This window comes from Coregonus clupeaformis, chromosome 19 (assembly GCF_020615455.1).
Source record: "Coregonus clupeaformis isolate EN_2021a chromosome 19, ASM2061545v1, whole genome shotgun sequence".
NCBI lineage: Eukaryota > Metazoa > Chordata > Actinopteri > Salmoniformes > Salmonidae > Coregonus > Coregonus clupeaformis.
Window position 1 is genome coordinate 23,855,109 of NC_059210.1, and position 121,896 is coordinate 23,977,004.

Here is a 121,896-nt window from a genome sequence, read left to right on the forward strand (position 1 = left end):
ATCATTCTCTCTACTATTATTCTGACATTTCACATTCTTAAAATAAAGTGGTGATCCGAACTGACCTTAGACAGGGAATTTTCGCGGTTGGTGGGGGTGAACCACAGAGAAGTTGGCCTCCTCTGACACACTCACCCTTCTGTAGACAGAGTAAGACAAGAGCCCAGGGACTGAACTCTCTCTAGGCAACGATATGTAAGAGAACAGACAGAGGCTCACAAGTGGAACAGAATACTCACTCACACACTTACACAAAAACACAAATACATTCACACGTGAATGCATACACACAAACACAAGGTTCCCAGCCAATGGCAGCTGCCTACAGAGGCAATGAGGCGTAACAGGATTGAATGCTTGAAGCTGAGGAGAAAACTCATTCTATGGTACGAAAAACAGCAGTTATCCACAGAGGGGTCTTGAGTTGACAGATTGGACCTTTCAGATTAGATTTTGACATTTTAGGAACACTGTGACAGGCAGCTGTTGTCTGACCTAAAACAGGTTAGATAGATTTCCACCTCAAACATTTTATATGTATTGCATTGCATTAAAAAAGTGGTGGAGAGGGATGGAGAGCTATACCAGCATTAGAATCCTATATTCCTGTGGATTAAAGCTATTCAGTGACCGGATAAATGAGAGAAAAGCAGCACATGGGTGTCATCCTGTAATTATGAGCAACATCATAATCCCTTATATTTCACAGGTATCAGGCATTTTGTTTGCATAACTCTGGGGAACGGCAGTTGGTTTTAATTTGAGAAAGGAATGGCTAGACGAGTTGAGGTAGAGGAGAAGGTTGAACGTCTGTATCACTCCTGCATTCCCTCGATAGCCCTCACATTGCAGTTAATGAAAAAGGGTTTTATCTGCTGTGTGGCTCTCTTCATTCTTCTTTGTCCCCCTCTACAACCTTAATTAGACATTCTGAAGACAGGCTGCTGCCGCAATGTCTTTCCTAATTTTCTGTGTAAAATGCGGGTGAGATATTACCCATGATTGTGGCCTAATTAATACAACCTCACTAAAAGTTTGTGGAATGGAATGAAAAGGAGAGAGAGAGATAATCTCTGTCACTGTCTGATATGTAATGAGAAATATATTCAATAAGAATCTCAGCAATGTTCCAAAGTGCTTTTCACATTCTCTGGTTTCAGGGAGAAAAAGTGGGCTTGATTCTTGGCAAGATGTCCTTGCCCCTTTTGCACTGAATGAAAAGGCTTTAGTCTCATCATGACGAAATAAGGAACAAATAATAAAATATGAGTAATACGAGTTTTTCACCTCTGAAAAAGTCAATTGAAAGTTGTGTGACTATTGCGAGGACTTGGCAGACCTCAGTCAATAACTGATATCCGACTCAAAGGGACACTCCCTGTGAATGGATCGCTCCACTGACCACAATGGACTGCTGAGCACACATCCTAAGAGCATGATCACTGCAGGAGAGATACAAATGGGTGATCCTCAGCAATTTCTGCTGCCATACAATTGCTGATGCTCAGCCTTGCAATTTAACAGCCACACGTTGTTTTTTAGCATCACTCCAATACATAAATTTCACCTCCATATTGATCAACATCACATCATGGGGCTGGGGTAGGCGTATACAGTGTATGGGTGTTTCAAGCAGGGAAATTAAATAGCATCTTGTGCTTCACTGAACCTATTCATATTTACTGTCACAGACTCATACTGCCAAAGCCAGGAGAACAAGTCAAGATTCACTCTGACATGGTTCCCCTTCTTGCTGTCATAGAATCTCAACCTTATTTGGAATATTGAGCACAACACAATTTCAGTCTCTCTACATTTCTGTCTATAAGTGGATGGCGTACACTCGTAGAAAAAAAGGGTGCTATCTAGAACCTTAAACCTTAAAGGGGACTCCGGCTGTCCCCATAGGATAACCCTTTGAAGAACCCATTTTGGTTCCAGGTAGAACCCTTTTGGGTTCCATGTAGAAACCGTTCTACAGTGGGTTCTACATGGAATCCAAAAGGGTTCTACCTGGAACCAAAAAGGGTTCTCCTATGGGGACAGCCGAATAACCCTTTTGGAACCCTTTTTTCTAAGAGTGTATTCAATGTTCTAGTTTTAACGTGATGACTGATGGATAACATGAAAAAAAAGACAATTCTGCCCTGGCTTCTATTTACCTGATAATATCCAGACTAGGAGTATTGGATTCCTAGCCATTATACACTGAGTGTACAAAACATTAGTAACTCTTTCCATGACATATACTGACCAGGTCAATCCAGTTCTTTTCCATTTTTAATTTGATTTGATTTTTTTAGTCATTTAGCAGACGCTCTTATCCAGAGCGACTTACAGTTAGTGAGTGCATACATTTTTCATACTGTTGACCGTTGAAAGCTATGATCCCTTATTGATGTCACCAGTTAAATCTACTTCAGTCAGTGTAGATGAAGGGGTTAAAGAAGGCTTTTTACGTCTTGAGGCAATTGAGACACGGATTGTGTATGTGTGCCATTCAGACGGTGAATGGCCAAGACAAAGACTTAAGTGCCTTTAAACAGGGTATGGTAGTAGGTGTAGGTGCACCGGTTTGTGTGTGTCAAGAACTGCAACGCTGCTGGGTTTCTCACGCTCAACAGTTTCCCATGTGTATCAAGAATGGTCCACCACCCAAAGGACATCAGCCAACTTTACAAAACTGTGGGAAGCATTGGAGTCAACACGGGCCAGCATCTCTGTGGAACGCTTTCGACACCTTGTAGAATCCATGCCCCGACGAATTGAGGCTGTTCTGAGGGCAAAAGGAGGGGTGCAACTCAATACTAGGAAGGTGTTCTTGTTTTGTACACAGTGTATATGCGCTTATAAGGTAAACTCCAATTTCAAAGGGTACTGTTTAACTGATTTGAATCATGTAAGCGCATTTGAAACTTGAGTTTATAGAATGGGTGACAAAAGGCATGCATAAAAACCATAATTCACGGTCTCAATGAAAATAATATGAAATGGATAATGTAAGAGAAGTTTGTCATATGAATGATGAAAACCTATGAGCCAGAAAAGTGTGTGTCATTGAAACCGTCTGGGATTTCAAAAGTAATGAAATAATTTCATTCTACCTGAGCCAGTCTTGCCACCAGCAGTCAACCCACTTCCACAGAGCAATATGAGTGAAAACCCTCAGGAACACTGCAGCCTCAACCCACCTGCATGGCCTCCATCAAAGCTGTTTAATAAAAGAAGATGCAACCTTTGAGAACACAGGGCACAATCAACAGGTGTTGATAATGGCTGACCCTGGTCATGACCCCCCTCTCCGAGGGTGTCTTTCCATTTCACACATGCGTATTATACACAGTGGGTATCATAAGTATACAGGTGTTGGTGATCATAGCTATACAGCAATTTTCAAGTCTTGCCATAGATTTTCAAGCAGATTTAAGTCAAAACTATAACTTGGCCACTCAGGAACATTCATTGTCTTCTTGGTAAGCAACTCCAGTGTAGATTTGGCCTTGTGTTGTAGGTTATTGTCCTGCTGAAAGGTGAATTCCTCTCCCAGTGTCTGGTGTAAAGCAGACTGAAGCAAGTTTTCCTCTAGGATTTTGCCTGTGCTTAGCGCCATCCCATCCTGTTAATTTTTTCCTGAAAACTCCCCAGTCTTTGCCGATGTCAAGCATACCCATACCATGATGCAGCCACCATGCTTGAAAATAAGGCAGTTACTCAGTGTTGTGTTTGCCCCAAACGTAAGGCTTTGCACCAAAAAAAAAAAAAAAAAATGTCAGAATGAATCTTGACTTGTTCTCCTGGCTTTGGCAGTATGAGTCTGTGACAGTAAATATGAATAGGTCCAGTGAAGCACAAGATGCTATTTAATTTCCCTGCTTGAAACACCCATACACTGTATACCCCTACCCCTGCCCCATGATGTGATGTTGATCAATATGGAGGTGAAATGTATGTATTTTTCTTTTCACTTTGACATTATGGAGTATAATGTGTAGATCAATGACAAATAAATCCAAATTAAATCTATTTCAATCCCACTTTGTAACGCAACAAAATGTGAAAGAATCCATGGGGGGTGAATATTTATGATACCCACTGTACATGTGTGAAACAGGACAAATATAAGCGCCTACCAAATTATTAGGCCTATTAATAATAATAATAATAATAATAATAATAATAATAATAATAATAACTTGGCTGCTTGAAAGCTGCTTGTTGAGCGGTTAAACTGTCCCATTTTCCATCCACCCACAGTTAAAAAATACCACCACGGCCACACCTGTGTCCACCCTCCCCATGTGCCAACTATAGCGGGCATACCATGTTTCTGTATTAAAACTGTGGGCTCCATGGCTACTATACCACCAAACTACCGTTTCTTTACAGCAGTGTTAGACAGAAACGGGTCATTTGACTTTTAGATTACCTCTTCTCTTACAAACTGTCCCTGGATTTCAGCCACAGTACCACTTGTCAGTTTCCAAGAAATTGGCAGTACTTCTTTAACTGCTAGGGTAAATTGAATGGGAGAGTGTATTCAGCTGCCACTATGAGAGTGATTCAGAACAACGAGCTAGCTTGGTCTTCATATGTATCCCATCTTCTGGGATGTGCTTTTAACTGCACATCTTGTCTCGAAATGACTCCTCTCATTGACTCACAGATCCAACATGAAGGCTACCCACTTCATTTTCTTAACTGTTTCATTTGATTTATATATCCTTTTCTGAACAAACACAGGAGAGACATTTATTACACAAGAAATCTATAGTCAATTTAGTGTTGGAGACAGAAATGAGAAAGAATATCAAGGATATGGGAGAACATCTCTCCATCTCTACTTGGAGAAGGCTACAGTAGGCTACAGATTGATGTTGGTTGGTGATGACGAAGGCTGAAGAGCACACTGTGAATTGTGATCCAGCCAGACCTCTCAGAGCGCAGAGAGAGAGCCTTAGCAGTATGGTTTAGAGCGATAACTTTCCAATCAAGGGGTTCAAGGTAGGGGAGACTGGGGTTGGTTGTCTCACGGGTTGTTTGTCACTGCTAATTACTCCCAATCTAAACAGCGCTGTGTAATAATTTTAAGGTTAAAATGTGTGAAAGAACTCATCCACCTGGTCAATTCATGTCAGCATGACAAAACATTGAGGTAAGGGGAATTTGTGTTTTTCATAGGTGAAAGTAAAAAATATATATAGGTATTTTCTTTGTAAATGTTAGAATTATAGGAGTATCCATGAACAATTATGTTTGTTAAAAGAGGAGAGCTATATTTCAAACCAATTTCTGAGTTCCTAGGTCAAGCCATGTGGTGACTAGCTCTTTTGTGCTATAAAGAGCTCCCTTCGTTGCCTCTCTTACACAATTTATTTTGTCACACACCCACACGCAAACACACACAAATTTACTCAAAATGTCATCTGTTATTCTCAAGGCATAATATGCTGAATTTTGTTAGGAATATCGTTCAATCAAAGAAAGGTTTGGCTATTTCTAAGACTCTGTTTGCTATATTGCTTCATTTCCTGTTACGAAAGGAATAAGTTACTAACAATGGGGCCGGTTGTCACAAGTGGACAGAGTATGTTAAATGGCTTATAACTCCATGTTGGAATAAGATATGAGTATAAAAAGAGTCCCCATTTCAACCCCAAACCTTGGTATTTTTTCACTAATAAAAAGAGTATTGTAAAATATACTGGTGCTGAGAAATACACACAAAGTAAAATGTGTGACAACCAACGCCGGTTTCCCCTAAGCCATCTACTGTAGCTTGCAATACCGTACTGTATAGCACATTGAGTGACGGGATAAAGAAATAGTATCCCCCACCCTCTCTGACCCGTTACAATGGAGAAAATTAACAGGTTATTCTAACAACCTGAAATATTGATTTTCAATGCTTCTAGACAACAGGAAAGCAGCATTGGGTTGTACACAAGAACAGACAATGTTCTCAAATGTTTCTCTCCCAAAGGAAGATTTACAATACGTTTTTGTTCAAGTAAAATCAATGCAATGATGAAAATCAGTGTTTTACAGCAACCAAAACCTTACATACAGGTAACTGCCAAATAAAGTTAACAACAACATAAAGTGTCTTAATGGCAGTGGGCCACGACGAGCTGCCAGAACAGCTTCAATACGCCAAACAAGTGCTCAAAAAGGGCAGTGATTATAGTGAATGTAGAATGTGCCAGCTAGTTAGCTAACTATAGTGAATGTACCAGCTAGTTAGCCAGCTAGCTATACTATTGAAACAAACTAGTATTTTGCCTGTGGCTGGAGTTAGTTCTGCTACTGACATCTGCCTCTTAGGCCTACTAATAAAACAGACAAATGTAACCCTTCCCTTTCACTGCAATATGTCACTTTTTGGGCGACCCAACCAAATTCACATAGAAATATGACTTATAGCTTATCATTCTCATTGAAAGCAAGTCTAAGAAGCGGTAGATCTGTTCTATTTGCGCTATTTCTATGCTTCCCATTCTTTAGTTCAGTTTTTGCGTCTTTTACTTTCGGTATTGTACACCAGCTTCAAACAGCTGAAAATACAATATTTATGGTTATGAAAAATATATTTCACAGTGGTTTAGATGGTACAATGATTCTCTACACTAAACTGGCTTGTTGTCACATAAACTGAAATTAGGTGAACTATTAGAATTGTAGCAACCAGGAAATGGGGGAGCTCTTTAAACTACCGCTTGGTGGGAAGCTTCTGTCAGCAGGACTAGTTGTGTGCGCTTGCATGGGGGCAAAGGAGCGGGGGAGGGGGAATTAATTTGCAAGATTCAAAAATGCGAAATTAGCTAGTTTGATGGGCAATTCTTTACATTTAAAATTGCAAGAGAGAAGAGAGACAAAGTAAAATAAAGATGTATTCATTAAAAAACGGCACCAATCTGAAAGGGCACTTTTCTCATAAGAGGGCAAAAGGGCAGGTGCTCAGGCACCCTTAGACCTTTGTTTGTGCACGTGCCTGCCCACGAGTAGTTTTATAACAGCCCACGACATGGTTTATGAATGTAAAATGCGGCCCGTCAATCCACCATAGGAAGAAAAACATTTTTTGGGGGGGGACTACAAGAAGAATTGAGTTGAAACAATTATAATTGGAGTACTGTGGATACCAATATCCCTTTGAGCCTCCCAGGCCCATGTTGTGCATCTTAAGAACATAGATTGTGGATGAATAACATTACACTGTATTGTAATGCACCCTCTAAACTTTTTCCATGGATCCCTTGTCCAAAATGTGTTTAATCTGTTGATGCTAGTGTAACAGAGTTAACAACATACCGTAACCTCGCTCCACTGAAATGTTGCAGATGGAGCCATCCAAGTGGTACCTTTTGGGTGGCTCAAACCATTGGACCATTGTCAAGGAGGATGGTCACGTGTTAGCAAAGCAGAGGTCCCGAGTTCAAGCCAGGTATAGGCCGAATCGGGGGAAGCGGTACTCACTAAGCAAGCAACGTGACATCCGTAACACATTCAGAAATTAATTTAATTGTAAAAAAAAAATAAAATGTATAGCAGACCAAAAGCAATAGATGTCCATGACATCAAACCATCATGTGCACATGGATGAATACAAACAGACCCTGCAGCCCTAACAGGCCCTGTGATGGTAAACTATGGCCTGTGGAGCTTATGAAGGAACAGAGACATTCCACACAACCACTACGCTATTGTGTGTTCAATCTCGATGAACTCTGCAGCGTTTACCCAAAATCTAATAGGGCATTCCATCATGTTTATCCTGATATTAGCAGCAGGGTGAGAGGGAATTCAAACTGTGTGGTCTGGTTTAAAGACATGATTAGTCGATCCCTGGTCTGACTGCACGGCACTTATGGCTGTACATTTAAACAAACAGTTAGCCATTCTCTGGCAACGACCCATAATGAGCATAATGAGGGAGCATAATGAGGTCTCGCTTAACGAGGCCTTGCCAAACGAGCCATTCACTTTATTCCCCGGCCCTGTGATCATTGTCTGATTTCTGGGTGGGTAGGGTACACTGTTGCACTGATCCCCTGAGCCCACCTCCCTTCGCTTCTCCAGTCTCAACAATCCACAGGATTCACTGCTATTACTCAGCTTACTTCACAACTGTACGCTGCCGTGAATGCCAATTGCTAACACAAACCGCGATAAGTGTAAGCCTTGTTTTCATGTTTCAATGTGCCACACAAATATGCATGCTCACTACCTCTCTCTCACACACAGACACACACAGATGAAAAGACAGACTCCTATTCCCTAGTTGGGTGTATTTTATTCTAAGCAGCTACATATTCCCTAGAGAGCTTTCACAATACACACACACACTCCACCACCAACACATTTTACACTCATAAAAGCACACATGCGACACAATGTGAGTCCTCGGTCATCCCCTCCCCCATTGGTCTGAGCTAGATCTATTTCAGTCTGCAATTCTGTTTCATTACGCATGCATGTTCCCTCAGCATTCCACCAGCACTCTTTCATTACATGTGTGGAGAACCTCTCTGATACCATGCTATCATTCATTAGGAGTGTGTCACATGTCACAGGGGCCAAGAGGGCCATAGCATGTCCAGACATGCCCCTCCTCTCTGTCTGCCTGGGAGGGGGGTCAAAGATCAGTGAACACAGGTAGAAGAGCACATTATTTTGGCGAAGACCCTCTCTCTCTCCTCATCACACTCTCGCTGATTTCTCTCTCTCTCAAATCTCTCTCTCATTCGCTAGCTCTAATTACTTTCTGTTCAGGGCCAAAAGTACAGTATGACGATGCACAGGGCTCCACAAACAAGGAAGACTATGAATCACAGCTACCTGGAGGGGGAGTCAAAGGTCAGTGAACACAGGTATTTGGCAGAAGACCCTCTCTCGCTCCTCATCACTCTCTCTCTCGCCGATTTCTCTCTCTATCCTCATCTCGACTCGCTCTCTCTCTCGACTCGCTCTCTCACTAGCTCTAATAACATTCTGTTCAGGGCCAAAACTACAGTATGACACAAGGAAGATTATGAATCACAGCTGTACACACATGCAACTGGACCAACTCCATCTGTACAATTTTAAATGTTTTTACAATATATAGAAATCTCTCTTCCTCTTGTCCTTGGTGACTAATGAAGATGTCTAGCACTGTTGATGGCAGAGAAAATGATTCAAACCATAAATGCGTCACAGCATGTTACTCACACAGGGGGGCGATTAGTTCTGTGAAGGTTACATATATATGTGAATGTGCTCTCTGTGCATTTCATTCTGGAGGGGGGTATTGTTTCAGGGCCATCTACTGAATGAGCCCAGTTACTATTCACTTCAGTTCTATCAAGGGCTTTACCCATCAGCTTCGCTAAGACACTCAGGAGGAGCACTTACTGGTGTGCAGAGCATCATCATTATAAATGACAGGCCCGATTCTAACCCAAGTTAAGCATGTGTAAATTAAAAGTAATTCCCTTTTATGTGCTTTTCTTTCAATGCATATTCTGACCTTGAACTTAAGCATGAGAATAGCATGCTATTCACCCACTATTCTTTTGAGGTGGAGCTTGAAAAAGGTGTGGCGGAGGTGTGTCTACAGATACGCCGTATTGTGACCTTGACTTAATTTCCTCACAATTCCACCACCTTTACCAGCGAAGAAACCATGATTAAGGTCAAGCAAACCTGCCAGTTCCAAGTGGAAAAAGCATCTACTTTATTTTTTCTGATAGAAATAGCAGCATTCTCCATGCACTGTAATTTATAAACTGATAAGAGCTGTTGAGCTAGGTAAATCCGTTTGGAGAACGGGATTGTAAATACACATAGCAATTGTTTTAATTGATTTTTCCTTATGATCCCTGGAGAGGAATGTGAAACCAGCCATATGGTTTCACATAACTGAAATCATATCAACATGACATGTATTGTGGCCCCTTTTCCACAGTGAAATAGGATGTAAATAGCTGTGCCGTTATTCAGAATTTTAATTGTGTGCCCTCATAATTTGCATGGATGAAATTTGGAGACCCAAGCCATAGGCTTCTGTAGGGCTGAACCTGCCAAGTTGATGAATGCGCTTTAAAATGTTTTGATTATATGCCCAGGCTTTTCTCCATTTTATTTTACAATTTGAATCATGTTAAATATGAACAACTATCAGGAGTAGTGGAGGCTCCTCAGAGGAGGAAGGGGAGGACCATCCTCCTCAGTGAATTTAAGAAAAATTAAAAATAATGAAACATTTAAAAAAGTTTTTACATAAAACTATACGAAATATATTAATGTCACCAAAACATTTATTAAAACACACTGCTTTGCAATGAAGGTCTACAGTAGCCTCAACAGCACTCTGTAGGATAGAACCATGGTGTAGCCAGAGGACAGCTAGTTTCCATCCTCCTCTGGGTACATTGACTTCAATCCAAAACCTAGGAGGCTCATAGTAATTATGACAACTTCCAGAGGGCGTCCTCCAACCTATCAGAGCTCTTGCAGCATGAACTGACATTTTGTCCACCTAAGCTACAGCTAGCTAGCGCTGCAGTGCATAAAATGTGGTGAGTAGTTGACTCAAAGAGAGAGAAAGACAACAGTTTTGAACAAATTAATTTATTCAAAAATGAAGGAGAAGGAAGAGAGAGAGAGCTATATTTCATTTTTTTTCAGACTTTGGGGGTGTTTTTCTACTAAGGGGACAGGACAACTTCACCGCATCAAAGGGACGATGGACGGGGCCATGTACCGTCAAATCTTGGGTGAGAACCTCCTTCCCTCAGCCAGGGCATTGAAAATGGGTCGTGGATGGGTATTCCAGCATGACAATGACCCAAAACACACGGCCAAGGCAACAAAGGAGTGGCTCAAGAAGAAGCACATTAAGGTCCTGGAGTGGCCTAGCCAGTCTCCAGACCTTAATCCCATAGAAAATCTGTGGAGGGAGCTGAAGGTTCGAGTTGCCAAACGTCAGCCTCGAAACCTTAATGACTTGGAGAAGATCTGCAAAGAGGAGTGGGACAAAATCCCTCCTGAGATGTGTGCAAACATGGTGGCCAACTACAAGAAACGTCTGACCTCTGTGATTGCCAACAAGGGTTTTACCACCAAGTACTAAGTCATGTTTTGCAGAGGGGTCAAATACTTATTTCCCTCACTGTTCAAATAAACGTACCATTAAAATTATAGACTGATCATGTCTTTGTCAGTGGGCAAACGTACAAAATCAGCAGGGGATCAAATACTTTTCCCCTCACTGTAGCTATGTTGACTTGACATTAGCTAATATGGTGACAACAAAATAGGCTGTGTGTAGCAGTTATGATATGAAGGTTGGTTTGGAAAGGTTTTTTCGCCTGGTCACAGACAGCTGATGTGTTGTGCACTGAAGTCCACAAGAGAAGGGAAAATGTGAGAGGAGGAGAGTGTGTAGATGTGAGAAGGAATTATACAACGGTCAAAGGGATCATGCTGTTAGTTTGTGGCTGCTATGAAAGTGAACTGTGTTTGCATGTGATCAGGGGTGTATACATTCTGTCGATTCTATTGAAAAACATTTCTTAAACAGAAGCAAAAGCAATGAAACAGGGATAAACATACCCGAATTTGTCCAATAGAAACTCTTGATTGCAACTGTTGGACTAATGATTAATCCCTAGATCAGCTGGATGCAGATAAGATGCAAGGTGTTATTAAATGTGTCAATGTATGTCACCTTGATTAGTCAAATTGCTCTCGACCTGCACCTACATTGTAAACTTTCAATCACAGGTCAAGGGCAGGCAGAGGTCAGTAATCCAAAGCAGAGTCCAAAACGGCAGGGTCAGACACAGGTCAGTAATCCAGGGCAGTGTCACAAGGTACAGAACAGCAGGCAGGCTGAGGGTCAGGGCAGGCAGAGTGGTCAAAACCAGGGACTACAGGAGTATGGGAAAACCACTGGTAGGCTTGACAAGATGAACTGGCAACAGACAAACAGAAAACACAGGTATAAATACACAGGGGATAATTGGGAAAATGGGCGACACCTGGAGGGGGGTGGAGACAAGCACAAGACAGGTGAAACAGATCAGGATGTGACAATTAGGCTAACTTTGTGCAATCATTTGGGACAAATACCCTATTTGAATCATTATGGAACTCAGACCACACGTAGCAGCTTAAACCTGGAGCCATGCGCATGGTTCACGACCACTGGAACGTTGTTATGCAGTTGCATTATTAGTGAGAATTAGGGTAGATTTATAGGATTTTTGTTCAAACCTTATTGTAAACTTTTTTCCACCTTCCAATATTTGATCGATTGAACTTGAATATGACAACTTTCAGGATGAATCAAAGCACTATTTTATATTCATCAATATATTTTGTGCGTAAAGGCTCTCCAAACCTTTGCCTAAATAATCTACAAGATCATTGTAAATCTACCAGTTGTTGCTGAAACAGAGACGAAGATGCATAGATACTGTAGAATTCTTTCATTGATCCATTTAATCTGAACCCATTCTCTTGATGTATTCTGTCGACAAAATTTAAAAGTGGACCGTATTTAAAGGGATGGCTTAAGATAAATGTACTGAAAACCCCATTGCATGAAAACTCCACGAGAAAATCTGTTGGCCAGCAAGTGGAAGGGTTTTCAACTGTTGAATTACATTTATTCAGTGCGCGCAAGGTAGCCACACCTGCAAAGCGCATTACGCGATTGAAAAAGGTCCGAATACCAAATACTGAGTCCAAATACCAAATACTGAGAAGTGCATAGGAAAGGCATGTGTAAGAATGACATACATTCCTAAATCATGATCGGGCCCATAGTGAGAAGGCGTATTGAATAATGTGAAAGTTTCAACCCCCTCAGCCTCCTCCTCTCCTCTGCAACCCCACCTCCTCACCCTAACAGTAGGAGTCATGATATGATTTGAACTTACTAGAGTGTTCTTCTCAGTAAACCTTATGACTCCATATATGAACCAAATGATCTCTCCATGGCTTTTTTTGTAACATTCCACTGCTCTCATGTCTCCGTATCTCAGTCTCTCCCCACTGGGCACACACTGGTTGAAACAACGTTGTTTCCACATCATTTCAATGAAATTAAGTTGAATTGATGTCTGTGCCCAGTGGGTCCTCTCTGCCCCCTCCAGAAGCAAGGAACATGCTGTAGTCTAGTCTGGTCATTACTGGGGATGCTCAGAGGTGGCACCAGAGGGGTGCCGTGTTTTTACTTTCACTCAGATTGGATTGCAAGACGCTGAGTTCTATAACGAGTTGTTCAATGGCCATTACAACCTTGACCTCAGAAATTGTTTTCTTTACATCCTGGCTTTAGAGATATATACACAGAACATTGTGCCCACTGTTAGTTACATGGGAGATGACAGGAGCCAAACATAGCAATGAGAGAAAGGTCTTTTTAGAGGCAATGTGAACATCCTTCCACACAGGTTCATCATTTTCCTCTAGAGCTCAGTCTTTCCATTGGGCTTTGATTCGCCCTCCATCCTTCCCTGGGACTGAAAGCACAGTGTGAACATCCTTAGGAAATGATAGAGTCCAGATACAGACCATTTCTCTATGTGTTTAATGATGGACTACAACTACAGGCTGAATGATGAGAAACCTCAGTTACACAAGAGCCAAAAGCAGGGGTAGCTAGTAGATACATTCCTCATGAGTCATGACACCATTTCTCCACATTAACACAACATTATATCATGAAATGTACAACAGATTTAGCATGATTGAGCTTGTGGGTCTATCAAACATGCAGAAACAGATATTGACCAAATAATTTCACCTGGACTGCACTTTGACACCTACATAACTTTGTCCCTAACCTCAATTGCTACCGCATATAGACAGAGAGAGAGGTTTGACAGAGAGAAAGCTGGCTAGAGAGGAGGTGAACTATCCATCTACAGAAACCTCCACAATGGGTCTGTCTAATATCTGTCATCTATCCCCAGAAGGGGGCAGTATAGAACTTGTGAGTCACACACCAGTCCCAACCAAGCAGTTTTTCTTTTGTGTCCTGTATTGACGTGGACCTAGTCAGACAACGAGGTGAGGATGTAGACCAGGGCTGTGGGAAGGTGACCTGTAAACACTGGTTGAAACACTGGCTGAGGGGTGTTGAGGTGTGTACTGTGGGGTGTTATAAGGATTCTGGGAAATAGAGGTCAGTAACCCCATCACCAAACCACTCACCCAGAATGATACAAGCCAACGGGGAGGAGAAGAGGGCAACTGTCCTCCATTGAGTTCCAACACACACACAGACACACACACAATCACCTTCCACAAACGTACCAACACGCATCCACACAGTCGAGGACAATTATCCACAGAAACACATGCACATGCCCACGTATAGACACACAAAAAATGTGCTCCTGATAATGAACAACGTCATCTACAGCATTAACATGCAAACCAAAATAGAACAAGTCGTCCAAATGCAGAAATTACCATGGCAATAATCATGACAGTGTGTTAAGAACTTTCAAAGCATTATGCACAGATGTAACCATTAGGTCTGAGCTTGATTATAGACCAGGGCTGATTTTATTTGGCCCCCCAAAAAACGTTTTCTGAGCAACATATACACATATACAGTGCATTCGGAAAATATTCAGACCCCTTCACTTTTTCCACATTTTGTTACGTCACAGCTTTATTCTAAAATTGATTAAATTAATGTTTTTCCTCATCAATCAAATCAAATCAAATTTTATTTGTCACATACACGTGTTTAGCAGATGTTATAGCGGGTGTAGCGAAATGCTTGTGCTTCTAGCTCCGACAGAGCAGTAATATCTAACAATTTCACAACATATACCCAATACACACAGAACTAGTAAGGAATGGGATTTAAGAATATATACATATATGGACAAGCAATGACAGAGCGGCATGGACTAAGATACAGTAGAATATTATAGAATAGAATGCAGTATATACATATGAGATGAGTAGTGCAAGATATGTAAACATTATTAAAGTGACTAGTGTTCCATTTCTTAAAGTGGCCAGTGATTTCAATAGGCAGCAGCAACCTCTAATGTGCTAGTGATGGCTATTTAACAGTCTGATGGCCTTGAGATAGAAGCTGTTTTTCATTCTCTAGGTCCCAGCTTTGATGCGCCTGTACTGACCTCGCCTTCTGGATGATAACAGGCAGTGGCTCGGGTGGTTGATGTCCTTGATGATCTTTTTGGCCTTCCTGTGACATCGGGTATTGTATGTGTCTTGGAGGGTGGGTAGTTTGCCCCCGGTAATGCGTTCCGCAGACCACACCACCCTCTGGAGAGCCCTGCGGTTGTGGACGGTGCAGTTGCCGTACCAGGCGGTGATACAGCCTGACAGGATGCTCTCAATTGTGCATCTGTAAAAGTTTGTGAGGGTTTTAGGTACTAAGACGAATTTCTTCAGCCTCCTGAGGTTGAAGAGGCTCTGTTGCGCCTTCTTCACCACACTGTCTGCGTGGGTGGACCATTTCAGTTTGTCGGTGATGTGTACGCCAAGGAACTTGAAGCTTTCCACCTTCTCCACTGTGGTCCCGTCAATGTGGATAGAGGGGTGCACCCTCTGCTGTTTCCTGAAGTCCACGATCATCTCCTTTGTTTTGTTGATGTTGAGTGAGAGGTTATTTTCCTGGCACCACACTCCCAGAGCCCTCACCTCCTCCCTGTAGGCGGTCTCGTCATTGTTGGTAATCAAGCCTACTACTGTTGTGTCGGCTGCAAACTTGATGATTGAGTTGGAGGTGTGCTTGGCCACGCAGTCATGGATGAACAGGGAGTACAGGAGGGGGCTGAGCACACACCCTTGTGGGGCCCCAATGTTGAGGATCAGCGAAGTGGAGATGTTGTTTCCGACCTTCACCACCTGGGGGCGGCCCGTCAGGAAGTCCAGGACCCAGTTGCACAGGGCGGGGTTCAGACCCAGGGCCTCGAGCTTAATGATGAGCTTGGAGGGTACTATGGTGTTGAATGCTGAGCTATAGTCAATGAACAGCATTCTTACATAGTTATTCCTCTTGTCCAGATGGAGTGTGCAGTGTGCAGTGTGATGGCGATTGCATCGTCTGTGGATCTAAGGTAGAGGTGATATGATCCTTGACTAGTCTCTCAAAGTACTTCATGATGACAGAGGTGAATGCTACAGGGCGATAGTCATTTAGTTCAGTTACCTTTGCTTTCTTGGGTACAGGAACAATGGTGGCCATCTTGAAGCATGTGGGAACAGCAGACTGGGAAAGGGAGAGATTGAATATGTCCATAAACACACCAGCCAGCTGGTCTGCGCATGCTCTGGGGATGCGGCTAGGGATGCCGTCTGGGCCGGCAGCCTTGCGGGGGTTAACATGCTTAAATGTCTTAATCACGTCGGCCATGGAGAAGGAGAGGCCACAGTCTTGGTAGTGGGCCTCGTCAGTGGCACTGTGTTATCCTCAAAGCGGGCGAAGAAGGTGTTTAGCTTGTCTGGAAGCGAGACGTTGGTGTCGGCGACGTGGCTGGTTTTCTTTTTGTAGTCCGTGATTGTCTGTAGACCCTGCCACATACGTCTCGTTTCTGAGCCGTTGAATTGCGACTCCACTTTGTCTCTATACTGATGTTTTGCCAGTTTGTGAGTAGTGTGAGTAGCTACACTGTTTGTATTCTGCCATATTCCCAGTCACCTTGCCATGGTTGAATGCGGTGGTTCACGCTTTTAGATTTGCGTGAATGCTGCCGTCTATCCACGGTTTCTGGTTAGGGTAGGTTTTAATAGTCACAGTGGGCACAACATCACCTATACACTTCCTGATAAACTCAGTCACTGTTTCAGTGTATACGTCTAAATTATTTTCGGAAGCTACCCGGAACATATTCCAGTCCGCGTGATCAAAACAATCTTGAAGCGTGTATTCCGATTGGTCAGACCAGCGTTGAATAGTCCTTAGCACAGGTACTTCCTGCTTGAGTTTCTGCCTATAGGAAGGGAGAAGCAAAATGGAGTCGTGGTCAGATTTGCCGAAAGGAGGGCAGGGGAGGGTCTTATAACCATACTGGAAGTTTGAATAGCAATGGTCGAGGATTTTAGCAGCGTGAGTACAACAGTCGATATGTTGATAGAACTTCGGCAGCTTAGTCCTCAAATTTGCTTTGTTAAAATCCCCGGCTACAATAAATGCAGCCTCAGGATATGTGGTTTCCAGTTTGCATAAAGTCCAGTGAAGTTCTTTGAGGGCCGTCGTGGTATCGGCTTGAGGGGGGATATACACGGCCGTGACTATAACCAAAGAAAATTATCTTGGGAGATAATACGGTCGGCATTTGATTGTGAGATATTCTAGGTCGGGTGAACTGAAGGACTCGAGTTCCTGTATGTTACTACTAATTACACCATGAGTCGTTAATCATGAAACACACACCTCCGCCCTTCTGCTTCCCGGAGAGATATTTATTCCTGTCTGCGCGATGAACTGAGAACCCATCTGGCTGGACCGATTTCGACAGAATATCCCAAGAGAGCCATGTTTCTGTGAAACATAGTATATTACAGGCCTTGATGTCTCTCTGGAAAGAAATCCTTGCCCGTAGTTCGTCGACTTTGTTAACCAAAGATTGAACATTAGCGAGTAGGATACTTGGAAGCTGTGGGTGGTGTGCGCGCCTCCTAAGTCGAACCAGCAGGCTGCTCCGAGTGCCTCTCCTCCACCAGCGATGTTTTGGGTCAGCCGCTGGAATCAGTTCAGTTACCCTGGGGAGAACAAACAAAGGATCTGCTTCGGGAAAGTCGTATTCCTGGTCGTAATGCTGGTGAGTTACCACCGCTCTGATATCCAATAGTTTTTCCCGGCTGTATGTAATGATGCAAAACACTTTCTGAGCTAATAATGTAAAAAAAATACATAAAAAAACAAAATACTGCAAAGTTTCCTAAGAGCTAGTCGCAAGGCCGCCATCTTCATCAGCGCCAGCTACACACAATACCCCATAATGACAAAGCGTGAACTGTTTTTTAGACATTTTTGCAAATGTATTACAAATAAAAACAGAAATACCTTATTTACATAAGTATTCAGACCCTTTGCTATGAGACTCGAAATTGTGCTCAGGTGCATCCTGTTTCCATTGATCATCCTTGAGATGTTTCTACAACTTGAATGTAGTCCACCTGTGGTAAATTCAATTGATTGTACATTATTTGGAAAGGCACACACCTGTCTATATAAGGTCCCACAGTTGACTGTGCATGTCAGAGCAAAAACCAAGCCATGAGGTCGAAGGAATTGTCTGTAGAGCTCCGAAACAGGATTGTGTCGAGGCACAGATCTGGGGAAGGGTACCAAAACATTTACGCAGCATTGAAGGTCCCCAAGAACACAGTGGTCTCCATCATTCTTAAACACAACTGATTGGCTCAAACGCATTAAGAAGGAAAGAAATTCCACAAATTAACTTTTAAGAAGGCACACCTGTTAATTGAAATGCATTCCAGGTGACTACCTCATGAAGCTGGTTGAGAGAATGCCAAGAGTATGCAAAGCTGTCATCAAGGCAAAGGGTGGCTATTTGAAGACTCTCAAATAGAAAATATATTTTGATTTGTTTAATACGTTTTTGGTTACTACATGATTCCATATGTGTTATTTCATAGTTTTGATGTCTTCACTATTCTACAATGTAGTAAAAAACCCTGGAATAAGTAGGTGTGTCCAAACTTTTGACTGTTAGTGTATATACAGTGGGGAGAACAAGTATTTGATACACTGCCGATTTTGCAGGTTTTCCTACTTACAAAGCATGTAGAGGTCTGTAATTTTTATCATAGGTACACTTCAACTGTGAGAGACGGAATCTAAAACAAAAATCCAGAAAATCACATTGTATGATTTTTAAGTAATTAATTTGCATGACATAAGTATTTGATCACCTACCAACCAGTAAGAATTCCGGCTCTCACAGACCTGTTAGTTTTTCTTTAAGAAGCACTCCTGTTCTCCACTCATTATCTGTATTAACTGCACCTGTTTGAACTCGTTACCTGTATAAAAGACACCTGTCCACACACTCAATCAAACAGACTCCAACCTTTCCACAATGGCCAAGACCAGAGAGCTGTGTAAGGACATCAGGGATAAAATTGTAGACCTGCACAAGGCTGGGATGGGCTACAGGACAATAGGCAAGCAGCTTGGTGAGAAGGCAACAACTGTTGGTGCAATTATTAGAAAATGGAAGAAGTTCAAGATGACGGTCAATCACCCTCGGTCTGGGGCTCCATGCAAGATCTCACCTCGTGGGGCATCAATGATCATGAGGAAGGTGAGGGATCAGCCCAGAACTACACAGCAGGACCTGGTCAATGACCTGAAGAGAGCTGGGACCACAGTCTCAAAGAAAACCATTAGTAACACACTACGCCGTCATGGATTAAAATCCTGCAGCGCATGCAAGGTCCCCCTGCTCAAGCCAGCGCATGTCCAGGCCCGTCTGAAGTTTGCCAATGACCATCTGGATGATCCAGAGGAGGAATGGGAGAAGGAAAAACTAACAGGTCTGTGAGAGCCGGAATTCTTACTGGTTGGTAGGTGATCAAATACTTATGTCATGCAATAAAATGCAAATGAATTACTTAAAAATCATACAATGTGATTTTCTGGATTTTTGTTTTAGATTCCGTCTCTCACAGTTGAAGTGTACATATGATAAAAATTACAGACCTCTACATGCTTTGTAAGTAGGAAAACCTGCAAAATCGGCAGTGTATCAAATACTTGTTCTCCCCACTGTATATACAGTGGGGAAAAAAAGTATTTAGTCAGCCACCAATTGTGCAAGTTCTCCCACTTAAAAAGATGAGAGAGGCCTGTAATTTTCATCATAGGTACACGTCAACTATGACAGACAAAATGAGAAAAAAAAATCCAGAAAATCACATTGTAGGATTTTTTATGAATTTATTGGCATATGATGGTGGAAAATAAGTATTTGGTCAATAACAAAAGTTTCTCAATACTTTGTTATATACCCTTTGTTGGCAATGACACAGGTCAAACGTTTTCTGTAAGTCTTCACAAGGTTTTCACACACTGTTGCTGGTATTTTGTCCCATTCCTCCATGCAGATCTCCTCTAGAGCAGTGATGTTTTGGGGCTGTCGCTGGGCAACACAGACTTTCAACTCCCTCCAAAGATTTTCTATGGGGTTGAGATCTGGAGACTGGCTAGGCCACTCCAGGACCTTGAAATGCTTCTTACGAAGCCACTCCTTCGTTGCTCGGGCGGTGTGTTTGGGATCATTGTCATGCTGAAAGACCCAGCCACGTTTCATCTTCAATGCCCTTGCTGATGGAAGGAGGGTTTCACTCAAAATCTCACGATACATGGCCCCATTCATTATTTCCTTTACACGGATCAGTCGTCCTGGTCCCTTTGCAGAAAAACAGCCCCAAAGCATGATGTTTCCAACCCCATGCTTCACAGTAGGTATGGTGTTCTTTGGATGCAACTCAGCATTCTTTGTCCTCCAAACATGACGAGTTGAGTTTTTACCAAAAAGTTATATTTTGGTTTCATCTGACCATATGACATTCTCCCAATCCTTTTCTGGATCATCCAAATGCACTTCAGACGGGCCTGGACATGTACTGGCTTAAGCAGGGGGGACACGTCTCGCACTGCAGGATTTGAGTCCCTGGCGGCGTAGTGTGTTACTGATGGTTGGCTTTGTTACTTTGGTCCCAGCTCTCTGCAGGTCATTCACTAGGTCCCCCTGTGTGGTTCTGGGATTTTTGCTCACCGTTCTTGTGATCATTTTGACCCCACGGGGTGAGATCTTGCGTGGAGCCCCAGATCGAGGGAGATTATCAGTGGTCTTGTATGTCTTCCATTTCCTAATAATTGCTCCCACAGTTGATTTCTTCAAACCAAGCTGCTTACCTATTGCAGATTCAGTCTTCCCAGCCTGGTGCAGGTCTACAATTTTGTTTTTGGTGTCCTTTGACAGCTCTTTGGTCTTGGCCATTGTGAAGTTTGGAGTGTGACTGTTTGAGGTTGTGGACAGGTGTATTGTATACTGATAACAAGTTCAAACAGGTGCCATTAATACAGGTAACGAGTGGAGGACAGAGGAGCCTCTGAAAGAAGAAGTTACAGGTCTGTGAGAGCCAGAAATCTTGCTTGTTTGTAGGTGACCAAATACTTATTTTCCACCATAATTTGCAAATAAATTCATTAAAAATCCTACAATGGGATTTTCTGGATTTTTTTTCCTCGATTTATCTGTCATAGTTGACGTGTACCTATGATGAAAATTACAGGCCTCTCTCATCTTTTTAAGTGGGAGAACTTGCACAATTGGTGGCTGACTAAATACTTTTTTTCCCCACTGTATATACACTGCTCAAAAAAATAAAGGGAACACTAAAATAACACATCCTAGATCTGAATGAATGAAATAATCTTATTAAATACTTTTTTCTTTACATAGTTGAATGTGCTGACAACAAAATCACACAAATTATCAATGGAAATCAAATGTATCAACCCATGGAGGTCTGGATTTGGAGTCACCCTCAAAATTAAAGTGGAAAACCACACTACAGGCTGATCCAACTTTGATGTAATGTCCTTAAAACAAGTCAAAATGAGGCTCAGTAGTGTGTGTGGCCTCCACGTTCCTGTATGACCTCCCTACAACGCCTGGGCATGCTCCTGATGAGGTGGCGGATGGTCTCCTGAGGGATCTCCTCCCAGACCTGGACTAAAGCATCCGCCAACTCCTGGACAGTCTGTGGTGCAACGTGGCGTTGGTGGATGGAGCGAGACATGATGTCCCAGATGTGCTCAATTGGATTCAGGTCTGGGGAACGGGCGGGCCAGTCCATAGCATCAATGCCTTCCTCTTGCAGGAACTGCTGACACACTCCAGCCACATGAGGTCTAGCATTGTCTTGCATTAGGAGGAACCCAGGGCCAACCGCACCAGCATATGGTCTCACAAGGGGTCTGAGGATCTCATCTCGGTACCTAATGGCAGTCAGGCTACCTCTGGTGAGCACATGGAGGGCTGTGCGGCCCCCCAAAGAAATGCCACCCCACACCATGACTGACCCACCGCCAAACCGGTCATGCTGGAGGATGTTGCAGGCAGCAGAACGTTCTCCACGGCGTCTCCAGACTCTGTCACGTGCTCAGTGTGAACCTGCTTTCATCTGTGAAGAGCACAGGGTGCCAGTGGCGAATTTGCCAATCTTGGTGTTCTCTGGCAAATGCCAAACGTCCTGCACTGTGTTGGGCTGTAAGCACAACCCCCACCTGTGGACATCGGGCCCTCATACCACCCTCATGGAGTCTGTTTCTGACCGTTTGAGCAGACACATGCACATTTGTGGCCTGCTGGAGGTCATTTTGCAGGGCTCTGGCAGTGCTCCTCCTGCTCCTCCTTGCACAAAGGCGGAGGTAGCGGTCCTGCTGCTGGGTTGTTGCCCTCCTATGGCCTCCTCCACGTCTCCTGATGTACTGGCCTGTCTCCTGGTAGCGCCTCCATGCTCTGGACACTACGCTGACAGACACAGCAAACCTTCTTGCCACAGCTCGCATTGATGTGCCATCCTGGATGAGCTGCACTACCTGAGCCACTTGTGTGGGTTGTAGACTCCGTCTCATGCTACCACTAGAGTGAAAGCACCGTCAGCCATCAAAAGTGACCAAAACATCAGCCAGGAAGCATAGGAACTGAGAAGTGGTCTGTGGTCACCACCTGCAAAACCAGTCCTTTATTGGGGGTGTCTTGCTAATTGCCTATAATTTCCACCTGTTGTCTATTCCATTTGCACAACAGCATGTGACATTTATTGTCAATCAGTGTTGCTTCCTAAGTGGACAGTTTGATTTCACAGAAGTGTGATTGACTTGGAGTTACATTGTGTTGTTTAAGTGTTCCCTTTATTTTTTTGAGCAGTGTATATATGTACACACTGAACAAAAATATAAACACAACATGCAACAATTTCAAAGATTTTACTGAGTTACAGTTCATATAAGGAAATCAGTCAATTGAAATAAATTCATTAGGCCCTAATCTATGGATTTCACATGACTGGGAATACAGATATTCATCTGTTGGTCATAGATACTTTTTTTAAAGGTAGGGGAGTGGATCAGAAAACCAGTCAGTATCTGATGTGACCACCACCATTTGCCTCATGCAGTGCGACACATATCCTTCGCATAGAGTTGATCAGGCTGTTGATTGTGGCCTGTGGAATGTTGTCCCACTCCGAAGTTGCTGGCTATTGGCGGGAACTGAAACATCCTGTCGATCCAGAGCATCTCAAACATGCTCAATGGGTGACATGTCTGGTGAGTATGCAGACCATGGAAGAACTGGGACATTTGCAGCTTCCAGGAATTGTGTACAGATCCTTGCGTCATGGGGCCGTGCATTATCATGCTGAGTGATTAGGTGATGGCTGCGGATGAATGGCACGATAATGGGCCTCAGGATCTCATCACGGTATCTCTGTGCATTCAAATTTCCATCGATAAAATGCAATTGTGTTCGTTGTCCGTAGTTTATGCCTGCCCAAACCATAACCCCACCGCCACCATGGGGCATTCTGTTCACACCGTTGACATCAGCAAACTGCTCGCCCACACAACGCCATACATGCTGTCTGCCATCTGCCTGCTACAGTTGAAATCAAGATTAATCCGTGAAGAGCACACTTCTCCAGCGTGGCAGTGGCCATTGAAGGTGAGTGAAACTTGAGCCATCTGTGGCATTGTGTTGTGTGACATAAATTTCACATTTTAGAGTAGCCTTTTATTGTCCCCAGCACAAGTTGTACCTGTGTAATGATCATGCTGTTTAATCAGCTTCTTGATATGCCACACCTTTCAGGTGGATGGATTATCTTGGCAAAGGATAAATGCTCACTAACAGGGATGTAAAGAAATGTGTGAACAACATTTGAGAGAAATAAGCTTTTTGTGAGTATGGAATCTTTTATTTCAGCTCATGAAACATGGAACCAACACTTTACATCAGTGGAGGCCCTTCCATCCTCAGTGAATTTCATTTAAACAAAAAAGGTGAAACATTAAACAAGTTATCCTTTAGATAAAACTATACTAAATATATTAATATGTCACCAAATAATTGATTAAAACACACTGTTTTGCAATGAAGGTCTACAGTAGCCTCAACAGCACCATGGTGTAGCTGGAGGACAGCTACTTTCCGTCTTTCTCTGGGTACATTGTGACTTCAATACAAAATCTAGGAGGATCGTGGTTCTCACCCATTTCCATAGACTAACAGAAATTTTGACAACTTCCAGAGGATGTCCTCCAACCTATCAGAGCTATTACAGCATGAACCAATCAAAGGATCAGAGAATGAATATAGTACTGAAAGCATTAGCTACAGCTTAGTGCATAAAATGTGGTGAGTAGTTGACTCAAAGAGAAAGACAATAGTTGAACAGTTTTGAACAAAGTAATTTCTTCAAAAATGAAGGAGATGCAAGAGAGAGCTAGCTAGCTATATTTTGTTGTATTCTTTTCACTTGAACTTATTTAGCTAGCTAGTTTAGCTTACTCAAACACCCAGCTCAAACAGAGAAGGATGCTATGTTAGCTAGCTGTCTATGGCTATCCAACACTGGAACTCTTCCAAGTCACGGTGATCGTTTGTTTTAAATTAATTTATTGCCACAGGGGCCCGCCGGTGTAACTGCTAAACTGCTTGCTGTACTGCATGATTGTAGCGGGTTTACTAACACGTTAGTTGTAGTAGCTATTGTCGTATCGGATGAATGGTGGTCATTATTGCTGTCAACAAAGAGTCCGTTATGCTGCATCGTGTTAGAGGCTTTTATTAAAATCACGAGGTTACAGCATAAATGACAGGTGACATGACACCCGGGGAGCGACGCCTCCGAATGGCTGCTCGCTCTGACGTCCTCTTCGTTTAACCCCCCTATTTATAAACAATGAAACTCCCTCTTCTGGCCAATCACCAGTCTCCCCTGTCTACAACACACTTCCGGTCTGTTGTATTTGGCGTCACACCCAAAACATTCCCTCTTGATACTAACACAAACACCATTCCATTTCTTCATGAAAAACATTTAACAAAGGCATAATCTTCAGATACTATATTCCCCCTTCGAGACCGAACTAAACGTCTCGAAAACAAACAGAATAGGATTATGACTAGTAGCAATTTATCTTATTGAGTATCTTTAACATTAAACCAAAAACATTCTCCTCTAGAGTGTAAATACCTTTCTATGCAATAACTGTTTATGAAGTGTGAATACATTACTATCTTTATGAAGTGTGAATACATTACTATGAAATATGAAGAAATCTCTATGGAGTGTAAGAGCGAAAAACTGTCCGGCAACCTTCCATCCATTAATCAAGACAGTAAAATTCTCTCACGGTCCCTCTGCCCCAGGCAACCACCATTCGGTACTCCAGATAACCTCATTAACCATGTAAATGCATTTTGAAACTATGATGCAATTAAATACACATGTAAGCCCCTGCAAACAAAATCCTATCCAAAAACATCCACTCTAAAGGCTGGTCAACCCATTGGACCCAAAAGTGGAACTCTCCCTACCTAAATTTCCTCTGTCCCTAAGCATTCACGAAATAAACAAAAACATCTAAGATCCTCACATGTATTCAATAACATCAAACATCATTCTACAAAAAATTAATACCTAAGAATATGACACAATTATGTATTACACATGTCTATATTTCATTGTAGACACTGGAATGTAGTCCACTACACTTCATCTCCCCGTAGTCTCGACTTCCAATGGATTTGTTGATGGAATCGGCCACACCCTCCTTGTTTCATCTCCTCCAGTCATATTGTCCCTTCCCATTGTCTTTGTTTGAGTATTTCAATCTCCACATGTTCCCCCAAATGCTTCTGGAAGAAAAAGAAACGACCAAACAGTATCTTTTGCAAAACAAACACTTTCAAATTAAAAATCAATATCAACTAAGAATATAACAATGATATATAAATGATGCATGAATCACATAAACCTATTCCCCCCTTTGATTCATAAATCATACCAACATCACCCCAATATTGATTTTTTTTTTGAAAAATCATCAAATAATCAAAATGATATTTATCCATCAGTTCCACTTGTCCATCTTTATCCAGATCAGGAACAGTCAACACCGGCATCTGAGTGTTGTCTCCAGGAATCACTCTCCAACCTATCTTAATATCATAACTTTCTCAAAGGTCAGTAACAAATTACAAACATCACACAGTGTTATCAAAGCTGAAACTAAAATCTGACCCATCACTGCCCCTACTGGCCTAACTGATCTTGCAACCAAGTCTTCCAAATGCATCCCTTATTTCCTTCAATGCATCTATAACCCCAGTGATATTATCTGAACTATCTGGACTCAAAGTATAACTAATATTTATCAATATGATCTTCCCAAATGTTACACCATACCATGAATAAAGTCCCCCCTTCTCCCTTAGACTTATCCTTCAATGATAGGCTTGAAGACTATGACATGTCACCATGTCACCCTTTTAACCCTAGATTTAGCTGTGTCCGGTGCTATCCCTCTTATAATGATAGAAACCTCATATGGAAGCTTCAACATTGACATGTAACCAAATCCTGTCCATCCATAATGTAAGAATATATATGCTTTATCACCCCAAACCCTCTAAATATCCTAAAATTCCCCATAGTCACATTGTCAGTCAAAAGCTAATCGTTTAACCATCAAAGTCCTGCTCTTCTTACTACCTGATATATTAAAAAGTAACCTTATATTTCTCATTACTACCCTTAATGTCATGCTTATCCAAAGTCATCATATAATCATCACAATCTGATATTCCCATAAACATACCCTTTACCTCATATGTTTTATTAGAACAAAAACAACTTTTAGCCCTCAATGTTCCACCTGAATACTTCAGGGTTCCGTTGTTACCTGATTTTCCTTTCCCATTTAACAATTCCCATAGGGTAATTCATTTAACCACGAACACTTAAACCTAGGCTTAAACCACTGTTCTGACAACGACATTATTTTATCTGTCAATGACTGTTGATGATACCACAGTCATGACAAAGCATAAGACTGACCCATACCTGATAGAGGCCGCGCGACCGTCTAACATGTCTGGTGCTGGAATTCTCAACAGACATGGACCCTCAAGATTCCTCACTGATCTTACAGAATGAGTTAATCTATCTCTAATTTCCACAACAGAAGAACGAGCGGTACTGATCAGATACCTCTCCCTGTCTGTCATTAAAATCAAAGACCTCATCCTGTATCTCCATGATGAATCTATATTCTCTCTACTATTATCTGTTCTCCTATTTTAACCCTATTCGTACTATCCTTGACAGCACTCTCCATCCGTAACATAACCCATGAGTCTAAAATTCCCCATTTAATTTCAGAAAAGTTGTCGATGTCATACTCCCTACATTTGCTATTGCCATCGTATCACTAATCCCTTCCAAAGTTACCATTAAAGTAGTTGACTTAATTGCTGTATCAACCCTAATTACTTCTAGTGCAAAAGTTCCCATTATCCTCTGTGTATATTCTACTGTTGGAGTGACTACTGTAATCTACTCTTCCTGAACTCCTTCGGTGACTGCAGAAGCTTCAACAGATTTCAAATCTTCCATTATAGGCATCACTTTACGAATTACATAGCCCTTTAACCAATAATTCTTAACCAGAACAAATTTTAATGCTTGTACTAGATAAATACACATATATTCTCCCTGACCTTTCTCTGTAACATTACACCAAATAATACCTCCTCTGACTAGGTGCAACCACTTCTACTTCTGGTCCTGATAACAATACTTCTTCTCCCTAATTATCTCTCTATGTGGGAGAAACGTCACCATCCTAACCCTAATAACAGTCTTTTCCCCCTATAATTGGTGCTGGACCCTTATAATCAAATGCGATATATTTATGACTTTAATAACTATCAATGTTGAAAGAGTTAAATTGCTTCTCACTGTTGTTATAATAGACTGAAGTGTTAATGTCCTTAGTTACTCCTAGTTTTCCCCAAAGAAAAAAATTGTCTTTGCTTGTACTTCCATCTATCACCACTAGTGTCACTTTTTCCCCAAATCTCAGTCCTTTCTCTCATCCCTGACTTTCAAACTTTTGATTACACAAAATACACCTATAATTACCTTGATCTTCCTACTCTACAGTGTCCTTCACCATTGTTCTCTCTCTTACTACTAACTTTGAAACTTAGCTTTCTGTCTCAGAGTTCCTTCAACCCTAATCTACTCCTAACTTATTTTAATCTAATGTTTTCTCTCATAACATTTAAAACCTTTTCCCCTGATTTATTCACAAAATCTCTTTACCACCAAATTTCAGAATATGTGATTGGAAAGTTCCCCACCTGCTTTTGACTCATTACACACAGACTTGGCAAACGACTAAACACCTTTTAGCCTAGCCTGAAATCTCTTAGTGTAAGAATGTAACCCCGAATAAACAGTCACCCCTTTTAACTTTTCAGACAGATTGTCTAATAGACAGTCGTCTAGTGTACATCTTATTGTACAATTCAATTCAAACAATGCATCTCTTCCCAACACTACAATAACCGTATCTTCTAATATTAGTACCTTAAGAGTAATTAACTGTTTTACTACCGCAAATCCCTATCCTAATTAGTTATCAATTAGTGAGATGTTTAACCTCTTTAGGCTGAACCCAGATAAGTTTTTCCACTATTCACCATCCCTTCTAATGGTCGGTTGTTTTTACTTCAATTGTTGGCTATTTTCTCTTCTTCTCTAATCGTTGCTCTCAGCAATGCACCCCCCTTCCGGATCTTCTAGACACTAACAGGTGATCTTCACTTGCTCCTTCATCTTCCTCTGTTTTCTCCCGACTAATTTTCATCACAGGTAAAGTACCCAATCTGTCCACAATTATAACAGTCTTCTGAAAGTTGCTGAAAGTGTAGCTGAAATCTTCCTCCTCCTTCTATTTTCCTCGTCAATTCTGTGTCTGTCCAGAAACTGGCTTTGGATATGAATCAACTGGTACCCCCTTGGCTGGTACAATTGCATTTGATATTGTTCAGTTAAAGCTGTAACAGTGATTGTTGATTTGGTTCACTCTGATTCTTCATAACCAAAACTTATCTTCTCCACCCGTTGTATGATTGAGTTTTCAGAGTTTCTTCGTCCTGTTCTTTCTTCTTCTCCAATTCTTGGGATCCTCTCAGCAGTTTCTCCTCTTCTGTATCTTCAGCTGTGTTACTTCTAAACTATTTGCTTTATCCAGGCATGATAAGCATCGGTCTATATCTCCTATTTCTTCTTCGCCAGTCATTGGAGGATAAAATCCTCTTGAACATAAAGCACCCTTAATCTCCCTCTTTTCTTCATCTTCAACTTCCATCTGATCACAGAGTCATATCCACCCATGCATGACCTCTTCATCATCACTCTCATCTTCATCCTCCTCGTCTTCTTTAACCTCACTCTTCTCTTCCAGACATCTCATTTCCTTCCTTCTGGAGTTTTGGATTCATCTTCATCGTCGTTTCTGCTTGCCCTCTTATCTATTATTCGTCTTCATCTCTGATGTAACAATCACCCTGCTGGATGATCACTGAAAGCTTCCTTCTCATAAGGTGGGTGTATTTTTGCTGAATCCGTATGTGAGAAAGGTGTACTAACATCTGCCATTAGTTTTTCCTAACCCTACTTTCTAACACTCTTTTAGTTAAAGGATTACTATTTTTCCCTATATCAATCGGTGTAATCACCTTCATCTCACCTTGGTGTCCTTTCTCCCCCTTGTAACAACTATTTTATATTCCTTTATTATGAATTAGCTTATTTTAGACTGTATAGCCTAAGGCTTCCCCCCTGTAATTATTAATATAAACCTAACAACTCCAAATAAATCCAAATAAACTCCAAATAAAAATCATGAATAATTAAAACCAATTTTTATTCCTATATCCTATGTCCCCAATTTATCCATTAGTGGTGGCTATCTTACCACAACCCATCAAATGCAAGTAAATGAAGTTAGTCAACTTCAAAGCAATCCCCCAAAAACAAAGCCTCTAACCCTTCAATACTACAATTCCCATCAAACCCCAGTGATACACAGAGCATCCCAAATGCAATTTTTAATGAATCATTTGCCAAGCCTATGTAAAATCGTCATAACATCACATATTTTGTTAGGATGATTTTGTGTACTAGCCTGATCTGATCCTCTCGTCTGACTCTGCCTCGTCACACCTTGTCACGTGACGCACACGTTAGCCCCTCCTCTCTCCTGTCGTATCGTATCGCTCCACTCATATGACAGAAAAACAAAGACACAGAATCACATTTTAGTAGTCAATGCAATCCCTGAGTTATTTCAACCATATTCAATATTCCTTCGTTCACCCATTATTCACTCTAAGACTAAAATCAGAACTAAATAGATCGCTCAAAAACATTTTTATTTAATTTTAATCGTCTTTTAATTATTTAATTCAATTCATTATACTTCGCCAACATATATTTAATGTATAAATTCAATAGGTCACAAACCAAGTTTCATCTTTAACCATCGCCGTTTAAACTAGAATACTCGTGTTAAAATCTCTCCTCTTTGGGTCCATTTCCCTTGCAGGGTAACGCCAAATGGGACCTATGACCTTAACCCACCATTTTGGTTTGTAGGCTCAGCGCGACCTCATGTCGTAGTTTTAGCCCCGTAAAATCAAGCGCATGCGCACATCCATTCAAAAATACCTTTTCACCGTGGAAGGAAGATTCTCTACTCTCTCTCCCCAAACAGACAGAATAACACTCCAGCTGTAACTCCCGTTTCCCCCTTATAGTCAAACAACATCTAACAGCGCTCACAAAACATATAACCTGACTTACACACAGAGACAATTTTAAGAGACTTTAATCCATCGCAATGGAATCTCTAAGGATACATTAGCATGTAGCACACAACACAATTAGCATTTAGCATTAGCCTCTAGCTAACTGCGGCCTACCCAGCCCTAAGTAACCTGCACCGTGGCCAAATCATTGTCCATTATTATCCATATCTCCGCCTAACTTTATGCTGCCGTAAGTTCTGGATAATTATATGAGCGGTTACCCCAAAACGAATAATTCGTCAACTATAAGATGAGCATAACATACAATATCATCGTCCAGCTCATGGTTCCCAGAACCAACCTTACCACACCGAACGCGTTGCAAGGATTTCATGGCCCATTCCTAAAGAATCGCCTCGCTTCGAGGTCTTTACCAGATTCACGGTGCCCTAAAGAATGCGCATATCGGCCTTCTCTAAATTTCCCCATTGTCAACCGTTACCAATGGACTATAACTTTCCAACCATTGTCACCCGTTACCAATGGAATCTATCTTAATGCTCTAAATCCTCATTGTCAACCGTTACCAATGGAATCTATCTTAATGCTCTAAATCCTCATTGTCAACCGTTACCAATGGAATATAAATTTAGCAGACTCTAGTCACCAGCAATAACACCACCCGAGGCAAGGTCGAAATGGTACATCTCTCCAGTGTACACAAGTCGTATCCAATCTAACAAACTCCGAAGCGGTAAGAAACACTCACCATTTTTTTGGCCATGCTTCAAAGCGAGTTAGCCTGGCGGTTGACTGAAACAAGGAAGAGACGCAAACCCAGCCCCACGTTGGGCGCCATTATGTCGTATCGGATGAATGGTGGTCATTATTGCTGTCAACAAAGAGTCCGTTATGCTGCATCGTGTTAGAGGCTTTTATTAAAATCACGAGGTTACAGCATAAATGACAGGTGACATGACACCCGGGGAGCGACGCCTCCGAATGGCTGCTCGCTCTGACGTCCTCTTCGTTTAACCCCCCTATTTATAAACAATGAAACTCCCTCTTCTGGCCAATCACCAGTCTCCCCTGTCTACAACACACTTCCGGTCTGTTGTATTTGGCGTCACACCCAAAACATTCCCTCTTGATACTAACACAAACACCATTCCATTTCTTCATGAAAAACATTTAACAAAGGCATAATCTTCAGATACTATACTATGTTGACTATTACGTTAATATGGTGACAACGATGTAGGCTGTGTGTAGCGGTTATGAAGGTTTGGCTTGGAATTTTTTTTTTCACACTTCACCATCTGGCAGTCCAACGGACGAATCTGTGTTTGGCGGATGTCAGGAAAACGCTACCTGCCCGAATGCATAGTGCCAACTGTAAAGTTTGGTGGATGATGAATAATGGTCTGGGGCTGTTTTTCATGGTTCGGGCTAGGCCCCTTAGCTCCAGTGAAGGGAAATCTTAACGCTACAGCATACATTGACATTCTAGATGATTCTGTGCTTCCAACTTTGTGGCAACAGTTTGGGCAAGGCCCTTTCCTGTTTCAGCATGACAATGTCCCTGTGCACATGTGCACAAAGCGAGGTCCATACAGAAATGGTTTGTCGAGATTGGTGTGGAAGAACTTGACTGGCCTCCACAGAGCCCTGACCTCAACCCCATCGAACACCTTTGGGATGAATTGGAACGCCGACTACGAGCCAGGCCTAATTGCCCAACATCAGTTATTTCTCGAGTTGGGCTCTGGGATATAACAGCCGTTGAGTATCTGATTTTATGGTGGATTGTGGAGGAGGGGGGTTGAGTGTGTTGGAGTATGTGAGTATGTGCGTGTGCTTGTCTGGCATCTGTTGTGGGGGGGTGGGGATGTTGGGGGGGAGGGTATGGGATGGACCACGGGAATTATTTGCTAGGATAATAATTGCTTGTCAATGAATTAAATGTAATACAATGGCAATCCGGGTTATATGTTAGAATCCTACGCGTGAACTGCCGACATTATTACGCATATTAATTGATAATGATGGAAAATAGGATATGCATAATTTAAAAAAAATAGTTATATATATATATAGAGGTGAAAGCATTGGAAATGCTTTTGGCGGTTAATCTGCTTCTGTTTTGTGGGTGGTACTGTGTGCTGTTTTCGATGGATGGGTCCTGGCCCCTCGGGGCCGTAGGGATGCGGAGGGACGTGGGTGGGATGCTGATCACTGGGATGACGGCTCAACTTGGGATGGGGAGGGGCTTTAGCGGGGGAATTAGTGGAGAACAATTGAAGGGTTGCTCCGTAGCAGTGCAAATATCACGGTACAGCTATATGGACACTCAATCATTACGCTATTTTTTATTGGTAAATTTACAAACATATATAATGATAAATAGACTTGAAACTTGTATCTCATTATGGTGAAATAAGTATAGCCAGTTATAATTGTAATGGCTTAGCTGATAATAACAAAAGAATAACAATATTTACATGGCTCAAAGAGAAGGAATATAATACAGTGGGGGAAAAAAGTATTTAGTCAGCCACCAATTGTGCAAGTTCTCCCACTTAAAAAGATGAGAGGCCTGTAATTTTCATCATAGGTACACGTCAACTATGACAGACAAATTGAGGAAAAAAAATCCAGAAAATCACATTGTAGGATTTTTCATGAATTTATTTGCAAATTATGGTGGAAAATAAGTATTTGGTCAATAACAAAAGTGTCTCAATACTTTGTTATATACCCTTTGTTGGCAATGACACAGGTCAAACGTTTTCTGTAAGTCTTCACAAGGTTTTCACACACTGTTGCTGGTATTTTGGCCCATTCCTCCATGCAGATCTCCTCTAGAGCAGTGATGTTTTGGGGCTGTCGCTGGGCAACACAGACTTTCAACTCCCTCCAAAGATTTTCTATGGGGTTGAGATCTGGAGACTGGCTAGGCCACTCCAGGACCTTGAAATGCTTCTTACGAAGCTACTCCTTCGTTGCCCGGGCGATGTGTTTGGGATCATTGTCATGCTGAAAGACCCAGCCACATTTCATCTTCAATGCCCTTGCTGATGGAAGGATGTTTTCACTCAAAATCTCACGATACATGGCCCCATTCATTCTTTCCTTTACACGGATCAGTCGTCCTGGTCCCTTTGCAGAAAAACAGCCCCAAAGAATGATGTTTCCACCCCCATGCTTCACAGTAGGTATGGTGTTCTTTGGATGCAACTCAGCATTCTTTGTCCTCCAAACACGACGAGTTGAGTTTTTACCAAAAAGTTATATTTTGGTTTCATCTGACCATATGACATTGTCCCAATCCTCTTCTGGATCATCCAAATGCACTCTAGCAAACTTCAGATGGGCCTGGACATGTACTGGCTTAAGCAGGGGGACACGTCTGGCACTGCAGGATTTGAGTCCCTGGCGGCGTAGTGTGTTACTGATGGTAGGCTTTGTTACTTTGGTCCCAGCTCTCTGCAGGTCATTCACTAGGTCCCCCCGTGTGGTTCTGGGATTTTTGCTCACCGTTCTTGTGATCATTTTGACCCCACGGGGTGAGATCTTTCGTGGAGCCCCAGATTGAGGGAGATTATCAGTGGTCTTGTATGTCTTCCATTTCCTATTAATTGCTCCCACAGTTGATTTCTTCAAACCAAGCTGCTTACCTATTGCAGATTCAGTCTTCCCAGCCTGGTGCAGGTCTACAATTTTGTTTCTGGTGTCCTTTGACAGCTCTTTGGTCTTGGCCATAGTTGAGTTTGGAGTGTGACTGTTTGAGGTTGTGGACAGGTGTCTTTTATACTGATAACAAGTTCAAACAGGTGCCATTAATACAGGTAACGAGTGGAGGACAGAGGAGCCTCTTAAAGAAGAAGTTACAGGTCTGTGAGAGCCAGAAATCTTGCTTGTTTGTAGGTGACCAAATACTTATTTTCCACCATAATTTGCAAATAAATTCATTAAAAATCCTATAATGTGAATTTCTGGAAATTTTTTTCTCAATTTGTCTGTCATAGTTGGCGTGTACCTATGATGAAAATTACAGGCCTCTCTCATCTTTTTAAGTGGGAGAACTTGCACAATTGGTGGCTGACTAAATACTTTTTTTCCCCACTGTATCTATTGTATACAGGAAACTCATTCAACAATTCGAGATGAAGTAGCGTGGAAAAAAGAATGGGGGGGGGGGGGAAATATACTTCTCCCATGGGCAAATAAATTCAAAAGGGGTGATGATATTAATTAATAGTAATTTCGATCCGAATGTGCAAATTGTACAAATAGATACACAAGGTAGATGGATTATTTTAAATATGTTATTGGACCATAAACAGATATGGCTCATTAACCTTTACGGACCAAATAATGATGATCCACAATTCTTTGACAATATATATAATAAATTATCAAGCCTGCAAGCAACTCAAGACAATATTATTATGGTGGGGGGATTATAATACTGTTTTAAATAGCTCAATGGACCGTAAAGGAAATCACACCACAAACAATCACCCACATGCTCTTAAGGAAATTGTGAATGTCATGGATACATTAGAACTAGTAGATATATGGAGGCTTAAATATACTGATCTAGTGAGATATACATGGCGGAGACTGAATCAAGCTAGTCGTCTTGACTTCTTTCTTATCTCATTCTCGTTGGCACCAAAAGTAAAAAAAAAGTGTTGATAGGGGACAGAATGCGGTCGGACCATCATATAATAGGCATATACATTACTCTTACTGAATTTCCACGTGGGCGAGGATATTGGAAATGTAATCAAAGCCTATTGGATGATAATTTATTTATAATTAGAACAAAGGAATTCATAACTGACTTTTTCCAACATAACATAGGTACAGCGAATCCCCTTATTGTATGGGACACCTTTAAATGTGCCTTTAGAGGCCATGCAATTCAGTACTCATCTTGAAAACAAAAGCAATTTAGGTCAAAAGAGTTTATACTAAGAAAGGAAATAGAAAGTCTAACAGAACAGATAGATGGCAATAAAAACTGTAACATAGAGGCTCAGAATAAATTAGAGGAAAAACACAAAGAAATTGAGAAACTTATTCAAGAAAGATCAAGTGTAATATATTATAAAAAATAAAGCAAACTGGATGGAATATGGGGAAAAATGCACAAAATTATTTTTTAATCTTCAACATAGGAATGCTACCAAAAAGAACTAAATGAAACTGGTTACAATTGACGGAGTCACCCATAATTCACCAAATGATATTTTGAAGGAAGAAACAAAGTACTTTAAGCATATGTTTTCTTTTCAGTCGCCTCCATCTCCTCTAACTGAAGCTAATTGTAGAGATTTTTTTTCTATTGATAATGTCAAATTAACAGCCACACAGAAAGACTCATGTGAAGGTGAAATTACAGAGGAGGAACTTCTGGATGCAATTAAAGACTTTACGTCTGGGAAAACTCCAGGGTTGGATGGCATACCAGTCGAGGTATACCAAACCTTTTTTGATATACTAAGAGGACCGTTATTAGCATGTTTTAACCACTCCTATGTAAATGGTAGATTATCTGACACTCAAGAAGAAGGTCTGATCTCATTATTACTGAAACAGGATACAAGTGGAAAATATAAAGATCCAGTCCATTTACAAAATTGGAGGCCCCTTACACTTCAGTGTTGTGATGCAAAAATCCTAGCAAAATGTATAGTGCATAGAATTAAAAAGGTATTGTCGGATATTATTCATTCTAATCAGACAGGTTTTTTACATGGAAGATACATTGGAGATAATATAAGGCAAGTATTGGAAACAATAGAACACTATGGAAAATATGGGAAACCAGGCCTGCTATTCATAGCAGACTTCGAAAAGGCATTTGATAAAGTTCGACTAGGGTTTATATATAAATGCCTGGAGCATTTCAATTTTGGAGAATATCTTATAAAATGGGTCAAAATCATGTATAGTAACCCTAGGTGTAAAATAGTAAATAATGGCTATTTCTCAGAAAGTTTTAAACTGTCAAGAGGAGTGAAACAAGGTTGTCCACTATCGGCATATCTATTTATTGTGGCCATCGAGATGTTAGCTATTAAAATCAGATCCAATAATAATATCAGAGGATTAGAAATACAGGGCTTAAAAACAAAGGTGTCATTGTACGCTGATGATTCATGTTTTCTTTAAAATCCACAACTAGAATCCCTCCACAGCCTCATAGAGGATCTAGATACATTTTCTAACCTCTCTGGATTACAACCAAATTATGACAAATGTACTATATTACGTATTGGATCACTAAAAAATAAAAAATGTACATTACCATGTAGTTTACCAATAAAATGGTCTGATGGTGATGTGGATATACTCGGAATACATATCCCAAAGGAAATAAATGATCTCACTTCAATAAATTTTAATAGAAAGTTAGCAAAAATAGATAAGATCTTACTACCATGGAAAGGAAAATACCTGTCAATTTGTGGAAAAATCACCCTGATTAACTCTTTAGTATTATCCCAGTTTACCTATTTGCTTATGGTCTTGCCTACGCCTAGCGAACAGTTTTTTAAATTATATGAGAAAAAAATATTCAATTTTATTTGGAACGGCAAGCCAGACAAAATTAAAAGAGCATATTTATATAATGAATATGAATTCGGAGGACAGAAATTATTAAATATTAAAGCATTAGACCTATCACTAAAAGCTTCAGTCATACAAAAGTTATACTTAAATCCAAACTGGTTCTCAAGCAAATTAGTAAGATTGTCTCACCCAATGTTCAAGAAAGGCCTTTTTCCCTTTATTCAGATTACAACCTCTCACTTTCAGTTATTTGAAAAGGAAATAATCTCCCAAATGTCACTATTTCTAAAACAAGCCATAGAAAGTTGGTTGCAATTTCAATTTAATCCTCCAGAAACGACAGAACAAATAATGCAACAAATATTGTGGTTAAATTCAAATATACTGATTGACAAAAAACCTTTCTTTTTTGACAGAATGTTTAAAAAAGGTATAATCTTCGTAAATGATATCATCGGTAGGACTGGTGGAGTTATGTCGCACATGCAGCTGACAAAAACATATGGAAATGTCTGCTCTACCCAAAATTACAACCAAATAATTGCAGCCTTACCGCAAAAGTGGAAGAGGAAAGTGGAAGGGGGAGAAAGTAAGGAACTTGTCTGTCGGCCTTGCATTAAAGAACATAATTGGTTAAGGAAAACTGTGATAAATAAAAAAGTATATCAGTTTCACTTAAGGACCAAAGGATTGACAGCCGTCCCATATAGATTGCAAAATAGTTGGGAAGAGATCTTTGACGTACCGATCCCATGGCATAGTGTTTATGAACTGACACGCAAAACGACACCGGATTCAAAAATTAGAATCTTTCAATTTAAATTATTATATAAAATTCTTGCTACCAATAGAATGTTATTTATATGGGGGATACAATCTTCCCAGCTCTGCAGATTTTGCTGTGAAGAGACAGAATCATTAGATCATTTGTTTTGGTTCTGTCCATTTGTAGCTTGTTTTTGGACACAGGTCCAGGAATGGCTAAAGGATTGCAATATTTACCTGGAACTAACCTTGCAGATAGCATTACTGGGTGATCTGAAAAGTCATAGTCAATCAATCAATAATATAATAATAGTTTTAGCAAAATTTTTTATTTTTAATTCACAATCTGTAGAAGCAATGAGAATAGAAAGGTTCAGAACTTTTGTAAAACATCACAGTACGGTTGAAATATATATGGCAAATAGAAATCCTATATGGATGGTGTTAAGAGATAGATGGGAGGTATTGAATAGAGTTGAAGGATGGGACTAATAACAAATAACAACAAATAATAACAAAGATAGCTAATAATGTAAGCATACTGTGTCCATAATAAGTATATAGGTTGTATGTTGGGAGCTTTTGGGAAAGAGCACAGTTAGAAAGATATGGCATATAGAAGCAAACCGGATGGACATCATGAAAATGATCGGAGAGGTTGAGAGTAGAAGAAGTTCAGGAGCAATAAAAATATATATATATATATATATATAATAGAATTATTGTAAAATTAACTCTGTCCATAATGTGTAGATAGTAAGTATAGACCGGAAGTAGAGGCCTGGGCATTGTTGTTCACTAATTTACTCCAAGTAGGGAAAGGATGGCGGGGTTGAAAAGTAATGAAGGGGAGTATATATATATAAAAATAAAGAATATATAAAAATAAAAACATGGGGGATTGGAAGTGATGCAGACAATTACATTGATAGAAGATACAACCTATCTGCAATATTAAGCTGATCCATTCCCCCAAAAAAAAAAAAATATATATATATATATATATATAAACAAAAAACAAAATAAAATAAAAAAATCAGTGCCCGACCTCACTAATGCTCTTGTGGCTGAATGGAAGCAAGTCTCCGCAGCAATGTTCCAACAGAAGAGTGGAGGCTGTTATAGCAGCAATGGGGGACCAACTCCATATTAATGGTCATGATTTTGGAATGAGATGTCCACATACTTTTGGTCATGTAGTGTATGTGATAGTGTACCAGTGTAATGAAGGTTTTAAATGATTATGTTTTTGTCAAATACAATATCTGTTTTGGCTGCGTCAATTTGCAGAATACAAATTATTCATAGGCCTAAATATGTTCTGGCCCCCGACCATCCACTCAAGAAAAAAATCAGCCCGCAGCTGAATCTAGTTGGGGACCCCCGTTATAGACCAATTCAGAGAAATAGGACCACTTGATGCTCTGCTTGATAGCAATACAATTGCTTAGAATCAGTTAACAATATGAAGCAATCACTCTAAAGAGTGTGTGTGTTGTGATAAGTGCTTTTTGCTTCACTCCATGCTATTGGGAACTGTCAAACAAGAGTTTTCCATGATAATGCAGGCTCTGAATGTAGAATTTGGCTTTAAAAAGTCATTAAGACAGAATTGAATTTACACAAAGAGTTCCACTCATCTAATAACACTGGTTTATTCATGCTGCTAACAATTGAATTGCATAATCTATACATCTGATTTTACTATGTTTAGAAAAAAATAGCCCATCAAGCTTAGGAGCTTGTTGATTGGCTATAAATACTGATTGTAGTACTCCCGAGTCCTGACCATAGGAATCGACAAGCTGGCTCTCTGAAACATTATATGGATGCTGCTCAGGATGTTAATATTATTTTTTCCCTAATTTTGAGTAAAAAACTTTTTTAGCTATGCTAAGCAGTGGTCAACACATTTCGAACTTGCTGTATTATGGGAAATGGAGAGGTAAATGAAATGAAAGCATTCATTATGTCCACAACCTCCATCCTATTGGTTATAAAATAAGAACTGTAGGACTGACTGTACTGTTAGTACTAAATCAGCATAGCCTTGAGACTTTGGGGATAATGCTTTTCTTTAACAGGAAATATAATTCAAGCAGTCCTCGAGAGAAAGCATGTCAGCACTGTGGAGATGATTCCTTCAGTTCTCTTACGTATGGAGGCTAGCACATTCACTGAAAGGCATACAAGAAGTTATATGAAAAGAGAAATGATGTGTGACCTGAAATCTATTGCGGCAAGCATTATAAAAGCCAAGAGATACAGTGCCTTGCATAAGTATTCATCCCCCTTGGCATTTTTCCTATTTTGTTGCATTACAACCTGTAATTTAAATGGATTTATATTTGCATTTCATGTAATGGACATACAAAAAATAGTCCAAATTGGTGTAGTGAAATTTAAAAAATAACTGGTTTCAAAAAATTCTACAAAATAAATAACGGAAAAGTGGTGTGTGCATACGTATTCACCCCCTTTGCTATGAATCCCCTAAATAAGATCTGATGCAACCAATTACCTTCATAAAGTCCACCTGTGTGCAGTCTAAGTGTCACATGATCTGTCACATGATCTCAGTATATATACACACCTGTTCTGAAAGGCCCCAGAGTCTGCAACACCACTAAGCAAGGGGCACCATGAAGACCAAGGAAATCTCCAAACAGGTCAGGGACAAAGTTGTGGAGAAGTACAGATCAGGGTTGGGTTATAAAAAAATATCAGAAACTTTGAACATCCCACGGAGCACCATTAAATCCATTATTAAAAAATTGAAAGAATAAGGCACCACAACAAACCTGCCAAGAGAGGGCCACCCACCAAAAGTCACAGACCAGGCAAGGAGGGCATTAATCAGAAAGGCAACAAAGAGACCAAAGATAACCCTGAAGGAGCTGCAAAGCTCCACAGCGGAGATTGGAGTATCTGTCCATTGGACCACTTTAAGCCGTACACTCCACAGAGCTGGGCTTTACGGAAGAGTGGCCAGAAAAAAAGCCATTGCTTAAAGAAAAAAATAAGCAAACACGTTTGGTGTTCGCCAAAAGGCATGTGGGAGACTCCCCAAACATATGGAAGAAGGTACTCTGATTAGATAAGACTAAAATGTAGCTTTTTGGCTATCAAGGAAAACGCTATGTCTGGCGCAAACCCAACACCTCTCATCACCCCGAGAACACCATCCCCACAGTGAAGCATGGTGGTGGCAGCATCATGCTGTGGGGATGTTTTTCCCAATCGGCAGGGACTGGGAAACTGGTCAGAATTGAAGGAATGATGGATGGTGCAAAATACAGTGAAATTCTTGAGGGAAACCCATTTCAGTGTTCCAGAGATCTGAGACTGGGACGGAGGTTCACCTTCCAGCAGGACAATGACCCTAAGCATACTGCTAAAGAAACAATTGAGTGGTTTAAGGGGAAACATTTAAATGTCTTGGAATGGCCTAGTCAAAGCCCAGACCTCAATCCAATTGAGAATCTGTGGTATGACTTAAAGATTGCTGTACACCAGCGGAACCCATCCAACTTGAAGGAGCTGGAGCAGTTTTGCCTTGAAGAATGGGCAAAAGTCCCAGTGGCTAGATGTGCCAAGCTTATAGAGACATACCCCAAGAGACTTGCAGCTGCAATTGCTGCAAAAGGTGGCTCTACAAAGTATTGACTTTGGGGGGGTGAATAGTTATGTACGCTCAAGTTCAGTTTTTTTTGTCTTATTTCTTGTTTGTTTCACAAAAAATTATATTTTGCATCTTCAAAGTGGGGGCCTCGCCTAGCCCTCACCCCTCAGCCTTACCTGGCTCTGGCGAGTGGCGCAGTGGTCTAAGCCACTGCATCGCAGTGCTAGCTGTGTCACTGGAGATCCTGGTTCGAATCCAGGCTCTGTCATGGGCCGGCCGCTACTGGGAGACCCATGGGGCGGCGCACAATTGGCCCAGCGTCGTCCAGGGTAGGGGAGGGAATGGCCGGCAGGAATGTAGCTCAGTTGGTAGAGCATGGCATTTGCAACGCCAGGGTTGTTGGTTCGTTTCCCACGGGGGGCCAGTATGATTATTATTAATTTTTTATTAAAATGAATAAATAAAAAATATATATAATAATGTATGCACACACTAACTGTAAGTCGCTCTGGATAAGAGTGTCTGCTAAATGACTAAAATGTAAAATGTAGGCATGTTGTGTAAATCAAATGACACAAACCCCCCAAAAATCCATTTTAATTCCAGGTTGTATGGCAACAAAATAGGAAAAATGCCAAGGGGGTGAATCCTTTCGCAAGCCACTGTACAATGAGGAGAAGAGGTAAAATGGCAGGTCTAGTGTGTGGGTGGACCAGGTCAATCAAATGTGAAAGAAAATAGAAGTTTGACACTCTTTAATGTCTCTCAGGACGTTTATTTCCCATGCATAGTTTGGACAAGTGTGTAGTGGAATTTGAGATTGAAATTTTAAAAAGAAAAGATCTGACATTCATTATTACTTTTCCATTATTGACATTTGGAATCATTCACAAAATGTTTTCAATTCATTTTAGTTAATGTGAAAAGGTTTAAATTGATCAGCAAGTCCTTCAAGGGATGAGTTTGGAGGAGGAAAAGTGCTGTAAAAACATAAATACATTACAAAAAAGCCTCTAAAACTAAAACATTCAGCACATTTGTACGACACAGTGCAATAAAGGGGAAATTCGAAATGGTTCTCAGCACTGAGTTCCTCGATTTGTGACTTGTTGAAAATGCTAATCTCTTTTAGAAAAGAGAAAGCAATGCAATTGTAAACATTAGTGAGTAAGATATGACTGATACAGCACTGTTCAAAACCACAACAGAGCAAAAATACTCAACTTTTCACTGCCATTTAGTTTTCCAGTTTTTAGAGCAGAGAAACATCTGCCTGTGTAACACAGGGAAAAGTAGGGAAGGGAACACCACAAGTAACAAACCGATCCATTTAGATCATCATGAGAGGTTAGGATAGTGGAGCACAGGACCAACTAACTCAACTCTACAGTAAGGCTGTGCCAGTATAGCCAGTTCTGACTGAGGAAAGATTGCATTTCGCAGGTCTATTCAACACCACTCTGTAAACCAGGGATGTATGTGTGTTTGTGTTTTAAACATGACAGTTATAGGAGCTATCTACCGTATGTATCTCTCTACAATCTGTGAAATACATCTGCTGTCCCTGCCCATCTCTCTTACACCTTCTCCCGTTTTTTCTACTTCATTACCGGAAAAACACAATAGAACAAGCACACACTAACAGGTGTCAATTAATCAACATAGATTTGAACGGATCCCATGTCTAATTCAAGCATCACATAGAAAGATGGTGGTGTATCAGCAGCTGCAGATTGGCAGATGTAATATGTTGATACAGTAGGAGGTTGGTGGGTTAAAGGTCAGGTCTAATGGGGAGAGGGGCGGAGTTGTGAAGGGCATTATAGGAACAGGAAGTGATATGTCTTCATCCTGGTACTCAGGTCCAGTCATCTTTCTTCTACCCAAATTTAAAGCACCAGTATTAAAACTTACTTCAAATTGTTTATCTGGAAAAATAGGCTATAGCTAATGACCAAATACTGGAGGAAAACAGTTTTTTTCAAACCTCACCGATGAATAAAGAACAAAAGAAAGAAATGCTGACGATAATGAAAATAAGGTTCAGTGTCATCCCAGTGATTACTGTGAAAGATATTACATATCTACACTTACAAAAACACTTTTACACACCAAGACTGAAACAGTTCCTTCGAACAGTATGAAAACAATACAAATAAAAAAAACATTTTCAGACGCTAGGTAGTTTTCTGTTGACATGAAATCAGAGATAAATATTTCCCATGCTTTCCCTTGCATTAAGAGAACATAAAAATTGTGGTTTAGGAAAAACTAATCTATCCATTTGCAAATATTTCATCTGTAATTGGTAACCTTGTGACACCCATTCCTGTAATTCAGCTAAAATGCTTTAGCTTTCTAGTTAGCAAAAGAGCCAGTGTTCAAACAAAACCATATAATTATTTTAAAACGTCATAGGTAAGTAGAAATAAAAAGGTGGAGATTGTAAGCTCCACTAGAGGGCTCCGAGGGACAACAGTTGTCCCCACTCACTGACAGGTCATGAGCATCAACGGCACAGGAAAAGCAAGTTGTCATGAGCAAGAAATGCTTCAAACAATCATAATCAAATCAAGACAACTGTAATATAAACAATTCAATTAAGCTTGCTCAGGAGATTAAATGTTGGATCTAAAAGTCATTATCAACATTCTGTGAACCCTGGAGGTGAGAGGGGAGGGTGAGGGCTACGGAACAGGTATTGAGGTGGTGGGGACGGGAAGGTGGGCACAACTGTGTGTGCAGGTAGCGCATCTCCGCTCTTAGTGTAATACGAACTTTGACCCATAAGAAGAAATAAGTTACCATAGTAACAATACCGGAAGCGTCAGCGTCCGAGCAGCTAAACAGTGCCTGGCGAGTAACAGTCACATTTACTTCAGACAGTCCAGACGTGGTGCCATGCCGTGGTAGCACTGACACGGGTGAATAGCTGGGGCTGGGCTGTAAGGGAACACTGTGCAGAGACAGGCATGCTCACTTGACGTGCTCAGCGCTGTGGGAGGAACAGTAGTACTTTTTGTGGGCTATGAACGTGGACAGGCTGCTGAACTTGATATTGCACAGCCGGCAGAAGCGGGTGTTACAGTTCTGCACAGGGGAGACCAGGGGGGTCTTGGGTGTGGTAGGGGCCGGGACAGCGACAGGGAGTGGGAGACCCAGGGTGAGGGCTGCCCTGTCTGGAAGCAGAGCAACAGCAGCCTGGTGGTTCATAACCCCCACCTCCCTCAGGACCTCAGGCACAGGGGACACAGTCAGGGGGAGGGACCTCGTGGGAGACACAGCAGGAGGGGCTGCTTTGGGGGAGCTGCCACCACTGGCATGGGGACCCAGGGGGCTAATGTTCACCAGGGGAGAGGAGGGGGAGACAGTGTCCCTTCTGACCCGACTGTTGATGCTGTCCCTGCGGGTCTGGAGGCCCAGTTTGGGCGGGGTGGCGGGGGTCCCATCCTTGGGGCTCAGGCTGGGGCTGATAACAGCTGGCTGGCCCTCCAGGTTCAGGACCAGGCCATGCATGGATCTGAAGTGCTCCACCAGGTCACAGGTCACCGCCCTATTGGGAGGGCAGTAGGGGCAGACCACAGGGGGAGAGCCTGGGCATTTGGCTGCAGGGCCGCTGTGAGGGGATGTAGCCTCAGATCCAGGTAAGGCTGAGGGGTGAGGGCTGGGCGAGGCCCTCTGAGGAGCCTTCTCTGTGGGGAGCCCTTTGGCCTCTGGGTGAAGGTCTGGCCGCTCTAGGGCCCTGCTCTTGGGGGAAGTGGAGGATGGTCTCTTCAGCCTGTGGAGCGTCTTCAGGGTGTGGGGCTGCAGGGTGGTGGCTGGGCAGTAGTAGGTCTTGTGGGCCAGGTAGTTTTCAATGCTGTTGAAGCTGATGCTGCAGGCGGTGCACTTGTGGTAGTCAGTGAGGGGCAGAGCAGGGATGCTGCTGCCCCGTGGGGTGTCCCTCAGACGGGGCCTCTTACTCAGGTCGATCGGGCCGTCTCCATCAGGGCTGGTGCTACGGGAAGTGGCTAGACACAGGCCCAGGGCCAGGGCTGGGACAGTGGCCTCCAGGACCCTCCCCGATGAGGCAGCATCCTCCTGCTTCACAGCCAGGCCCAGGCCTGGAGCAGAGGGAAAGGCAATAGCAGCAGCGTTGGCCAGGGCCTCAGTCCGAGCCATGTGGATCTCATACATCTTCTTCCTCTTGCGCGTGCGGATGGGCTGAGGCAGGAAGGTGGCTTTGCCAGCGCTTGACCTCTGGTTGGACGGATCGTGGCGCGAGGCACAGTAGAAGCGCTTGTGGACCGTGTAGTTCTCATGGCGACTGAAGTGAATGTTGCAGGCCTGACAGAAGGTCCTGGTGGGGTCTTCTTCCTGGTCCTCTGCTGAGCCGCTGGGGCTCTGGCTGCCCTCGCTGGCCCGGCCTCCTCCTCCACCACCCTCCCCCTCAGAGGAAGAGGATGACACAGCCTCTTTCAACCCAGGGTTCTCACTTTTCACCTCCACCAGCTTGCCCTCTGTGCCGGTGCTGCCTGGAACAGGGTCTGAGTCACTCGGGGAGGCTGAAGCAGCCCGACTACCTGTGGCAGCCTGAGGGGATGAACTGTGTCCGACAGATGGGACGGTGACCCCCGAGGCCCCCTCCTTCACTTGGCCAGCCACGTCTCCCTGCTGGTGCCTGCTGGAACAGTAGAGCTTCTTGTGAACGTAGAAGTTGTTGATGTTGTTGAAGGTGATGTCACACTCTAAGCAGGTGGCCCCCTTGTGGACAGTGATGGTAGTGCCTGCGGGATAGAAGGCTGGCGCTGCCCCAGGGGACACCTGGCCCTGCTTCAACCGGCTGTGGACCATCTCAGACATCTTGGCCAGGATCTCTGAGGCCTGGGGCAGGATGGCTGCCTCTGGGCTAAACATGTACTGTGGCAGGAACACAGCTCCTCCAGGCAGCACTGAGCCAGGTCCTCCCAGGTGGGCAGGGCTGGAGCCAGGGGTGGGGCTGGTTGGCTCTGCCTTCACGGACAAAGCAGAGGGACTCCTGGGGGAGGTGGTCTGAGAAGACCCTGCCCCTGTGTGTCCACGGCTCTTCCCCTCCCGGTCCGTCTCCTCCTGCCCCTCATTCTCAGAGTCTGAGCGTGGCTCCTCTTTGATCCTCATGTCTGTGGGCAGGTGGTCAGGTGGGCTGCAGCCTCGCGGGGTGGCTGAGCTCCCATTGGCCCCAGGGCTGGAGGAGTCAGGGTGGGGTACGCAGGCGGGGGGCTCAGGGTGGTCAGCTGAGGAGGGGGTGCTCTGGCGGGGTGAGGGGCTCCTCTCTGCCGGGACCCTCACCTCCAGGTGTGTGCGGACATGCTGCTGGAGCTGGCCGGGTGAGTCTGTGATGTGGCCACATATCTGACATTTCAACACAACACCAGAGTCTCCTGGACTTAGACCTGCCACAGAGAGACAGAGACACACATTATTAGAAATGCGTTTCCTACTATTAAACATAACATTAGATCACTGTTGATTTGGTGACATCGCTAATAGACCAGACACTAACTTGAGGTAAGAGACAGAACTAGTCTGTTTGGTAACATCGCTAACAGACCAGACGCTAAAAATAGGCAAGAGACAGAACTAGTCTGTTTGGTAACATCGCTAATAGACCAGACACTAACTAGAGGTAAGAGACAGAACTAGTCTGTTTGGTAACATCGCTAATAGACCAGACACTAACTAAAGTCTATTAATCTAAAGTGGAAGTTGGGAGAGTTATATTTGAGTGTTTCAGTGAAACGTGAGGGAGGCCCCGCTCTCTCGCTTTCCCAGATGCTTAGTTAATTTCATTCCGATCTCCTTTGCATTATTGTAGCCTTTTCTGTAGCCTGTCAACTATTTGTCTGTCTATTCCTGTTCTCTACTCTCCGCACAGGCCATACAAACGCTTCACACGGCGTGGCTGCTGCCACTCTAATCTGGTGGTCCCTGCGCGCACGACCCACGTGGAGTTCCAGGTCTCTAGCCTCTGGAACTGCCGTTCTGCGGCCAACAAGGCAGAGTTCATCTCAGCCTATGCCACCCTCCAGTCCCTTTACTTCTTGGCGCTGATGGAAACTTGGATTACCACAGAAAACACTGCTACTCCTACTGCTCTTTGATCGTCTGATCATGTGTTCTCGCATACCCCGAGAGCATCTGGTCAGCGCGGCGATGGCACAGGAATCCTCATCTCTCCCAAGTGGACATTCTCTTTTCCCCTTGACCCATCTGTCTATCTCCTCATTTGAATTCCATGCTGTCACAGTCACTAGCCCATTCAAGCTTAACATCCTTGTCATTTATCACCCTCCAGGTTCCCATGGAGAGTTCATCAATGAGCTTGACGCCTTGATAAGTTCCTTTCCTGAGGATGGCTCACCCCTCACAGTTCTGGGTGACTTTAACCTCCCTACGTCTGCCTTTGACTCATTTCTCTCTGCCTCCTTCTTTCCGCTCCTTTCCTCTTTTGACCTCACCCTCACACCGTCCCACCCCTACTCACAAGGCAGGCAATACGCTTGACCTCATCTTTACTAGATGCTGTTCTTTAACTAATCTCACTGCAACTCCCCTCCAAGTCTCCGACCACTACTTCGTATCCTTTTCTCTCTCGCTCTCCTCCAACACTACTCACTCGGTAATGTGCCGTCGCAACCTTGGCTCTCTCTCTTCCGCTACTCTCTCCTCTTCCATCCTATCATCTCTTCCCTCTGCTAAATCCTTCTCCCTCCAATCTCCCAATTCTGCCTCCTCAACCCTCCTCTCCTCCCTCTCTGCATCTTTTGACTCTCTATGTCCCCTATCCTCCCGGCCGGCTCGGTCCTCCCCTCCTGCTCCGTAGCTTGACGACTCATTGCGAGCTCACAGAAGAGGGCTCCGGGCAGCCGAGCGGAAACGGAGGAAAACTAGACTCCCTTTGGACCCATCATCTTTTCACACCCTCCTCTCTACATTCTCTTCCTCTGTTTCCGCTGCTAAAGCCACTTTCTACCACTCTAAATGTCAAGCCTCTGCCTCTAACCCTAGGAAGCTCTTTGCCACCTTCTCCTCCCTGCTGAATCCTCCTCCTCCTCCTCCCCCTCCCTCCTCCCTCTCTGTGGATGACTTCGTCAACCATTTCGAAAAGAAGGTTGACGACATCCGATCCTCATTTATTAAGTCAAATGACACCGCTGGTCCTGCTCACACTGCCCTACCCTATGCTTTGACTTCTTTCTCCCCTCTCTCTCCAGATGAAATATTGCGACTTGTGACAGTCGGCCGCCCAACAACCTGCCCACTTGACTCTATCCCCTCCTCTCTTCTCCAGACCATTTCCGGAGACCTTCTCCCTTACCTCACCTCGCTCATCAACTCATCCTTGACCGCTGGCCATGTCCCTTCCGTCTTCAAGAGAGCGAGAGTTGCACCCCTCCTCAAAAAACCTACACTCGATCCCTCCGATGTCAACAACTACAGACCAGTATCCCTTCTTTCTTTTCTCTCCAAAACTCTTGAGCGTGCTGTCTCTAGCCAACTCTCCTGCTATCTCTCTCAGAATGACCTTCTTGATCCAAACCAGTCAGGTTTCAAGACTGGTCATTCAACTGAAACTACTCTTCTCTGTGTCACGGAGGCTCTCCGCACTGCTAAAGCTAACTCTCTCTCTCCTCTGCTCTTATCCTTCTAGACCTATCCGCTGCCTTTGATACTGTGAACCATCAGATCCTCCTCTCCACCCTCTCCGAGTTGGGCATCTCCGGTGCTGCTCACTCTTGGATTGCGTCCTACCTGACAGGTCGCTCCTACCAGGTGGCGTGGCGAGAATCTGTCTCCGCACCACATGCGCTCACCACTGGTGTCCCCCAGGGCTCAGTTCTAGGCCCTCTCCTATTCTCTCTATACATCAAGTCACTTGGCTCTGTCATATCCTCACATGGTCTCTCCTATCATTGCTACGCAGACGACACACAATTAATTTTCTCCTTTCCCCCTTCTGATAACCAGGTGGTGAATTGCATCTCTGCATGTCTGGCAGACATATCAGTGTGGATGTCGGATCACCACCTCAAGCTGAACTTCGGCAAGACGGAGCTGCTCTTCCTCCGGAGAAGGACTGCCCGCTCCATGATCTCGCCATCACGGTTGACAACTCCATTGTGTCCTCCTCCCAGAGTGCAAAGAGCCTTGGCGTGACCCTGGACAACACCCTGTCGTTCTCTGCTAACATCAAAGCGGTGACCCGATCCTGCAGGTACATGCTCTACAACATTCGCAGAGTATGACCCTACCTTACACAGAAAGCGGTACAGGTCCTAATCCAGGCACTCGTCATCTCCCGTCTGGATTACTGCAACTCGCTGTTGGCTGGGCTCCCTGCCTGTGCCATTAAACCCCTACAACTTATCCAGAACACCGCAGCCCGTCTGGAGTTCGACCTTCCCAAGTTCTCTCATGTCACCCCGCTCCTCCACACACTCCACTGGCTTCCAGTTGAGGCTCGCATCTACTACAAGACCATGGTGCTTGCCTACGGAGCTGTGAGGGCAACGGCACCTCCTTACCTTCAGGCTCTGATCAGACCCTACACCCAAACGAGGGCACTACGTTCATCCACCTCTGGCCTGCTAGCTCCCCTACCTCTACAGAAGCACAGTTTCCGCTCAGCCCAGTCAAAGCTATTTGCTGCTCTGACACCCCAATGGTGGAACAAGCTCCCCAACGACGCCAGGACATCGGAGTCACTGACCACCTTCCAGAGACACTTGAAACCCTACCACTTTAAGGAATACCTGGAATAGTATAAAGTAATCCTTCTACCCGCCCCCCCCCCATAAAAAAAGAAGAAAAAAAGTAGTTTTCCCACTTGCTATCATAAGTTGAATGCACAAATTTGTAAGTCGCTCTGGATAAGAGCGTCTGCTAAATGAAGTAAATGTAAATGTAAGTAGAGGCAGTGCTGTTATCCTCTCACTGCAATAGTAAACAAAAAATGTCAGTCTGTCCATGTATTTACCTGTGGACAGAGGCAGTTTGGGCAGGCCAGGGCCTGGGGAGTACACTTCACTGCGTGAGCCGGGCTGACAAACCATGTGACTGGTAACCAGGTGGCTATAGAGGATGTCCCTCGTGGTGGAGACGAAGCCACAGCCATGACACACTCCGTTTTGCGTGTCCGTGTGCACCTTCAGGTGACGCTCACAGTTGGCTTTAGTGGTGAAGGCCGACAGGCAGATCAGACACACAAAGGGACGCTCACCTGCTGGCACACAGGATACAACACAAGAGAGACAGGTCAATAAAAAAGTGTCTAACGCTAACATACAAAGTGTACAAAACATTAGGAACACCTTCCTAATATTGAGTTGCACCCAGGGCATGGACTCTACAAGGTGTTGAAAGGATTCCAAAGGGATGCTGGCCCGTGTTGACTCCAATATTTCCCACAGTTGTGTCAAGTTGGCTGGATGGCCTTTGGGTGGTGGACCATTCTTGATACACACGGGAAACTGTTAGGCGTGAAAAACCCAGCAGCGTTGCAGTTCTTGACACAGTCAAACCGGTGCGCCTGGCACCTACTACCATACCCTGTTCAAAGGTACTTAAATATTTTGTCTTGCCCATTCACCCTCTGAATGGCAAACATACACAATCCATGTCTCAATTGTCTCAAGGCTTAAAAATCCTTCTTTAACTTGTCTCCTCCCCTTCATCTACACTGACTGAAATGGATTTAACAAGTGACATACATAAGGGATCATAGCTTTCACCTGGTCAGTCTATGCCATGGAAGGAGCATGTTTTGTACACTTAGTGTAGGTCTTTAACACACAATGACGACCGGTAGACTTGCTTACCTTAATAATACAAAGAGAGAAAGGGTCCTACTGTTATAACTGACTATTAAAAGTGCAATATTTACACAAATATTCAAACTTTGCTTTGAGAGCAAGCTAAAGTAATGTTTTGTTAGAGACGTGACAGTTCTCACCACTGTGTGTCCGCATGTGGATCTCCAGGGAGCTGGCGCTGGGGCAGCTCTTGTTGCATTGTGGGAAGGGGCAGACACGCTCATTGGGGTAGGAGTCCTTGGGCTTGTCCTGTGGGGGGGAGCAGGAGGACTGCTGCTTCTGCCGGCTGGCACAATAGTACATGAGGTGGGCCTGGAGGTTCCTCTCACTGCGGTACCAGATCCCACAGTCCTTACACGGAAAGATGTCCTCTGGACCAAGCAAACAAACAACTTAACTGTATCCCTGCAACAACCAATCACTTATCAAATTAGCAGTACATAAACAATGCACGAGAGCAGTGCATTCATAAAAAAAAAAAAAATGATTTCATATGATCTGCTTACACATTAAAACGTTACATAGACACTTACATGTATACATCATCGTCACTGATGTGTATACACATCACCACACACACATTCACATGCGTCACATGATCGATTCAATGGCGGAACGAGGAAAAACACTCGATATTGCTCCGTGGTCTCCAAGGCAACGAGAGCACAGAGGTTGTGGGAGCGAGCGCCCCGCCTGCGCGGGGTAATCGTACTGATCTGGTGTCAGGGCTCATGTTAAACAGGCTATTTTTGATAACGTCCATAATTACCCACAGTCCTCAGCACAGTGCTTCTACAGCAGGAACCGGGGATACGGCTGATCATGTTTTACCCTTTAGCTTGATTTGTGGTGATTAATCATGCACTCATCACAGCATGTCCATGCCTGCTCCCGCTGCTGACTACACTGCCAATAGGGGACTTTATGAAGAAGCGTGAAAGCAATTACAATGCCGTCTACCTCTGAGACCAGGCATTACAGAGGAGTTACATTGCCACCTTGTGGTGTACTGGGTGAATGAGAAAATGTGGCATGGTGAACTGTTGCACTTGCATTTATCTAGGTTGCAACATGAGTCCCTCAGCATCTGTTGTTCACATTGACAGTATATACAGTAACTGACAATGCTTTGTGCTATGCATTTAATGACTAAATAGCACTGCAGACACAAGTACAGACATACACATTTGCATGTGCTCACCATAGACATCAAAACCAGTAGATGGTGATTGCGCTGACATTCCTATGGAAAACTCCCGATGGCGCATGAAGCCGGAAGTATTTGAATTTGAAGCGCGCCATATTGCTGAATGGGGCTGAATGGCACAAACAAATTGCTAAGGATCATAGAGAAAGTGGCCGTAACTAGCAAAGGATCATGGTCAATGTACTTGATTTCATCCTGCCTGAGAGAGTCACCCTTAATGTCGATGGTATGAGGGCGCGAGCCTCCTCGTAGCATGCCGGCCCGTGATTGGTCTGTGTCAGAACGTGGTCCTGTGTGACGACAAATGTAGTAGTCAGAATAGGTCACTATTTAATTAAATATCTCGATTTGTAGCGAACTTTAAAATAATGTTTGGCCGTTCTGGCGATCGTAATTTACATAGGCTTTCTAGGGCAGAACAGGGCTTTTGGCACCGCTAGGTTTCTACGCAGTAGGCGACCAGCAGAGCTCGTGACTTCACGCTCCAGACCGGACACTGGCGGCCTGGGTGCTTACACATGTACGAAAGCACACAAGACACACACATAAAAAGAACACATTATTACACATTATTATCCTGAGCACTCCGACACTCACTGTTGACAACTGCCGTGGCCAAGATGGCTGCCATCCCAGCCTGCTGGGGGAGTAGCTGTATCTCAGAGTGGAGGGATGCTGGGTAGACACCTGTAGGCTCCTCCTTCACCGCTACACCCTGGGTCTGAGAGGGGGACAGCTGCTCCATAGAAGGTGTAGACAGCGTAGCCAGCAGACCGTCCCCTGTGGAGATGTCCTGGGTCACCTTACAATACAGCTCCTCACCTAGGGAGAAGACACCAAGTCACACACAACAACACACGTCACACCTGGGGCATGTACCGAAACCCAGATGGTAATGTACAGTATGGTCTCTATGGAATGTATAGTAATCTATAGTAGGTCAAAAGATCTCCGTTCTGGTCTCACTCTAATAACAGACCTCTGATTGTAAGAGCACCAGAACTAAAATGTAACAATGTAAATGGTGCATTATCTGCATGAGTGCTGTGTTGATTGTTTGGGCAGTTTGTAGAATTCAGGGATTGGGTCTGTTGGGTAACTACCTTGGCTGTAGATGGTACAGTTGGTATCTGTGGCATCGGAGGTTAACAGGACTCTACTGAGCCAGCAGTCTGCGTCCTCACACACCAGTGTCAACCTGGAGATCTGTAGACACACAAATAAACATACAGAGACAGTCAGACTTCCTCTGGAAACACAGGGTCACGTTGTCAATACAGAATGAGGTGCAGCAAATAACAATTATCATGTATCTTCTGATTCTCACACACATTTCCAAGTCTTTTCTGACAAACCTATTTTTATACAGAACATTATACAGACAAAGACCTACTGAAAAGTGAGGTTTACCAATGAATTAATCCTGACAATGTCCTCTGAATATACTGTTCAATAATTAAAGCACATTGAATATACTCCACAATAAAGGGACTCATCTTTTCCAGCAGTAAGGTGCAGCCCCTTAACATGGGCAATCAGAAGCATAGAGGGAGAGGAAGAGGGCACAGGCTGAACAAAGACTCACAGAAAAGATCTATAGACAGGGCATGGAGAAAGAGAGGGAAGGAACAGAGAGACCCCAGGAGAGAGGAGAAGAAAAGGTAAGAAAGGAGATCCGATGACGTCGTAGTGCTCCTATTCACCCGGACGCCATCTCAGGAGCTTCTCTCAATACATGATGGGACAAAAGGTATGTGAGTAGAGGAGAGTCATAATCTATCTGTGTGTGTTGAAGAATGTGTGTCAGTGTCTGCACATGTGCGAGTGCTGCTGTAGCCAGGGTAGGGCAGACCAGAGAGAAACACACACCTGTGCCATCCTCAGCACAATCTTGTCTTTGTTCAGCTGAGGCTCACAGAGCATTCCACCTGACAATCACTCCCACAGGCTTATCGTGTGTCTGCATGGGACACACACTCATCTATGTACCGCTGTGTTACGGCACAGTTAAGCAGAGTGCATTCATAACCAAATATCTTATAGCAGTCCCATTAAAATGTAGTCTTCTTTGTGAGGCTCAATGATAAATTCATGAGATTGTGTAATAAAACCATAAACACAGTAGCATTAGGTTGAGCTCCACAACTACCGTATAGTATAGTTGCACAAGGCCAATAGCAGCCCTACTACTGTATGGAGGCCTGAGGACATATCGGTTCTAGAACACTCTGTCTCCACTAGGTGGCAGCAACCACAGTCAGTCAGTCAGGCAGTCAGTCAGTGCTTGCTACAGAGGATACTTTGGTACACATATTCCAACATGGTAACACATGGACTGAAACTGTTTGAGAGAATATGAGGTACGAGTTTAAACTGAAGTGTGTAAAAGGACTGGGGGTATATGGGGTGAGTTGGAAGGCAAGGGAGGACAGTGGAAGGGTTTATTTATGAATCGGTCTGTTCTAGCCTGAAGACGCTGCGTATTGTATTTCATGGGGAACTTTCGCTGATGTAGAGATACGGATTCTTTTGTTTTAGTTTGTAACCCAATGCTGGAGCCGTCTGAGCTATAAGTGCTGCTAATTTGTTTCAGACTAATTTATCACAAATCTATCACGATGCTTTGGTATTCACTGAAGAAAAGGCCAGTGTGGTCCGACTTGAGGAAATTTCACCAGAACATTTCACACAAGACTACTGTATATAGGACAGAAAAATAAAACCTTACAACAGAATCAGTTGGGAGTTTTGGACAGTATGAACAAATGCAAAATTCTCTCTATCTTCCTCGATCTCTCCCTGAAAGATTCTCATAGACTAGCAGAGAGAAGATGAGGTGGAGATGGTGGTTTAGCTGGCTCTGATCTGGCTTTGGGCCCTGGCTGGGACTTGAATGATGGCTGGAACCAACACACAGAGAGATAATGAAAAATAAAAGGCATGGGGCAAGATTGCAGTTTGATTAGGATGTGTAATTAACAAAGCCAACAGAGGCTGTGGCCGCCAAAGATGGTTGAGTTAAGAGGAGCAGAGAAGCCTCTAGTATCACATCTCCATAGCCTGGAGGACATTTTCAACAATTACAGTAAGAAATTAAACATATAATCAAATGGCAAGTCCCTACCTCTGAACATACACACCCAACCATACCACCTGCTAACAAGCACACTCCACCACTAGTGCTGTAAACTATCCCACAATGAAGTGGCCAACATCCCTAACTGAAACACTTTCTAAGGAGGAGGGAGAGAACAAGGGAGGGGGAGCAGGAGGAGGACTAAAAGACTAAGAGAAGTGAATGTTGCTCAGCGCTGCCTGTGTTCACCCTGGCAGTCTCCCTAGGATCCAGGCACTTTGAGAGCGCTTCAAGTCCCTCAGTGAGGGAGTCTTTGAGGTGCAGTCTAAGCCCCCTCTTCCGGACCGTCGTCCCTCATGAATATTAATCAGCCCAGCCGGGCTTTAATCTGCCTGATCCCCGCACTGCTGCCGCCGAGACGATAGCAAATCTAATTATTTGGTCTGATATTAACCACCACCAGCCCCACTCCCCACACCATCCAGCCTCACCATAGCCACCTTCAACTCACAAACACACACACAGCCTCCGTGCACATGCAACTCACCGCAGCCCACGACTCCCTCTCCTTATCACTCCCAAAAACGCCCTCTTCTCACACCGATAAAACTTTAATGCAAATGATGCTCGTCTGATTTCATTTCTCTATTCGTTCATTCTGTAGCCCCGTCGTTGCTGAGTATAAAAAGGAATATAGAATTCTCCCCAGACACGCTCGTCTGGGGGTTGGAAATGAAGGAAGAAACCTTTCCCTGAACTAACCCCAAGTCTAACCCTGACTCAGATCAATTCAGCTTAATATACGGTTCAATTAAAGCAGAGGAAATAAGAAAATGCCTCCCCCATCCTCTAGTAGATTAGAAGATTAAGCCTTCATACCACATAGATTTTCATTTGCATAGACATCATTGCTACCATAATTTGCTGAATATTCCCTGGTGGTTAAAGCAATTATAGAATCCTGTTCTCTGTGGAATCATGAGACACCCAATGGAATGATTGGTCAATAATGAACTTCTATTTCAATGTGTGCATCCTGGATAATGATGTCATCCAAGTGTGTTTGAATGTACTGTATGAAGCGGACACAGCTGGACAGACAGAGAAGAAAAGAACAGGAAGGTAGAATAGTGTCTGTCCTTTCCTGGCCTGTTCAACTGACTTCCACTGAATTCCACCATAGGCCTCCTGACTATTGTGGCTGGCCTGGTCTTTATTCATACTTGTTTTCCCTCTCGCTCTCACCCCCTCCTCCCAATTACCTCTTCCCCTTTGCTTAATCTTCCCATCCCTCCCTCTCTACAGTACTGTATGGCTAATCACGCCCTCTCTCATCCCTCTCTCTTTCCCATTCCTCGACCTCCCTCTCTCATTCCTACCCCTCTGTCTGCCCCTCTATCTCTATCGCTCCCCTTCAGGAAATGGTTTCTTTCCCAAAAGGGGAATGAAGGGGGTACTCACTGTCCCAAACAAAGAGGTCCCTGTGTGAATCCTCCAAAAATACAGAGAAGAAAAGGAAGGAAGATAAACATCAGAAACCTACTCAACATCCGCCTCTCACACACACATGCTCTCTCAAAACACACACACGAACGCACACTGCACACGCAACATTTCTCTAACACAAATAAATACGCACATTAATACACTAATACATGTGCTTACTGTACTCAAAAACTCTCATACTCAACAAGCAAACACACTGAAACCCATTCCCTTATACTGGTGTGCTCATGCACAGCCTCACATCTGCATATACACTATATATACAGAAGTATGTGGACACTCATTCAAATTTGTGGATTCTGCTGTTGCTGACAGGTGTATATAATCGAGCACACAGCCATGCAATCTCCATAGACAAACATGGCAGTAGAATGGCCTTATTGAAGAGCTCAGTGACTTTCAATGTGGCACTGTCATAGAATGCCACATTTCCAACAAGTCAGTTGGTCATACATTTCTGCCATGCTAGAGCTGCCCTGGTGAACTGTAAGTGCTGTTATTGTGAAGTGGAAACGTCTAGGAGCAACAACGGCTCAGCTGCGAAGTGGTAGGCCACACAAGCTCACAGAACGGGACCGCCGAGTACTGAAGCGCGTAAAAATTGCCTGTCTTCGGTTGCAACACTCACTTACGAGTTCCAAACTGCCTCTGGAAGCAACGTCAGCACAAGAACTGTTAGTCGGGAGCTTCATGAAATGGATTTCCATGGCCGAGCAGCCACACACAAGCCTAAGATCACCATGCTCAATGCCAAGCGTCGGCTGGAGTGGTGTAAAGCTCGCTGCCATTGGACTCTGGATCAGTGGAAACGCGTTCTCTGGAGTGATGAATCGCACTTCACCATCTGGCAGTCCAACGGACAAATCTGGGTTTGGCAGATGCCAGGAGAACGCTACCTGCCTGAATGCATAGTGCCAACTGTAAAGTTTGGTGGAGGAGGAATAATAGTCTGGGGCTGTTTTTCATGATTTGGGCTAGGCCCCTTAGCTCCAGTGAAGGGAAATCTTAACGCTACAGCATACAATTACATTCTAGACGATTCTGTGATTCCAACTTTGTGGCAACAATTTGGGGAAGACCCTTTCCTGTTTCAGCATGACAATGCCCCCGTGCACAAAGCGAGGTTCATACAGAAATGGTTTGTCGAGATCAGTGGGGAAGAACTTGACTGGCCTGCACAGAGCCCTGACCTCAACACCAACACCTTTGGGATTAATTGGAACGCCGACTGCGAGCCAGGCCTAATCGTCCAACATCAGTGCTCGACCTCACTAATGCTCGTGGCTGAATGGAAGCAAGTCCCCGCAGCAATGTTCCAACACCTAGTGGAAAGCCTTCCCAGAAGAGTAGAGGCTGTTATAGCAGCAAAGGGGGACCAACTCCATATTAATGCCCATGATTTTGGAATGAGATGTTCGATGAGCTGGTGTCCACATACCTTTGGTCATGTAGTGTACCGCCAAGAAAAAATAATCCAGGTTTGATGAGCTGCATGCAAATGACATGTAAAAATATACAACTGCGATACTTAACAGGCGAGATAACAGATTTGAAAATGAGGCACTCTTGGAAAGCGGGCTCCAGAATGCCGGAGATGAGCCTCGGAGATAGGTTTTCCTTCTCTCCTTTACTCTCCGCCCCGCAGAAGCCAGCGCAGATGACAGCAAACTGCAGATACCAGCCCAGTCACAAGGACTGAGTGATGAGTATAAGCACCCCCTCCCCATCAACTCCATCTCTCCATTCCCACCTCTTTCCATTCCCTCTCCCTTCCTCTCTGGCACTGCCGTCGTCCTTTTGCTGGCTTTTGCCATTGGTCTTTCCTATCATTTCGATCTTTCTCCTCTCTACTTGCCCATACCATAGTCCACCTCTTGGTCCATTCCCTTTCACTAGTCAACATCTTCTCAGTGTCTGGCAGGGGCAGGAAGACAGAGTAAAAGGCAGAGATGCCATAGTGGAAGTGCCTGAGGAAGGATTTAGTCATCTGGTCCTCCTGTGAGCTCTAGGTGAGCTCTCAGCTCTGTAGCACAACCTCAGGGCCTTGTTGCCAATGAAAGTATACATGGACGTGCTCTCAACATATCTGCCATCAAGATTAAGTTAGTGTAGTGCACTTTATTATCATAGACATTCAGGAGCGATCAAGAGGATGACAAGTGCTAAATTACAGATTTGGGGTCTTCTGGAGCATCTGTTTTAATTAAGATCTAATTTGAGAGGGCGGAGTGCAGAAGGCTGCCATAGACCGTCTCTGTTGATAATTTCAGATCAACTGGAGAGATTTACCAGGAGGTAAACAAACACTGCTAGATAGAGAATGAGAAGGTTCTCACCTTCACTCGTCCTTCCTAGGGAACGACAGAGCAGTGAGGGGGAGAGACTCCCCAAAAGTGTGTTTGCAAGCCGTGGGTGGCGCGCCTTATCGTTTGAGTTCTCCTGGAGAGATTATTGGGGGATTAGTGCTAACGCTTGTTTCTAAAACATGATGAAAAGACGTTCCGCACGTGATAACGCTTTGAACTCTCCGCTCCTTCTAGGATCATGCCTCTAGGCTTCGTTTCCGCGAAAGACAGGAGGGGGAAGAGAGGGGAACAAAAGCGATGCGTAAATTGAGTTGCTTCTGCAGTAGTGTCTGCTCGGCAGAAGATGGTTTGGAGGAGTATCACTCCAACTAAGGTGGAACTTTAAAGCATGATGTTCTTTCCCTTGTTGAAGCTTTGTCATTCTGAAGTTATTCTAACTTGTTTGTTACCAGCAAATCATCACTACATATCAGGTGTAACCTATTAATCTTATGACTCTTGACTGAAAAATATCATCAGAATTTGATCAATTTGTGATCAAATCAAACGAGGGGAACTATATCAAATGTGTCTGATCCAATCAGAAAATACACATTGACCTCAGTTGCCATGAGATGAGGACATGTTCACTGAACCACAAACTCCCAGCAATCGAAAGAAACCTGATCAGCTCATCAGTAAACAGTATTACGCTGTGTACCAAAGTCCAACATCCATATCAGACAGAATATATTTAAAATATATTTTATGCCTCTTTCTCAAGAGATGCAAATGACAGGATTTCCATATGACACACACACAGCCCAGTGACATTGATAATCTAATGAGTGAGATCTCTTTAAGAGAGACCTGTCATGGATATCATCTCACCATCCAGCCCGTTTCCTTAAAACTGACTAACGCTCATGATCCCCACCCACACAAAGCAACAAACACACGCATGAACGAATACACACATTTCTCATAGAAGAATGGTGTCACATCCCTCCAATAGAGGTCCAGACACTGTTTTTTTTATTTTTTTATTTTTTTATTTTTAACCAGGTAAGCCAGTTGAGAACAAGTTCTCATTTACAACTGCGACCTGGCCAAGATAAAGCAAAGCAGTGCGATAAAAACAAACACAGAGTTGTTTACATATGGGGTAAACAAAACATAAAGTCAAAAATACAAACAGAAAATATATATACAGTGTGTGCAAATGTAGTAAGTTATGGAGGTAAGGCAATAAATAGGCCATAGTGCAAAATAGTTACAATTTCGTATTAACACTGGAATGATAGATGTGCAAAAGATGATGTGCAAATAGTGATACTCGGGTGCAAATTAGCAAAATAAATAACAATATGGGGTGAGGTAGTTGGGTAGGCTAATTTCAGAATGGCTGTGTACAGGTGCAGTGATCGGTAAGCTGCTTCCGACAACTGACGCTTAAAGTTAGTGAGGGAGATAAGAGTCTCCAGCTTCAGAGATTTTTGCAGTTCGTTCCAGTCATTGGCAGCAGAGAACTGGAAGGAATGGCGGCCAAAGGAGGTGTTGGCTTTGGGGATGACCAGTGAGATATACCTGCTGGAGCGAAGACTACGGGTGGGTGTTGCTATGGTGACCAGTGAGCTAAGGTAAGACGGGGATTTGCCTAGCAGTGATTTATAGATGACCTGGAGCCAGCGGGTTTGGCGACGAATATGTAGTGAGGGCCAGCCAACAAGAGCGTACAGGTCACAATGGTGGGTAGTATATGGGGCTTTGGTGACAAAACGGATGGCACTGTGATAGACTACATCCAATTTGTTGAGTAGAGTGTTGGAGGCTATTTTGTAAATGACATCGCTGAAGTCAAGGATCGGTAGGATAGTCAGTTTTACGAGGGCATGTTTGGCAGCATGAGTGAAGGAGGCTTTGTTGCGAAATAGGAAGCCGATTCTAGATCTAACTTTTGATTGGAGATGCTTAATGTGAGTCTGGAAGGAGAGTTTACGGTCTAACCAGACACCTAGGTATTTGTAGTTGTCCACATACTCTAGGTCAGACCCGCCGAGAGTAGTGATTCTAGTCGGGTGGGCAGGTGCAAGCAGGGTTCGGTTGAAGAGCATGCATTTAGTTTTACTAGTGTTTAAGGGCAGTTGGAGGCTACAGAAGAAGTGTTGTATGGCGTTGAAGCTCGTTTGGAGGTTTGTTAACACAATGTCCAATGAAGGGCCAGATGTATACAAAATGGTGTCGTCCGCATAGAGGTGGATCCGAGCTTCAACAGCAGCAAGAGCGACATCATTGATATACACAGAGAGAAGAGTCGGCCCGAGAATTGAACCCTGCGGCACCCCCATAGAGACGGCCAGAGGTCCAGACAACAGGCCCTCCGATTTGACACACTGAACTCTATCTGAGAAGTAGTTGGTGAACCAGGCGAGGCAGTCATTAGAGAAACCAAGGCTATTTAGTCTGTCAATAAGAATGCGGTGGTTGACAGAGTCGAAAGCCTTGGCCAGGTCGATGAAGACGGCTGCGCAGTACTGTCTTTTATCGATCATGGTTATAATATCGTTTAGGACCTTGAGCGTGGCTGAGGTGCACCCATGACCAGCTCGGAAACCGGATTGCATAGCGGAGAAGGTACGGTGGGATTCGAAATGGTCGGTGATCTGTTTGTTAACTTGGCTTTCAAATACTTTCGAAAGGCAGGGCAGGATGGATATAGGTCTGTAACAGTTTGGATCTAGTGTCACCCCCATTGAAGAGGGGGATGACCGCGGCAGCTTTCCAATCTCTGGGGATCTCAGATGTTACGAAAGAGAGGTTGAACAGGCTAGAAATAGGGGTTGCGACAATTTCGGCAGCTAATTTTAGAAAGAAAGGGTCCAGATTGTCTAGCCCAGCTGATTTGTAGGGGTCCAGATTTTTCAGCTCTTTCAGAACATCAGCTGTCTGAATTTGTGTGAAGGGGGGGGGGCATGGGCAAGTTGCAGCGGAGGGTGCAGAGCTGATGGCCGGGGTAGTGGTAGCCAGGTGGAAAGCATGGCCAGCCGTAGCAAAATGCTTGTTGAAATTCTCGATTATTGTAGATTTATCGGTGGTGACAGTGTTTCCTAGCCTCAGTGCAGAGGGCAGTTGGGAGGAGGTGCTCTTATTTTCCATGGACTTTACAGTGTCCCAAAACTTTTTGGAGTTAGTGCTACAGGATGCAAATTTCTGTTTGAAAAAGCTAGCCTTTGCTTTCCTAACGGATTGTGTATATTGGTTCCTGACTTCCCTGAAAAGTTGCATATCGCGGGGGCTGTTCGATGCTAATGCAGTACGCCACTTGTACAATCTATGCCAAGGTGCATTGAATCTGTTCTGGCTCATGGTGGCCCAACGCCTTTTTAAGACACTTTATGTTGGAGTTTCCTTTATTTTGGCAGTTACCTGTATATCAGATCAAAAAAGAACAGGCCTTATCTTAGCTAGGATCTATGTTTGTTGTGTGAGAGTGCACTAGTGTGCAGTGTGTGTGGGTGTTCAAAGTGAACGCTTGTTTCGTTGTGTTACAGGGTAGGCCCATATTAAACTGATCGCTTATCTGGCAAGATCAAATAAGAAGCACATTTGCTCAGAGAAGGCTGAGCAGAGCAGGCAGGTTTGGCATGGATCTGCAGGTATGCCAGGCCAGGCGAGTGGTGCCAAGTCACCCTATGATGTGATGAGGGGCAGAGCCCAAGGGCTCCAGAGACGCCACTGCTGGCTGCATGACACCACCACTGGGACAGGTCTGAGGTGGGAGGGGACAGGGAGGAGGTCACACTAACTGGACAGCACACGGCATACTACCATGAAACCAACACATCAACACTGAATGTCTCTTTTCTGTTCTGGCTGAATCAGGTAACCCTTTGTCCAATCCCCTACACATAATATTCCCTACTGAGGCCTATCAAGCAGAAAGGTTGGTAATAAGTGTACCTCAATCACAGAAAATGAAACAATAGTTAGCTGTGTAAATTGGGTATTTGGAATTGTTTAGGCTGTTAATGTTGAATCTTTACACAGTACATGATCGCAACAGTCATGCAAAGACAAATGAATTGCCCATCCATTGGAAGCACCACTAGTTTATTAATAATAATTGGTCTCTTTATAGTAGGAGAGAACGCAGCAGAAAATAATCTTGGCTAAGCAGAGATAGAGATGAAGGGCTGCATAGCGGTGGATCTACTCTACTGAGGGTAACCCTGACCCCTGCTGACCCCTGGGCTGGCGGCCTGGCGGGCGGGGAACTGTGGGAGGAGGATGCAGAGTGACAGTGGGAGACACGGGAGGAATGTGCGATTAAACCCACTATCTCCTCCTGATAGAGGGTCAGTCTTCACTCTTTCAGCCCGCAGATAGCAGAGGGAGCGAGAGAGAGCGGGAGCGAGAGAGAGAGAGATGGAGAGGGTGAGAGAGAAGGTGAGAATTCAAAAGAGATGGTCAACTGCATTGAGACGTATTCTTCTTGAACCTGATTAAAGGAAAGAGTGAGAAAAGGAGATGAGCAGGCGAAGGGAGGAAACGAAAGATAGGTGATGGGTGTGTGGACTCAGAAATTCTGATAATAAACTACATCTTAGAAATGAGAGCCTATCAACCAGAAATCCATCATTGGAATTTGTTGTCCAGGAGGATGGCGCCATGCAGAGATAAAATACAGGCGGACGTCTGGGGAGCAGAGGGTAGAGGAGAGGGGTGGGCTGGTCTGGGCTAGCCGGGCTGCAGATGGGAGAGGAGAGGCTGCAGGACCAGTGAGTCAGTCAAGCTCATGAGCATGAGACAAGCCAGTAGAGGAGCAGTCTCTCAAAGAAACATTCATGGTCGTTCAAGTATAATGTCTTCATATATTTATTTATTAACCCGTCATTTAATAACGACATCGCAAAGGGCCGCTATACATTTTAGATTATAAATTGGGTGGTCTGAGCCCTGAATGCTGATTGGCTGAAAGCCGTGGTATATCAGACCATATACCACAGGTTTGACAAAAAAAATACTTTTTACTGTTCTAATTCCATTGGTAACCAGTTTATAATAATTGCAATAAGGCACCTCTGGGGTTTGTGGTATATGGCCAATGGCTGTATCGAGGCATTCCGCGTTGCGTCGTGCATAAGAACAGCCCTTAGCCGTGGTATATTGTCCATATACCACACCCCCTTCAAGCCTTATTGCTTAAATAGAGCATGGACTACAAAGCTTTAAAAAGTATTTGATCCAGTCCAGAGAAAGTGTGTGTGTGTGCGTGTGTGTATGTGTGCGTGCATGTGTGTTTTCGTGTATGTGAGTGTGCAATGTTCTGGTATCTGTATCTGGTCAGTGCCAGGAAAACTCTCCCAGCTCAGCATCACATGATTAGATGGACTTTCAGCACATGATGAATAAGAGACAACCCCAGCGAGAGAAACATCCTGTCTCTAACATTTCCCAAGGAAATGTACATAGCGATTAGCCATGGGGTAATAGGAGCGTACGCACACACAGATATTTCCATTTCCCACCACTGACAGATCTATGGGTGATAAGGTATTTTTTAATTATCCTGTCCCATTGACCAAACCCCTTCCCAACCCGCACCTTGACCTCTAACCTCTCCCTCCATGCACTTCGAACCTTCACCTCTGACTCCTGGTCATCTCCAGCATCTTTTGTTTGGACGATTCCAGCGTATGGCCCCCATAGTGTGTCGGTGGTTAGGTCCCTGCAGGCCAGGACCTTGGGGTAAGCAGTATCATCACTCAGCTCCAGGTCATCTACAGATAGAAAGGAGAGAAGAGAAAGGGAAGAGAGAGAGACTAAGTCACCAAGGTCCCACAAGCAAACATGATACACAGCCAAACAAAACCCAGGGAAAAATATGGTCTCAAACAAAACACAACCACAATGATGCATGTCATTTAATGGCCAGAGCCCTGGAGATAACTGAGGAACAGACATGGGAGTCAAGGCTTTTCATAAACAACTGGTGTAGACTAACAGTGAATGCTTACTTATGGGTCCTTCTCCAACAATGCAGAAATCTAACAAAAAATGTAAATAGTGACACAAGGAATAAATACACAGTGAATAACAATAAGGAGTAAAAATAACATGGCTATATACAGGAAGTACCAGTACCGAGTCCATGTGCAGGGGTATAAGGTAATGGAGGTCGCTATGTACATTTACATTTTACTCATTTAGCAGACGCTCTTATCCAGAGCGACTTACAGTTAGTGAGTGCATACATTTTTTCATACTGGCCCCCCGTGGAAATCGAACCCACAACCCTGGCATTGCAAGCGCCATGCTCTACCAACTGAGCTACACGGGACCTGTACATATACTCTAGGTAGAGGTAAAGTGACTATGCAACAGGATAGATAAAACAGCAGCAACAGATGTGATGAGTGTGGGAGTGTGTCATCAGTATGCATGTGTACGCATGTTATGTGTATGTAGTGTATGTGTGTGTTGGGGTGTCAGTGTAAGTACTGTATGTGTGAGTGTGTGGGTAGAGTCCAGTGTGTGTGTGCATAGAGTCAGTGCAAGAAAGTTAGTGCAAAAAAGGGTCAATGCAGGTAGTCCAGGTAGCTATTTGATTAGCTATTTAGCAGTCTTGTTTAGCAGTCTTATGGCTTGGTGATAGAAGCTGTTCAGGGTCCTGTTGGTTCCAGACTTGGTGCACTGATACCGCTTGCCGTGCGATAGCAGAGAGAACAGTCTATGGCTTGGGTGGCTGGAGTCTTTGACAATTTTTAGGGCCTTCCTCTGACACCGCCTGGTATAGATGTCCTGGATGGCAGGGAGCTCAGCCCCAGTGATGTACTGGGCTGTACTCACCACCCTCTGTAGCGCCTTGCGGTCGGGTGCCTTGCAGTTGCCATACCAAGTGGTGATGCAGCCAGTCAAGATGCTCTCAATGGTGCAGCTGTATAACTTTGAGGAACCTGAGGGCCTATGCCAAATCTATTCACATACAGTAAGTTGTCATATGACACAGCCCCCTTAGCAATGGTGCTCTACAGTGCAGTCCCATTGGAAACCTGCTGTGTACCAACCAGTGGTGCTCCACAAACAGCGTTCGCCTGTCCCTCTCCCTCCATGTTGATTCTGTTGCACTGTGCTCCCCCTCTTCTCACCCCCTCCTCCATGGTTCAGCTTCACTTTCGGGGGTCGGGCTAAAGTGCCGAGCCGATAAGAGTGTTTGTCTAACACTCTCCATGTCAAAACACTCATCTATCTTCTCTGTATCTATCCCCACCAGAGAACAACAGACAGACGCTGATAAAATGGCTTTCCCACAAGCCAAGAGTGGGAGAGAGAGGGATGGAGAAAGAGCGGGTGGCAGGGGGAGAAAGAGCGGGTGGCAGGGAGAGAAGGAGGAGTGGAGGAAGGAAAAATATTCAGCCGCAGTTGTGAGAAGGAGATGGGAAGGAATCAAGCTTGTGAATGTGTGTATGAGTGTGTTACTAGGTTGATGTGACCACCGCTTGACTCTGGTTGTCATAAATGATGCTCATACCACTATTTATTTGAACACACTGAAAGCTACTGTATGAAACTGCACTGGGCTAACAAACTCATGATAAAACAAACTCCATTGAAAATCTCTGAAGCTAAAATTCATTTGATTCCCATGAAATGCTGAAGACTATACAGGCCGTATGCCCATGTCTCTATTAGCTATTAGTCTTCAGTCCACATCAGTGAGGCTGAAGTCCAGTGTCCAGGCTTGGCCTATATCCCATCACCCCCTGGTCAGATCACACTCTAACCCCCTAATCTCAACACTCCAACAATGTCCAGTCTGCTGCCCTGACATTGGCTGGCCTCGTTCACATGATGCCTTATCAGTATGACCACCACTAATAACCTAATTGTGAAATTGTCTGCTGGGATTTTACCTTTGTGAGGTAAAGAGAGCACACAGAGTCGGTGTTCAGAAGCGAAAAATATTTGATCCTGCTGCCCTGTCCTCTCCCTCTCTCCCATCTGTACCACAGGAAGGTGGCGTCACCTCCTGGACGGCAGGGTCCAGCTCTGAGGTGCCCACGGTCAGCTGCCCGGGCACACCATCCAACAGGTGGCTTTAAATTAAAAGATCAGTTTCATCCTCCCACTGAGGAGGAGGGAGGGATCATGAGGCCCATTTTCATCACTGCACATGGGTAATCTCTGCAGGTTAGCACGGTGCTACTCTACATAGGGCCTCCTACAATCCTAATCCCTGCTAATTACCACTACCGCCCACCACAAACCCCCATAATGACCTGGGGCTCTTATCAATACTGCTCAATGCCCTGCCGCTCGCCTCTCGGCCTGATACTGGCTGCTCTGAAGACGATCTACACCCCCACAGCCGTGTTCAATGCCCTGCCACTTGCACGCTCTGTCTGATATCCTGGCCCCTCTCCTCACCTCTACATCCTCTCTATACCCCCACAGCCCTCAACAATATCCCCGGCCTGGACCACAGACATTATCCACGCTGCTGCGTGACCAGTGCCCACAAAAACACAGGCCTTATCAATAGGGATCTTGCGCCACAGAGTCCACACAGACAGAGCGGCCAGCCTTATCAATATAGCTCCACTCTAGCAGTGTCCACACAAAGACTCATCAATACGGCTGCTTCACCAGCCACTGGGGCGCCCTGTCCGTTTTACAACAGCAGACAATAAAACAATCACTCTATCATTAATGAAATGACTAATGCAATTACCCGATGAGTAGAAAGATGGGGATAGAGGGAGGGTAGGACGGAGAGGAAGGACAGGAGGGTGAATAATGCAACAATGAGGTCATACATTAGTATGAAAAATACATTAGCTTTACATGTTTCAACAAAATCATTTATGTGATATACATGTACAATATTTCAATTGCATCATTGACCTGGATGTAACCAACAATCAGAAAACCAGTTTTATTTTATAAGGTTTGTGACCTTTTGTGGCACCTACCCACAGATCCACACACAACTAGCCAAGGGTGACAATTTAACAGACTCACACAAATTCCCTTCCGCTCTGAACCCTTCAAGAGGACCAAAGGAAACATCAGTTAAACATCACATCTAAGCTGAGAAAAATACATACTTGGTAACAGACACCTACAAGTAGTTTGACAAGTCTGTCAAGAGAACAGTGACGTTCTGTTGTTACATGCCCCTATGAGTAACCCAACACCAGCAAATGGGTTATAAATTATATCATGTTAATGTACTACCTATGACTGTAGTTTATGGTATAGTACTGTAGGGGCACTGGAGTTCAGACTAGATAACCCAAACAATGTTTTGAGACAGAGATACAGTAGCACTTCCTGGTAAAGGTCAAATACATACCGTACACTTATCTATTTATTCCCAACAATTCATGGGACTATTGGACAGCAAATCATGGTCTAATGGACAAGAACTTTGAGTTATTGGGCAACGAATGACAACATCACCAGCATTACTCAACGACAATAACCAACATTACATCAGCCAACCTAACCTTGCGTTCTGTTGGTTGTCACGTATGCAAAACAAAATGCATCTGCACCGTCCTATGGGAGTCAAGCATGCTCACAGGGTCTCACCTGATTGGACCTCAATGAGTAAAAAGCAGTTACACAACCCTAAGTAGCAGGTGCGCCCCTATTCCCCAACACCATAGTCTCCTCTATCAAGGCTAATAGATTTTTTAAAAGACTATTGTTGATATCAAATGAGCACATCGCTGCAGAGCCATTGATTTTTTGACACAGTACAACAGGAAATCTTTATCAGGGCCGTACTATGACCCCGCACTAATAGGTGGGGTTTAACCTCTGCTGAATGACAAATCCCTGAGCTTTCTTCCCCACTCACTCAGCATGGGGGCTCCCTCTCTGCTCCGCCCTGTAACTCCCAACTGAGGAAAGGAGATGGGTCCCTACCGGTAAATCGAAATTGTATTTGTCAAATGCTTCGCAAACAACAGGTGTAGACTATCAGTGAAATGCTTACTTACGGGTCCTTTTCCAACAATGCAGAGTTAAAGATTAAAATTGAAAATATAAAATAAAAATAGATAGTGACACGAGGAATAAATACACAGTGAATAAGGAATAACAATAAGGAGTAAAATAACATGGCTATATACAGGGAGTACCAGTACTGAGTCAAGTGCAGGGGTACAAGGTAATTGAGGTAGCTATGTACATACTGTATAGGTAGGTGTAAAGTGACTAGGCAACACGATAGATAATATATTGAGGAACAAAGGAATGCCAAATCTTTTCAGCCTCCTGAGGGGGAAGAGGCGCTGTTGTGCCCTCTTCACAACTGCGTCGGTGTGTCTGGACCATGTTAATTCCTTAGTGATGTGAACACAGAGGAACTTGAAGTTCTCGACCCGCTCCACTACAACCCTCATAGATGTGGATGGGGTGTGCTCAAACCTCCGTTTCCTGTAGTCCGCGATCAGTTCCTTCATCTTGCCGACGTTGAGGGAGAGACCGTTGTCCTGACACCACATTGCCAAGTCTCTGACCTCCTTCCTATAGGCTGGCTCATCGTCGTCGATCAGTCCTACCACCGTCTGGTCGTCAGCAAACTTAAAGATGGTGTTGGAGTCGTGCGCAGCCACGAAAGGTTAGGGTTAGGTTGAAAATGTCAGTGAAGACACTTGCCAGCTGGGTCAGAGCATGCTTCGAGTACGCGTCCTGGCCCCGCGGCCTTGTGAATGTCAACTCTTACTCATATCTGCTACGGAGAGCGAGATCACACAGTTGTCTGGAACAGCTGGTGCTCTCATGCATGGTTCAATGTGGCTTACCTCGAAGCGAGCGTAGAAGCGAGCATAGAAGGCATTTATCTCTATCTCACCCGTCGCTGGGCAGCTCGCGGCTGGGTTTCCCTTTGTAATCTGTGGTAGTTTGCAAGCCCTGCCACATCTGTCGAGCATCAGAGCCGGCATAGTAGGATTCGATCTAGGTCCTGTATTGACGCTTTGCCTGTTTGATGGCTCGAAGGTCGTAGTGGGATTTCTTATAAGCGTTTGGCTTAGTGTCCCAATCCTTGAAAGCCGCAGCAATAGCCTTTAGCTCAGAGCAGATGTTGCCTGTAATCCATGACTTCTGGTTGGGGTATATACATACGGTCACTGTGGGGACGACGTCATCGATGCACTTCATTAATGAAGCTGGTGATGTGGTAAACTCCTCAATCGGATGAATCCTGGAACATATTCCAATCTGTGCTAGTGAAACAGTCCTGTAGCTTAGCATCCGCTTCAATGGACCATTTCCGTATTGAGCTCGTCACTGGTACTTCCTGTTAGAGTTATTGCTTGTAAGCAGGAGGATAGAGTTATGGTCTGATTTGCCAAAGGGAGGGCGAGGGAGAGCCTTGTATGTGTTTCTGTGTGTGAACTAAAGGTGATCTAGAGTTTTGTCAACTCTAGTTGCACAGGTGAGATACTGGTAAAAATGAGGTAAAACAGATTTCAGTTTCCCTGCATAACTTCCCAGAGTCTGCCGTCCGGTCTTGACGATGCATAGAAAAAACAACGAGATGTATATCCATGTCCTCGTTCAGACACGACTCTGAAAAACATAGGATATTACAGTCTTTCAGGTCCCGTTGATAGGATAGCCTCGAACAGAGCTCATCCAGTTTGTTCTCCAGTGATTGCACGTTCGCCATCTGCTATCCACTGCAGCGCCACAGGAGCACTACGGTGAAGGCTTGGAGAGACCACTAGAGTTAATAGTATCAATACCTGCCTGTGTCTATGAGACAGACAGACAGACAGACAGACAGACAGACAGACACAGAGCGAGACAGACAGAGAGCGAGGAGAGAGAGAGACAGACAGACAGAGAAAGACATACACACACACTGAGAGAGAGAGAGAGAGAGAGAGAGAGAGAGAGAGGGGGAGAGAGAGAGAGAGCGAGCGAGAGAGACAGAGATGGGGAGAGAGAGAGAGAGGGACAGAGAGAAAAAGCCCACTCCTCCAGTCAGGGTAGAGACAAGGCGTGGTTTTCCACCTACGCTCTCTAACAAGAAACATTTCCATGATCATCCAAGCAGACCTAGAGTCCCTTCGGGTCCAGTAGCGGTTCAGTTGAAAATATACACATTTCTGGGATACGCATCTCATGCTCAGGACGCAATCATTTCCATTTTACCCTCTGTTGCACAGCAAAGATAAGACACCTGCATTGCCATGCTAATCAGATGAGCTTCAACAGAACTTTATCATTGACATTTACGACTGTTTACCCAACTAATTTCTTTTAACTGCACTGCTGAACTTTTATCAGCAAAATACATACCCTAGGAAAGAGCAGATGCCAAACATGCAAATTCCAAATATGTGAAATAAGATAAAATAACTTAAAACAAAATGGGGAACATTACTGTAAGCCAGGGTGGCAAGACAGTGTTGACAAAATGTACTCCTGGGAATACAGACAGAAATGAAGAATGCTGACATTCACATGCAAAACTTCATTTTGAGTTCAAAAGCCCAGTGGTTTACTTGTGATAAGAGCCTGTGATTGGGATACATTACTAGTAACACCCTTCTCTGAGTTTATGCTTCAAGTATACTTTATCACTCTAAAAACACAGCCAGCTGGGAGCCCAAGCTTATGTAAAAATGAAACATACAAAAAGGAAAAGCACTGAATGTCATCATTAATAGTGGCTATGTGAAATGTACTTTCTGTGTCTCCAGGAGGCTGTACCAATAGGGGGCACTGTGAAACAGTTATGGTCAAAGGCAGCAGTAGGAATGGAGGGTCACAGATAGGGAGAATGGTTAGATCTGAACAAGACACCAATACTTCCCCTGATCTGCACCAATACTCCTTTTTAAAGAGAGAGAGAGAGAGAAAGAAAGATAATATGTGTGTGTGTGTGTGTGTATATGTGCGCATGTGAGCTCACTCTCTATTCATTCTTTGCCTCCATCTCTTCCAGCGTCCCCTTCCTCTACTGCTACCCTTTTATAAATTGAAAGTAGAGACCTTCCAGAAACTCTCCCTGATAATCACACATAAATTAATTAGAAAATGTTTCTTGACATTCTCTCCGCATAGATGGAGGAAAAAAGACTCGGGCAAAGCCACAAAATTAATTGTACGGTATGTGACTTCGATAATTAATTCAATCATTCATTCATGTCGTCTTTAACAACTCCTTCTGGCTTCATGAAGGACATTTCAATCATAGCTGTATCAGGATGTAAAGTGAAAAGTGTTATAGAATGAAGCTACTGTAAACGGTCAGGGCCATGTACAGATTCACTAGCTAGACGTTAGAAGGCCTAAGGAGCTATAATAATAGTGAACAAAGAAGTGAACAACGTGCTATAAAACGTGAGTCCTTTTTCTTACACTGGGTTTTGTTTTTGTTTTTTTGTCATTTAGCAGACGCTCTTATCCAGAGCGACTTACAGTTAGTGCATCATTATTATATATATATATATTTTTCATATTGGCCCCCCCGTGGGAATCGAACCCACAATAATAATAAATAATAATAATATGCCATTTAGCAGACGCTTTTATCCAAAGCGACTTACAGTCATGCGTGCATACATTTTTTGTGTATGGGTGGTCCCGGGGATCGAACCCACTACCTTGGCGTTACAAGCGCCGTGCTCTACCAGCTGAGCTACAGAGGACCACACACAACCCTGGCATTGCAAACGCCATGCTCTACCAACTGAGCTACATCCCTGGTTTGTGTCTGTGCCTAAAAAGAGCAAAACATTTTTTCCATAATGCTGCTTCCTGTAATACATCTATACAGTAATCACGGGCAGTGGTGTAGCGGAGTGTAAATGCAGTTTACCCACCTATTTGTTGAGTACTATTTCACTGATCACGGGTAAGAAATGGGAAGTATTAATGGGCTAACGGAGGAGAGACAATTGAGTCTGCTCTTGTTCCACTTCCTAAAATGGCTACTTTGTTCCTACAGTATTAACGGCAGGTGAAAGAGAACTATAAGGGAATTTAGCTTTTGTTAGAGAAGCACATGGAAAAAGTGTCAGAAATGCCAATTTCCTGGTGTTAATTCATTGAATCAGGGTGTAGGCGGTAACTATTGTATCGACATTCAATCATTCCAGAGATACTTCCCTTTGGGCACACCAAGCCAACAATGCATATAAAAAAAATACTGAGATGAGAAATAACTCTTACTAGCTACACTGCAACCCAACATGGCCAGTCAGTCACCCTCTCCAAGTTCACCACAGTACATGTGACAATGCTCTTTCCCCAGCATGAAATCTCACCACACACATCAGATCTGAACCATATAAAACATTCAGTATAGTGGAGCAGTGAGCTGGAGTGGGAAGCTGGTGTGAGTCTGGCAGCGGAGAGATAGAGGACAGGAGGGGGAAAGAACAAACTGAAATGCAGGGTAAGAAGGACAGGATGTGGGCTAGCACTGCTGAGAAGCCAGGCATCTGATAGGGTTGTAATCACTATGGCACTGTCCCGGCAGCAGGCGCTAACACATCGGCGATGGGAGCAGCTGGGCTGATAGGGCCTGGACAGCACTGAGAAATGTTCCTTTAGATTATACCCCTCGCCTATCAATCATCACGAGGGGAACAGAGTGACACAGAGACAGGACCGGTTGAGAGAGAGTGAGAGCGAGAGCGAGAGCGAGAGGAGGGGGTGAGGTTCAAGAGGAACAGAGATAGACGGGGTAGTTAAAGATGAACTACAGTAGCTCCTTCATTCTAGACAAATACACTAAAGCAGGTCCATCGTTAAATAGTGAGCGTATTATACCACGGTGAAACAGACATGTAATGGCTACCATATTTATTCACAGGAACAGATTTGCTTATGATGGCAGAGTGACAGTCAGCCACACACAAACACACACAGTAGAATTGTTCATGTGACATACATTGGGATGCTGTTGCAGTTTCTTCTCAGCCACAGTGGTCCCACCCTGAGGTTACAGTATAGAGAGAGCAGGTGGTGAACCCTTCAAACAAAACCATACAACTCTATGCATAGGAACTACTTTTGACAATTTCCACTGAAACATGTCCGCAGAAAGAATGGGGTGTCAGCTAGGACATGGAACATTGAGTTTTCAAAATATATATTTTGGTTATTGAACTAAAGTAAGTGAAGTGGATTTCAACGGAATTCCGGTAATGGAATTACAACATGGGTCCCTGATCTGTACTACAGAGAAATGCATAATTATGGATATGAATGTCATTCTCCTTATGTTTCACAAGTTTAGACATGTGTGAGAGAGAGAGAGCGAGAGCGAGAGCGAGAGAGAGAGAGAAGGTTGTCCACTCAGAATATTTTAATACTCTTGGTTTGACCATCAGATGACAGAAAGAGAAAGAAAACAGTTATCAGCTGAACATAACAGTATGCCAGTGGAAGGGAGGACAGTAGCAGGTTACCCAACTGTGGTTCATGACTGTTATGATTTCACATTGTAGGCAATTCAGTTGCAGTAATTCCGTTAACGATTTTTTGGTAATTCCGTTACCAATTTGGTAACGAATTACGAGTTTTAATCACTTAATAATTCATTTGTAAAATCACATCTGGTAGATGTTTTCTAAGACCCCTTTTCCATCTGTTTATCCAGAAATCAAAGCCTTTACTTATGCCAAAATTTTTTTGGGGAAAATGGTAGAAAAATGAATCTATGCCTTAATTTCCCAAAAATATTGACTCTTAGCTTTCATTTGACACCCAATTTGATATGCTCCTATGAACTTCACATGTAGACAGTGGCGTGTATTCATGGATGCCAAGGGAAGCCAGGCTTCAACAAATATTTGACCAATAAATAAATTACAATTATAAAATGTTTATCTTTCGTCTCTTTCTGTCAATTCGCAAGTGGCTGAATCTCACCGGAGAAATCATCAGAGCGAGGGAAACAGCGCCCCCCTGTCCCTCTGTGTAGCCCATGTATCTGATGCTGTCTGGACCAAAAGAGTATAATGCGTTGCCGCCGTAGCATTTGATTGATTGATGCCAGCAAGCATTTGGCCTCCCTTGATAAAAAGAATGAGACAATCAGCGTTGAGCTGAGCTCAACTGTGGGTTGTCCCGGTGCAGCAAAACGCCCTCTAAGGGAGGCCAGTTTGGATTTGGCTTCAGACCAATCAAATCACTTCCTTTGCAAAACGTCATTTTCAGAAAAACTTGTCAGTTTCTGGTCTGCTTGTGTTGATGTCCTGCAGTAGCTAGCTTGCTAAAATCGTCCCTTTCCTAAGTGATGGATGGAGATGGTGATTTGGACTTGTGGTTTTGAATTCTCTGTACAGGCCAATGATTATGACACCGATTCTGATCTAACCATAAATGAATATGTTGTGCCACTGGCCTGAGACGATTGAAGTTCAATATGTAGCCTAGTAGGTGCACATTAACTAGCTTACTTAGCTGGTTCATTGTTGGCTATGCTAGGACATCAGGCCAGCAAGCATTTTAGCTAGGTAGCCTATGTAACCGGTGTTAAATGGCTAGCTAGTTAGTGGTGCGCGCTAGTAGCGTTTCAATCGGTGACATCACTCGCTCTGAGACCTTGAAGTAGTTGTTTCTCTTGCTCTGCAAGGGCCGCGTCTTTTGTGGAGCGATAGGTAACGGTGCTTTGAGGGTGACTGTTGTCGATGTGTGCAGAGGGTCCCTGGTTCAAGCCCAGGTTGGGGCGAGGAGAGGGACGGAAGCAACACTGTTACACCTATGACAACAAAAACTAAAAGTGTGCTGTATGACAGAGCCATAGACCGTTTTGCAAACATGAAAGAGAGGAGGACGTCATTGGCATTCAACTAGTCTACAAGTAGGATGAGTCAACATTTTTGTTTAACTTAGCGCACACACACACAGCCACATTATATTTAGTAACATTGATTGGACTAAATCATTTTTGGTATCTTTAAGTTTGTTTTCAGTGTATTAAACTAAGCATATATAGCCTTGTTGATTTGATGTCTAAATGTTTCAGTTGAAATGGTGATGGAATAGCAGAGGCAGTGCTCCTGCTGTCTTTGTGCTGACTTGCGGTACTCCGTGGTTCTAAATCAGTAGTTGTTTAGTAAACTGTCAAAAACATTAACTTGCTTGACCATGCTGCAGGTGATATAACTGTTTGTATGCAATATTTGCTTTGGGGGGGTGCTTTGCTGGTGACACTGTCTGTGATTTATTTATAATTGAAGGCACACTTAACCAGCATGGCTACCACAGCATTCTGCAGCGATATGCCATCCCATCTGGTTTGGGCTTAGTGGGACTATCATTTGTTTTTCAACAGGACAACGACCCAACACACCCCCAGGCTGTGTAAGGGCTTTTTTACCAAGAAGAAGAGTGATGGAGTGCTGCATCAGATGACCTGGCCTCCACAATACCCCGACCTCAACCCAATTGAGATGGTTTGGGATGAGTCGGATGGCAGAGTGAAGGAAAAGCAGCCAACAAGTGCTCAGCATATGTGGGAACTCCTTCAAGACTGTTGGAAAAGCATTCCAGGTGAAGCTGGTTGAGAGAATGCCAAGAGTGTGCAAAGCTGTCATCAAGGCAAAGGGTGGCTATTTGAAGAATCTCAAATATAATATATTTTGATTTGTTTAACACTTTTTTGGTTACTACATGATTCCATATGTGTTATTTCATAGTTTTGATGTCTTCAATATTATTCTACAATGTAGAAAATAGTAAAAATAAAGAAAACCCCTTGAATGAGTAGGCGTGTCCAAACTTTTTGACTGGTACTGTATGTTGAATTCTGGTTTTGTGATGAAACAAACGTATGTGTAGTTGAATTTATTCCGCCACTGTGTGACTGTTGTCTTTTTGTTGTCACGGCCTTATTGTATATCACGGTGGCGTATGAATGAATGGGTTATAGAGTAAACAACACAACATAGGTGGCTTTTTTTACTGGCTTGCTCAGTGATTTTACCCACGCACTGCGTGAAGGTGGACCAATGAGCATGTACAGTGAGGGAAAAAAGTATTTGATCCCCTGCTGATTTTGTACGTTTGCCCACTGACAAAGACATGATCAGTCTATCATTTTAATGGTAGGTTTATTTGAACAGTGAGAGACAGAATAACAACAAAATAATCCAGAAAAACGCAAGTCAAAAATGTTATAAATTGATTTGCATTTTAATGAGGGAAATAAGTATTTGACCCCTCTGCAAAACATGACTTAGTACTTGGTGGCAAAACCCTTGTTGGCAATCACATAGGTCAGACGTTTCTTGTAGTTGGCCACCAGGTTTGCACACATCTCAGGAAAGATTTTGTCCCACTCCTCTTTGCAGATCTTTTCCAAGTCATTAAGGTTTCGAGGCTGATGTTTGGCAACTCGAACCTTCAGCTCCCTCCACGGTTTTCTATGGGATTAAGGTCTGGAGACTGGCTAGGCCACTCCAGGACCTTAATGTGCTTCTTCTTGAGCCACTCCTTTGTTACCTTGGCCGTGTGTTTTGGGTCATTGTCATGCTGGAATACCCATCCACGACCCATTTTCAATGCCCTGGCTGAGGGAAGGAGGTTCTCACGCAAGATTTGACGGTACATGGCCCCGTCCATCGTCCCTTTGATGCGGTGAAGTTGTCCTGTGCGGTGAAGTTGTTCCCCAAAGCATAATGTTTCCACCTCCATGTTTGACGGTGGGGATGGTGTTCTTGGGGTCATAGGCAGCATTCCTCCTCCTCCAAACACGGCGAGTTGAGTTGATGCCAAAGAGCTCGATTTTGGTCTCATCTGAACAAGATGTTCATTGGCAAACTTCAGACGGGCCTGTATATGTGCTTTCTTGAGCAGGGGGACCTTGCGGGCGCTGCAGGATTTCAGTCCTTCACAGCGTAGTGTGTTACCAATTGTTTTCTTGGTGACTATGGTCCCAGCTGCCTTGAGATCATTGACAAGATCCTCCCGTGTAGTTCTGGGTTGATTCCTCACCGTTCTCATGATCATTGCAACTCCACGAGGTGAGATCTTGCAGGGATCCCCAGGCCGAGGGAGATTGACAGTTCTTTTGTGTTTCTTCCATTTGCGAATAATCGCACCAACTGTTGTCACCTTCTCACCAAGCTGCTTGGCGATGGTCTTGTAGCCCATTCCAGCCTTGTGTAGGTCTACAATCTTGTCCCTGACATCCTTGGAGAGCTCTTTGGTCTTGGCCATGGTGGAGAGTTTGGAATCTGATTGATTGATTGCTTCTGTGGATAGGTGTCTGTTATACAGGTAACAAACTGAGATTAGGAGCACTCCCTTTAAGAGTGTGCTCCTAATCTCAGCTCATTCCCTGTATAAAAGACACCTGGGAGCCAGAAATCTTTTTGATTGAGAGGGGGTCAAATACTTATTTCCCTCATGAAATTGCAAATCAATTTATAACATTTTTGACATGCGTTTTTCTGGATTTTTTTGTTGTTATTCTGTCTCTCACTGTTCAAATAAACCTACCATAAAAATTACAGACGGATCATTTCTTTGTCAGTGGGCAAACGTACAAAATCAGCAGGGGATCAAATACTTTTTTCCCCTCACTGTAGGTGCTCATGGGTCCTTTTCGATGGAAATGCCCTGTATCAACACATCCAATGGGTATAGAGTATCTAAAAGGCAAACAAACCTCTGGGAATGAGTAAGAAATAGCTTATGAATGATAAATATAATCTGATGTAATAGAAAGGTTACAGAGAAGCCATGAGAAAAATGTCTAATAATGAGTGGTTGGCTTTCTATACACCACTCTGCTGTGTGCTCATTATAAGAACATATCAAGAGACCAATATTTCCCTTAGACACACATTCCCAGCCTCACCCCAGGGGGTGAAACACATTCCCTCACCCTATCCCCTCACTCCTACTCCTCACCCCTACCCCTCAAGTTTGATGTCAGACCACAATCGAATGTTTATGATGTGACTGCGACAACTGTCTACAGAAATGTCAATAGACCAACTGTAAACCAGCCTTAACACTGGACACCCCTCCCCCCAAGATAACAGGCTGTCTTTACACAACCACAGTCGCTGCCAACCGGATTACCATTTTCTTCAAATTAGCTGCTTTACTTTGGCATTGCCATTATAGAAAAATGCATCCTCTTTCTCAAAGACAAGCTGTAGATATACACCCACACCTTTGCAGAAATGCATAGAAATGCAAACTGTACCATCACAATCAGTACTCTTCATCCATGAAATAATCACTTTGATTTGTGGCCACAACAAACAAGTGTTCTTGTCCTTAGAATCTTCATCTAGATCAGTACAAACTGATGATTTCTAATACTAATAATAGAGAAAATAGCTACAAAACATTATGCAAATATATTATTACTGCACTTGATACCTCCACTGCCTTCTGCCATTCGTGACACACAAGGAATAAGCTGAAATAACAAACCTCAGAGTAAAACTGCTATTTCGCAACCTGATACACAAGACTCATTTGAATAACGTCTCATTTGATGGATATATCTTTACAGAGAAATAAAAAAAACTTGCAAAATAATAAAAAAGCAAAGCACACAAAGAGCATTTACCAAATAACGTTACTGCCTTTAATACTCTGCATGGTGATAGAAAAAGCTCTGTCACACGGGATCACTGTCTCCAAAACGTCTAAATATAAGGCATGTTCAAAACCTTGCTGTTAGGTACATGAATTTGCTTTATAATTCACATACAACCATATATCATATGTAGATTTAAAAACAGACTTCATAATAATAATTGTCCGAATTTTTAATATAGTCATGATTAAAACGAATTGTATTTAATACGTTAATCTTGGTATACCTGTAAGGAGCCATGTCAGTACTACCTCTGCCTTTTCCACTTTAGTTTTGCTCATCCCTCAGCTCTCCCTCTAATTCCCTCTACGGAGCTCTCCTATAGAGGGACATGCAGATTCAGTCACTCTCTGCAGACAGACAGAAAACCTAACCCACTATACACACACCTTCATATCAGGACCACTCCCTCCCTGCCCCTCACCCACCACCCCCGCTCCCCCAAATAAATTATTATAATTTATATGCCATTGATAATATGCATATACTAAGTCACTCCATGGTCCCTCATAATTAAATATTATAAAAAAATCCACCACGCCTGGTAAATACTAATAATTATTATTATTACGTTGCCATAATAATGTTTTATTGGGGGTCATTTGAATAACTCTGGAGGATAAGGATAGCGTAAAATGCTAGCAAGGCAGGTCTGCTGGGTTTCTCCGGGTCCGATTCTGCAGCTCAGTGACACTCAGTCTGTTCTGTTCTGTATGTGGAGGAGAGAGAGCCAGGAGCGACAGTGCGTGAGCCACGAGGGATTACTGTGACGGCTATTTGCATATCAAGAATTTTATGCAGAGAGGAAAATATCAAACCCTCCAGCCAGCAAGGTCATTCAAAAGATACATTTTTTTCTCTCTTCATAATTTATTTGGCATATCATGCAGCAGGACACATCCTAGATTAAAAAGCCGCTTTACCGTATCATACTATCCCTGCCTGACACTTGTTCCCAGCCACCGCCTTTCATTCTACAACACCACACCCTCATCTAACTCTATATTATAATATATTATATTACACATACAACCACAGACACACACCTCATCTTCCCGATGGCCTGAAAAATATAGCAAGAATATCATTAATTAAATAAATATTTAAACTAGTGTAAGCCTTTTCCTACAGCATCCAACTTATTTAAATATTGCTTATAATCAAAGCATATTTTTGATGTTCATGGTTTTCACTATCAATTAATGCCACAAAGGCATTGTTTTGATAGTTATTGACAGTGAACAGAACAAAATTAATTCAAAATACTGCTTGATAACTATAGTCTATAGTCATATCACTCAGTTGGATGAAAGTGTAGGCTACAATCATACGATAACCACTTATCATATGGTCCTACCAGGACAAATAACACACTAAATCACACTACAGGAAGATAATGTAATGGCTTTCTGGTGGGAAGTGTCGAATTCTATTTTCTAATAACAGGAAACGAATGTGGTCGACAAATATAGGCATGGGAAGAATTAAAATCCTTATTTTCAGCAATTACAATATGAGTCTTCCTTTTGTTAGTGTGAAATATATTGTCTGAGCAGTGGTAATGAACACACACACACAATGCAATATAATTTACAGGAACTAAATTGATTTAAGAAAATATAAAAATCCTTTCTATAAAGAATTGCTAACGTAATAATCATTACCATTATATTGTAAAAATTCGACTTTGACAGAATTGGAAATTACATGAAAAATATTTCTACACTGTAAATGAACGACAAATATTCATGATTGTGTTCATCATTGACTCATTATGGCATAAAGAGAGAGAGAGAGAAGGCTGCGAGGGCCTGAAGACATCATTCATGGAGACAGAATATATCAAATTTCTCACATGAAGCGTGGCTGCCATGACATGAACATCTAGAAAGCACAGAAATTGAGGGCAAGCACCAATCTCTGGCAGACAGGAGCATGACAGTCTGCATTTGTGAGGAGGAAAATAGTTAAGTTGGACAGCTTGTGAGAGTGACAGAGAGACGGAGAGAGGGAGGGGGAAAGGGAGAGTTAGAAGGAGAGGGACCTGACCTGACCAGACCCTGCTCTCTAGTGTAAACCACCCCAAATCCATGTACCCAGACGGACAGCCAGAAGGTAGAGACAAAAACAGATACGTGGCTAGAAAGTTCTGGATCTTCAGTCTGATCCGAAAACAGGGGTAAACTAAGTGACAGTGAGAAATGAGCGGAATGCTAACACAAAGTAGGAGATAAAATACTTTTCCATACAAGCAAATGTTCCTCTCCCAGAGACTTGTGAGAAATCGCTGATAGAGACTAAACGAATGTATGAACAAGACCACGTTCACCATGTCTCAATTCCTGACATTCAGAAGAAGAAAAAAGAGGGAAGTGCATGTCTGGGTTTGGGGGTTGTTAGTGGTGATGGGGGGAGGGGGGGGGTCTTGGCGATAAGAGAAAAATTCAGACCGGTCAAAGTTTCCCTTTTGCCAATCGTGCTCCTGATAAAGACAGTGCCTGCTCCAGTACTGATAGAAGGGCTATCTCTTGCTCGCTCCCCCTCTCTCTCGCTCTCCCGGCAGTTAGTTTGTGAGGAAAAAAGCCTATCACACTAACATCACTGTGCTGCCATCAACCAGTAACCACACAGCAATTAATATCGCTCCAATTACTGTTAAAGGGACAGGCTGGGACATGACGATAATGAAAACATCCTCAACTAAAATAATTAAAACACTGACACATACTCACTGATGGGCACACACACGCAGACAGTTTGAAAATAAATATGAAAGCTAGATCCTGTGGTAATCTCCTTACATGATTTAATCGAACAGAAGAAAAATAAATAACAAAAACAGCCGTGACAAGAAGGAGGAGAAAGAAAAAAAAAAGATGGTAATTGCTTGTTAACTCCCCTGTGTCATGGTTGAATAAATTCCCATTGGTCACATTAATGGCTGCCTCTCCAAAACAACAGCCTGGGCACATCACACCATCTACACAACAACACAGCAACTTAAACACACTCACACTTACTTTACAAAACAAATACACAGTCATCTGTTATGACACAAGAACAAACACATTACACATGCACTACACAATAAACAAGACAAACTAGACATGGATTCACAGTCTCTGACTAGTGGGACAGACAGACAAACTGACTCACCTGGACCCCTCCAATGTAGACAGTCTTCCTCCTCTTCCATCTCCTCCTCCTCTTCAGTGTGTGTTGGACCTTTCTCCTCCACATCATCATCAGGCGCACAAAGGGAGTCATGTGTCCTTGGCTCTGTTTAAATAGGGTATCAGAACAATGAGACATCAAACAACAGGGTTGGTGTATAATATGACATTACATAGACATGAAAATAAACACTGTTCATAAGAGGATAGATGGCCATCCAGTGGCTATTTATCCTCTTACGTCTTTATTCAACCTGTGTGTGTGTGTGTGTGTGTGTGAGAGAGAGAGTTACCGCCGCTCTGATATCGAAGTTATTTCCGGCTGTTTGCAATAACACAAAAAACATTCTGGGCTAATAATGTAGGAAATAACACACACACAAAAAAAATGCAAAGTTGCTTAAGAGCTAGAAGCAGAGCTGTCATGTCTATCGACCCCATCTACCCAGAGGACAGGACAATGTGTGTGTGTGTGTGTGTGCGCAATTCGTCACACTTGAGTGTGTGTGTGTGTGTGTGTGTGTACAATGAGTCTACTCCACACATACTTTCCTCATCAGTGGCGGTTCCTGTCTGTTGATCAAAGCCCTCAGAATAAAGCCTCCATAGCTGTGTAACACAACACCTCAGCACAGAGATGGACCCTTTGATTCTCCCAGCGACACCACAGAGAGAAAACCTCATTAGAGACAATGTCTAGTGATCTCTCTCTCTCTCTCTCTCTGTCGTATAAAGGCAAATCACCTCCAACAAAGAAACAGACGCAGTATACACTCTAATCACCGTCATCAATATCCCTTTCTGTCTTTGATGAAGGTGATTACTGAATCTCTCCCTCTGATCAAAGTGTTCACTGTGTAGGGAGAACTCTGAACCTCCTCTTTGACTTTGGTATCATACACTTTACTTCCACTGTGTTCCTACCTGGCAGAATGGGCTGATTATTAGCCATTAGCTTAAATCAGAGGTACTCTCCCACCCCTGCCCCCCCCCCCTCACCTTCTCCCCCCAAATCCCTCCCCATCACCCCACCCCGATAACACCTCGGCCTTGTGCACAAAGGGCATATTTACCATTGCATTCCTGCTCAGATAAACAGCGATAGCTCTCGATCGATACCAGCCATAAACGTCCGCCCACGTGACACCCTCAGAGAGGTGCTGTTATTAATGTAACAGTTGGAGATTAGATCTGTATCATCAAATAAATCAACTATTTCCTGCCACCTCCTCCCTAACCCCCCCACCACCACCACCACGTCCAACTCTCCATCCCACCCCATACACACACACACACACACAAACAGCCTGTCCCAGCACATCAGCCCCTACACTACTAACCCTCCCTCCCTGCCTAAACAGTCCTATTATTTTCAGCTATAAATCACATTGAATGGCACATTGATTTTATCATGCAGCGCTCAGCTGGGGGAGTGGAGCTGGAACCACAGTTATTGCGTTTAATATTATCAATATTATCTCCCATATCATCTGAGCCGAGGAGGCAGGTATCAGGAGTCGTCGACAGAGACTTTTCTGCCGCCCCCTCCTCCCCCTCTACCTCTTTCCCTCCTTCTCTGCCCCACCACCACCACCACCCCTCCCACCCAACCAAGACAGCCTCCATCAATCTGATAAGCAGAACTTCCCCTGTCACACCTGCAGGGCAAAGTCACCCAATAATCTGAACTTCTAAACCCAGACTCCTCTTTCTCATCCCCAACTCACTGTGTGTCCTCCTCCCTACTGCATTGTTGACCTCTGCTCTTAACTCATGTTCACTCACTGGTGAACTCCACTGGTTCCCACGGAAACAAAAACAGGGATGCTACTTGAGTGCAAAGGCCCTGTGAAGAGAATATTGACTACCATATTTTGTATTAGCCTAATAAGGTCTCAGACAAGGATCCTTGTTTCAGTAAGAGTTCCTGTCCTCACCTGTAGACCATAGATCACATGAAACACTGAGACTAAACGAACATTGAAAGGAAGAAAAGTCACACCACGACAGAGAGAGATGGATTGAGCAGATGAGTAGTGTGTGTGTGTGTGTGTGCATGTGCAAAGGCACATTCATTTTTCAGTGCAAATTAATATATTTGTTTCCAGTCTAGAAGACGAACACAGAGCGGGTCCTTTTACTGGTAGAATGTGTTTTTCTCTCTAAGTTATCAGGCGCTTATCGCCTGTGTCTCTCTCTCCCAGATGGTGGATAAGGGACCTTGCCTTTATTAGCCAGCGCTGGCCCGATAAAGACCTGGTATTGATCCCAGGTTGAAAGAGCAGGTCTGTCAAACACGGCTGATTATCAGAGAGCTGATAATGGCAGCACCGGGCAACCGAGGAACCCGAGAGAGCGCTAAATCAACAAGGTGACGTGTCGCTTCTCCATTCAGTTTGGGGGGAGACAAAGACACAAGAGAAAACACACAAAAATACACGCTTTATTTGGCTCTGAAATGTAATCGACGTTCTATTCTTCTCCCTCACACAGACTCACATTTAATTATCTCATCCTCACCTGCAGCATACAAGCTGAAATCAACACACAACCCTGGGTAATCTCTAATCTAGTCTCGATTAATACCTGACAGAATTTCCAAGGGTTTATCAAACCAAGCCAACCAGCAGATGCTTATCACTCCAGCCCAAAATTTCACAAGTGCAGGAATTTTTCTTATTCTAAAAGAAAAACAGAACTCTTTAATACCTCAAAAGAATATGATTCCAAACTTCACTATCACAGGATAGTGGATAACCTGAGGAAAATATATGGGGCCAAGCAGTGATGCTAAGATCTGGTCAAAAGGAAAAATTGGTAGATGCTTTAGACATATGGATATGTGAAATTATATTTTCAACATTAATTTATGTATTCTGTAAGTTTTGGTTAACAATTAACAAGTAGTGGGATATTGGGATATGATGAGTTTATGGGTATTAGTGGTTACATATCACTGGCAGTTGATTTGAAAGAGTATAGAACTCATTACCCAGGAACGGCATAACGTATCTTTTAACTTACAACTAATAAAGAAATCATAATGAGTAGGGGGAATCAGTCAAATCATCAATGCAAATATTAAATAATAAAGGAGTCAACATAACAGCCGCAGTCATACCTACAGTAGTGAAGACAGCCGAATAGATCATTAATTACTAGAAAAAAATATGATTGAGACTGAAGACTGAGGACTGAGATCTGAGATGATGCTATCAATCTATCTCCAAGATCATGGTGCCATGACAGAAGACAACTGTTGTATGAATCAACTAACATGGTGAGCTCACCACAGATTGTTCCACAGAATGAAACAGGGCACTTGCCAAGAAGCGTTCATGCCCTGGGGCAGAATCAAAAGCAATATTTCAGTGAGAAAAACCAGGGAGCTGCCACTGGCAGTAGTATTTGAGGGGCATATGAGCCGTTTGGCAATAGTGGCAGAGAGCCACGTCGTTCACAGCATCTCAGCAAACTACAGTACCAGCCATGAGCTAAGGCATTGTGAGAGGCAGTGGATCTACTTGGACGCCACCAGGTACTCACTGAGTTTTGTTGCATTGTTATAAGAGGATAGCTGTATGTTTCTCAGTGTTGCCCCGGCTGAGAGCTCACCTTCATTGTACAGGGGGGTGTATGGTGGTGTACTGGAGCTGTCACATTCTGCTGAGTCTGAGGCTCCGCCCTCATCGCCTGATAGGCTGATGTCGTCAGGTGTGTTGTCCTCACCACCCTCCAAGTCCCCAATAGAACCTTCCAGAAGAAACAAGAGGGAACATTTAATTGAATTGAAAATCTTTACTCATTTATATGAAGGCATTAACCACTAACCCACAGCACAATAACATCAGGTGAAGGAATCCATACCCCAATTCATGACGATATATTTAGCCATTTGAATTTAATACAGTGAAACTAGAATATTGTGCGGTCACTCCTCAATAGAGATTACTGAACAGAAAGCTCTGAAGTGATTAAATTTTTCATTTCATGTCCCTTGTAAAATTGGTCTCATGGAATTAGGAGTGCCCAAAAAAATTAAGGATAGCAAATTCTGCACAATAGATTTAGTAATGTGTGAAAAAAGTAAGTGCTATTCCCTGAACGCAACATTGATAATACATTTTATATTTGGTACACTAAAGCGGTTTTACTAATGTCATAAGATAATTAACTCACACCTGATATTGTATTTCTATAATCCCTGCTGACTACCTGCCGATTATGTTGCTGAGCTATTTTAGACCGGTGAGGATAGCCTAAATTAAAGCATAATAATATCATGCTTTCATAATAATGCTAATAATGCTTTAAAATAATAAAAATTAATTGATATGCATTCTCCTAATAATTATCATTCAGACTAAATAAAACCAAGGATGAGAACACAAAACCTCTCGTTGTTTTCATCAGACCCAGTCCCCATCATCACTGTGCTGCTCATTATAGTCTCATTCTATTGGTGCAGGTCGGGAGCAGCTCTCTCCTCATGTGCTTTCAATGTACTGTCACACACAGAAAAGGTTCTACATGAGACCACTCTAATTATAAAAGCACACCAGTATTTCAAATCGCATTGGATGCCACGACTCTCTGTAGACATAACGTTACAGCCTATTCCCAGGAGAACACAGAGAGATTATTAATTAATCTCCGGCCCTATTCCATAAAGAGGATTAGGAACTGTCAAGTCAGTGTAAATGGTTATTCTACTGATTACCATGGGAGAAAATAAACAACAAATGCAAACACAAAGGCATTGCAATTAAGTCTTGGGGCACAACACATAATTTTAAACAAGTACATTTTTGTCAAATTAATACTGGATATTAAAATGGGATTTTACCCCATAGTTTGTCAATTAATTTCCATGAGGTTGTGATGAGCGAAGTGGGATTGTTCCAAGCTAAAGCCATGACTGGGGGCGTATATATTTACACTCCTAGAACAAAAAGGCCTATAATCTATACAAAGCACACAACAATACCCGTGAATAAAGAGTCTTGTAGAAAAAGGGAAAGGGAATTTTTCTAATTCTGTTAATTTCACTTCCAAGCAATTAAAACGAGGCGGAGATAATGCTTGGAAACAATCGCTGCCTGACAAAGTGTTTCTGTCTTTGTAAATGAAACATCTTTAGGCTAATTTTGACTTCCACGCCTGCATGGCTCACTGTTTCAGATAAAATTAACAGTTAGATTTGGACCTTAATAATAATAAAAAGATGAAAGAAAAAAAGATCGATCCCGAACATAATATTTTAGAATTATGTGGTTCGAGCTTTGGTAGATCAAATTTTCAGTATCTGTGAGGACATTTTCATACAATTAATTTTCCTTTAATCATAATTGTACAAAGGGACTTCTCTGTATAAAATTCCAATTATATTTCTTGTTAAAAATGTAAGTTTGAATTATGATTTCTTTCCTCATTACTGTTCTGGTTTAATGAATCAATCGCCGCATCACTGCTTTCAGACATCAAATGGTGCGGAATAAGTTTAAACTTTTGCCTCATTTATCCACAAAAAATAGAATATTTTTCCCTCTTCAGGATAGTTGGAAGAAAGGATAGTATAGGCTACTTGATAAGCATTGTACCATCCTACATCATTTGAACTTTTCAAAGTTATAACCACAAATTATTTAAAACTCACTGAATAAAACGGTGTTAAACAATTCAGAATTAGACTTAACAAATAAAAATATATATTAATTTGTTAACCAATCATATTAAGTATATTAACTAACAGAAAACAACCCAGAAATATATCACACAATGGAGATTTGTAGCCTAGTATAATTTGAGGAGCAAGTGTCTGGACTGTCAATCAAGTATTGAACTGCTGCCATAAGCCAGATTCTGAAATAAGTCTCAAGCCATTCATGTGTGTGCACTCAGAGACACACACTAACCTGCATGCATCTGTGACACAGAATTTTCATCATAAGGACATCAGTGAAAAAGAAAGAGAGACCGGGGGGTGTGGGGGGGGCTCAGAGCAGCCTCCATCTGCCACTCTAATGCAGCACAGAACAAAGTGTTGAGCTGATGAAGGCAGAGGAGATACTGCTTTATTAACTTGCCATCCACATCAAACCTGTGTGCTCAGCAGCGGTGATTAAACACAGAGACAACACATCAAACCTGCATGCTCAACAAGCCTGATTAAACAGCCGCCGCGCCTCACCAGCTCTTACACTAATAACCATCTTACAAAACAGTAGAACTAGAAGAGAAGCGCTACTTGTATCAGACAATCAGAGACTTGTGAGAAAGAAGAAAACCTTACAGGGCGAGTGAGAGAGGCCCTTTGGTATGTACTCTTGAGGAGGGAACTGGGCTACCTGACATAGAGTCACATGCTGAAGAGGAGCCTCGTATTGATCAGAGTAAAGGGAATAACGAAGGATTGAGTAAATATTATTTTTACTTCAGTTCTATCAGGTCTTTCAAGCTTGAACCCCCCCAAGAGGGTTCAAAGCCCACTTCAATTATCAGAATTCAGCTTTCGTTGTACTTTGCAAAAAATGTAGTCCATGCGATCGGATTGATTTTTCTAATTTGATATCTAGGTGAAAAATAAATAAAAAATCCTTACAGAAATCAAGCAAAACGTGTAGAATTTGACAGATCTGAAATCCTGGTGACATTGATCGCTCTGAAGATCTCCAAATCTCCTGCGATGATGATTGAGTACTCTGCAGACAGATGAAGGACCAGAGTGCAGTGGTGTGACGGGCGCCACAGTCCCTGACGTCGCAGATAAGCCTGAGGGCCTCTGGGCTACTCTGCTCTGCACTCTCACTGCCCTGCCAGCAGATGAGTGGCAGGGACTCACTCTGGTCCAACTGCAGACAGACAGGTGTAGATCAGGGAGATGGATGCTCTGAAACAGGCTGGGGCCCGGCACACCACTCTAACTGGGTTCAGAATGACCATACCACTCCCTAGCTGCCTCACCAGCCCTCAGTGAAGACCCAGGCCCACATAGAGGCTATAGAGAGGATCCACAGCCTGTGGGCAGTCACACACTCTATAATGCCTGTATATGGGCATGATTGGGAAATGAGTATGGTTGGTAGACTACATACTTTTCTTACCATGTAGAATGTTGGGGTTGTGGAACAGAAAATAAGTCATCCATATTTTAGTGGCTTCATCTCATGTCATTCCATCACTTTATAAATAAGTAGCATTCCTGTGAGCAGAACTGTCTATCAAACCACTTAAATACAGCCAGACTAAACACAGTCAGAAAATATATGCAGACAGATATGAGTTATAGCCTGCAACTAAATAGAAAAATATATCTGCATAAAATGTCTGTCAACGCCATCAGTGATATGAATGAGTGATTATAATACTTATGATAATGACTGTGATTATAATATGATGATAATGCGTGGCAATGATATTCATGTGCACAGGGCATTGGAACACTTCAAACAGGGCCCGCCTGATCCCAAATGTGGACGACGTGACAGCAGGACGTCAAACATCAAACAGTTAAATCCCCGGACAGAGCACTGAGGTACAGAAGCTTTTCTTTTACACCTCCCCAAATTAAATCTCTCTATCTCACCCTCTTTTCCCTTAACTACATCCCTCACTCCATCCTATATAATCATCCCCCACATTTCTCCCCTTTCCACCCTGCCATCTCTTTTATATTCTCGCTCTCCCGCTTTCTTCCCCTCCCTTCCTCCCTCCCTCCCTCCCTCCCTCTACCCCCCACCACCCCTCCCTCGCTCTCTGAAAAAAAACGCTGTGACTGGGAGCGTCACTCTGTGCGGATAGCTGGGAGCCGTTCTCGGTTATCGGCTCCTGCAGACTCTCTCTGCTGGTCTGATCTGTCTCCTCTTCATTAAGCAAATACGCCGACGTGGAAATGAAAACATAATAGCTATTTGATTTCCAGCAAGATATTTTGCATATTGGTTCGGAGCTGATAGCGGAATTTCATCAAGTCGTTATTTTTTTTTTTTTCATTGGTTTAAAACAGAATTACTGAGCTGGGCGGCTTCAGCAGGATTTCTTTACATTGCTGGGAAAATAAAAAAAATAAAAAAAAAGAACAGTTCCCCAGGAAGACTACTTAAACGATTAAATATCCCCCATTCCCCTTTTTCTCCTTTTGATAACACGAAATAAATTTAAAGAATTCACAGTGCTTTAGGTTCACTATACTAATCAGAGATAGGAAGGAGAAAATTAACTCCTTAATGAGCAGGAGCTCTCTCCCTGATAATGGTCCAGGGGAGACGACAGGGTGAATGAACCCACAGAAAGAGAACGGGAAGAGGAAAGGAAAACAGGAAGGAGTCAGTAACATGGAGGGAAACCAGCTTCCCTCCTGCCTGGATATCACTCTGTGGGCCCTGAGAGGGCAGGTGTGATGGTAGATAGCACCAAGGTTACCCACTGCCCAGCATCACCAGTGATGGATAGTCCAGTGCAGGGTATACTTCATGCCCCCATGAGAGAAAAACTACCCCTGCAAGTGGAGATCAACAAACCTCTTCACACCAATCTATCAGATAGCCCCACCTCTCAAGAGGACATTTCTGCTGGGCTAAAATAAATCTTTCCTCTTGTTTTCCATGTTGGAACATGGTGTTTTTAGCCATGATAGGGTCCAAGTGTCTCTGAGCCTCATACACACTAACAGCATTACATTCACAATGGCATTCTCACATTTTCACCTAGCTCCTCTAGCTACCTCCCAATACAGAATTTTCAGATGAGTCCAGATTGTGTGACACCTCATGGGCAGCAGGGTGGGAAACAGGTTGTTTAAGACACTCATTATACCAACCACACCTTATATCTTGAGATACAGTATATTCCCCACATCAATGGCATCAAACCAGCATTGTGTGCACCAAGGCACAATGAATGGTGAGGTATAAAAAGACATCTGTGATTGCAAGGACATTTTACAAGATTTCATCACCTTTGTTTGGGTGCAGAATACAGATTATTATCATCAGAGTATTTGCATTTGTCAATACATTTCACACGGCTTAAAATTCAACAGGTATCTGGTATGGAACATATTCAAGAGCAGAGCAACATCTAGCTGTGTGACCTAGCTATGACCTGGTGACCTCTCAACCATTTTAGTTATTTGACTATAAACCTCACTGTCCTTGTTCATCCACTTGTAATTACAGTAACTGTTAAAGCATTAACATTGATCAAAATAGTAACATCTAACAGTAATGTTCAACAGATTTAAAATGTATATTATAAATGACACTTCATAATCATAATGAGGCTTTTATATGACCAGTGTAGCATATGGTCCCTCTCTAGGATACAGTATGTGGAATGATGTCCCTTCCCTCCCTAGACACACATCACAACGGTTCCTACTTGGCACCTCATCAAACACTCTCCCGGTGAAAGATGGTCATTATTATCAAGGCCATGATACTATCCCATAGAGGTTATATAGGAGGAGGTCTGGGCCTATGATCCACTCATTATCGGATGTACTGTATGTAAGAATGTGTGTGTTGTGTTGTCTAAAGGGAAAATTGTGTACTGTATTTGTCCGTGTTTTCTTGTGTTTAAGATGTAATGCATTTTAAGAGAAGGTTTTGTGTCATGCTGCCTGTACGTGGGAGGGTTATTATGAATACATTTCTCACTCACACACAGACACAACCTCCAAAAACAAGACACACACAGACACAAAAACAATTGAAAAACATTGACAACAATTTTCCCTAAATAAGAAAAAAGGCCGCTGCAACTGTGTGCCGCTCTATCCCCTCTCCATGGTCATATTTGCTCTTGGGCAGAGAGTACAGCCAGAGCAGAGCACATGAGGGGAGAACCAGGGGGAGTTGAGTTGCCAGGCGGCTAGAGCCGAGACCCTGGACTATTGAAGCCAGGCATGCAGACAAGAGCCAGGCGATAAGCGCCCTGATAAAAGATAGAAAATAGCAGCAGATTTTAACTTTCCCACCATCCCAAGATCCATGGGGAGAAGGGGGGTGGGGTTGAATCCCCCCCGAACAACCAGCAAGGCCACTGAGTGGGTATACTGACGCACTCAGACACACACACCCCTCCAATTCACATTTTTGACTAGTGTGTGTGTGTTTGTGTGTACGGAAACTGGATAGAGGGACCTTTCGCAATAACATCCCCCTCAATCTTCTGATCATAATACATACCTTATTTCACATAAATCTAATGCTTTGGACATCCAACATACACACCTAAGAGGTTTGAAAATGTATCCTACTCCTTAGTATAGGAGCCGTAAATAGGTCTAGGGACTATAGCGTTCAGCTGTGGGTCTTTATGTTGTAACCAAGCGAACAGTTTGCTGAGCCAATTGTAAATAGATGTGCCTATAAAAATCTAAATGGGCATTATTATAGGCATCACTAGGGGGTCGTAAAGGGGTCACTAATCCATCCCGCACACACACACACACAGACAGACACAAGGTCAGTGGATCTTAAGCTTGACTGTTATTTTCCAAAACAGAAACCACAGTAGAACAATCTCTACACTCTAGTCTGGAAGAATAAATATCAGTGACATTGTTGCATATTCTTTATCAGACTCTCACATGGTATAAAGGAAGTGTCCTTGAGCACCGATGATAATTTCCACACACATTTTCATAGAATTTAGGTCATTTTGTGTCAAGTGCGTGTAAGATCTTAGGGCCAAACTCCTAACTTGGCTTGGATCCTAACATGGCCTTTTATGCCAATTACACGCACGCTTAAGTGAATCTACACAGGTCTGAGTAGTTCATATCCTAACTTTTAGCTTGGTGCCAGTCTTTCTCTGTGCCATCCATTTTCAGAGCAACACCACTACAAGCATGGAACTGGAGGTGCAAACAATGAAAGAAATCTGAGTGAGTCAAGTTAGAATCATCCCCTTAGTAATTACTTATGTGGGAGGGAACATGTGAGAGATTTTATAAAAGGAGGATGATTGCAATCCCTCCACCACTCTCCTCCTTGATCTTAACCCTGAATGAAGATGGGAGGGGGAGTGATTATGATGGTATGCAGAGGAGAGGAGAAGAGGAGAGGAGAAAAGCCTCAACCTACCGCCTTTTCTCCTCCACTAAGGCTCTCGAAGCTCTGACAGAAACAAGCAGGAGATCTAAGCACCTCCTCCTCTTCCTGAGCCTTGTTCTATCTCCTCCTCTCTCTCTGTCTGAAGTGCCGCGGCCTTCGGTTGGCCATCTTATCTGAGCATTGACCCTGAGGCCTTAGCTTAACTCTCCAACCAGAGGAGCCTACAACCATTGCCACTGCTCCGACAGACAAACACTTCCACAGATGTTTCTGCTAGCTCGAGAGACTAAACACATCCCCGAGCCAGAGAAGAAAAACCTGCCCAGATTTGGATCACCAAAACAGTGCTCAAAGTGCAGAGGCTGTTGGGAAGCTGGAGCGAAAGTGACCCCCAGTGAACGTGTTGGGGGTTAGGGTTTAGACTAGACTGATACAGCCCTGATAGGAGACGATGAGAGGCCTCGACTCATGGCCTAGCTGCTTTTATCCACTTAACGCTGCTTTACAGGCTTTACGCAGGCTATTGGATCACTGTGATATATCTATGCTTGGATATCCAAATTGTTCTGGCTTGTATCTACAGTGTTTGAGTACATCTAAATGGTGTTAACTACACAATGTATTTGCTTACTAAGAACTACAGTATCATAGCCTACTGTTTATGCACTGAGTATGCACCTGCTCTTTAACCCACTCAGTATACAGGTTGCCCTGTGGAAGTCACAACTGTGTATTTCAAAGATGTGTAATATCTACACGTAACCTGTTAAACCACAATACTATTTTATGGCTCTCCTGTAATTGTTATGACTTAATTATACATCCTAAAAGGACATAAAAACACAGTGGCTACTGCTACTACCCCCTGAAGAGAAACCCTGGAAAGAGAGGAGCTGCATATAGCCAGGATATACAATAACACTAGTCTTCCACATCACTATTTCCAACAGTAACTTATCGAGGCATTGCATGATCATATGACCATAGGACCATGTCAGTTTATATTGGTCTAACAACAATTTCAGATTTAGAGATCAACAAAAAATAAATTGAAAGGGCAAAAAAGGGAAGAGAGCAAAAAAAAAAAAAAGAGGAAATGGAGAGTAAAAGAAAGGGGCAGAGGGGCGGATGGCAGTTGAAATGTTATCTATCCCTCCCGTCACATGGCTTAAAAAAAAAAAAAGATCCTGGGAGTGTGAGTGTGATAACTCTGTGGAACATGTAGAGGGGATGTAGAGGAGATAGCGTGGGGTTAGCTTGTTAAATATAACCCACTGCATGGCTGGCAGCAGCAAAGAAAGGGGGTATTTTCAAGAGGCAGGGCATCACTGTAGCCCTCACTGCTCCGATAACATCCAGAAGGGGGAGAGGGAACGCAGCCCAGAAAAGATGCACTCACATCTATACATCTTCCCTGGTTGCGAAAGGAAGTATCAGCACCCCTCAAACGCAAAAAGCCACAACGGGATTTCTGATGGGAAAAATGTGTTCTTCTCAGATGATGGTAAGATAGGTGGGAGTACAGCCAAATGTCAAAGATGATAAATGGAAGAGTGCAGAGAAACAAGTGCACATACACAGTACACACACAATTGAATGCACATACATACAGTTGAAGTCGGAAGTTTACATACAGTGAGGGAAAAAAGTATTTGATCCCCTGCTGATTTTGTATGTTTGCCCACTGACAAAGACATGATCAGTCTATAATTTTAATGGTAGGTTTATTTGAACAGTGAGAGACAGAATAACAACAACAAAAATCCAGAAAAACGCATATCAAAAATGTTATAAATTGATTTTTCATTTTAATGAGGGAAATAAGTATTTGACCCCTCTGCAAAACATGACTTAGTACTTGGTGGCAAAACCCTTGTTGGCAATCACAGAGGTCAGATGTTTCTTGTAGTTGGCCACCAGGTTTGCACACATCTCAGGAGGGATTTTGTCAAACTCCTCTTTGCAGATCTTCTCCAAGTCATTAAGGTTTTGAGGCTGACGTTTGGCAACTTGAACCTTCAGCTCCCTCCACAGATTTTCTATGGGATTAAGGTCTGGAGACTGGCTAGGCCACTCCACGACCTTAATGTGCTTCTTCTTGAGCCACTCCTTTGTTGCCTTGGCCGTGTGTTTTGGGTCATTGTCATGCTGGAATACCCATCCACGACCCATTTCAATGCCCTGGCTGAGGGAAGGAGGTTCTCACCCAAGATTTGACGGTACATGGCCCTGTCCATCGTCCCTTTGATGCAGTGAAGTTGTCCTGTCCCCTTAGCAGAAAAACACCCCCAAAGCATAATGTTTCCACCTCCATGTTTGACGGTGGGGATGGTGTTCTTGGGGTCATAGGCAGCATTCCTCCTCCTCCAAACACGGCGAGATGAGTTGATGCCAAAGAGCTCGATTTTGGTCTCATCTGACCACAACACTTTCACCCAGTTCTCCTCTGAATCATTAAGATGTTTATTGGCAAACTTCAGACGGCCCTGTATATGTGCTTTCTTGAGCAGGGGGACCTTGCGGGCGCTGCAGGATTTCAGTCCTTCACGGCGTAGTGTGTTACCAATTGTTTTCTTGGTGACTATGGTCCCAGCTGCCTTGAGATCATTGACAAGATCCTCCCGTGTATTTCTGGGCTGATTCCTCACTGTTCTCATGATCATTGCAACTCCACGAGGTGAGATCTTGCATGGAGCCCCAGGCCGAGGTAGATTGACAGTTATTTTGTGTTTCTTCCATTTGCGAATAATCGCACCAACTGTTGTCACCTTCTCACCAAGCTGCTTGGCGATGGTCTTGTAGCCCATTCCTGCCTTGTGTAGGTCTACAATCTTGTCCCTGACATCCTTGGAGAGCTCTTTGGTCTTGGCCATGGTGGAGAGTTTGGAATCTGATTGATTGATTGCTTCTGGACAGGTGTCTTTTATACAGGTAACAAGCTGAGATTAGGAGCACTCCCTTTAAGAGTGTGTTCCTAATCTTAGTTTGGTACCTGTATAAAAGACACGTGGGAGCCAGAAATCTTTCTGATTGAGAGGGGGTCAAATACATATTTCCCTCATTAAAATGCAAATCAATTTATAACATTTTTGACATGCGTTTCTCTGGATTATTATTATTTTTATTCTGTCTCTCACTGTTCAAATAAACCTACCATTAAAATGATAGACTGATCATTTCTTTGTCAGTGGGCAAACGTACAAAATCAGCAGGGGATCAAATACTTTTTTCCCTCACTGTATTGAAGCAACATCTCAAGACATCAGTCAGGAAGTTAAAGCTTGGTTGCAAATGGGTCTTCCAAATGGACAATAACCCCAAGCATACTTCCAAAGTTGTGGCAAAATGGCTTAAGGACAACAAAGTCAAGGTATTGGAGTGGCCATCACAAAGCCCTGACCTCAATCCTATAGACAATTTGTGGGCAGAACTGAAAAAGCGTGTGCGAGCAAGGAGGCCTACAAACCTGACTCAGTTACACCAGCTCTGTCAGGAGGATTGGGACAAAATTCACCCAATTTATTTTGGGAAGCTTATGGAAAGCTACCCGAAACGTTTGACCCAAGTTAAACAATTTAAAGGCAATGCTACCAAATCCTAATTGAGCGTATGTAAACTTCTGACCCACTGGGAATGTGATGAAAGAATTAAATGCTGAAATAAATCATTCTCTCTACTATTATTCTGACATTTAACATTCTTAAAATAAAGTGGTGATCCTAACTGACCTAAGACAGGGAATTTTTATTAGGATTAAATGTCAGGAATTGTGAAAAACTGAGTTGAAATGTATTTGGCTAAGGTGTATGTAATATCTCTCTCTCTCTCCTCCCCGCCCTCTCTCATATATATATATATATATGTAGTACAGATCAGGGACCCATGACATAATTCCGTTACCGGGTGTAAATCCATTTAATTTACTGTTGTAGTTCAATAACCAAAATATACTTTTTTCAATCTTAAGGTGCCATAGCTGATACCCCATTCTTTCTGCAGACATATTTCAACCTTAATTCAGAGCAGATATTTAACAGAGTTTTCGGAAAACATGGTCGCATTAAAACCTGAGGGAGATTTGACCATAATTAAGTTACAAAAGTTTGCATCTGCACAATTCTTCCACAAAAATTTGTTTGGGTTAAATTCTGTGGAAATTGTTACAAGTAGTTCCTGTGCATAGAGTTGAATGGTTTGTTAAACTTTGAAATCAATGGTAATTCCGTTACCGTGGAATTTCCCCACATATTTCAAAATAATAAGACAGGTTATTATTAGTTTACAGCTGTAACGGAAATATTATTACAGTGTTCTGTTGTCTATATAAATCACTTTCTAATAAAGCCATATGATTGGTGATCTTTCACAAAGCTAGGTCTCATCATTATGGCGGCCCTATGGCTCCTCTATAGTTGCAATTAGTCATAAATATACTTATACAATTTAATAGGATATACATCACCCTAAGCTGAGGGCATAACCTAGAAAAAGCCACGTTTCATCAGTCACTAGCTGAGCTTAGTACATACCTCAGCTCTCATTAAAACAGAGCTGTTTCATTAGTTTGGAGTATTAGTTAGCTCTGATAAAGTCTGGTCCTGTCTTGTCTGGTCTGCCGTGGTGTGCAGTGCAGTGCCAGGGCGAGGTGTGTCTGTGTGGATGACTGTAGATAATTTTAATATCAGGCCGGTGTGGATTGCTGATAGTGTTTTAAGGCAGGGCCCAGTGGACTGAAAGCTGGTAGTACCTATCTGTAATTAGTAACCATTCCCTATCACTGATAAGATAAACTCACCCTGACCTTTTCAATTTTGGTCACCATGGCAACAGCCCTCTACCCCCCTATATTATTTTAGTGATTAAACAGCAAATAGCAGGGAGATGTGAGAAACTGATAGGGATGATTAATAACAGTGTTGGTTGAAGTGTGTGTGTGTTTGTGCGTGTGTGTAGGAGGGGCCGTCAGTGTCACAGAGCCATATGAATAGGCTTGGCTTGGCTTTTTGTGGTGAATAATGGAAATTTAAGATGAGCTGAAAAAGAAATAAAAGCAGGGGGATGAGAGCGATAGATGTCTCCTTTTTTTGAGAGGCACTCTCAGAGGAAAGGGAATATTAACGTTCCCTCCCCCTTCCCCCCTCCTCTCAGCCCATTGCCCACCACTCTCGAGGTTCAGCACTGAAAGTGTTATCTTTTGATTAATAATAAATGCTGGATTCCAGTATTACACTCACTTAAACAGTGTGGTTTTAAAGTGGGGAAAAACACCTTACTCAGAGAAACTGCTGGAAATTCAGAATACGAAACTTTACCTTGGTGAAGCACGCTTATAAATGTATACATTCATACTGCTATTACCAGGTTACAGCCGCAAGCGTATAGTCATGTAAAATCTTCCCATACATGAACCTTCCTGTATGTGCCATATAGTCGAGAAGAATGTAATCTAAAATGGGACTGAAGGGTAAAAGTAACCCAAAGATGTAATTATAATGACCCCTCCACACCGATCCTTACCAACCTGTCAAGACCATACACACCACTGCCCAGGTCCAGCCAGCCCAGTACACTTGAAGTATTAACCAGTCCCATCCTCTAATAACACTAACCAGACCAAACTCCCATAATCTTCACCTGGGCACCAAAATCTTCCTATAATTATACCAGTGAGGCCCAAAATCCCACTCCCTGGAACCGATCAGTCCATATTTGCATAAAAAAGAAATAGATGCAAAGTCTGACCAGTTGACTGAAAGGTCACTGTGGCATTGTACAGCATGAGGACAAACAAGCCCGGGCCCTGACAGTGTTTATCGGTTAGATCGCTGCTCTGATACAGGGAGAGACTCTTTCCCTAAACTAAGGGGAGATCTCCATGCATCTCTACTGGGGTTTTATATTGCACCCTTATTACTCAGAACGTAGGTGCAGCACAACTCAAGAGCAGTAACCAGTGGTATATAAGCTTGGTGCTGTAACCTTGGTCCACACCACAGTGTACTGTGATATACAGTAGTGTTTGAGAATATGCACATTTTGTGTAGTCACCATTTTGCAGCTATTGGGAAATTGGGAAAGAGGGTCAGTTGAATGTGGTGCCATGAAGGATTTAGCCAATCAGATAAACGTCAGCCATTCTGAGATATTTCTGAGATAAACCATTCCACAATATCTCTAGAAACATTCCAGGCCTTTCAGTGGAAGAGATAATGGATCCCATAGTGCTGAGTGATGTGCTCACAGAGGGGATCAGACACACACACACACACCTACTGAACAGTCTACACACCATTTTGGAAACCATTTTTGGGATAACACAGTGCTGGGATAAGCACTTACAGTAGCACTTACAAGGCCAAAGGGCTGTAGGACACACACACAGGACATGTCCGCACGATTGCTTGAGTAAGCGAATTAACCACAGTGATGGCTGAGGAGACCCTCCCAAATGATTTCTTATAGTCTGTATCACTTCCCTGACAGTTGATGTTCCACTTTCTTTTTCATTATTTATTTATCTATTTTTGCTTTGTGTGAATTCAGCTAAAATACTTCTAAAGCACTTAATGGTGCTATCGAGAGCCCAGATCTGCTGCCACACGCTGCCTGGCGGTTTCATTTGAGATATTCACGGGCCGGCCCCAAAGAACCGCAGCATTATCAAACGTCTAACGAGACTGACACGGCCAATTATTGACAAATGATTCCTTTAGAGCGCACCCGGCTCCCTTGATGAGCGCCAAGTTCCTTGATGAGCACATAGTCCCCCCTTCGTCCTCTGGGCCCGAGGACTTGTGTCTATCAGATTCTATTAAACGCTCAACACTTTGGCGAACAAAGCTGCCCGCGCCTTGCGTTCGCATTAACTGCTATTATATGCTCATGAACTTTGTCACGATCATAATGGTTCCCTCTTTATGCTCTTAACAACTCCAACCATTTCTCTTTTTTTGCCACTTGTTATAGGCAGATGAAGGTAAAAAGATGTCAGAGAACAATATGTCAGAAGACTGAGGGGACACCAATTGTGCTGGTTCCACACATATCCTTATCAAATATCACAGCTCTTGGAATTCTAAGTTAAAGAAAGGGAACCATTTGAATACCCAGAAGCTAATATCTGTAAAGGAACTAACGCTTTATCGGAAATTTGTACTGTGCACTTTTGAGTCTCCAGCCACCTTATCAATTGCATCGTAATCGGGGGACTTTGATGCATGACGCGATGGCTCAGGTGATAGATTGAAGCTGCTGATGAGCTCAGGTGGACAGAGAGGACAAAGGGATCAGGGGATGGAGGGCAAAAACATGTCTGAGACACATGAGATGAAAACTTTGATACAGATGCAACCGAACAAGAAAACTAGGGAATAGGCCAAAAGGGCAAAGTAGAGATTTAAGGAGAGAGAGAGAGGGAGGGAGAGGAAAGTGAGCCATGTGTAAAAACAGAGTAAATGAGGAGAGGGTCAGGACAGAGAGTGTGTCTGTAAAAACAAGGGCTTGACCCACGACCCATGGCTGGTGCCGAGGCTTTTTGTTTTTCAGCCCAGGCCCCTTGCTCCCTCTGCCAAGTCCACATCCTCTCTCACGAGGGTGTAGTTTCTTAACATTCATCATCGCTGAACTCTGAAACTTTATCAGCTACGGAACTCGGCGCCACGGACCCAGCCCCGGCTTTCTCGGCTCTCAGATAGGCCTGATAACACACTGATAGATTACAGCCGATTGTTTTACTTCAGGGGACACTGCTGCTGCTAATACTAATAATTTGACAAATTATTACTAAATGAGTTGGAGAAAGGGAAAGTGTGTCTGTCCGTCTGTCCGAGTGACATTCTTAGTATTGATGAGGGAGAAAAAAATAAAAAGGCAAGGAATAAGGAAGTATATCTTACCCTGAACTCTCATTCCATGAACTAATATGTAGAAGAGGTAAAAGACGAGAAAGGATGAGGAGAAAGTCGTGAGAGGATAGTTGACTAGAGGACATTAGCTAGATCTCTTGCTGGGATGGCGACGCCCATCCATCCACTGTTACCTTGTTCTCCTGGTCCATTGCAGCTAATCTCCAGCATGCATCATGAGTCAGGGACAGAGGGCACCTCCACCCCACCTCCTGCCTCCCTGACTGGGCCTGAAACAGAGCCTGTCTACCCCAGGACTCACACTGATGCACAGACACACACACACACACACACACACACACGCACAGATGCGCGCACACATACACACGGAAAGGAGGCACAAAGAGCAGGGGAAACCTGACCCTGCCAAGGGGCAGGGGATGGAGCGCCAGGTGACCTACGGTTTAAAAAACAGGGTCAAGTGTGATGCACAAGGACTCCACACAAAGACTAGTCTCTCTCTACTGTAGCAATCTATAACAAACCAGAGAGAACAGAGAGAGCTAGACTGCTTTCTTCCATTTCCTTATCCGTTGAAATTCATTTTAAATTAATCTACACTGAACAAAACTATAAAACGCAACATGCAATAATTTCAACGATTTTACTGAGTTATAGTTCATGTAAGTAAATCAGTCAATTTAAATAAATTCACTAGGCCCTAATCTATGGATTTCACATGACCGATATGCATCTGTTGGTCACAGATACCTTTAAAAAAAAAAAAGGATGGGGTGTGGATCAGAAAACAAGTCAGTATCTGGTGTGACCATCATTTGCCTCATGCAGTGCGACATCTCCTTCACATAGAGTTGATCAGGCTGTTGATTGCGGCCTGTGGAATGTTGTCCAACTCCTCTTCAATGGCTGTGTGAAGTTGCTGGATATTGGCGGGAACTGGAACACACCGTCATACACGTCGATCCGGAGCATCCCAAATATGCTCAATGGGTGGCAAGTCTAGTGAGTATGCAGGCCATGGACGAACTGGGACATTTTCAGCTTCCAGGAATTGTGTACAGATCCTTGTGACATGGGGCCGTGCATTATCATGCTGAAACATGAGGTGATGGCGGCAGATGAATGGCAAAAACGGTATCTCTGTGCATTCAAATTGCCATCGATAAAATGCAATTGTGTTCGTTGTGCGTAGCTTATGTTTGCCCATACTATAACCCCACCGTCACCATGGGGGACTCTGTTCACAACATTGACTTCAGCAAACCGCTTGCCCACACGATGCCATACACACTGTCTGCAATCTGCCCGGTACAGTTGAAACCGGGAATCTGTGAAGAGCACACTTCTCCAACGTGCCAGTGGCCATCGAAGGTGAGCATTTGCCCACTGAAGTCAGTTACAACACCAAACTACAGTCAGGTCAAGGCCCTGGTGAGGACGACAAGCACGCCGATGAGCTTCCCTGAGATGGTTTCTGACAGTTTGTGCAGAACTTCTTCGGTTGCGCAAACCCATAGTTTCATCAGCTGTCCGGGTGACTGGTCTCAGACGAGCCCGCAGGTGAAGAAGCCGGTTGTGGAGGTCCTGGGCTGGTGTGGTTACACGTGGTCTGCGGTTGTGAGGCCAGTTGGACGTACTGCCAAATTCTCCAAAACGACGTTGGAGGCGGCTTATGGTAGAGAAATTAAACATTCAATTCTTTGGCAACAGCTCTGATGGACATTCCTGCAGTCAGCATGCCAATTGCACTCTCCCTCAAAATTGTGTTGTGTGACAAAAATGCACATTTCAGAGTGGCCTTTTATTGTCCCCAGCACCTGTGTAATGATCATGCTGTTTAATCAGCTTCTTGATATGTCACACCTGTCAGGTGGATGGATTATATTGACAAAGGAGAAATGCTCACTAACAGGGATATAAACAAATATAAACTTCTTGACAATCAATAAACTAAGCTTTTTGTGCCTATCGAACATTTCTGGGATCTTTTATGTAGCTCATGAAACATGGGACCAACACTTTACATGTTGCGTTTATATTTGAGTTCAGTATATTTATTAATTTCCTCTTCTGGATGCATCTTACCAGATTTTTCATGTTTGTATCAGTACCAGAGGGAAGCATTACATGGTGGCCATTTTGAGACCAGTAGGGAAACCAGAATAGACTAGTTAAATACAAGAGAAACAGTACAGAGAATTAGAGCTATTGTATTAGAACAGGTGCAATTAGTGATTACGATGTAAAGCAGGGTCAGGGGGACGGCCTGCCCCTCTTTGTTGTGAGGAGAGAGGAGGAGGGCTCCTCAGCAGAAATCTAACAATAACCAGACCTGCTGTCATCTACGGCAACACAGGCCTGTCCACTGCCTCTCTATTAGTGTCAGATTGAGGTCTGCCTTATCTAAGCCCAGCAGCTCTCTATATGTCTGTGTGGATCATAAGGAGGAGGGGCTTTGGTCTGAGCAGAAAGACATAGCGGGGGAAAAGGGTTAAACAAGGTCCAATCTACTATGACAAAAACGACCGCACCAACTAAGCTATCACACAATGCTAACACTTTATTTTAAAACATTTAAAAACAAAATCACTGAGAGGAAGAAAAACATATTCTTCTTAATTTTTGCGTCAACATTATCAGCCTCCCCATGAATAATCCATGCGGTAATTTCTTTCTTTCTCCCTTTTTGTTCCTGGCATTTTGGTGGAGCGAGATAAGGGGTGAAAAACAACAGAAGGGCTAGGAGAGTGAAAAAGAGAGATAGATAACATTGATATCAACTCCTACACAACACCGTCATTCCCTTATCTAGGCTTTTTATCCCAGTTTATTTTTTTCCCTGCTTCCACTCCCCATTCTTTGCAGCCTAAAAAAAGGACTACTACCCTTAAAAATGAAGTCAGGTTTTGGTATCAAATTAACCTTATGTACACATTTTTACAGGCCTGTTAATGTGAATAATTTAGCAGCAGGGTTAGCTATGGTGAAATGGTCACAGGGGAGTATGGAAAAAGGCAAAGACAGTTTATTTGAACCAGTGGGAGAGTAGCACACTTGGAAGCAGACACAGACTCACCCTATCCTATACTAAAGTAATGTTTCAAAGAAGAGGAAAAAAAATATTTCACACAGACTTATCATTTCTCTCACTCACAGAAAAAAACCATCTGTAATCTATCAAGGTCAGTTAGTGTGCCCTGAACAAACAGTACGTTGTTACAGGCCGCTGTTCTCCCAATGGCTACAGGTCTGTCTCTCTGTCAGGAGGGGGCCGTTTGGGGAGGTGTTCCGAGGCTCTAACAGGGCCCAAGCTTGTGGGGACAGATTCCACTGTGACAGAGAGAGGGGTGGGACTTTTATTACTGGGATAGGCCAGTGAGTTGTTGCCATGTGCAATCAACTCTTGTCTAGCTCTTGTCTATGTGTGCTACAGGCTACGTGAACAGGTTGTCTGACTCAAATCTATGACACATACAACAGCGAGACAGTAGACAGGAGGAGTGACATCATCATATTACAATACAGGAAGAGGACGCATGGGGGAATTTCACTCCTAATGGAACACTATTAATGAGAGGGAAGGAGAGCAGAGCAGAGGAGAGAGGGGTGAGTGGAGGAGAGACGACAGGAGTAACGATGGACAGAGTAAGGGGAGAGAGAAAAATAAGAGGAGAGATAGGGAATGCGGATAAAAAGCAAATGAGTTACAGGATTTGGATGCTGGAGTCTATCCATCACTGATCATCCTGGTATCTCGCTGGCGCAATCTGTGATAAACTCTCAACCTGGAAAAGCCTGTAACTCCGATGGGAGTTCATTGGGCCGTAGATAGGGCTGCTGCCCACGCTCTGTACTGTTTCCTCTGGCCTCGCTGCTAATAGCTGTTTTGGACAATCAAAACAGCACAACCCTTTTATGTGTCAAAAGCAACCTAGATGTATAATGGACCTCCACACTACACTACCCTCAAACTTTCCCAATTATACTACCATCATACACTCTATCCCTATCCTCCCTGTTCCTCCTCTCTCCCTCTCAAAAAGGCCTACAAAGAAAGAGAAATTAAAAAGAGGAGAGGTTTTTCACCCTGACGCACCCCATCCTTTCTAGATAGAGGGAGAAAGAGAGAGGGGGAGAGAGAGAGAGAGATAGGGAAGAAGAGAAAGAGAGAAAAAAATCATAATTTATCTGTGTATTATCAAGAAAGGCAGACACTTTAATCAGTCAGCTATGAAGTCAGTATTTCCATTCTTATCTGTCACAGGAGTGGAAATGGAGAGCAGATAGCGCTCTTGGAGCCCATCGGTGGGCAGGAATGATAATGGGGGAGAGAGGGCTGGCTATTGGACCGCTGTGTCAGCACTATCTGCACCCATTATCAACAGCCTTATCGGCACTGCCATCAGCCAAGCTGTAATGGGGCCAGTTCAACTTTCCACATTATCATACCGCCAAGACCTGGTTCAGTGAGGCTAGAGGTCTGACTAGAGACAGAGAGAGGGGCTGCTGCAAGAGAATGAGGGATAAAGATAGAGTGAATAAAAAAGAAGGACTGGTAGATAGAGAAGAAAAAGAGAGCAGGAGAATAAAGGGTAGGGACATTTTGGAAAAGGTCACACTAACTACAGGAATTATATTAATTATCATCAATTTACAGTAGCAACCATGTATTTACTTAGTATTTTACATGGTCATTCCACAAAAATAACCTATTAATAATGAATTACGTTTGTTTATTTGGGTTTCAATAAAAGAACCACTAGGCACCTTTTCCAATTGTTTTAAATTATTTTAGAAAGTACCCATTGACATCAAAATGTCCTTGTAAATACCAGGATAAACAAGTAGAAACAGAACCATGAGATAAAGTGCACATTCCTAATCTCCTAGCTTATCAATATAGTCTACACAGGTTGCACTGGCTACGAAGATACACTGTAGGTGGGTCCACGTACTAAAAGGACGAAAATTATGTTAGACATCTGATTGCCAACAGAAGTCGTTAAACCACCCGAATGCTCTTCCTCTTCCCCATTTTTACTCTCTTGTTGTTCATTGATTGTCAAGAAGGCAACTTATTCATTTACACACTATATAAAGGAAATGAGTTTCAACTGTGGTCATACTGTCTGACTCAATCTACCATGTTATTCCGTCATCTCGTCTGAGCACAATAAGGTATTTCGTTAGGTGCACGTATCAATAAGATACTAAGAAAGGGAAAATATAAGATATAGTTTGGCATGGCTGTGTATTCGTAGAAAACAAAGGGAGTGGTGTGTAACATGATGTCTGGACTACATCATCTCTCTCCTCACAACAGACAGATTTCTAAACGTGAAGGTGTGACGAGAAGTGATGAGACACTGGACTTCGAGAGGGCTAGTAGTAAGTGGGGTGGACAAAGACACCACCTAACCCATATATGGGTCTGATTGGATCCTTATTTCCCTATGTTTTTACTGAGTACTCCAGAGCATTTCTTTCCTCACTTAACCATCCCGATCTCATACTGTACACCGAAAAGTACACATTCATGACGTGTGATATACTACCTGTGGCCCCGCCCCGCAACTATCTATCTCCCTCCCCTCCGCCTACAGAACTGTCTTTGACTGACAAGTTACTGATCAGCCACAGAGCAAGAACACACATGGTTTACACAAGCGCAAAGCAAACCAGACTAAGACTAAGACCACTCACAAATAACAGGGTTGGCCTGAATGAGTCATACTGTACACGAGAGAGAGCGAGGGGTTACTGATCCCTGGTTCCTGCCTCAGTACAACTGGACAGGGAGAGTTACTGGCCAGGGAGTGTAGTGTATCTCAACGTCCCAAACGGCATCCATTTCCCTTCATAATGTACTACTTTTGACCGCTAGTGCACTATACAGGGAAAGGGTGCCATTTTGGACACATCCTAACTGGCCAGAGTGTAGTGTATGAGAGCAGACAGTGAGAGGAGCTGCTGGTCTAGACTACCTCTGTTAAGGTAGGTCCCTGGGGGCAGTCTAGCATCTCCTCTTTCTGGGCCTTTGTCCCTGACGCCCTGCAGTTCTTATCATCTATTTTCCTCCTCATACACACTGTGTGTGTGTGTGTGTGTGTAATATAGATCGTTATGGGTGATCTGACGGAGTGGGGGTGCAGGGTCATATGTCCATGCGACATACTGTACATATATCATATTCTACAGGTCAAGAAGACACTTCTGTGTACATCCCGTATCACAGTAACAGTTGGGGGCAGAGCCGCAGTGTACCCGTTGTACTCCGCTCCCTCCACCTGCCTGCCAGCTGTAAAAGCAGGTCAGGCTGGATTGTTTGCCCAGGGATTTTTATACCACAGAACCAAACAGAGCGCTGAACACAGTAGGAGTAAATGGTCTCTCTTATCGTCTGCGCTAGGGTGGCCTTGTCATAATAGCGTCACACACTGTCCCCTGGCCAGCGGCCTGCCTGCCTGCCGACTTAGCCTGAGCATGGCCATGTGGCCCATGGCTACCCAGGACACACATAGAAACACCATCTCTATCCAGACCTCTTTATCAAGACAATATACTAATATAAAGATCAAACATACAACAACCACACAACCTTACTCCATCAATCATATCCTGAATAAAAAGTGTCATCGCATCAAACCATACCCTGCATAAATATCACTCAACTGGAAAATGGACACAAAACTAAAGAATTGTGCCTATGTAATGCCTATGTATTCATTTGGTTGTTACATAGGCAGGTACAGTGTAATTACAGTGTAGGTACACATTGTTAAAAAGTCCTTACAACACACAGCAAGACCAGCAGTGTTTAGAATGAAAGGTGGGACACAGCTGTTATGTACTTGAGGAAAGGGCTCTTTCCTTTAACGTTGGAGGTAAAAGTCCACCTGTACTACAGGACAGCATATGACCACACCGAAGACAAAACACAGCAACAGTTACTGCAAAAGTAAATAGTTTGACAAAGATTAGGCTACTGTAAGTACAGGTAACAGCCAAAATAATGGAAACACTTGAGTAAACGAGGGATACAAAGTATATTGAAAGCAGGTGCTTCCACACAGGTGTGGTTCCTGAGTTAACTAAGCAATTAACATTACATCATGATTTGGGTAATGTCTAAAAATGCTGCACAAGCCATTATTTTGGCTACCTTGGCTATGCCTCCTTAGGATGGCAATAACCCCATCCACAGGCACGAGTGGTTACTGAATGCTTTGATGAGCATGAAAACGATGTAAACCATATGCCATCTCAGCCGTCTCAGTCACCAGATCTCAACCCAATTGAACACTTATGGGAGCGGCGCCTGAGAAAGCATTTTCCACCACTTTCAACAAAACACCAAATTATGGAATTGATTGTGAAATAATGGTGTTGCATCCCTCCAATAGAGTTCCAGACACTTGTAGAATCTATGTCAAGACGCATTGAAGCTGTTCTGGCTCGTGGTGTTTCCCACACCCTTTTAAGACACTATGTCGGTGTTTCAGGGGGAAACAGAAAACTAGCTGTTATTAGCAGAGAGGTTTGGAACTCTTTCTTATTGGTCTATTAACTAATTTACCGCCTGGTGATGTCACCAGGCAGGCCGAAACTCCATCCCAACGAAAAAGGATGACATTCCAGACGGTATTTTCAAACCGCTCTTACATTAAAAGGGCATTATCATAATTTTCACAGTTTCACAGTATTATTCCAACCTCATAGTGTGGTAATCAGTGGCGGTCGGTGCCGTTTCGGATTAGGGAGGACTATTTGTTTATGAGCATGGATTTATTTATATTACAGCATATTGGATGACTGTCATTCATATTTCATTCACCCAGCTCAATGTAACATCAATAGGTTTAGGCTACTACATGATACACATATTTGCCCTATACCCATCATGAGGTTGCTACAACCTAGCCTACAAATGAAAGTTTATAACGTAGGTGCACAGGTCGAGAGACAAATTGGTGTAAACAAGGTGACAGACAGTTGCTAGGTTTCCATCCAATTTGCGACAGATTTTCAATGTGAATATTCTAAAAACTGCATCAAACAGACTTTTTGCAGATAAAAGGATGTGCGTGATGATGTAGTGCACATAAAAATAACTTTTGCCTTTAAAATTCCCATGTACCGAATGAAAAATACAAGTTAAATGGGTTTCCATCGCATTTTCAACCATACTGATGGTTTTGTCACAAAAACTGTTGCGTTATATAGCAAATGTGGATATAATTGGAAATAGTGGCGCCGGAGGGGATGGCTGCCGTTTTACAGGCTGCTGACCAATTGTGCTATATTGTGTGTTTTTTTGCGCTGATCCAAAACCAATGCTGTACATAATATTTTGGCCATCGTTTCATATGACTGAAAAGAGCTTCTGGACATCAAAACAGCGATTACTAACCTCGATTTGGATGAGGACTTCTACTTCAACGAATTGGAGGCGAAGGACATAATGCTCATTCCAGACCAGGCCCAAATCCCCGTCACTCGGAGGAGGTGGCACTATAGGGGTTGGCGTGCGCGATATGTAACGAGACTGCGACGGCGAGTGGATAAGTTGCCATTACCCTCCGTTCTATTGACGAACGTGCAATCACTGGAAAATAAACTGGATGAGCTTCGTTTCTTGACTATCCTATCAACGTGATCTGAAGAACTGTAATATACTATGTTTCACTGAGTTGTGGCTGAACAAGGACATGGAAAATACAATATAAATCTAGCTGTTTTTTCTATTAAATCGGCAGGACAGAACAGCTGCGTCCGGTAAGCTGAGAAGAGGGGGGGTGTCTCTTTGTCAACATCAGTTTGTGCACGATCTCTAATATTAAAGAAGCCTCGAGGTTCTGCTCACCGGAGTTAGAATACCCCATGATAAACTGCACACCACACTATTTACCAAGAGAGTTTTCATCTAGATTTTTTGTAGCTGTCTATTTACCACCACAAACCGATGCTAGCACTAAGATCGCACTCAACGAGCTGTAAAAAGTCATAAGCAAACAAGAAAATGCTCACCCAGATGCAGCGCTCCTAATGGCTGGGGATTTTAATGCAGGGAACCTGAAATGTTACCTAATTTCTACCAGCATGTCTCCTGTGCAACTAGAGGCAAAAAAAAAAAAAAAACTCTAGATCACCTCTACTCTACACACAGAGACGCATAACAAAGCTCTCCCTCGCCCTCCATTTGGCACATCTGACCATAACTCCATCCTCTTAATTCCTGCTTACAAGCAAAAATTCAAACAGGAAGTACCGGTGATGCAATCAATACGGATGTGGTGTGATGAAGCAGACGCTAAGCGGATCTCAGACTGGGGCGAAGGTTCACCTTCCAACAGGACAATGACCCTAAGCTTCGGGACAAGTCTCTGAATGTCCTTGAGTGGCCCAGCCAGAGCCCGGACTTGAACATCTCTGGAGAGACCTGAAAATAGCTGCGCAGCGACGCTCCCCATCCAACCTGACAGAGCTTGAGAGGATCTGCAGAGAAGAATGGGAGAAACTCCGCAAATACAGTTGTGCCAAGCTTGTCTGTAATCGCTGCCAAAGGTGCTTCAACAAAGTACTGAGTAAAGGGTCTGAATACTTATGTAAATGTGATATTTCCGCAAACATTTCTAAAAACCTGTTTTTGCTTTGTCATTATGGGGTATTATGTGTAGATTGATGAGGGGTGAAGAAGAAAACAATTTAATCAATTTTAGAATAAGGCTGTAACCTAACAAAATGTGAAAAAAGTCAAGGGGTCTGAATACTTTCCAAAGGCACTGTATGTTCCGGGATTCAGCCGATGGCATTGAGGAGTTTACCACTTCAGTCACCGGCTTCATTAATAAGTGCATCGACAACGTAGTCCCCAGTGACCGTACGCACATAAATCTAATCGAATTGCAGCTCGTCAAATGTGGCAGAACCTGCAAACTATCACGGATTACAAAGGAAAACCCAGCCGAGCTGTCCAGTGACGCGAGCCTACCAGACAAGCTAAATACCTTATATGTGCGCTTCGAGGCTAGCAACACCGAACTATGCATGAGAGCACCAGCTGTACCGGACGACTGTGTGATCACGCTCTCCGTAGCTAATGTGAGTAAGAACTTTAAACAGGTTAACATTCACAAGGCCGCAAGGCCAGACGGATTACCAGGACGCATACACAGAGCATGCGCTTACCAGCTAGCAAGTGTCTTCACTGACATTTTCAACCTCTCCCTGACCCAGCCTGTAATACCCACGTTTCAAGCAGACCACCCTGTGCCCAAGAACGCCAAGGTAACCTGTCTAAATTACTATTTTATCCCTCACATCTGTAGCCATGAAATGCTTTAAAAGGCTGATCATGGCTCACATCAACACCAACATCCCGACACCCTGGACCAACTCCAATTCGCCCCAACAGATCCACAGATCACACAATCTCTATTGCACTCCACACTGTCCTTTCCCACCTGGACAAGAGGTACACCTACATGAGAATGCTGTTGACTACAGCTCAGCGTTCAACACCATAGTGCCCTCCAAGCTCATCACTAAACTAAGGACCCTGGGATTAAACACCTCCCTCTGCAATTGGATACTGGACTTCCTGACGGGCCGCCCCCAGGTGGTGAGGGTAGGCAACAACACATCCGCCACGCTGATCCTCAACACGGTGGCCCCTCAGGGCGCCGAATACAACAGGTGTAGACATTACAGTGAAATGCTTACTTACAAGCCCATAACCAAAAATGCAGTTTAAGAAAAAAATTGCAAATAATTAAAGAGCAGCAGTCAAATAAAATAACAGTAGGGAGGTTATATACGGGGGGTACCAGTAGAGAGTCAATGTACCGGTTAGTCAGTACAGAGTCAATGTACCGGTTAGTCGAGGTAATTGAGGTAATATGTACATGTGGGTAGAGTTAAAGTGACTATGCATAAATAATAAACAGAGTAGCAGCAGCGTAAAATAGGGGATTGGGGTGGGGTGGGGTAGGGGGGCAATGCAAATAGTCTGGGTAGCCATGATTAGCGGTTCAGGAGTCTTATGGCTTGGGGGTAGAAGCTGTTAAGAAGCCTTTTGGACCTAGACTTGGCGCTCCGGTACCGCTTGCCGTGCGGTAGCAGAGAGAACAGTCTATGACTAGGGTGGCTGGAGACTTTGATAATTTTTGGGCCTTCCTCTGACACCGCCTGGTATAGAGGTCCCTGTTCCTCCACGACTGCGTGGCTGCACACGTCTCCAACACCATAAGTACGTTTGCTGACGATGAGACAGCCTACAGCGAGGAGGTCAGAGACCTGGCAGTGTGGTGCCAGGACAACAACCTCTCCCTCAACATAGGCAAGACAAAGGAGCTGATCGTGGAGCATGCCCCCATTCACATCAATGGGGCTTTAGTGGAGACGGTCGAGAGGTTCAAGTTCCTCAGTGTCCACATCACTAAGGACCTATCATGGTCCAAACACACCAACACAGTCGTGGAGAGGGCTCAACAATGCCTCTTCCCCCCTAGAAGGCTGAAAAGATTTGGCATGGGCCCTCAGATCCTCAAAAGGTTTTACAGTTGCACCATTGAGAACATCTTGACTGGCTGCATCACTGATTGGTATAGCAACTGCTCAGCATTCGACAGCAAGGCGCTACAGAGGGTAGTGCGTATGGCCCAGTACATCACTGGGGCCGAGCTCCCTGCCATCCAGGACCTCTATACCAGGCGGTGTCAGGGGAAGTACTCCGCTACCGCACGGTAAGCGGTATCGGACCGCCAAGTCTGAGACCAAAAGTCTCCTGAACAGCTTCTACCCCAAAGCCATAAGACCTCTGAACAGGTAATTAAACAGCTACACAGACTTTCTGCTTTTCACCCCCTACCTATATGTACATAGTACTTCAATCGATCACCTAACCATTTCTCGCATAATTAATTTTACCTACATAAAAAGATCCCACCACGTCGAACAAACAAATTGTCTGCTGGCATTTATAAAATTGTACTAGCATTTCATGTTTCAGCCCGGTCGTGACTTTTTTCATGCATGAAGTAACATGAAATGGTTGGATGGAAACGTGGATAGTGACGCATTCAATAATGCCTTGCACACTCTGCTGCATCTGCTGATCTCGGGTGTAATTATTGATCCAAATAGTTGCAAAACTGAACTAAAACTATTGGACAAATTCAGGTAGGTCCATCCCCGTTTCATTCCGTTTAAGAAATGAACAGAATCGGCGGAATGAATACACCCCTGATAACCCACACACACACAGTTCACTTTCATAGCAGCCACAACATACAGCATCATCACTTTGCTCGTTGTATAATTCCTTCTCACATCTACGCGCTCCCCTCCTTTCACCTTTTCCCTTCACTTGTGGACTTCAGTGCACAACAGCTGTCTGTGACCAGGTGAAAACCTCTCAAAGCCAAACCTTCATACCATAACCGCTAACATTAACCGCTACACAGCCTACATCGTTGTCACCATATTAGCCAATGTCATAGTCAACATAGCTACTAGAACTAAAGGGCGTTAGTAAACCGACAATCCATGTGTACAATCACGCAGTACAGTGTACAGCAAGCAGTTTAGCAGTTACACCTGCGGGCACCGGTGGCAATAATTTAATAAAACCGAAAGCTTACCTTGACTTGGAAGAGATGCAGTGTAACATTAATAGCATTCCTCTCTGTTTGAGTAAGGTTGTCTCCCTCAATTTTTTTTAAAATTAATTTCTTCAAAACTGTTCAACTACTGTCTCTCTCCTTAATTGTTTGCAAAAATATTTTTTTCTAAAATGTTCGACTATTGTCTTTCTCTCTCTTTGAGTCAACTACTCACCACACTTTATGCAATGCAGTGCTAGCTAGCTGTAGCTTATGCTTTCGGTACTAGATTCATTCTCTGATCCTTTGATTGGACGGACAACATGCCGGAAGTCATCATAATTACTGTGCAAGTCTATGAAAGGGTGTGAGAACCATGAGCCTCCCAGGTTTTATATTGAAGTCAATGTACCCAGAGGAGGACGGAAAATTGTTGTCCTCCGGCTACAATATGGTGCTACCCTAAACGGTGCCGTTGAGGCTACTGTAGACCTGAATTGCAAAAGTGTTTTAAAATCAGTAATTTGGTGACGTGAATATATTTAGTATAGTTTTTCTAAAAAGAATAACTAATGTTTCACTTTAAAAAATAAAAATAAATTACTGAGTAGGATGGTCCTCCCTTCCTCCTCTGAGGAGCATCCACTGGTGGTAATATATATTTTTTAAACACAGGAAAATCACATTTTTTGACTGCACTGGGTCTTTAAGTATTCTCTCTTTATAGAGGTTCTTGCCTCAGAGGTCAAAGGTGAAACCGTTTACAACGGCTCCAGGGGGGCCAAGGAGCAGAGCATCATAATTCACGCTCCGAGTAAATAGCAGGAAGGTGTAATAACTCATCCACACACCAAACAGGCAGCATTTCCTCTGCAACCCTGCCAACTTCCCTCCACAGACAGGCCACTCACCGATCCCATTAACACTGTTCACAGTCATCAGCTCTATAGACCATAACCTAACGGCAAAATAAACTGATACACACACACACACACACAACACTCCACCAAAATAAAATGAGCAAATCCCCTAAAATATTAGCCAGTCATTAAATGTTCTCAAACTGAACAGACTATTTAAAACCATCTCAATTCCAATGTAATCTGTCATCATCTAATAGGTAGAAAAATCAACCACTTTTAGCATTATGCTGATGCTGTACTTTTCTCTCTTTTAGCAGCATCAAGTTATGCTCTTCATTTTTCGCCAAAAAAACACTTTCAAGATAATCATCAATGAACACAAATTCCCCTGCATCTCATTGGTATCTTACATGGAATCTACACTGAGTAATATGTGGTATTAGTTTTAATTAAATTAATCAACTACAATGCTTGTTAGGGAAAAAAACGGGGGTGTGGAAAAAGACGAGGTTGAAAAAGAGAGGGTGGGAGAGAAATGCATTCACACCTATCATCTAATTATACAACAACATTAATCACATTAACGGTGGAACTGATTGCCAGGGTCCAGGCCTTGCTGCTCCTACGTGTCGCTTTGCTATTGCAGTGGAGTCTTAGCTCCTGCCTGCTCTGTGCTGATAACAACTCTAATCATACTTGGCAATCTCTATCTGCACCGGAGATCGGCCCCCAGGGCTTATCAAAAGTTCACATCGAGCTAAAAGCAGAACAAAGAAGGAAAAACACACAAGAGAAAGCCACCAAGGCGCTGTGTGTGTTTATATGGGCATATGGGTTTATGAGTGTGTGTGTGTCTGTCTGAGACAGTGTACGTGAGCAATGTATTATAATATTTTTTTTGTACTGGCTTGGGAAGATTGGATCAATGTTTCAATTGTATAACTATGAAACTGTCATGTAACCCAGAAAGTTTAAAGTATATGTCAGATAATATAGAGCAGGGTTACAATCATCCATACAAATTGTACAAATATAACATCTAAATTAAAAAGTTGATGCACAAATAAACTTCCATGGTTTGAAGATGAGGTCAATGGGTAATTCAGAGGTGTCTCAACCTACAGACATGACATCATGGTTTCTATAGGAGGCCATGCATTATTCACGGTGACCTCTGAGCTTTATCCGTGATGTCATGAGGGCAGAGCGAGCTGCAGCTGTATCTGTGGATCTGCCTGTTCTTATCTATCAGTGATCAGCAGGCGGCCTTATCAGCACTGCACATCTCAGAGAGGGGAAGCTGCCTGCTTTTAAACCTACAATACATCCATCTACCATTTCTGTACTCCTGGCTTTTTTCCACTACACCTTATCAGACCTTCCATCCCTGTTTTTGGTCTTATCCGCTTCTTCCACTTTTTAAATTATCAAGAGATACACCCAGCTAGTCCCAAACAACAACACAAACACAACAAAGATGAGAATGCTGCAGCCAAATGTAATTATAATGCAATCTCCATCCCAATCGCCTCTATCTGTCTCACGCTCATACTATCGGGGGAGCGATCGCCGCCCTGCTTATCCTGTCTCCCATCTCAACCGCCAAAATATAAGCCCTGGGATCCGGACCCAGTGGGCTGCATGCATATCTTTCTATCAAGGAGGGATAGATAATCAGTTTGAGAGATCTTCACCGTTGGGAAAATGACGCACAAAAGAAGCAGACATATCTACCCTGAATTTAGCCTTTCAGCTTCCATAATGCTGGACGCAACATTTGTTGTTGGACCAGCATTCCAAATGCTACGACCATCACCCAGCAAGTGTGCTATAACCATAACATAAAATACAGGCTGGTACAAAGAAGCAAGCTTGTGATGCTTATGGAACAATATTGTGGACGTAATCCAACCCCAAGTCATTATCACCACTCCTCCTCCATTAAAATGTCTGCCAAGGCACAAGAGAATCATGGGACTTCAATGTTTCTCTGTGCAATGTCAAGAGGCCGGGGAAGCATGCTGGTGTAAGAACTGATAAAGACTAAGGCTATGACAACCCTGAGACGCATACATCCTTTCCAGGGTCTGGACTATATCCACATTCCACGCGAGACTGATGTGTGATCAATTGATAGACCACTATTGATAGACCACTATGAAAAGGAAATAACAAATATAATTTATTATTTAAATTACAACCAGCTAGCCTACAGAACATCAACCTCTTCATTAACAACATAAAGTGAAGATGATTTGACTTATAGTCAAAGACTTTAAAACCTCTCACTCTCATGTAGCCTTTCCCAGTGGCTGCTTTGATGATGGCATGTTGCAGATCATATTTGGAGAGTCCATTTGGGCCATTGGCATGACCAACCAATGGTGTGCCTTTTACTTTTACACAAAGTGCTTAATGTATACTAATGTTACCTTATGTGATTTCTCTTTCCTTTTCAATAGTCGCTTTCTGCTTTATTTTTGAGAAGCCCTTTCAAACTCAACCTCCAAGATATTGCTACTGCGTTTATCAGACCAAGGCATCTCTTCTGGATGAAGAACTGAAACAGAGCCTAGCACCAGAGCAAAACAACTTCTCAGCAGTAGTCAGTGAGTGAGGGTGTGTGAGTGTGAGTGTGAGTGAGAGAGAGAGTAAATATTATTAATATTTTCATTAACTGCATAATCATGCAAACCTTCACACATTTTGTAAACAGGAAGAACTTGTCAAGCAAGGAGACCAAGCACCAGACCAAAATAAAAACATTTTAAATGGAAGCCTATGCATTATGGAGTTAAAAGGATAGATTAAAAAGATCCTATTGTAACCCACTATCAGCAGGCGAGATCAGCTAGGCGGCTATCTGATGCCACATCTCTGGAAAAATGAACAGTAAAGCAGGGGAAAATGCAACGTCAGCGTCAGTGCAGCCTCATACAGAAAACAAATAAAAAAGATCAAATTTTTATCCTTATCTCGGCTGATATCGGATCGCTGTATATCTGCGTTCACGTCGCCTTTTTCAGAGAACTGTTTCCACAACATAATTAAACAGGAAACCACTTTTACAGTTCAGTTGCCAATGGACAAAACGTTTTTAAAAAACGTTTTATTAAGCCTATAGCAACTGTAAATAAAGTAAATAAAGAGAGACTGTAAGTTAGGCTAAGTGGCCCTAACTAATTAAGTGACCCAATGTTTAAACCTACTGTGATAGACTGCATAAACCATTTTTCTAACTGTAGCCTAGCCTACATCTAAAAGAATAATAGCTTTCAATCTATGATGTTTCACATTGTTTAATAATTTATTGCATACTCTCACTGTGGAGAGTTGAGTAGGAGCACCTGCAGATGTTGCTTGCCACTGAGTGAGATGTGCTTTACATCACAATTAAAATAATAAAACATTACATTATTTTGAAATCATTTTGAATATATATGCTATAGTAGGGCCTATTTGAAAATGTATAATAGCAGCCTAGCTTACGTGCTCGATATTAGGCTAGCTGACTATATTTTAAATGTGGTTTGAGTCAGTAGCCTAGAACATCATTGAAACTGTTGGCTACCCTACATAAAATGTAAAACGAATGCACATTTTCACGAAATTAAAAAAATATATATTGTCACATAATAACATTTTTAAATTAGGTTTGCAGGTAAATGCTAGAAATATGACTTTGGTCACCGCTGAATTTCACAAACCTGTCAACACTTGTGAAATTATATCTTTCACTCTCACAACTGCGCAATGACACTTAAAGTGGCAATCTGGAGTAGCTACATACATTTTGTTGACTTAATATTTACCCATTGATTCTTGAAGAATATAACTTATAAATGCCTCATGAGCTTAGTTCAACTGCCGTACCCCATCAGAACCCAAAATATAAGCTTGTTTTAGGCTATTCTAATGTCTGTAAACAAATACTTGTTAACATGGTTAAAACTATAATGTTGATATCATGGATGATCATTCCTTGCATCCATAGTTCTTTGAAAGTGGTTACATTTATCCAGCCCCATCCCTCCGTTTTTTAGCGAAACAGTAGCCTGGATTTCGCTTTGTTATTGTTTCAACAGCTGATTGCTTCTTTAAAGATAAATGTGAACTTATTTGTTCTTACGTTTGATCTGCCGGGGTTTGCTCTGCTTTCTTCGGGACATGGCTTTCCCCTGTTCTTGTTCAGCTGAAAAGAAGTGATCTTCTTCCCAAGTAGAACGCGACTAGCAATGAAACACAGCTCGATCTCCAGTCGGAGATATCCGCATGACCTGCACTTTGATATTCTTTGACGCGCGATAACTACCTGTGGCCAAGTAAGCTGCTTTAGGTACTTTTAAATGTCTTCCCAGATGTGCGGTTTTCTCCTTGCTCTTCCTCCTCTTTCTTGTGATGTCTTGACTGTCACGGAAGGGATGCCAGTGCATGCAGGTGTGTCGCTATACCTATTGTATTAAATGTTGCCGTTTTATTGTTTTCGTTTTCCCTTGTCCGCCCCACGCTCTAGTACTGGCAGACAGTTTTCAATGGAGCGCGAGCATGACACTAAACAGTACAGCTGATATGCAGACCTGACACGCCTCTCTAACGCCACCTGCGTCTGACGTAGTTATAACGTCTCAATGATGGGCGTATTTTAAATCCTTGATTGTATACCAACTTTGATTTTATCCATTGATGAAGTTTATTTCGACTGTTTATCTTAACTTATCTAGGTTTATCTGGAAGGTTTATCTAAAACTGAAATATTCTGTCATTTATAATTGCATAATATAGCAATAGTAGCCTATGCTTCATGGCAAATATGTAGCCTATCTTTATAATGTACAAACTATAAGCCTAATAGTCCATCCCTTGGAATTTGCCTACACTTTTTTTACTCCTGAAAATGTCGTTTTAAGATGACAGACAGTTATGATATAATTGAAGTGGATGAGAAATGAAGACATGGGAAACCTTGCATAAGGAAAGTATTTATGTGACCCTCTTTGGTGCAATGTAAATGTAATGTCATAGGTGATGTGCAACACTGCATTTTTACTACACACTTAAGCAATTCAAGACACTTTTATTGATTAGTCTTTCGGTAACTGGTGGGTGCCAAGCATGCTGTAGTTTTCATGTAATTCTTAGAGGAAATACAAAATAGATCTCCAGAAGGCATCAATTGAGTGTACAAATCAAAACCAAGACAATAGCTCACAAGACAAGCGTTTAAGCCATATTCACTACTGCCATCTAGTGACAATGTGAAAATCTTGTCAAGTAGAAAAGGGCTGGTGTCTAACAGCACAATAGCTATTATGTTGTATCAACATATGAGTTTGTCTTGATGATGTACAGAAATTGAGACAAGTGTTACATCAAATACTCTGATACACATTAATCATGCTAATCTTTAAAGATATATATTTTTTAAATCACAGATACAGTACACACAAGATCACACATTACCTTTTGGATTTAAGACAGTCATGAGAATCTGTTGATTCCTTATGATACTGGCAAGACCGGTCGGTAACACTTCACATTACGTTGCTGTAGTAATGCTGTTATTGAAACAATATTATCTTGTCATATCATATGGTAATTACTGTGTAATAACATTACTACTATTGTGTGTGTGTGAGTGATAAAAATACACAGGTGGGGGCGTGGCTTAAGCTTTGCTAATGATAGTGTGCGTTTAATACTTATAAGGATTAAACACTTTAAAGAGTCTATTGACGCACCCATGCGTCGATCTAAGTAACATAAAAACATCCTCATCAGAATCCGTCAGTTTAAGCTAGAGATCTGTTTTTTTTTGCATGGGCTGCGTCTCAATCCACCACATTCGCCTGCATCGGCCTTCCACATCTGCACCAGGAGACATCCTGAAAATCAGTCTTCTCACGAAAACATTTGTACCGTCCGAACGGTGAAGCCTACAAACGAATATGACCACTCTATGGAA

General features: G+C 43.1%; 1 protein-coding gene across 2 annotated transcripts; it reads right to left on the reverse strand.

The window, feature by feature from the left end:
* Positions 1-42,614: 42,614 nt before the first annotated feature.
* On the reverse strand, positions 42,615-120,460 carry LOC121531824 (zinc finger protein ZFPM1). 2 transcript variants are annotated; one of them, XM_041837309.2, is made up of 9 exons: positions 120,064-120,460; positions 87,163-87,300; positions 83,531-83,653; positions 65,425-65,558; positions 54,015-54,117; positions 53,509-53,733; positions 51,845-52,075; positions 50,870-51,112; positions 42,615-47,285 (listed from the first exon to the last, which is right to left on the reverse strand). In XM_041837309.2, exons 1-9 carry the CDS (start codon positions 120,101-120,103, stop codon positions 44,851-44,853), a joined length of 3,672 nt encoding a protein of 1,223 aa, XP_041693243.1. In that variant the 5' UTR covers positions 120,104-120,460; the 3' UTR covers positions 42,615-44,850. The 2 variants fall into 2 exon arrangements, with proteins under 2 accessions (XP_041693243.1, XP_041693242.1); XM_041837308.2 differs by having other exon boundaries at positions 50,870-51,115.
* Between the last annotated feature and the right edge of the window lie 1,436 nt (positions 120,461-121,896).

Excerpts from the sequence above, each read along its gene's own strand:
- LOC121531824 (XM_041837308.2), bottom strand. The coding sequence starts at position 120,103 with ATGTCCCGAAGAAAGCAGAGCAAACCCCGGCAGATCAAAC. Across the intron at positions 87,301-120,063 it reads CAAACCCCGGCAGATCAAAC|GTTCTATTGGGGACTTGGAG; the intron begins GTAAGAACAAAT and ends TTCTTCTGGAAG. Across the intron at positions 53,734-54,014 it reads CTGTACCATCTACAGCCAAG|GTGAGGAGCTGTATTGTAAG; the intron begins GTAGTTACCCAA and ends TCTTCTCCCTAG.